General features: G+C 34.6%; 21 protein-coding genes and 1 long non-coding RNA gene across 33 annotated transcripts; 13 read left to right on the top strand and 9 right to left on the bottom strand.

Moving 5' to 3' along the window:
* Positions 1-1742: 1742 nt before the first annotated feature.
* LOC139091316 (glutamine--fructose-6-phosphate aminotransferase [isomerizing] 2-like) lies at positions 1743-21788 on the top strand. Of its 4 annotated transcripts, XM_070641347.1 has the most exons (10): positions 1743-1893; positions 3760-4193; positions 13007-13518; positions 14739-14880; positions 16495-16515; positions 17791-17808; positions 19502-19659; positions 19718-20557; positions 21189-21452; positions 21517-21787. In XM_070641347.1, exons 2-10 carry the CDS (start codon positions 4187-4189, stop codon positions 21625-21627), a joined length of 2073 nt encoding a protein of 690 aa, XP_070497448.1. In that variant the 5' UTR covers positions 1743-1893; positions 3760-4186; the 3' UTR covers positions 21628-21787. The 4 variants fall into 4 exon arrangements, with proteins under 4 accessions (XP_070497448.1, XP_070497463.1, XP_070497456.1 ...); XM_070641362.1 differs by lacking the exons at positions 16495-16515; positions 17791-17808 and adding an exon at positions 18825-18842 and having other exon boundaries at positions 21517-21788; XM_070641355.1 differs by lacking the exon at positions 16495-16515.
* A 1073-nt stretch (positions 21789-22861) lies between these two features.
* LOC139091454 (peptidyl-prolyl cis-trans isomerase-like 3) lies at positions 22862-23618 on the bottom strand. The gene is made up of 2 exons (XM_070641553.1): positions 23463-23618; positions 22862-23347 (listed from the first exon to the last, which is right to left on the bottom strand). Exons 1-2 carry the CDS (start codon positions 23463-23465, stop codon positions 22862-22864), a joined length of 489 nt encoding a protein of 162 aa, XP_070497654.1. The 5' UTR covers positions 23466-23618.
* A 259-nt stretch (positions 23619-23877) lies between these two features.
* On the top strand, positions 23878-25510 carry LOC139091439 (zinc finger protein 90-like). Its single transcript, XM_070641529.1, has 2 exons — positions 23878-24593; positions 24652-25510. Exons 1-2 carry the CDS (start codon positions 23951-23953, stop codon positions 24786-24788), a joined length of 780 nt encoding a protein of 259 aa, XP_070497630.1. The 5' UTR covers positions 23878-23950; the 3' UTR covers positions 24789-25510.
* A 452-nt stretch (positions 25511-25962) lies between these two features.
* Positions 25963-28435, top strand: LOC139089601 (zinc finger protein 23-like). The gene is made up of 2 exons (XM_070639184.1): positions 25963-26072; positions 26509-28435. The coding sequence occupies exon 2, from the start codon at positions 26573-26575 to the stop codon at positions 28433-28435; it is 1863 nt and encodes a 620-aa protein (XP_070495285.1). The 5' UTR covers positions 25963-26072; positions 26509-26572.
* A 1105-nt stretch (positions 28436-29540) lies between these two features.
* Positions 29541-36873, bottom strand: LOC139091309 (transient receptor potential cation channel protein painless-like). The gene is made up of 4 exons (XM_070641335.1): positions 36522-36873; positions 32236-32994; positions 30612-31764; positions 29541-30220 (listed from the first exon to the last, which is right to left on the bottom strand). Exons 1-4 carry the CDS (start codon positions 36774-36776, stop codon positions 29571-29573), a joined length of 2817 nt encoding a protein of 938 aa, XP_070497436.1. The 5' UTR covers positions 36777-36873; the 3' UTR covers positions 29541-29570.
* Positions 36874-37143: 270 nt separating this feature from the next.
* On the bottom strand, positions 37144-52418 carry LOC139091258 (uncharacterized). 3 transcript variants are annotated; one of them, XM_070641262.1, is made up of 10 exons: positions 51986-52418; positions 51500-51922; positions 41864-42023; positions 40687-41544; positions 40210-40626; positions 39410-39945; positions 38999-39257; positions 38892-38935; positions 38636-38699; positions 37144-38234 (listed from the first exon to the last, which is right to left on the bottom strand). In XM_070641262.1, the coding sequence occupies exons 1-10, from the start codon at positions 52196-52198 to the stop codon at positions 37777-37779; spliced, it is 3432 nt and encodes a 1143-aa protein (XP_070497363.1). In that variant the 5' UTR covers positions 52199-52418; the 3' UTR covers positions 37144-37776. The 3 variants fall into 3 exon arrangements, with proteins under 3 accessions (XP_070497363.1, XP_070497371.1, XP_070497356.1); XM_070641270.1 differs by lacking the exons at positions 51500-51922; positions 51986-52418 and adding exons at positions 42104-42526; positions 42590-42818; positions 43482-43628 and having other exon boundaries at positions 38892-39257; XM_070641255.1 differs by having other exon boundaries at positions 38892-39257.
* LOC139091388 (atlastin-1-like) lies at positions 43963-47415 on the top strand. The gene is made up of 5 exons (XM_070641455.1): positions 43963-44075; positions 44544-44772; positions 44848-45269; positions 45829-45988; positions 46045-47415. The coding sequence occupies exons 3-5, from the start codon at positions 45036-45038 to the stop codon at positions 47238-47240; spliced, it is 1590 nt and encodes a 529-aa protein (XP_070497556.1). The 5' UTR covers positions 43963-44075; positions 44544-44772; positions 44848-45035; the 3' UTR covers positions 47241-47415.
* On the bottom strand, positions 48420-48849 carry LOC139091458 (uncharacterized). The gene is made up of 3 exons (XR_011544513.1): positions 48713-48849; positions 48567-48633; positions 48420-48505 (listed from the first exon to the last, which is right to left on the bottom strand). It is a non-coding gene; the product is annotated as an uncharacterized lncRNA (long non-coding RNA).
* Positions 49113-51235, bottom strand: LOC139091584 (uncharacterized protein PF3D7_1120000-like). The gene is made up of 5 exons (XM_070641731.1): positions 51226-51235; positions 50331-51179; positions 49921-50259; positions 49423-49728; positions 49113-49345 (listed from the first exon to the last, which is right to left on the bottom strand). The coding sequence occupies exons 1-5, from the start codon at positions 51233-51235 to the stop codon at positions 49113-49115; spliced, it is 1737 nt and encodes a 578-aa protein (XP_070497832.1).
* Positions 52419-53220: 802 nt separating the features above from the next.
* Positions 53221-57321, top strand: LOC139091366 (atlastin-like). The gene is made up of 5 exons (XM_070641415.1): positions 53221-53273; positions 53903-54131; positions 54195-54617; positions 55325-55484; positions 55541-57321. The coding sequence occupies exons 2-5, from the start codon at positions 54015-54017 to the stop codon at positions 56734-56736; spliced, it is 1896 nt and encodes a 631-aa protein (XP_070497516.1). The 5' UTR covers positions 53221-53273; positions 53903-54014; the 3' UTR covers positions 56737-57321.
* A 36-nt stretch (positions 57322-57357) lies between these two features.
* Positions 57358-58986, top strand: LOC139091413 (atlastin-like). Its single transcript, XM_070641500.1, has 2 exons — positions 57358-57641; positions 58047-58986. Exons 1-2 carry the CDS (start codon positions 57596-57598, stop codon positions 58964-58966), a joined length of 966 nt encoding a protein of 321 aa, XP_070497601.1. The 5' UTR covers positions 57358-57595; the 3' UTR covers positions 58967-58986.
* Positions 58987-59263: 277 nt separating this feature from the next.
* Positions 59264-62699, top strand: LOC139091374 (atlastin-like). The gene is made up of 5 exons (XM_070641427.1): positions 59264-59356; positions 60092-60321; positions 60387-60809; positions 61015-61174; positions 61231-62699. The coding sequence occupies exons 2-5, from the start codon at positions 60109-60111 to the stop codon at positions 62289-62291; spliced, it is 1857 nt and encodes a 618-aa protein (XP_070497528.1). The 5' UTR covers positions 59264-59356; positions 60092-60108; the 3' UTR covers positions 62292-62699.
* Positions 62700-63540: 841 nt separating this feature from the next.
* LOC139089593 (putative leucine-rich repeat-containing protein DDB_G0290503) lies at positions 63541-66344 on the bottom strand. Its single transcript, XM_070639172.1, has 5 exons — positions 65723-66344; positions 64725-65671; positions 64217-64600; positions 64063-64129; positions 63541-63983 (listed from the first exon to the last, which is right to left on the bottom strand). Exons 1-5 carry the CDS (start codon positions 66342-66344, stop codon positions 63541-63543), a joined length of 2463 nt encoding a protein of 820 aa, XP_070495273.1.
* LOC139091400 (atlastin-like) lies at positions 66283-68466 on the bottom strand. 2 transcript variants are annotated; one of them, XM_070641487.1, is made up of 5 exons: positions 68422-68466; positions 67567-67796; positions 67079-67501; positions 66840-66999; positions 66283-66580 (listed from the first exon to the last, which is right to left on the bottom strand). In XM_070641487.1, exons 2-5 carry the CDS (start codon positions 67777-67779, stop codon positions 66399-66401), a joined length of 978 nt encoding a protein of 325 aa, XP_070497588.1. In that variant the 5' UTR covers positions 67780-67796; positions 68422-68466; the 3' UTR covers positions 66283-66398. The 2 variants fall into 2 exon arrangements, with proteins under 2 accessions (XP_070497588.1, XP_070497580.1); XM_070641479.1 differs by lacking the exon at positions 68422-68466 and having other exon boundaries at positions 67567-67951.
* A 637-nt stretch (positions 68467-69103) lies between these two features.
* On the top strand, positions 69104-74870 carry LOC139091291 (putative leucine-rich repeat-containing protein DDB_G0290503). 3 transcript variants are annotated; one of them, XM_070641304.1, is made up of 12 exons: positions 69104-69161; positions 69657-69886; positions 69952-70374; positions 70466-70625; positions 70698-71243; positions 71295-71601; positions 72714-72745; positions 72926-73461; positions 73525-73780; positions 73898-73941; positions 74048-74111; positions 74321-74870. In XM_070641304.1, exons 2-12 carry the CDS (start codon positions 69674-69676, stop codon positions 74776-74778), a joined length of 3039 nt encoding a protein of 1012 aa, XP_070497405.1. In that variant the 5' UTR covers positions 69104-69161; positions 69657-69673; the 3' UTR covers positions 74779-74870. The 3 variants fall into 3 exon arrangements, with proteins under 3 accessions (XP_070497405.1, XP_070497422.1, XP_070497414.1); XM_070641321.1 differs by having other exon boundaries at positions 74182-74427; XM_070641313.1 differs by lacking the exon at positions 69104-69161 and having other exon boundaries at positions 69812-69886; positions 70031-70374.
* A 589-nt stretch (positions 74871-75459) lies between these two features.
* Positions 75460-81261, top strand: LOC139091246 (uncharacterized). 2 transcript variants are annotated; one of them, XM_070641242.1, is made up of 10 exons: positions 75460-75543; positions 76179-76408; positions 76466-76888; positions 77212-77371; positions 77629-78498; positions 78785-79222; positions 79289-79851; positions 79914-80282; positions 80372-80438; positions 80505-81261. In XM_070641242.1, exons 2-10 carry the CDS (start codon positions 76196-76198, stop codon positions 80942-80944), a joined length of 3543 nt encoding a protein of 1180 aa, XP_070497343.1. In that variant the 5' UTR covers positions 75460-75543; positions 76179-76195; the 3' UTR covers positions 80945-81261. The 2 variants fall into 2 exon arrangements, with proteins under 2 accessions (XP_070497343.1, XP_070497334.1); XM_070641233.1 differs by having other exon boundaries at positions 78782-79222.
* A 293-nt stretch (positions 81262-81554) lies between these two features.
* Positions 81555-85078, bottom strand: LOC139091357 (atlastin-like). The gene is made up of 5 exons (XM_070641402.1): positions 84961-85078; positions 84236-84465; positions 83746-84168; positions 82932-83091; positions 81555-82874 (listed from the first exon to the last, which is right to left on the bottom strand). The coding sequence occupies exons 2-5, from the start codon at positions 84446-84448 to the stop codon at positions 81691-81693; spliced, it is 1980 nt and encodes a 659-aa protein (XP_070497503.1). The 5' UTR covers positions 84449-84465; positions 84961-85078; the 3' UTR covers positions 81555-81690.
* A 507-nt stretch (positions 85079-85585) lies between these two features.
* On the bottom strand, positions 85586-90276 carry LOC139091279 (atlastin-like). Of its 2 annotated transcripts, XM_070641282.1 has the most exons (10): positions 90168-90276; positions 89389-89618; positions 88907-89329; positions 88666-88825; positions 87820-88593; positions 87409-87768; positions 86831-87342; positions 86390-86770; positions 86260-86305; positions 85586-86170 (listed from the first exon to the last, which is right to left on the bottom strand). In XM_070641282.1, the coding sequence occupies exons 2-10, from the start codon at positions 89599-89601 to the stop codon at positions 85713-85715; spliced, it is 3327 nt and encodes a 1108-aa protein (XP_070497383.1). In that variant the 5' UTR covers positions 89602-89618; positions 90168-90276; the 3' UTR covers positions 85586-85712. The 2 variants fall into 2 exon arrangements, with proteins under 2 accessions (XP_070497383.1, XP_070497393.1); XM_070641292.1 differs by lacking the exons at positions 85586-86170; positions 86260-86305; positions 86390-86770 and having other exon boundaries at positions 86837-86983; positions 87049-87342.
* Positions 90277-91064: 788 nt separating this feature from the next.
* LOC139089585 (atlastin-1-like) lies at positions 91065-92374 on the top strand. The gene is made up of 4 exons (XM_070639160.1): positions 91065-91265; positions 91328-91711; positions 91807-91873; positions 91932-92374. Exons 1-4 carry the CDS (start codon positions 91065-91067, stop codon positions 92372-92374), a joined length of 1095 nt encoding a protein of 364 aa, XP_070495261.1.
* A 797-nt stretch (positions 92375-93171) lies between these two features.
* LOC139091342 (atlastin-like) lies at positions 93172-98961 on the top strand. 2 transcript variants are annotated; one of them, XM_070641390.1, is made up of 5 exons: positions 93172-93264; positions 93725-93954; positions 94016-94438; positions 97344-97503; positions 97561-98961. In XM_070641390.1, the coding sequence occupies exons 2-5, from the start codon at positions 93742-93744 to the stop codon at positions 98529-98531; spliced, it is 1767 nt and encodes a 588-aa protein (XP_070497491.1). In that variant the 5' UTR covers positions 93172-93264; positions 93725-93741; the 3' UTR covers positions 98532-98961. The 2 variants fall into 2 exon arrangements, with proteins under 2 accessions (XP_070497491.1, XP_070497483.1); XM_070641382.1 differs by lacking the exons at positions 97344-97503; positions 97561-98961 and adding exons at positions 95468-95627; positions 95686-96999.
* Positions 98962-112293: 13332 nt separating this feature from the next.
* LOC139091239 (uncharacterized) lies at positions 112294-116890 on the top strand. The gene is made up of 2 exons (XM_070641221.1): positions 112294-112481; positions 112541-116890. Exon 2 carries the CDS (start codon positions 112774-112776, stop codon positions 116803-116805), a length of 4032 nt encoding a protein of 1343 aa, XP_070497322.1. The 5' UTR covers positions 112294-112481; positions 112541-112773; the 3' UTR covers positions 116806-116890.
* A 32-nt stretch (positions 116891-116922) lies between these two features.
* LOC139089578 (PI-stichotoxin-Hcr2n-like) lies at positions 116923-117839 on the top strand. Its single transcript, XM_070639146.1, has 4 exons — positions 116923-117210; positions 117525-117563; positions 117632-117680; positions 117749-117839. Exons 1-4 carry the CDS (start codon positions 117069-117071, stop codon positions 117837-117839), a joined length of 321 nt encoding a protein of 106 aa, XP_070495247.1. The 5' UTR covers positions 116923-117068.
* Positions 117840-121200: the final 3361 nt, after the last annotated feature.

Below are 121200 nucleotides of genomic sequence, written 5' to 3'. Positions count from 1 at the left end.
TGGAAGAGCAACTACTGAAAGAGGAACTGCTGAGAGAGTGAACTGCTGAGAGAGGAGCTGAAAGAGAAGCTGAGAGAGGAACTGCTGAGAGAGGAACTGCTGAGAGAGGAACTGCTGAGAGAGGAACTACTGAGAGAGGAACTGCTGAGAGAGAAACTGGTGAGAGAGGAACTGCTGAAAGAGGAATTGCTGAGAGAGGAACTGCTGAGAGAGGAACTGCTGAGAGAGGAACTACTGAGAGAGGAACTACTAAGAGAGTAGCTGAGAGAGGATCGGACCTGAATCAATCCTTGGATCAAATTGTATGTAATTTTAGCTTCCTAGCTACCCACTTAATAAAGTCCATTTCATCACCCTCACATACCGCATTACCACTTCTTTAATACCGCATTATCATATTCAATATCATTTTATGACTTACTACTAACTCAAGTTTTGCTAACATTTGTTACTTATCAATAGGGGTTTTATAAGATAACAAACACTGTCAGACAAACTGATAATAAATACTAAGGTATACATGATATCTTGGTATCTATTCGATAAGTGAGGATCAAAAGCTATTTATAGACAGAGTTGCAGTAGATATGCAGGCGCAACATGAAGAACATCTTCTTCAGAGAGTTTGTCAGAAGCTGGATCTGTATATTGGAGACTCTTGCAAGTTTCTAATTCTCAGAACTTTTGCACCGTTGCTCAGTAACTCGAAGTAGTCCGATGTATTCCAAAGTTATCCGAACAATTTCCAATGACCTAAAAATCGACGATACAAAAGCAATTGATTGCATTTAAACTTTCACGGCGTGCAATATTGGATTCAATCAATTACTTTTTTTTGGCTAATCTTTAATTATGTGGATTATGACGATAACATGAAATGATATATGTTGCAGTAATTCTATTAACTTGTTGATTCAGTTTGTTGTTAATTAATTATGTCAAAATAGTGAGTTATTATGTCAGGTCAAGTAAAAACGTGTAGAAAGCATCAAAGAGCCTCAAACGTGCAATCAAAGTATCATATGGAACAACATTAGGCATTATTGCTTGTCGTTTAGGGTGACTATGAAGTGGTGAAATAGCATCAGTTAACTAAATGGAAGATTCTTGGCTATATGCAAGCTTTACGTCCTTAACAATCGGAAAAGGGTCTTTAAACACTTGAGAAGTCTTCAGGAGTCATTCACTTGTTATGTAACGCAAAAGACTGACTCTTTAGACCAATCTGCTCTTCTAAAAGCAGCGAGAAAACGGCAATGGTCATTCTTCTGAAATCAAAATGTAGCCTGAAATACACAAGTTGCTTCACATCGGAGTTGACAATCGGCTGTCTTCAGCGATTATTTGCTTTCTACGGTGACTGGTGGCCGTTGACTGCCGATATTAGAAGATATTAATACTTGATTGATACTAGTTTGACTTAACAGAGTTTGAAATTCCAGCTTTAATTATGGTTTATACCTGCAATCTTGCTGCAATCAGCACTTAATTCCACTTTCCCATCCAATCATACCCAAGCATGTTCAATCATCTCAAGCATGTTCCCAAATAGTTCAAAAAAATTATTCAAATTTTTCCCTCTTTTTCCTCTTCAACCGATTCAAATCCAATCAACGCCATCTACCAGACACTCCGCAAACTTCCTTTATCAGTTTTGCATACGTGTTAGAGCAAAAAAGTAACTTTTTCATTCTATCCAAAAAAAATGTAAACATTTGCATTCAATTCGGAAACTTTTTATTGTGTTTTGATGAAATTCAATTTAATTACGTGTCGCATCGCACCGCAATCGGTCGTAAATCGAAGATTAAAGCTGAATTTTTCAATTAAAATTGAAGTCATTGACGGAAAATTGTGAAAATTTGATGAAAATTCGTGAAAAATAGAAAAAAGGTGAAAAATTGTGAAAAAATTGAAATTTGTTGAATTTTTTGAGGATGATTGTGCTGATTGGAACTGGATGTTGATGGAAGTAAAGTTAGAATTGTCCAAATTAATCCATAAATCACGATTAAGCTCAAAATGTAAATAAAACGTGACTCATTTGGTCAATTTTTAAATTAATTTTTTACAGTTTTATTGAATGTCACTTAACAGTAATTTGAGCTGCAATTGCATATTTTATGAGATCATTAGCACATAATCGAAGTCAATGACAAGTGCTTAATAAATATTGAATAATTGATGATTAATCAACTTTTTGTTTTGATGATCGAAGGGAGAAATTGCCTTGAAATATGGTGAAATTGAGTTTGTATAGGAATGTAATAAGCATGTAATAAGAATCTTGTTGATAATGAGTATTTGGACTTTATATGAGATTAATTCATATTAATCCAATATGAACCGTATTTGATAGAGTTGACAGACTCCAGAGTGAACTTTATAGGATCTGGAATCCAAAAAAGTGCAATCCGGACACCAAATGAGACATTTTTGGATTTTTAGAGTCTCACTCCCCTAAAGTCGTACTAACTCTGTCATAATGTATTATATTACTCAATTGAATCAGACTACGGCTATTTGATTCTATATCAAGTAATAAACTTGGCATTTCTTGACAAATTCCTCAAATTTCAAGGTCATAACTTGACATAAGAATGACTAATCGTAGCCTGTTTCACTAGATTCAATACAGTGGTTGGCAGCCCTTTATTTTTCGCGCCACGTCTTCGTGTTCAGCCTCTATCAGAACTGCATACGACATAGAGTACATAGACTTTCAACATGTTGCTGCACACAGATTTACCAGTGATCTTTCTGTTCTATGAAAGTATGCGTCTTTGGATACGGAATAGTATAGCCATTAACATGCAATTGTATGATATATAATGCTTGATTATGCCATTATTGATAATTTTGCTTTATTCAGCTTAAAGCATGCTCAAGTCGACTTCGAACTCTGGAAAACCGTTAGCCAAGAGGAGACCGTGAAGAGAGGGAGGTGAAGGGGTTGTTGTGTTGAGATATATAATCACAACGAGATTTCGTTCCGGTACAATGAAAGGGTTCAAAAGTCGATTTGCCGCTTTATGTCATACGTGAATAGCCCTTAACAAGCTCATTACTTTCCAAGAATACAAAGATAACCGTGACAATAAATTATTTTATTGCCTTTTTTGTTGTCATAAATACGTGTACTTAAGCTTAATAAGGCACATGCTTCCTAAAGAAGGCAGGAGATTTGTTTACTTTAAACTAGGGATATACCGACGCCACGCCTGCCCAATGAGTAATATTTTGTTACAGTTAAAGCTATCAACGGAGTTGTTCGGACAACACTTTAAACTGTAAGTCTACTGAATGCAGATGTCTGGCGAGCCTTTACTCTGAATAGCTTAATATTCCCTACAATTCACTTGCTTTACTTCGCTGTTCGTCCAGATCAATTATGAAACATGAACTCCCTTAGACATCACCTAAATTTGACTATATTGCTTACTTCCGTCTCCCAATCGCCATATAACAAATGCCAGGCTATCTTTATCAATCCCCTAACAGGTAATGAGCATAATTTCATATTACACAAAGATCCTACGGTACCTAAAAGTGAACCGTCTCTTTGCCTGTTAAGACAGCTTCTCTCCATAAATTCCCAACAATTCACAATTTCCCTCTAAAACATCAACTAAACTACGCAATTCCAATTCAAACTAACTCAACACTAGACAACATTTCCAGTCCGATCAGTTCCTCTCAGCTGTTTTTCTCATTCCTCTCAAAAATCAACAAAAAATTCTCACACGATCAATCTTGCAGAAGTTCAAAACAAAAACAAAAGTTTCCCATAAAGCAGTTCCAAAAAAAGAGTAAAAAAAAGTTTCCAAGACAACATCCAGCAATCAACAGCCTATAAAACTAAAAGCATAACGTTCATCGAGCTCATTCGTTCATCAGTGATTGACGAATTAATTTCTGTGCTGCTTACTGCCTTGTTTTTTTGTGTGAGTTTTTGTTGTTGTGAAGTGAAAAAAAAAACGAAAGTTTTCAACTTTTTTTTTGTGAAATTTTTTGTTGCTGCATAAAAAAAAAAGACGTAAAAATTTTTTTTTTTTGGTAAATTTTCTCGAGAATCAGAAAAAGGAAAAATTGACAGAAAAAAAGAAGTTAAGCACAGATAAATAAATAAAAAAAAGTGAAAGAAAAATAAATTAAAGTAAATTTCAACTTTCTTAACGGAATCAACATGTGTGGTGAGTATTTTGCATTTTAAATGACAATTTTTTTTTTTGTGTGTGGAGAACTTTCGGGAAAGGCTTGGCTAGGCTAGGCTTGTGTAATGTGAATAGATAGACATGTTTTGTGAATAAATTAATGATAAATTAATTGGAATTAAATTAGGATTTATTTATGCAATTTAGTCAACAAGATTTTAATTTGACAAGTTGAATGTTGCCTGGTTCTATGGACGAATAGTGTTGCTAGGGGCTGTTCCTTATTAAATAGTGTAATATAATCAATTTTATAAGACACACCTAAAACTGTTAAAAAGTCGCAGATTACTTCCTTTTTCCTATAAACTGAACTAAGTAAGCGAACGGCTCCTTATGTGATTTGCATATTGTAAGCAGGAATCTGGCTGTGTCCAAGGTGTGCTGAACCACAATTCCTTTTTTTCGGGATCAAATTCATTAACTAGCTAGGGTTTTCCTAGTCATACCAACATCCTGTCCTTCCCAAATTTCTAGTAATGCCCCTGTTAGTAATGTTTCCGTTAGGAATCCAATAACCACCTATGTGGACAGTATTACTCAATTTTGTAGACTTGGTCACATAACAGACTTAACACAAGTCCAGAGGTGGTATGCAGATTGATTTGATTTTCAAATGCCAGCCGAATAATAGCTTCCACAGGTATCCCATTCGTGTGGATGTAAGGATATAAGGGTTTAAGGGATGCTGGGACTACTGGGTCTTGAAGGAATATATTTAAAGGCAAACTATACATTGGTATAATAAACATATTTTTCCGAATGTTTTCACTCTGGATATTTCAATATACTGCTAAATTATTCCTAAAGACATGATTCTAAGAAGATATTTAAAAAAATTCCCCATAATAAAATATACTTTTTAATTAATTTTTATCAATTACTTGCTAGCTCAACAAGCAATGAGTAATCCAATTTATGGTGTAATTTCTTTATGAAAAAGCCCGCAATTTTTTCTACTTTTTCAACTTGATACACTTATGTGCTTATCTCTCTAATTTGATAATGAAAAAAAATTGTGACTAGATAAAGCTCAAAGATCTTTTTAATAACAATTGAATGTGTGTCTTTTAAGTGACGCAATTTAGAGAGAAAGAGGGAGAATGTTGGGATGTTGTTACGTCTTGTTGCTGAAAGTTGCTACAGATGAGGAAGGAGAAGGTCAAATAGTTGATTTATCGCGTTACACAATATGTGAACAGCTGCTAATTAGATAAAACATTTTAAAATAAGAAGAAATTAAATTAAATATTTGCATTGTTGAAATCTAGACAAACTTTTAAAGGTTTTTGAACTTTATTGTCAAGAAAATTAGAATTCTTCCTTCATGTTTTGACTTAGTTGCCGGAAAGTGTACGACGTGATGTCTCAGGCTAGAGGTAATTTGAAATAATGTTGGATTCTCGGTCATTTCTATGTCGTGTGCTTTCTGGGATGAAGTTACAAAAAAATGTGATCCATTGCATTCATTAGATCGAATCTGAACCTGACTTAACTGTTGGCAATCACTTGTTAGATACAAGACTTCGACATAGAAAAGCACAAGTCAGTTTATCGATCAAAAATGTCATCTCAGGATGGTGTGACTCTGCCTTGATGTGGAATTTAAACTCAATACGTCTTCAAGCTAGAGTCAAACCAATCTGGTGCCTGATTTTGGATCGATTAATCTACTTGTGCTCTTTAGAGACATTAATTCATAATTTGTATGAAAAAGTCTACTCAAACTTCATTTTTTGATCAAATTTAGGTAAAGTTCATATCAAAAAACATAAGAAAAGTCTACAAGTCTACAAATTCTCAAGAAAACTTCAATTTTTACTCAATTTCCTTCAAAAATCATGAAAAAAGTCGTTATCAAAAATCTCGTCAGTCACCATAAACATACACAAAACTGTCTATTGCACTTCACAAAAAAATAAATCAAGAATTTTTTATTTTATTTTATTTACAAAAAGACGAAAAACAACAAAAAAAAATTTTAATCAAAAAAGTTGTTTGACGGAAATGTTTGCGAGCTATTACTTCCCGCTATCTACATTTATAAAATCTATTTAAAGCTCCCCGCAAGTTGGTTCCATTTATTAAGTCACGGCAAAAAAATATTGAATTTTATTCGGTTTGGAGCTTGAAATTCGCTGACTTTTTTTAATGGCACGTCCTTGAATTTTGGGCATTTCAAGTTTAAGTTCAAGTTTTTTTGATTTGGGGAATTAAGAAGTGGATTTTTAGGATTTTTTGCAGTTTTTAGCCGTTTATGATGTCAAGGTTAGAATGGCAATTAAATTTGGCGATTTTTTTTAAGTTGACGGCCATGAAGAAATTGTGCAAAAAAAAGGTTGAATTTGGGACAGTTGAAAGGTTGATTTGATGAAAAGGTTGAATATAATTTAAAAAAATTAAAAAAAATTCAAAAAAAATAAAAAAAAAATTAAAAAAAAATTAAAAAAAAATTTAAAAAAAAATAAAAAAAAATTAAAAAAAAATAAAAAAAAATTAAAAAAAAAAAAAAAAAAAAAAAAAAAATTTAAAAAAAAAAAAAAATATTAAAAAAATTTTAAAAAAATCGGTAAAAATTAAAAAAAATTGCATAACTTGAAAAAAAATCAAATTTTGAATTTTTGAATTTTTTTGAATTTTTTTTTGCAAATTTTTTAAAGATTTTTTGGGATTTTTGTCTAGAAAATCCAATAAAATTGAACATTTTTTCACAAAATAGAGAAGTTTGTTCCTCTTTACGCCTCAGCATGTCTTCAATTGAGTCTAATTCATAACTTCCTATCAATTTTCAATTAGAATTAAGCAAGAATTTAATCAAAAACTCAGAATATATTCGATAAAATTCTATAAATATCCTCAATTCCAAAGCTTCAAATCAACTCAAATTTTGTACAAAAAATTCAACCCAAATCAACTCAAATCATCTTCCAGCTAAGCATCAATACCCAAAACCATCCCAACCAATCTTCAAATGCGACAGATTCACATCATCTTATCTCAACTTTCACTTTTTTTTATGTATTATAAAATGTTAAATCACGATTATCAATTGAAACAAAATACAACACAGTAGAAACACAGTGGACACTAAATGATTAGACATGCCACATCATCAGTCTGAATAAGTTTTTATATATTTTTTTTAACATACAAAAGCGGAAAAAAAGAGAAAAAATGACGCGTGCGATTTTATGACGTGACTTATTTGTTTGAGTTAGACTTTTGTCGTTTGCCGTTACTTATCACGTGCAGTAGCTTTTTTAGGATTTAATGCGGGTATTTTGAGTTATTTTTGGAGGATTTTGCTGTATTTTTGCCGGGATGCTGCTGTATTTTTCCATATTGCTACTAATCCCAGACAAAGCCTCAAAATTTCCTGATATTTTCCAAAAGTGTCCCGTAATTTTGCGAAAATCATCTAGCCAACCGAAATTCAAATCCAATATCCATACAAGTCCCTGAATCTTGTCTTAACTTGTCTCAATTAAAAGGTGAATCACATCGGAATTTCTTTAATTCCGTCGTATTTGCTTAGATCATTCCCCTTTTTCTTTGAAATATTTCATTCAATATAATCTCAAAGTGTTTATTTAACTTTATTGGAATTTGAGATCTACGGAATTTGTGGAATTGGCTGTGTAAAATTGGAAAGAATTCCAAATAACTTCTAAAAAGTTTATTTAACGGATAAGAGAACTAAAGCTATAGAATTCGACTGTATTGTGTTGAAAATTGACAAAATAGTCAGTTTTATTTATGAATTTAGGATTCAGAATAGCACAAGTCGATTATTTGATTCAAGATACAGCAAGAACTACAAATTTCAGGTTATATCCAGAAAGTTTGCGTTTTTGTGGAACTGATCTTATCTAATGACTGATTATTTAGCATTTTTTGTTAAATTCACCAGTTTTTCAGGCTTCTTGCAGAGTTGGGAGGTCATGGATCTCAACTGATCTATACGACCGGCGAAGGAAATAACTAAATACGATTCTAGAGTCATGTCGGTCTGGCGCCAGATTTTGGATCGATTAACCGGTTTTGTGCTACTTTAGACTGTCTTAACCTTTATCCTAGCAGAAAACTTAAGGCAATCAAGCTTTCAGGATATTCAAGCATACTCTTTGCTTGTTATGGTTAAGACCAGAATTGGCAGGACTTTTGGAGCCCGGTCTTCGATGAATGCGCCTCTACATTGGAGTCCTGCCAATTCTGGTTAAGACCAACTTCGTTCAATTTCTATCAAGAATCACAAAACTCGATTTCCTTTAAGTTTGCATTCAAATTTCAAAATTCTTTCAATTTGCTGCAAAAAGCCAGTCCAATAAATAATCATAGCACTTAAGAAATCCATGTTAAGCAATCCAAAGTCAGCGTCTATTTTTAAAAATACAAAAATCAACTCCCATTTTCAACATTACATAAGTGTGTCAGTCAGAACAAGCCAGCGAGCCTGCAAGTAAGCCCGCCAGTCAGCTATAAACATGCACGTCTGAACTTGTTGCTTTTTCATCTATTTTTGTACGTAAAAATATAAAAATTAATCCAAAAAGTTCAATTCGGACGAAATGAAATGAAAAACTGCATAACTGACTTGAAAATATTTTCGTGAAGCAGCACAAGCGGTAAATTGACTTGATTACGACATCAAAAACCAGTTTTTGTTTACACTTTCTGTGTTGGCTTTCGATATGCTGGCTGGCTGGCTTAAGCTGTCTGTTTAGGGTCTTTTTTGTGGAATTATACATTCATCTTAATAAGCGAATTAATGGCGACAACTGTCTTACAGCATGAAGACTTTTTTTTGCGCTTAGAAACTCGTGTCATTTAAATTTGTGCCTTTTTGGCATTTTAAAGAGAAACTTTTTTTTTTTGGAGTTTTTTTGCATCTTTAAATACTTTTGTGGCTGTTGAGGGTTTATGGATTTTTGATTATTTAATGATTTTTGCAGTTGATGCCGGTTTGAGAGAAGCTTGATTACTTTTAGAGAATATTATGGAATTTAGAAGTTCTTGTTCTCTAGTGGATGCTTGCCTGGCTTCATCAGTGAGGCTATCTTAGGGTTTTCAATCCCGGAATCATAATGTCCTGAATTTCAAGATCCGGAATCAATATATGTCTTCTATCTAGGCTCTCTTGGACGTAGTCTTAATGCTTAATCGGGTGGAGAGGAAGGAGGCTATCAATAAGGTATAGCACCACCATTTTCAGGCTCTACCTAAGAGATATTATGAATACAATTTGCAATTTTACTGACTTGCTCAAATCTCTGACTATCTACATCATCTGTGTTCCATGACCTATCTCAGTTGGTGTCTTTAACTGGTTCAATTGCTGGTTAAATCTTTTCTAGAACTTGTGGCTTTATTGATGGCTGTTCATTGCCAAATGTTTTACTTCAAATTGAAATCAGTACGGTTAATTTATGTTCAACAGGATTCATAGTTCATACTTTATTTCATACAGCTTGTAAGTAAGCAAACTTTGTGTCACTCGGGATGATAAGAGCAATCAGAATTAGACTCCAACACTTGTGGAATCCAGTGAAGTCCGACTCCAGGAGTCTTACCAACTTTTGTGCAATGTAAATACCATTTTAATAGCTCAACATAAAATTCCTGACTTCAATTTTCAGAAAGTTCATTTCAAAGTTTAAAGACCTTGTGCCATGTTCCATTGCAAACTTGCTTACATTTCACAATTTATATTTATATTTACAAAATAACAAACGCACCTTAGACAAAGTATTGCGAAAGATTTATTACAATTTCTTAAATATCAAGCTTAGCTTGTCGCGAAATAATATCTAAAGCTTGAGCCATGTTTTGGGACGTTTGTAAATTAGGTGACGCTAAGAAAAGCAGTTTTAGGTCTCTTTTTATCCATTTTGGATTTAAATTATGGATTAAAATAATTAATTCGGTTCAAAATAGAAGAATTCCCGTCATGGCTAAGTGTTACGTAATTTCCGGATGGTCCCCATGCTTATAGTCAGTAAATTGAAATTTGCATAATAAATAGTCTAGATCCCGTTCAAGAAGTTGAAATACAGCCTCAAAATTCCTCGCATCGTTCCTAACATTCAACTTTTTATACTCAATTAGTCACTTAACCTCAAATTTTCTTCAAATTTATTCATAATTTCACCCAAAAAATCAAAAACTACAACTGAATTACAAAGTACGTTACTTAATCCTCCCCAAAAATTCAGCAATATTCAAATCAATTGCAAAAAATCTTTCAATAACAGCCCATTTTTTTACACAAAATTATTTCAAAACCCAAAAGCCATCGACAAAAAGCTTGAAAAGAAAAAGAAAAAGAAAAACTTTCGCTTTCATTTCAATGAAATGTTCATATTACATTATTATTATTATTGTGAGGCGAGCATAGACATAGCTGCAGAGGTGGGCAACCTGTGTGACGCGGTACATTAGCTTGAAATCTAGGCAATGCCATGAACCGTGCAGCATGTGCGGTTTTTGGTTGAGGCTAATTTTCATGTTGGACCCCGAAATATTAAAGGTTAAGCACCACTGGATTTATAATTTATATACATTTCGTGTAGGCAATAGAACAGTAAATAGGTGTTCAATAATAATAATCCGTAATATACATATGATTCAATAAGATGTGGCAACAAACTTGAACTCTGACGCAATTTTAGTCACAGAGAAAATAGAGATGTAATGGAATTGAAGCTGAATTGATGCAGATTTTAAAGGTTGATCTTGGTTAATGTTGAGATGAATTATGAGGTTATGTGACTAAAATTTAGAGGTTAAATGACTAAAAATAAATAAATTTTGAGGTTAGTTCCATAAAATTGAGCAAAATTTCGAGGTTAAGTCCATAAAATTGAGCAAAATTTTGAGGTTATGTAACTAAAATTGACCAAAATTTTGAGGTTAAGTCACTAAAATTCAGACAAATTTGAGGTTAAGTTACTAAAATTCACCAAATTTTGAGGTTAAGTAACTCAAATTCATCCACAATCTCAACCACAACACTTATCCCAAAATCCACAGTCTCAAAGACTCATTTGTGAAATTAATTTCGCCTCACAATTCCAATTTTGACGCAGTAAAAGGAGTTGACCTTCATCACCATTTAACTACCTTAAATCGATCGAATACAATACACAAAACATGTTCTGTTACTTGACTTATTTCCACTTTTAAATTTTACTTTTTTATTATTTAAAAAGTGCAAAGACAAATTCCTCGTGTGCAGCATGCATTGGAGGGAAAAGTGCAGTAAACTAGACTGAAACTTGAATTACGTAAATATCTGGATTTAAATTTCCGCATAGTTTTGTGCTGCTTTGAGGCTTAGATTGATAGAATTGAGATTTTGGATGAAAAATTGGTCAATTTTGAGGTTAAGTTTGATTTTTAGGTTATGTCATGCTTGAACAACCCTTCTGGAAGCCATCAACTGTCACTTCCAATCACTTCCACCTCCAAATATCAAAAATCAATCCACAACATCCAAAAAATCTCGTATTAGACATAAAACTAATTTATTCAATCAATTCGCAGTAATCTAGGATATTTTAGACATAAAATTAAGACTTAATTTGAATAAATAAGCACTAAACGTGATCTGACCATATCTATTAATAGAACTTGATTTGATTTTTCTAACGAATTTTTAAACAACATCTTTCCAATTCCTGTTTATCATGAACTTTGTTATTTTGCAGACAAAAATTGAGAACTTGATATTCAGATTTAAAATAGCTTTTTAGTGGGGAGATGTTCGTAAGTGATGTGTAGTGATAGGATAGATTGATGAGCTTACAGACTGATCGGATAGATTGGTCGGACAGTCTTATCGGACAGTCTGTTCTTATAGGTTGATCAGATAGACTTGTCTGACAAATTCATCGGACAGACTGATCGGACAAATTGATCGGACAAACTCATCGGACAAACTGATCGGACAAACTGATCGGACAGACTGATCGGACAGACTAACTGATCGGACAGACTGATCGGATAGGTTGATCGGACAGACTGATCGGACAGACTAACTGACGGACAAACTAATCGGACAAACTCATCGGACAAACTCATCGGACAAACTCATCGGACAAACTCATCGGACAAACTGATCGGGCAAACTGATCGGACAGACTGATCGGACAGACTGATCGGACAGACTGATCGGACAAATTGATCGGACAGACTGATCGGACAGACTGATCGGACAGACTGATCGGACAAATTGATCGGACAGACTGATCGGACAAACTGATCGGACAGACTGATCGGACAAGCTGATCGGATAGATAGATTGATCGGACAGACCGATCGGACAAATTGATCGGACAGACTGATCGGACAAATTGATCGGACAAACTGATCGGATAAGTTTATCGGACAGACTGATCGGACAAATTACGTGACGCACAGACTGATCGGATAGATTCATCGGACAGACTGATCGGACAAACTGTTTGGACTTGTCGGACAAACTGATGAGACAGATGGATGGACAGACTTGTCGGACAAATTGACAGCCATCAGTCTGATAGACAGACTGATCGGACAGATTGACCGGCAAACTGTCCGACAAACTGATCGGACAAGTGTGACACCCTTCATACCTAATCCAAAAATATCAAACATCACAAGTTCACGACTCCCAAGCTCATTGACATTTTCACAACTGAATTCTCATGAAAAAAAAATTCTTGATCATTATGCATAGTCAAGCTTAGTAACCTACATCGAGACTCAAAAACTTGATTTCTTCAAGACATTTGGATTTAATTCTTATTTTCTTTCAGGTATTTTTGCATACTTGAACTATTTGACACCAAAAACCCGTCGTGAGGTTCTCGAATATCTCGTAACTGGCTTAAAGCGTCTCGAATATCGCGGTTATGATTCGGCTGGTGTTGCTGTCGATAGCGATGATGGTAAAGGCATAACATTGGTCAAACAAACCGGCAAAGTTAAAATATTGGAAGATGCAATTAAAGAATTTATGACTGGACATGATATAGACACACCAATTAGTACACATTGCGGAATCTCACATACACGTTGGGCAACACATGGCGTACCAAGTGATCTCAATTCACATCCACAACGTAGTGACGAGGAGAATAGCTTTGTTGTTGTACATAATGGAATTATTACAAATTATAAGGATGTTAAAAAGTTTTTGGAAAAGAGAGGATATAGATTTGAGTCAGAAACTGATACGGAAATTATTGCTAAATTGGTACATCATTTGTACTTGCAGCATCCAAATTATTCATTCAGAGAATTGGTTGAACAAGTTATTCAACAAATGGTGAGTAGAATTGATATGATATGGTGATATATGGGTGGTGATTGATGTTGATTGGGATTAATGGATGGTAGATCAATTGTGGGTAACCTGGGTTGCATGACACATTACTGTGGCACAGTGATGAGACATACTGCTGTTCCACGACACTCTGTTGTGTTAAGACACACTACTGTGCCGTCAATGTTGCCTATCACTGTGGTAAATGATGATGATTTTATGAGATTGAACAGTAAATGTCAGAAATTTTTGGTCAAAATTGTGATTTCTTTTACTATTTTGTGTCTGACCTTGTTGATTCATTTAGAGGTGACAGAACTTTGAGAGTTTAGATTCCAAAAGTCCAAATGAGGGTCTCCACTGGAGTCCATACCACAAGAGTCTAGACAACTGCAGTTTAGACCACTGGAGTCCAGACAACTGGATTCTAGACTCCAATGGAGGAGCCTCTATCGAAATTCGATATAAAGAGAGTTGTGAGATGTTTTGGGTACGCCCCTGACTAGAACTAACATTAATACTCAGACTGTAGCATTATTTCTATTCGACTAAATTGTCTGGATGCTTAACATTGACTCATTGATACGACTTCAAGCTATACTGCTAGAATAAAACACGAATTTCCAAAAAAACGAATAGGGCCTAATGACAAATTGATTCTGCCTTGAAACGGAATTCGATGTGAATCCTATAACTCTGGAATGGTGTCGGATTCTGTTCTGACATTGACATGGTGACAGATTCGGGCTCAGAGTCATTGTCACATGCACAGAATCAGGATCATCATTAAAGAGTCAAAATCACCAGATTCAAACTGATTTCCGCAAAATGCCAGAGTGACTCAGTTCAGACTGTCCTGGTACCGGATTTTGGATTGATTAACCGACTTGTGCTACTCAATTTACTAATCTAAGAAGCCTATTGTGTATGAATGTCCGAGAATTGGGCTCCAGATCAGTGTGACTGTTTCGCCAGGTCAGATTTCGATGAGATCCGACTTCAGGCCCAAGTCAAGTTGCCGAGCGGCTAGATCCTCGACCAATTCTGTGCTATTTGCTTTCCTAGAGTCGACAATATCGATCAACTCTATTTAAATTTATCTAAATTAATTACATCCACTTATATCCCCACCAATCTCACATTAATTACATCAAAATCACCTTAATTAAAGCTCACAGCAACGACAGAATTAATTTTAATATACTTTATATCCATTTTTTCAGGAAGGTGCATTTGCTTTAGCCTTCAAATCAAAACACTTCCCTGGTGAATGCGTAGCAACACGACGTGGTTCACCGCTCCTTGTTGGAATTAAAACAAAGACACGTCTCGCAACAGATCATATTCCAATTTTATATGGCAAAGGTAAGGAATTGGCTCGGGGCAGTGACGCTGCTGACTTGAAAACTTATTTTTCCACCACTTGTTGAATGTTGCATGCTTTAATGTTGTTGTTGTTGTAACTGGAAAGACTTCCAAAAATTGAGTAATTTTTTTTGGATGTCTTTTCTCTGTTTACAACCTTTTTGAGTAGACTCGATCATGTTGCTGTGTATATGAATGTAGGAACTTTTGTGAACAACTGTTGCATGCTTTGTTATTGTTTTTTTTTTTCATTTTTCGAACTTCTTTACTTTACTTTTGTTGAATGTTAAATGTTTTTTTTTTTTTGTACTTTTTACTGATTTGAAGTCTGTTTTTTGGATATAATCATGTAGTGGATTGAGTCAATTGATGATATGAAAGAGTTTTGGTTAAGGAGTTTTGAATTGGGAATTTTAAATTTTAAAATGAAATTTAGTTCAATTTTTGAAATATTTAAATATAAAAATTGAGATTTTTTTGAATTTTTAAATTGAAAATCTGAAAATTTGATTTTTTTACATTTATTTCAAATTAAAATTGTTTAAACTTGTAACTTTTTTTAATTTTTGATTCAAAATTCATAAAAGTTGACAACTTTAAAGAAATTTAGAATTAAATTGACAATTTTTGAGACAATTTTTAGAAGTTTTCAAATTTTTTCAATCTGTACAATTTTCAAACTTTAAAACTTTTTAAATTTTCAATTTCAAATTTATTGAATTTTTAAATTCTTAAAATTTCCAAATTTTCATTCTTCAAATTCAGTTCTAAAAAATGAATTTTTTCAATTAAATTCTAAATTTTATATCTTAAAAACAGTAGTTTCTCAATTTTTTAAACTCGAATTATTAGAATTTGTCAATTTAAATTCTAAATTCTTATAATTTGACAATTTTAAAAATTTTTAAATTTAAATTCTTTGCAATTTTTAATTAAAATATTTTATAAGTTTTGAAAAATTTAACTTTTTTAAATTAAAAATCTGAAAATTCAAAATATGCAAGTTTTGCAATTTTTTGTTTTCTGCTAAAATTGCAAAAAAAAAATTCAATTTTAAAAAATTTAAAATTTGAAAAAAATTCAAAAATTTCAAAATTTTAAAAAAATTCCAAAAATTCAAAACTTCTTAAAAAGTAATACAATTGACATCTTTATCTTTAAATTTTGACAATTCTAACTCAATCCCTTCCTCACAATTCCTCTTCAAAATTTAATTCCTTTTTCTTATTCAACTATTTCTAATTTCAACTTCTATTCCTTAATTCTACAAACTTAAATTACTATAAAAACTTTCTATAAAAACCTTTAAATTACTAACAAATATTTTAATAAATTTTTACTCTTAATTTTGACTAGATTTTAGACTTATTTTTTATAATTTAATTTTTCTCTTTTGTATTTTCTTCTTTTTTTTTTGTTTCCTGTGTGATTTTATCTTAAATTTCTCATAAAAATTTAAAACTTATAAATCCTGTACAACCTTAATCAACACAAAAAAAAAATCCTTCAAAAAAATCCTATCTACAATTCCTGTGAATGTAAAAACTAATTTTACTTTAAAAATTAAATAAAAAACTCTGTAAAATGTGTGAAAATGTTCAAAAAATCTATCAGATGAGGATAACAAGGAAAAAGGTAGAGTTTAATTAATTTTTTTTTTACTATTTTTTCCTTTATTTTATTGACACTAAATTATGTTGTGGACCTTTTTTTGGATGTTACTCAAAATTTTACTATTTTTAAATTTCCAACGGTTTGGAACTGACAAAATATTCTTAAAATATCGATCAAATTCTTGACAAATGATCGAATATTTGTGTATAAAAATCTTTGTGTAAATTCATTTAAAAAATGGACTAAAAATTGGATTTGAAAACTAATCAGATTTTCTGTAAATTATTGTACAAAAGATCTTAGTTGCGGTTTGAGTGAAACACTTCACTTGGAATGGTAATCCTTTGATGTTCCTGTGTATCCTGATTTACAGAGCTAAAAATCGATTAGGTCTTGGTCACGGTATTCATTCTTCGGCCGTATTCTTCCGTTTTCGGGCATAATCGGTCATCTTCGGGAATTTTGGATCGTCTTCGGGTATCATCGGCCATCTTCGGGTATCTTAGATCATCTTCGGACATCTTCGAGCGTCTTTGGGTATCTTCGATCGTCTTCGACTGTCTTCGGGCATCTTCGAACGTCTTCGGGCATCTTAGATCGTCTTCGGGCACCTTTAATCGTGTTCGGGCATCTCAGATCGTCTTCGGGTTTCTTCGATCGTCTTCGGGCATCTTAGATCGTTTTTGGGTTTCTTTGATCGTCTTCGAGCATCTTTGATCGTCTTCGGGCATCTTAGATCTTCGAGCATCTTTGATCGTTTTCGGACATCTTTGATCGTCTTCGGGTTTCTTAGATCGTCTTCGGGTTTCTTTGGTCGTCTTCGGTCATCTTCGAGTATCTTCGGGATTTGATCTTCAAACGTCCTCGCGCAGTTCGGTCGAATTCGGTTGTCTTCGATCGTATTCGGTCGTCTTTGGTCGTCTTCGGTCATATTCGGGCATCATCGGTCATCTTCGGGTATTATCGGCCACCTTTGGGCATCTTTGATCATATTCGGGCATTTTCGGTAGACTTCGGGCATTTTTAGTCGTCTTCGGGCATCTTCGGTCTCCGACCTCTATGTCGCTCAGTACAATGCTCTGTTAAATCACATTACCAACAACCAAATCCAATACAATTCCCAATTCCCAAGCACAACTGACTGTCCAATCCTCCTATTTTCTATCCAAATTTTTATTTATTTTCTTCATTTGAATTTTTTTTATAATTTTTTTCATTAAAAATTAACAAATTTTAATTTTATTTTATCTAAAATTCCTCGTATTTTTTCATTTTTTGACTATGAAACTTAATTAGACTCCGCGACAGATCCAGGTAATTAGCAAATTTTTCATTTTATGTCTTAATTTCCTCTATCATTGACTAAAAAACTTATTAATTCTTAAAAAATAAAGAACAGCACAAGATAACTGCGACATAATGAAAATCCTTAACCTAAGGCTGGTTAATTGGTATTTTTTTGTTTGGGGTAATGGCACTGAAGCTTGAGCTTGAATTAAAAGGTTAATATATGAGGTGATTGACATTGATATATTTTGGATGAATAATGAGGTTTGTGGATTGATATTTAAGGTATTCTGTATGAAAAAAAAAAATATAAGCAAAACTATGAAGTAATCATATCCTTACAAAGAGTTAGGCACCAGAGTTGACAGGTTTCCAATATGTTGACGACTCCATTGGATTCTGGATTTTTGAATCCAATGTAGTTCGACTCTCGGAGCTCTGCCAGTTCAGGTTCAAACTCTATTGAAGATGTTCTTTTGGATTCTTTGGATCTAAACTGCCAGAGTCCTGCCAGACCTGTCAGCCGTTGACTAAGGATGCTTTATTCCCTGTAAACTGCACAATAGGAATGCAGCTTTCTACTTTAAAACAGTGATGGCAAGACTCTTGGAATCGGTCAAAAATGTACTGTAAATGGATTATTAAGTCCGATTCCAACGAGGTTCGACTCCTGTTGAGTGTGGACTGCACTTTTCTGATGTTCGACTCCATTGCAGTTGCATCGGACCTCATTGATGTCAGACTCCGCTGTAGCTGAAATACATTGACGTTTGACTCCAAAATAGAGTCCTCTAAACTCTGCTTTACAACAATTCTTTGTTAATTGTTCCTTAATTTGCTTTAAAACCTTAACTATAATCCCTTTTGTGATGGTGTGTGCTGTTGATTATTGATACAAAATTATGTGGTGGATTTTTTGAATGACTTTTAATGGTGAATGTTGATATATTTAATCAAAATTTGCATGGATTTGAACTTTTTTTTTATTTTAAACTTTTTATTTTATTATCGTTTGATTTTTTCTATTAAAAATTTGAATTTAGACCAACTATTTATTTTGGGTTAGTAGATTTACTATTTAAATTATGATTTTTTGTAGCTTTATATTCTAATTTCATCTATGGTGATGGAAAAAAATGTAAAAAATTGTAAAATATTGAAAAAAAAATGATGAGAAATGAGGAGGAACATTTGAGAACTTTTTGAAGGTTATCATTAATTAATCCGGTATTAAGCTGGTATGTGGTCAATATATAGTCGAATTAGACAAATTCTTGACACTAAGCAAGCATTACGATGCCCAAATGTCAAAATTTTAACTTTTTGCGTTCTTCTGAATAGCACAAATCAGATAATCGATCCAAAATCCAGTATCAGGCCAACATGAAGCTGACTTGGTGCCTGATATACACCAAATACGGGTTCCATTCATTTTAGCAAAATATCGCTGTATTAATCCTTAACTTTGACCAGATTTCGAAGTTCGCTTGAATTTTGTATGGAGTTGAGTTGACTAGAGTCGACTTGATTTGACTTCAAGCTCTAATTTAGACTCGTCAACCTGTTCTAACTGCAAAATCAATCAGCAATCCTTCAAAAAATTCTCAAATATCCTCCCATTTTCCATCATTTTCCACATCTTCAATTCCACAATTTTTTCTAAAATTTCTCTCATTTTCTCTTCTTCACATCAATTCCCTAACATCTACACAAAAAACAGAACATCGTCCACATGGTGCCGGTCGCGAGGTTCCAATGATTCCACGTACAGAAAGCACAAGCGAATTCCAACCATTAGAAGACAAAGAAGTTGAATATTTCTTTGCATCAGATGCATCAGCTGTCATTGAGCACACAAATCGTGTCATTTACTTGGAGGTGAGTAATATTAAGGTTCTGTGGACGGACTGAGTAGCTAATTGCTGGTTTTTTATAGGACGATGACGTCGCAGCTGTCAAAGACGGTGCATTGAGCATTCATCGCTTAAAAAAGTCACTTGACGATAAGCATGCACGTGAAATTATCACACTTAAGATGGAAATTCAAGAGATCATGAAAGGAAGCTACGAATACTTTATGCAAAAGGAGATCTTCGAGCAGCCCGAGTCAGTCATCAACACAATGAGAGGACGTGTTAATTTGGTCAATAATACAGTCACACTTGGTGGTATTAAGGAATATATTCCAGAAATTAAGCGCTGCCGTCGCTTAATGCTGATTGGATGTGGAACGTCATACCACAGTGCTGTAGCTACACGTCAACTCTTAGAGGAACTTACAGAACTTCCAGTTATGGTTGAACTTGCAAGTGACTTCCTCGATCGTAATACGCCAATTTTCCGTGATGACGTATGCTTCTTCATCTCACAATCAGGCGAGACTGCTGACACATTGATGGCCTTAAGGTACTGCAAGCAACGTGGTGCTCTTATTGTTGGTATTACAAATACAGTCGGTAGTTCAATTTGTCGTGAATCACATTGTGGTGTTCATATTAATGCTGGACCTGAGATTGGTGTTGCATCCACAAAAGCTTATACGTCACAGTTCATATCACTTGTTATGTTTGGGTTGGTGATGAGCGAGGATAGAATTTCATTGCAGACACGACGACAGGAGATACTTGAGGGCTTGAAGAATTTGGATTCACAGATTAAGGAGGTGTTGAAGCTTGACTTACAGGTTCTTGAGATTGCAAAGGATTTATTCCAACAAAAGAGTTTATTGATTATGGGACGTGGATATAATTTTGCTACGTGTATGGAGGGTGCATTGGTGAGTTGATAACCCTAATCTAGTCTCTAGCCTAGCATCTCTAGCCTAGCGTCTCTAGCCTAGCGTCTCGAGCCTAGCGTCTCTAGCCTAGTGTCTCTAGCCTAGCGTCTCTAGCCTAGCGTCTCTAGCCTAGCGTCTCTAGCCTAGCGTCTCTAGCCTAGCGTCTCTAGCCTAGCGTCTCTAGCCTAGCGTCTCTAGCCTAGCGTCTCTAGCCTAGCGTCTCTAGCCTAGCGTCTCTAGCCTAGCGTCTCTAGCCTAGCCTCTAGCCTAGCGTCTCTAGCCTAGCCTCTAGCCTAGCCTCTAGCCTAGCGTCTCTAGCCTAGCGTCTCTAGCCTAGCGTCTCTAGCCTAGCGTCTCTAGCCTAGCGTCTCTAGCCTAGCCTCTAGCCTAGCGTCTCTAGCCTAGCCTCTAGCCTAGCCTCTAGCCTAGCCTCTAGCCTAGCCTCTAGCCTAGCCTCTAGCCTAGCCTCTAGCCTAGCCTCTAGCCTAGCCTCTAGCCTAGCCTCTAGCCTAGCCTCTAGCCTAGCCTCTAGCCTAGCCTCTAGCCTAGCCTCTAGCCTAGCCTCTAGCCTAGCCTCTAGCCTTGCCTTTAGCCAAGACACTAATATCTCCATTTTCATCCCCAATTACAGAAAGTAAAGGAACTCACATACATGCACTGTGAAGGTATTATGGCCGGTGAATTGAAGCACGGTCCACTTGCCTTAGTCGACGACATGATGCCAATTGTTATGATTGTAATGCGTGACTGTGTCTATAATAAAACAATTAATGCCATACAACAAGTCAAGGCACGCGGCGGACAGCCAATTGTCATCTGTGAGGAAAATGATAAGGAAACGATGCAATTTGCACATAAAGTTTTGGAAGTTCCAAAGACTGTTGACTGCTTACAGGTAAGGGATAAAGTTGAAATTTTGGGTTTGTGTCTTGGATATTCATTGAAATCTTTTTTTTTAGGGTGTCTTGACTGTCATTCCAATGCAACTGTTGTCATATCACATTGCCGTATTACGTGGATGTAATGTTGATTGTCCAAGAAATCTCGCCAAGTCAGTAACTGTTGAGTAAGCTACACAAAAAAAGTATTTTGACGTTAAGATGCGTCACATGTATCCATTGTCATGTCAACTTATACAATATGTACTTTGTAATCATTAAAAAAAAGTTAATTAAATTTTTTTGATATTAAAATGAAAAAAAAAGAGGAAAAATTCCATAAAAAAATTCATTTTTTGGTGTTTATATTTTATTACCAAGAATTATCTTTATTGTCAAGCTTTTTGAGTTTTAAAATTTTTTTTTTTATATAAATAAATCAAAAGAAATTTTTTGTACTTATTTTATTATTTGATGAAAAAAAAACATAATTGGCTTTTAATTGGTTTTAAGGGAGGTTTACTGAGCTATTGTCTTTCAGGAAGGTTAATGTCTAGGGATTAGTGTCTTAGGTTATCCAACCTTGGTATATCTAGGCCAACCAGATTTCCCTAGTCATACCTAAGCCAGCAAAGACATACCAGTTCCTAGCGATACCTAGTTATACCTAGACATACCTAGACCTATGTGAAGGCATATCTAGGTCTACCTAGGCACACTATCTTATTTTTAGATACTCTGAAATACGTCTGAAATAGGATGGTTGATATTATAAGTTCAGGTAAGGTATCCCATCTACTCTATCCTAGCTGCCCGAGGGTATCATACACCACCCTTTTATAGCCTCATAAGTCTCCTAGAGTAGAGTAGATAGGCTGTTATACTATGTATGATAGTCCTGTCCAACTTTGTTATGGTAGAGTAGGGTAGCCCTGGTAGATTAGGTAATTGAATCCAGAGACCTAAAAGTGCTCTTCCAAACTCTACCCTACGGCACCTAGAATAACGTGTGTAGTTTTAGAAACCAGCTACTTAAGTGAATTTCACTGAATATTTTGAGAATAACAACCTAGGGAATCTGTATCTAGGGTAACTTGGAGAGCAGTTGAGAATTATTCCAGTGCTGTCTAAGCTGTGCGCAATAAAAATTCTATGGAAATGCACGTCATGTGCAGACCTTTAGAGTCATTAGATTAATGACTCTGATCGAATCGACTCCATACAAAATCCAAGTCAACTTCGAGCTTTGGTCGCAGCTTAACACCAAGTGGTGCCTAAACACAGCAGGGTTTAAGGAACACCTTGTTGAACTAGACGAATCCAAAATTTGACAATAAACAAAAAAATTCATCAATTCTTCTTATTTTAATCAAAAATATTTATTTAAAAATTCTTAAAAAAATTACACACATCAACCTTCCTTAATCTAAAGATTGGCTAAAGGATTCGCATGTATAGTCACATGATTAATTCTCTTTTCCACCAACGGTCGATATGTTTTTGGATTCACCGTAAGTTTCTCAAGCTCATCCAGCACATCAAATCCATCAATAACTTTAGCAAATAATGTATACTTCAAGTCCAGTGCTGGCTGCGATGAATAAGTAAAGAAAAACTGTGACTGATTACTATTCGGTCCACTATTTGCAAATGACACCATTCCACGCTCATTGTGCCTTAAATTGTCCTTAAATTCATCCTCAAACTTTTCACCCCAAATGGACTTTCCGCCTTTTCCGGTGTTTGTTGGATCTCCAGTTTGGACGATGAATCCTTTAATATTTCTGATAAATACACAGCCATTGTAGTAGTCGGATGCGCATAATGCGAGGAAATTTTCAGCTGCTTTTGGTGTGTCCTCGCAGAAAACTTCAAGTTTGATGTCACCAAGGTCTGTGTGGAGGGTTACGGACTGTAAAATAAGGGAAATGAGATGCATTGTTAGTGGATTATTGAGTAAGATTCAGGAATTAAAGAGATTAGGGAGTAATAGGCTCTATCAAGTCAGTATAAGTCATTTAACTCACCATTTTGTCTATTTCCTGAGATATTCCTTCAAATTCTAATATCCAATGCTGTCAGTACTGCTTCCAACAACCAAATGTTAGCTAATCTCTTCAAAATTCCAGTTTCTTTATTAAATTAGCTTCAAAAACTCTCAAAATTCCAAAACTTGATCTCAACGCCGCTAAACGTAAACAATAACATTGCAATCTATCGCATCCAGTACCTCTGTATACTCAGGAGTACCTGATAGCACCTAATTTGGCAAACTTAATTGACAATTGTCATTAAATACTCATTAATTCTATTAAATCCTCAATTCATCAGCATCAATCTCTCAAAATCATCAAGATTTAATTAAAATTAATTACAGTCAAATCCAAGGCGTAGGAAAAAGTCCCCCCAAGGGGTCCAAAAAGCCAGCACCACAATATTGTTTACCATAAAGACCATCCACAGTGAAAGTTAAAAATTATTTTTCAAATTTCCAATCCAAAATCAACATCCATAAATGGCAAAAGCATCACAATCATCAATACAAACATTTAGTCTTGATGATGTCGTGTACGAGGACGAAACGGAAGCAACGGAAGAGCAATATGAGTTAGTTGAAGCTGATGCTGATCCATTAGATGCAATTGAGTACGATGATGAGCCACAGAATATTAAAGTTGAACCTGATGTGGATTATGAGTATATGGAAGATCCACAAGATGACAATGACGATGAGAATGCCGAATATGTGATAACGGAAATAGACGATCCATCAGCATACGCAAATATTGTGGATCTCCAGCCAGAACATCCAGAACCATCAACATCAAAATATGTCTGTAATCAATGCGGGAAGTGCTTTCAATATCTTCGTAGCTATAATCAGCATCGGTTGACTCATGCCTTAAAAACAGACGTAACAACATGTGAAATATGTCATAAGGAACTTAAAAGGACAGCACTTGAATATCATATGAAGTATAGGCACATTGATGCTAGAAATTATCAATGTAAAGTATGCCTGAATCGATTCAAGTCACCGGGTGCATTAAGGCATCATATTGCGACATTTCATCCACGTGAAGGATATGATTGTGATGAATGTGAACGGGTGTTTAAGACGAGATTCTTTTTGAGTAAGCATAAGGAGGAGGTTCATGGTAAGTTTACTGACTTTAGTTCCTGTAACATGCTTTAATCCATTCCTCATCATTCTAGTCTACAAGCCAGTTGTCGTCGAGAATTTTGACTGTCAATATTGCAACAAAACATTCAAGAATCAAGGACAATTGACGCTACACATTGGAATTATGGGAAAGAAGCTTGGAAAATGTCGCGATACATTGAACTCGTAGGATTATTTAGATGGAGATTTTAAAGATATTATTTGATTTCTAGAGTCATAGATCCAGGGAAACATATGACGACGAAATTGCCAAAAAAATTAAGGAACAGGCTGACTTGACTCTGACAGAAAATTAGATTTCAATGGATCTGATCTGTAGCTAGAGACGAGTTAGTCTGTGGCTTGATTTCTGGCAATTTTCGACGTTGTATGACTTCCGAGTGTATGGCTTATGTTAAAAAGTGGACATCATGAGATGAGGGTTGGATGAATATTGGTATTAACATGTATTTGGTACTTGTGCTGAGCATCAGGGTTTAGGGATGTAGTCAATCCCTTGGAAATTGATTGCTTATGACCAAAACATTTAGAATGATTAATATGTTACGAACAAGCTTGACCAGAGGAAGTTTAGCTGACTTCAAGCTCTTACTTACTCATTTTGCTGGCCATACAGATTAATTGTGATCCATAGCCTGCCATAATTTGCATCTGAAGCTGGTAACCGCTTGCCAATTACTGGTGCCAAGTGCATTACTATCTCTATCGAATTTGAGTTCTAGGTTTGACTACATAAATATCCCCAACAGACAATGAGGATGATATGATCCTTGATTGTTTGAATTCTAGTGCCAAATGCATTTTAATACCGATAATTCATGTCCCAATCCATAAGTAAATGACTCTATACTTTATTTATAATTACTGAAATTTTTTTGATCATTATTGAACTTAATAAGGAATAAATAAATTAATTAGAATAATAAAGATAAACATGGCTTTGAATTTTAGTAAAGTAAAGTACTTACGAAGTAAGTAAAGTAAGTGAAATCATCAGACTGATATGTCTGTGATATCCTATTTCCATACAGAAGTAATCCAAATTGATCATCATGATTCTGACATCCTTAAATAAATCCTTAATATTTCAGTTTGAAGCGCTTTCAACATTCAAATTAATTTATTCTCAATCTCAACTTACCAAGGCGTATGAAATTTCCACAAACTGAGAATTGTTTATGTTATTGTTTAAATTTGTAAATATATCTCAAAAAAAAAGTTTTTAAAATTGAAAATTTAGAATTTCAAAACTTTTTGGAGTCATTTAAATTGAGATTTTAAAATAAAATTGCACAATCGATTTAAGACATCAAAAGAAATAACAAGATATATTGAATTAAGAAGGAAAACTCAGAAAATCAAGAAAAATCAACTACAAAATTAGATTTCGAACTATTTTGAGGACGTTTGTCTAGAGTTATTTAGTAATTCAGCTGTAATTGCAACTAAGAATGTAAGTAGACATAAATTTAATTCACAAAATTGGAGATTATAAGTCACCCAAATAACACAACAAGTTGGTTAATCGATTCCAAATTGAGAGCTAGGTTGACGTTAACTGACTTGATATCAGCATTAAATCGAATAAAGCACGAAATCAGGGTCTCACTAGTCGGATTTTGGATAGCTTAATTGATTATTGCTTTACGGGTAGTTAAGAAAAACGGGTCTTTGTGACTCCAGTTCCCGATTAGAACAGAGTCTAGGTCAAGTCAGAGTCATGTCGACGTGGGACTGGATTTTTGATCGAACAACCGATTTGTGGTCTTTGGGTCAATTTGAAATTCTTCAAATAAGTTCAAGAAACCTCTAAATTGATGAATGATTCGAGCTAAATCCTACAATTTATGATATTCCATCCACTAATCTCCATCATTTTTCTATTTCAGTTATTCGCTAAAACAAATTCATCACAAATTTTATGCAGCAAAGATAATATAAAAACATCGAAACATGGCATCGAACAATCCCATGAACTACTTCAACATCATTGACATCAAACAAGAAATGGAACCAATCCATGATCAGCCCGTCATTGTCCAAAATTTCTATGTTCCCGAATCTGTTGACCAAACCTTCAAATCAGAACCAGAAGAGCATTTTTGTATGGAAATTGAGGATCAAAAGGACACAAGCTTTGTAAATGCTGTAAAAATTGAGGAAGAAAGTCAAAATTTCTTAAAAATCGCATCAGTCACACAAGGATTTAATGCTGATCAGCTGGGGAGTAAGAAAGGAGCCAAAAGAGGAAGAAAGCCTAAGAATATTGAGAATTTAAAAGTGATGACTAAAATGAAGCCAGCAAAAAAGGTCCAAAAGTCAGTCAAAAATGCCGTTAAATTGGACAAAAATTTGAACAAAATTCAAAAAAGTAGGAAAATTGACATCAAAATTGAGGAACAAATTGACGATTTTAGGTTGAATTCTGATGATTTTGGGGAAATTGAGGACAATTTACTAGTTAAACCCACAAAAGGACCTAAAATTGGTCCTAAATCCATCAAAAAACCTACAAAATCAGCCTCAAATCCATCAATATCCAAGAAATCAGCCTCAAACCCATCAATATTCAAGAAAACATCAAAAAATCCCAAAATCTCTCAATTTTTCCATCCAAATGAGCAGCAAACCCTAAATTCCGACTCCTCAAAGATTCCAATCCAAAAATCCCAAACATCACCATCAAAAATTGCATCAAACAGCCTGAAAACCCCACAAAAAGCTACAAACAACCTTAAAAGCCCACAAAATCCCACCATCAAGTCAGAACCAACCCCACAAACCCTTCAAAGCTCCTTCATCCTCGACAGCAACAACACAAAGCAGCTCAAACTAAAAATCTCAAAAAATTCCACAAATATCCCCAAAAAACCAAAAAAACAGCCTCAAACAGCTCCACAAGTGCCTGACATCAAGCATGAATCCCTCCCAGCTGACTCCGACCACGAACTCATCAACTACGACCCAAAAATCACCAAAAAACGGAAGGAAATCCGCCTCGAATGTGACAATTGTGACAAAGTCTTCAAGTCCAAATATTCAATAATTTGGCATATGAAGGAACACATGCTGACGATGCCATTCAACTGTAAAATATGCGGTAAAGGATTTTCATATGAACGAAGCTTTAAGCAGCACGAATTGACACATGCTGCAAAGATCGACTGTGAAATTTGCGGTAAAAGTTTAAAGCCACATGCCATGTATTATCATATGAAGTACAGGCACACAAATGAGAAGACCCACCAATGTCCACAATGTCCAAAAGCATTCAAGACAAAGGATAACATAATAAGGCACATGATGAGGCACAATATGAAATTTCCATGTAACATTTGTGGACGTAAATTTGCTGAAAATTCAAGGCTGCAGATGCACCTGAACATGCACGAGAATCCTGATGACTTTTTGTGTACGATTTGTAACAAGTCATTTGAGCATATTGACAGGCACATGAAGAGACTTCATGCAAAGAAGCGTGAGAGGAACCTGAAATGTCAATATTGTGAGTACGCGTCGGACAGCAAGCAGACATTGAGGAGGCACGAGGAGATGCACGAAAAAAGGAATGAAATTTTACAGTCAAAGACAAGAAAAAGGAAGATTAAGCTTAAAATTATGGACATGAAGACATTTGAGTGTAAAGTATGTAATGTTGTGCTGCAGACCAAGTCAGGATATAAAAGTCATTTGAGGCATTATCATGATGGAAAGGAACCAGTCAGGAACAACGAAATTAAGGATGAAAGTTCAATGGAAAATGACAATTTTATAGAAATTAAGGTTGAAAAGGAGGAAGTCAGGGCGATACAGTGAGGATGTTAAGTTATTTATTGATTAATAAAATGTGAAATTTTAACGAATTTAAGGCACAGTTTTTTGGTGATTTTTAAGACAGTTTCAGCAGCATATGTAATTTCAGGAACCAGACATCATAGAGAGCTTGGATTTGAAGCATTAGCCCCGTACCATTGAGTTATTGGCTCATAAATTGATTCAGTGGCTGAAAACTACGATTAAATGCTATAATTTATGAATTTTTGCTAATTCACTTCCTTAACTGGCTGTATAGATCAACTGTGATTCATGGATCATGTCCTGCTTCCGATGGAAGACCTGCAGTTTAGTACATCAATGTCTTAAATGGTAGAGAATTGGTCTTACATGACCAAAGATCCTAGGACTGGTTTTTTGATATTCTCCTTTACCTACTCCTACTAATAGTACGTATTTGGTACATAATGTAGGGCCACCTACATGTAGGGCAACAATTTTTTGGAAGTGCCATGAACCTTAAGCAATTTTCGTCAGATCTTATGACGTACTTGTGTCCCTGGAATGTACAGAGCTATCGAGTAATTCAGATATCAATTGCAAATGCCATAGAAATACCTAAAAAGCCAGTCCCAGGGCAGCATGACTCTGTATCAGGCCAGACTCTATGATATCCAGCCTCAATCTAAAGTAAATTGGTATAATTGACTGTATTTCCAGACATTTATACGTCTTTTGTTTCCGGGTATGTAAAATGTTGTTCTAAAGGTACAATAGGTTATTGATTGATTGGTACAATAGGGTATTGCAATCAGGTCATGCTCCAGATCATGTTATGATCATATTTGCTGGATGTCTAAGAGAATGAAGTTCCTGGATTGGATATGTTAATAAAGACCCTAGAGTTTATCAATATCCCGAACTGGCAGAAGGATAGAGCTGTCATTTAGCATTCCCAACGCGCGGCAATGGGCCTTAGTGCATCCCAGACAAGGAAGTAAGTAAGTAAAGGATTTGATTCCATGGATTATTAATTGCATTGCCTCAAGCTGATAAGGTTGGGTTCTTCAAGCATGCTATGGACATATTTCCTCGATCTTTAAGAAAATTGTCTCTGGAATCAACAGACCAGACACAAAAAAAGCCATTTACATGCTTAATAATGCTTAAGATTTATTTATTCATTTAATTGTTTAGACAATATTTCATTAATCAACCTCAACTGGATTTCCATTTGAATTTTAATATTCTCAATGTCATCTCTCATCTTCCTGTCCTGTGCTGCCTTGTTCTTCCTTTCATCCCTTTCGGATATAATCATATTAATCTGCTTCATAATTTCCGGACTCATTGTTGAATATTTTTGTAATTTTGACAGTATATCCTCATTAAGGTGCAACTTACGGAATGACTTCTTGGTGATTTCATGAAACTCAACGCAGTCACTGCTTTCAAGGTCCCGACTAAGGTTCGGTCCCATTTTTGTCGATGGCTTAAATGTCAAAATTTCATTATTTTTACTTGCTCGAATGATAATTTTCCCATGCGGAATTGTCAGTGGAAATAGTGATATAAAGGAACGAAGTTTTGGTCCCAACCAGCTGTTCGTCGACTGCTCATTAAAGATGATTTTTTCATAACTTTCCAGCACCTCAATTCGCTGTATTAAGTCAATAAGTTCACCCTTCTTCCTGATTTCTGCTGTGTCACTTACAGCTAAGGCATTTAGGAGATTGAACAGCACAATTGTGACAAGGAAGACGAATAGGGTGAAGATTATGCAGTAGGCACTGGAATTAAGGTCGAGATCTGTTGCATCAAATTCACCTGGAAGTAAGGAAACAAATTGATGTGATTTAGAATTGAATGTACGTTGACTACACCCTAATCAGGCATTTTACAGAGGGTATAATGGTGGGGAGAGGGGTAGGATCCAAAAATTGGGAGAGGGTCGATTCCAAAGAGCGGTAAGGAGTTTGGTATGGGACCATAATGAAGCAATGAATTTAGGTTTAGTTGGAAGCCAAAGAAGGGATAAAGTGTTGGGTCTGGGTCCAAAAAGAGGACATGGGGTTTGGTTAGGGTTCAAAGAGGGGAGACAAGGGAACACAAGAGTCTGATTAAGGGCCAAAGAGGGTAGACAAGGGTCTGATTAGGGTCAATAGAGGGGACTCAAGGGTCTGATTAGGGTCCAAAGTGGGTTTGGTTTGGATCTTACCTGTCAACATCACAAACACCCTCACAATAGCTATTCCAGGATACCTAAAACTAGCAAAGTCACTTTGACCCTCTGGAATGTCCGGAACATCATTAACAATCCTCATGGTATCATTAGACTCATCCATATCCATTGTCGATGGCAATATCATCGAGTCATCATGTTCCTTATGACTCTCACCAAACAGCATAAAGAAGCACAATCCAAAGGACAGCAGTAAAATTGAGTATAATGTGATGGATTTAAGGAACGTGATTGAGACTCTTTTGAGCATGACCATGTGCGTTGAGACAGACAGCACGGGAAGAGTTCCAATAATTTGTAGGAACTCAAAGGCAGAGAACAGAATCAGCACAGCACGTAGAATCCTTTGATTTTGATGTGTGAACTGCTCACTAAACAGGAAGACAATCCATGCCAATATGATTAAGGCAATCTCGAACCAATTCATTGGACTTGTAAAGTAATGACGATAACTGAGGAAGCATTGAAGGAATTCACGTATCATGAGGATTATCAGTTGGACATAGGACAGGACTCTGAAGATGTTGAAGGTTGGATGTGCTGCTCGGTCCTCGTGTGGAACTGACTGACATAAGACTATGAAGCTTATGAATGTGGACATAAAAATTGAAAATAATATCAAGTTTGTGTAGAACAGGAAGCTCAACTTTGACCATTTAAGGAACAGGAAGGAAGACAGCACTGGATGTGTCACGAGACTCTTCAGTTCCTCATTTTCAGTGATTCTTTTAAGCGGTGAAATTTCCTTACAAAATCCATACTTGTCAGCACTGTCTTGAAATCGGTTCCGATTTGGTGTAATCAGGAAGTTGTAGTCAATGTGGATGTCATTAAGCTTCTTGTCACGAGTGGATATACATTCATCCAAAAAGGCCTCAAGTGTCGACTTTGAGATCTCATCGATTGGTGTCTTGCCGAAGATACTTTCCTCATTTATGAAGGCACCACGCTTGAGCAGGGCTATTGTTGCTGCATCATTACGGTATTTGACGGTGTAATGGAGTGGACTGCATCCTATGTCATCCTCGGCATTGACCTCGCATCTGTTGTCTTTTAGGATCATGTCGAAGCATTTTTGGAAGTTGATGTTGCGATTTTCTTTGAGTTTGTTGGCAAAGTTCTGGCAGACCTGGAAGGGAAGAAGATGCGAAAAATTAAAGATGCAAAAAAATTAAAGATGCAAAAAATTAAAAACGCAAAAAATTAAAGATGCAAAAAAAAAAGATGAAAAGAAATAAAAGATGCAAAGAAATTAAAGATGCAAAAAAAAAGATGAAAAGAAATAAAAGATGCAAAGAAATTAAAAACGCAAAAAATTAAAGATGCAAAGAAATAAAGATGCAATAGATATAAAAGATGCAGGGAAATAAAGATGCAAAAAATAAAGATGCAAAAAAATAATGCTGCAAATAAAGATGCAAAAAAATAAGGATGCAAATAAAGATGCAAAAAATTAAAGATGCAAAAAATAAAAGATGCAGAAAATTAAATATGGAAAAAATAAAAGATGCAAAAAATGAAAGATGCAAAAAAACGAAAAAAAAAAATTAAAGATGCAAAAAAGACGCAAAAAATAAAGATGCAAAAAAACAATCCTCACCTCATGCAACAGCGTAAACTTCTGATTCTCATTCCTGTACGAAAACTTCAACTCCGGCCTTTTAAGCAGCAGTTCCAATATCCTAAAATATCCACTACTGGCAGCAATAAATGCAGGCGGTTTTGAATACTTTGCGCATGTCGACATTGCATTAACATCAACTTTCTGTTCTAACAAGTACTCAACCGTATCTCTCATACCATTGGCCACAGCAACTTCCAATAGCCGCAGACAATATTGTGTAAATTTGTCGTTGCTTTCTTCCTTAAAAGCCTTGAAATAAATCTCAAAATCAAGCTCATTCCGATTGTCAATGTGCTCCATCATGAATTCAAAGGATATTGACTGTCGTGGCTTACGCGGAAGTTCAAAAGTTGGATTCTGACTTTCCATCATCTTCAGCATCTCATGGTGCCTGTACGTGTAGAAGTCAACATCATAATTATTAAGGATAAATTCGACTAAATTATCATCATCATTAATATCTGGCTGCTTCTTCAACAGCATGTAAAATGGCGTTTTTAGGGAATTATTCGGCATATTAAGGTTCGCGCCATGTTCCAAGAGGATCTTTATGCAGTCACAGGACTTTTTGTAATTTGAATTTGTCATCGAACTGATCAGCCAGTGAAGTGAGTTTTGTCCACTGTATTTGAGGTTCACTTTTGATGGATCGTAGTTCTTTAGGAATGTCCGCAAATTTCCAACGCATAATGACTTGATGACGAAATGGATTGGATATCTGTTGCTGGAACTTTTCTGAAATTAGAAAATGGGGAAATTTTGGGTTAGGTTTGGGTGACTTAAAGAGGATTGTGAATTATCTGAGTGTCTACATGTCCTCTATGTACTACATGACCTTGTGTTCGGATGCTTATATGTCCATTCATCAATATGTCTGTCTGTTTATTAGACCAAAAGCTACTTGGCGTAGAACAGTGATGAAAGAATGTCAGCTCAACGTGCGGGCAGAGAATTTGTACAAACTATGTGGCAGTGACTGTTATTCGGTAATTGGCAGATGGAAGTCAGCAATGGACTAAGCTTTAGGGGACGTCTTAGGAAGGTCATGGCAAAGTAAGTAAAGCAACAGAGTCAGATGAAAAGCCTTTTGTAATCTAAGCTCCACATAGGAACATGGTTGCAGAAAGCAAGTAAGTAAGTTAGTAATATCTGATCTAACAGACAAAGAGCATCCAAGTCACTAAGACGTCATTAGCAACAGACGTAAGAATCTTCTATCAACAACACGAAGACATACATTCTGCTGTTCCTCTCGATAATTCCAGTTTTAACATAAATCATTGATTCATTCTGGGGAAATTCCTAACACAAAAAGTCATTAACTTCTAAGCAAGAGGTGTGCAACCTTTTTCATATAACGGCACACTTCGTTGGTAAGTGTTGATCGAAAGCACACACGACATATAATTCATGGCATATCCAATCATTTTTAACTACGTACTAGAGTGCCGCGACAAGCAGGTTGCTCATAACTGATCAAAACAATGTAGATATTTCAAATATTAACAGTTATAAATAGAAACAGAAAGAATAAGAAGCGATTAACCTTGAAAGAACCGCAAGAGACAAAAACAGGTAAACACGTGGTAATGACGGAAGGTCATTAATGTTTATGTTGTGTATGAATTGACGATGCGTGCAGTGGGGGTCGTTCATTTATTACGTAACGCTCTTGATCGAGAAGTACGTAAATATGGTTGAATATGTCTCACACTTCATAATTGGAATAGTGAGAAAGGTTTTTGGCAACAGGTAAGGAATTTACGTCCAAAAATTCAAATTTCCACCATAACCTAACTTCCAAACTCTCCCTAAATCCCAAAGAATCCAAAAAAATATAATAATCATCAGCATCAATTACAATCAAAGTTTTTAAAACCTGTTTGGATACGAAAGTCATCTCGAAATGTCTTCAGAATAAAATATAATGAATAATCTTGACTGTAAGCAAGAAGATCAATAAGCAGCAAGAGAAAAGAAGACGAAGAAGTGGTAAAATGTGTGAATCTTATACTTTATATGATCCATTCCAAGAATTAATAAACAGTAAAAATAGACATATATGTAGACAGTTGATTATGAATGTATATAAGGCATTGAGGAAGTAATAGTCAATGGTTAATAAATGCTGTAAATTAAGCGATTATGGAATGTAATAATTATTGATAGTTATGTCTACTGATGCCTTTATTTGATTAGTGAATCCAAAGTTGTGTTCTGCGCCCAACAAAATGCTTAAACCCTCATCCACCCCTTACCTGCCCTTCCTACTCTCCTTGCCCTTCGTGTCTCCTTTCCTCAATTTTAATCAAATTGTCCAATTTGACTGTAAATGACCCACAAAATAGACACACACACATACATCCATTTTGCATGACAAAATTAAATATTCTATTGCAGTGTTGGTCAACCTATGTTCTGCGGCACACCTTATGCCAAGTGCATCCGCATGCCATGTGTATCCACATGCTATGCACAGTTTCTGTCAACGCTAACTACCAAAATGTGCCATGACATAACAATAGCTTCCCCATTACTGCCCCATTGTTTACCAAAATGATTGGCATAAACAACATCACAACAACTTCATATACATGTGGAGACAATTAGCACCATTAGTCATACATCAGAAGCAGAAAGAATGCAAATGGTAAGTTTCTTTGCTGACCAATATGTTATTCACATTCTTAATGATAGATTTACATTTGCTGAATCATTAGCTGTATATGGCGGGGATTCACATAAAATTGGAAGACATCACTATAAACATATGTAGGAAATCCCCGAAAATAACATTTTTTGGCATCATTTTTGATTCCACATTCACATTTTTTTATTGCTTGCAAAAATTAACTTTCTAAATGCCAATGTCCATACGTTAATGCATATTAGGGAATGTTCGGGAGTTGTGTAACGGTTGAAATTGTGGATTTACTCCTACTTCATTTTCTGATCACTATTGTGCACGGGTGGACAACCTTTTATATTTTGTGGCACTCATAGATGATAAACCTTGATCAAAACCGTACAATACGTACGGTTCATGGTATTTCTAAACATTTATGGACGTCATACTAGTGTGTAGTGTGCCGCGACACACAGGTTGACCCAGCACTGATCTCAATCCTATAGCAGACACACTCAGGTTGCTCACCAATGCCCCAAAAACACTTCTGAACTCTGTAGTATGTAACACAGTCCCTTCCCCTCCCCTATGCCTCCATTTCCCTCCTTATCCCCTCTCTTCCCCCCACTTCCCCCCAATTTCTCTTAATAACCCTCAAAAATTCAATAAATTCCATTAAAAATTGAACAAAAATTCTTCGCTTTGATCATTGAATTTAAATAAGTTATTATGCATTCTGGATATAAAACTTCTATTAATATCTTTTGTTTCTGCTACATTGTTGTTGGAACTAAAGCTGAATTCAGATTTTCACACGCATGTTTTTGTTCATTTTCTTATTTATTTTGGCGCTTGAAATACATCAAGTGAACTACTTATTTGTTTAGTCTAGAAGTGCTGAATGATTGTTTAAATACTTTTATGGATATTGTTGGTATTTTGGGACATAAATGGTGGGGAATAAGGAACATTTTGAGGTAGGTATGACACTGGGGTCTATAGAATCTGGGTTAAGTTAGGATTCTTGGGACCAAGGACAAGGTCGGTCTTCGTGATCAAGGCTTGTCTTTGTGTCTTCTTGTCTTCGGTTCTTCGTGTCTTCGTGTCTTCGTGTCTTCGTGTCTTCGTGTCTTCGTGTCTTCGTGTCTTCGTGCCTTCGTGTCTTCATGTCTTATTGTCTTATTGTCTTCGTGTCTTCGTGTCTTTGTGTCTTCGTGTCTTCGTGTCTTCGTGTCTAATTGTCTTCGTGTCTTATTGTCTTCGTGTCTTTTTGTCTTCGTATCTTCGTGTCTTCGTGACTTTGGTTTCTTCGGTCTTAGTCCCCAGTCTTAATCCTTAACCCTCAGTCCTCAATCCTCAATCTTAGTCCTCAGTCTACGCAATCTCTAACCCCATTTCATCAACAAATCACAAAGGTCAACAATCACACACCAAACAATCCACACTCATCATTGACATCATTCATCCATCAAATTTCTTTAAATATTTTACTTTCTCACTTCCATTATTTCAACAAACAGCCAGTTGCTATAATGTTTAGTTAACTGGTAAGTCAAGTCGTGTTATACACACTCATAAAAACCCCAAAAAATGTCCAAACAAAAGAAGAAGTCAAAAATTGTGTGACGTAAATTACCTTATAGAAATTAGCTCCATTATTGATGCACAACCTTATAAATTCCGACGAATCAGGTGTCTGTAGTACAGTTTGAAATACACTCAATCCAGTCGCAGCATCAATTAAATTTGGATCACATTTGAGGATCTCCAATGCGTACCGAAAGTCACTAAAATTCCTTTGACTTATGGCATCAAGTAGGGCTGCTGCCTGTGCTGGATCTTTTGAATAATTATCGGTAAAATTTTTTTGCATCCATGTCAACCGCGACATGACTTTAAGGCTTTAAATTCCAATATTTATTGGCACTGACACGCAACACAAAAATGCGCGGAACTGAACAAAAAAATCTTCGTCTTGACGGTAAGAAGTGAGCGGAGAGACTGAGACGATAGACACGGAAATGTGAGAGATTGTGGCTTTAGTATTGGTTATGCTTACCAAAAATATAGTTACAGCTGGTGACTGTTGATATTTTAAATGTATTTGATGACTGGAACCTGTTTGATTTGTGGATTTTTTTTGTTTACAATTTGAGTCAAAGAGAAGCAATAAATTTTATAGAGAATAATAGGCATAAATGCCGGCATAGAGCAACGATTGAAGTATGTAAACAAGAGAGTCATGAATTTGAGTTTTAGAGAGGCTTAATAGCTTTATTTTATTGGATTATGATAGATTTATTGATTATTAATAATATAAATAGGGGGCAGTTCATGTATTACGTAACGCTCTTAATGCTGCGTAATGTTACGTACCGCTGGGTATATTACGTACCGCTCGGTATGTTACGTACCGCTCGGTATGTTACGTACTGCTCGGTATGTTACGTACCGTTCGGTATATTACGTACCGCTCGGTATGTTACGTACCGCTCGGTATGTTACGTACCGCTCGGTATGTTACGTACCGCTCGGTATTTTACGTACCGCTCGGTATATTACGTACCGCTCGGTATGTTACGTACCACTCGGTATGTTACGTAACGCTCGGTATGTTACGTACCGCTCGGTATGTTACGTACCGCTCGGTATGTTACGTATCGCTCGGTATGTTACGTACCGCCCGGTATGTTACGTAACGCTCAAAACCTCGGTACGAGCATTACGTAATATTACGAGCGTTACGTAATATTATGAGCGTTACGTAATATTACTAGCGTTACGTAATGCTCGAACTTTTACGTAACGATCGAACGGCCCACCTAACCCCTCCCTTTACCCTTAACAGTGCTACGTAATACAGAACCACCCTATCTAAAATTCTAATTAATTCACTTATTCTTATTTTCCTGATTTTTGGCAAATTCATCGTCAAGTTTTGATTCCAATTTTGCTAAAATAACGTCCTTTTCACTTTTGAATTCCTTAGTATCTTTAATCCTATCTTCTAGCTTGCTCTTTGCATTCTGTACTGCAATTTCGTGCATCACTTTAGTATACTCTTTGCTTTTAATAGCATCTGAATTTTCGAGCATGTAGTCATTGTAACTTTTGATGACACTTTCAATAATAACATCAATTTGAGTTGACAATGTCATTTGAACTACATCTCGTGCATTTGGCATGAAAGATTGTTGAAACATTTCATGATAATTTACAATCACAGTTATAAATATGAATCCAGTTACTATTAATCCATTAATCTTTTTAATGATCAAGTTGTCAGGATGTAGAAATGGTAGAATCTTCTGTTCTGGTGACTTATTAAAGTATGCAAATACGGTTCCATCTAAAAAAGATTAAAAGACAATTATGTAGGTATAGTCTGAGTTTGCAGGACTTGTGGAGTTCAGTCTCCGGATTTTCAAAAAGATGAGCTTGTGGACTTTGAGTCCGGCCTTAAAAGAAGGCAATTAAACTTTATTATTGAGGTTAATCCGGACTTCAAGCATGATATTTCACTGATAAGGTACTGTACAGTGATATGACATGTTGGTACAGTGGTACATGCACCTGTATCTTACTACATCATACCATCCAGTACACTATTGGTGCACAACTGGGTTACAAGACAGATATACCATGTTATCATACTATGAGTACTTCTATACCGTCCCAGTGCTGTATCTATACTGAACCAAGTTGTTCCACCACCAGATAAATTGACAAAATATGGTGAAAATTACTTACTAATACGTGGAAGAAACCAAGCGTTCCAAATCTTTCGTAACAAATTTACGATACTCCAGCTATCCTGAATAGATAAATATAAAGCATATGTTAATCCATAGTTATGTACATCACAAGATCAAGTGGACAACCCCTGACAGGGGCGTAGCCAGAAAATTTTTGTAGGGGGACGAGCAACCAATTATCAAAGGAGGGGCTCTTGTCTTCAATGGCTACGTCCCTTACCCTTCTGGATATGCTCCTAATTTCAACTTACCCAACTGTTCCAAGCAAATCCTAATCTTTGACAGCACGTAAATCCTTTATTTTTAAAATCATTACAAAGTTTTAATCTGCTTACTACATTTCTGTATATTTCTATACCTTGTGTAAGTATATCCGGTACATTTATGACTTGAACCGATGACATTAAAGTTGATATTAAGTAAATTTTTAAACAATTATAAAAATGATTGCCAAACAATCCTTGAATGTTCATTAGAACTATAGCAATGTCACCATTGTCTTTGGATGTGTGCAGGAACACATCATTCCACATTTCCAGAGATGCTGACCCAGAAGTAAGTGTTGAAGATTGGACATATTTGCGTCTATTTTGATTTTTTTGGTACAATGATTGGTACTAAAATGATAGAAAATTTGAAAATTGACAGTTCCTGGATGTTTAGGGACCGTTCGCATATTACAGTCAGTAATAGGGGTGGCGGAATTCCGAGAATTCCATAGATCCGGAACGTAATTAGCGAACGGTACCTTAACAGTAGTTGTACTTACTTTTCCATACAAATAGTCCAAGCAGATGTTCAGTGTCTTAATTTTATCTTCACTATCATCTCCAGTAATCAGCACAGCAACAATTTTGCGATTTTTTACTGTCTCGTGACCAAATATCTTGGTAAGTTGTTCAGCATTAATCACAAAATCATTCTGTTCGGAATATGTGATGAGCTTGATGATTGGTGGCCCTTCTAGAACCAACTTCCATTCTTCTTCCATCCTTCGCTGGTCTTTGTTTGTTGCTGTTCCATCTAAATTGCGATCTTGTCGATTATTTCTCTTAGAATTTGAAGATGTATCAGGAAATTCCACTTTTTCCCATGACGAATCACTGTCATCCTTATGATCAGTGCTAGTTGATGCTCCAGGTTGGCAATAATCATGATCGAAATTGACTTCCTCATTCCTAATCTCCTTTGACATTTCATCGTTGACTTTATCAATCTTTTCTTGTAGTTTAACAATCTCAGATGTTATTTGTTCAATATCAATCACAGTTTGAGTAGGTTCTCTTGCTAAGAATTTGGACTCTTCTGTAAAAAATACAAAAATTTGTGATTTTTGCTTCTAAAAAGACATACTGAATAGTACAAATTGATTAATCGATCTAAAATCCAGCACAAGGCTGATGTGACTCTCGTATTTCGGCCTGTGGGTTGGAACCAGAGTTGGCAGGACTCCAATGTGGAATTTTAGAGTACTGACTCCCAAACTCCTGCCAACTCTAGTTGGATCTACAGCCGAATAACTGATTTGTGCTACTCTGGACAATAATATTTAAAAATAATGGCAATTACCTGATCTCGGATTGAATTGACTTTGTTTAAATTCTGATTGTTCGATGTCAATGGTTGACGATTCTTTACTGGAATCAAACGTATTTCTAGCTATATTGTAATATGGATCATATTCTTTAAGAACAAGGTTTGATATTTCAGGTGTAGTTTGACTCTCTTGTGTGGTTGACCCCTGTTCATTTTTAGCGATATCTAAATCTGCAATGTCATCAGATCTTGGTGTATCCGGTTTAGATTCCTCGATCTTAATGACATTGTCTTCGGCAACAATAGTTTGCATCTGTGAATTGATTTCCTTTTTGGTGTCGTTTTCTGATTCAAGCTTAATGTCATCGCTTTGTGATCTTGTTGGATTGCTGATAATATTAGACGCTGGTTCTTCATTTTCTTTCAATACATTGGATACATTATCTGCATCTATAGAAATTAGTGATTTAATTAGACATAAACATACAGTAACAGATAGAAATGACTTACTCGAATGCTGATCCTGAGTTGACTGTTCAGGACTCTTTTGTTCTCTTTGTCTTCGTTCAGCTTCAATCCTGGTTTCCTCTACTTTATCGTGTAGAGCCCTGATTTCATCGTCAGCTGTTTGCCTTGCAAGTTCTTTACGCTTTTCAATTTCTGCGCATTCCTCATTTAATTTTTGAGTTATTTCGTCTAGTTCTTGTTGCTTCTTTTGATTTTCCAGTTCCAATGCCTTCTTTGACTCTTGCTTGACCTTTTCCAGCTGTGCTTCTGCCGCTTCTTTCTCTTTTTGTATCCTTTCAAGCTCTTTTCTTTGCTTTTCTTCCATTTCCTTTTCAAGCTTTTCCTTTTCTTCCTTCAATCGACGCTTCTCCTTTTCATGTTGCTGAATTAAATCCTTGAAAATTTCCTCAATTTTCCTGTCAAGGACCTTCCTGTAATTCTCATGCTCACCAGCACTTCCCATTTTTTGAGCCTCGTTGTACATTTGCATTGCTGATTCTTTTGATTTTTCATGGATTAACGGAATCTCGCACTCATTTTGAATATTCTTACGATGCTCATTTCCAACCTGCTTATAATGCTCGATGCATGCACTTAACAGTATCTCCATTTCCTTCATTGTCATAGATTGTAGGACACTTTGTGACTGCAGCAGCTCGTCTTTCTCAAAAACACTTAATTGGCTATTTACATATTCATAGAATTCATCTCCATTTAGGCCACTTCCGTTAACCTTTTTAACGGCTAAATTCTCAGGTTTTAAGAGATGATCGACCAACTTGTCAAGTTCCTCTGTGAAATCTTCATCGATTTTTTTCCAACTTCCGTTATATCCTCTAGTTCCTGTTGCAACTACTTTTCCTAAAATATATAAAATATTTAGGTATTTAACCTATCCGGGATATCCTTCCTAACACTACACAGACTATATACAGATAGACATTGCTATTATAGTATACATCGTCTACCCTACTCTAGCTTCAGCCCAAGAGGGCCTAGGATAGGATAGAGTAACCTAGGATATTCCGTTGGATTATTCAGGGTTAAGACGAGTATCCATACGGAGGATTTGAATAATCTTGCGGAATATCCTAAGTTACTCTACCCAATCCTAATATAAACCGTTGGATAGGCTAAGAAACCGACAACAGACCAAGCGTGGAAGTTAACAAATACATACCTGGATGTGGAAGTAATGCACAACTAACATCATCATATGAATTAAGTATGGATTCACAAAGGTATGCCAATTCTACCTTCTGGTTGCCTGACTGGCCGATAAAATGATCCAAATATTTCCGGCCACCATCAATGCCATAATAAAATTCTTCTGTATTAGTCTAAAATACATCAATATAAATAGAATCAGATGTGTATTTAGGAGGGATGGATAGGCTGCATATTATCATGATATACTTACCCAATCTCTGATAAGGAATACCAAATTCTGGAAATATTTCGCATCCTTATTGATGTCCATTTTAGAAGCAAATTTGGCACATTCTATAGCAGATTGTAAGAATTGTAAATGATCATCCTGAATGACACCTGACAAATTAAAGACTTGAATTGATGATATTAAAATGTCAAGAGTAAAAATCCTTGAATTGTCCATAGAACTTGTTACATTATCAAAAAGACCATGTGTGTCTACTACAATAATAGCAATTTCATTTCCTGTAGCTTCATCTTCATGTAAGAAGACATCATTCCAGATGACAATACCAGTTGTATCACGATCAGTTCCAGAACGCCATGAGAATCCTGAAAGTGGTTCATTTTCATCACCAAGCCAATCAGTTGGATTTGATAGAGAATTTTTAGGATTGTTAATTGATGGATACTAAAAGAATTTGAATAAATTTGGAATCAGAGAGTGAGTGAGTGAGTGAGAGAGAGAACTCACATGAGCATATAAATAGCGCAGACAATAATCCAAGAAGAAACTTTTGCCTTTCCTATAAGCACCGATGATGGAAAATGCAACAATTTTGCGATTTTTTACATCAGCATGTAGGAACATTTTTTTAAAGGTTCATCGTTGATAAAAACTTTATTATCTTTAGTAAATCCGAGTACATTTTCAGAATTTCCATGTGCATGTTGATGACTTGCCATTTTTTCTTCTTATTATTCTAATAATACAAAAATAATTACTTAATTTAATGACATTTCACATAACTTTCAATACACGACCACATCCATCCATCCACATAACATTAATACAAATAACATTTCATTCAAGATAACAAATATATAAAAAAATAACCAAAAAACATTGTTATACACTTCATTATTCATCAATTTCATAACTATTACATAGGATATACTCATAAATGACACCAAATTATGAACAGAACAGCTAACTCATATCATATTTGAATATATTCAGACACTAAGCATCATGATCTATGTAGGAATATCTTGTTATACAAAGTAAGTTGAGGATTGTGTTAGGAATAACTTGTTATGTTAGCTTTTTAAGAACAAATGGGAGTCTGTGATTTATATGCAGTACAATGCTAATAATAGCTCAACATGTGTGGGTTCACCAGACCTCCTGCTCATACTCAGACCTTAAATTACTTTATATGACCTACAAAAAGAAGGATCTAAGCCGCGTTTATCGTGTATATGACTAAAAAAAGGGATAATTAAACAATTTTCTATGCCGTGCATCAAATTTTACTATTGCAGGAATTATATTGGAATTATTAGGGACCAAAAAATGAAATCCTTAAGCTAATAAGCCACTGTGACTCAATAAAATTTAATTATTCCCCAAAAAAATTACTCACATTTGTCAGCAATGTATTCACTGTGATCCTCACACTTTAGCACTTGTAGAACAACTGATTCAAAAATTAATCAGATACACTTGCTTTATATATTTCGTTATTTTAGTAGTCTTGCTTCACACATGTGAATTCATTGATAATGCGAAAAGAAGGATTATTGAAAATAATCAATTTTTAAGGGCAACCATCTGCTTTGTTATTGCCAAGACTTCATAAAAATTTTTAAATTTTTACATTCGTTTTTGACTCACTAAACACAAGACTGACCTCGAAGTAAATTTCAAAATTATTCATTCGAGTTGATTTCGAGCTCTGGAATCATTTTCAGTGGATTAGTCCTTTTAAAATACTTAAATTGTTCCTTTACCTTATCAAACTAAGCAGATGGTCATCCAAATATTCATCATTAATAGCTTTAGTACTCTGTGTATAACATTAAGTTATAAATTGTTATATTGTACTAAAGTACGTGAGTAGATAACTGTAAAACGAAAAGAAAAGTATATAAAACGAGCAAAACTGATTAAATTTGTCATAAGTTGTTCTACAAGTGCTAAAGTGTGAGGATCATAGTGAAAATATTGGTGAAAAAATGTGAGTAATTTTTTTCCTGGAATATATAAATTTTAATTGCGTCATAGTGACTTAATAGCTTAAGGATTTCAATTTTTGGAGCATACGTATTATAATATATCCGGCAACCATGGGTGCATTAAGTATACATAACAATTGAACGATCCCCAAGTTAATTCATAACTTAATTTGTATAACAAGATATTCCTACATAGATCGTGATGCTGAGTGCCTGAATATATTCAAATATGATATGACTTAGCTTTTCTGTTCATAATTTGGTGTCATTTATGAGTATATCCTATGTAATAGTTATGAAATTGATGAATAATGAAGTGTATAACAATGTTTTTTGGTTATTTTTTTATATATTTGTTATCTTGAATGAAATGTTATTTGTATTAATGTTATGTGGATGGATGGATGTGGTCGTGTATTGAAAGTTATGTGAAATGTCATTAAATTAAGTAATTATTTTTGTATTATTAGAATAATAAGAAGAAAAAATGGCAAGTCATCAACATGCACATGGAAATTCTGAAAATGTACTCGGATTTACTAAAGATAATAAAGTTTTTATCAACGATGAACCTTTAAAAAAATGTTCCTACATGCTGATGTAAAAAATCGCAAAATTGTTGCATTTTCCATCATCGGTGCTTATAGGAAAGGCAAAAGTTTCTTCTTGGATTATTGTCTGCGCTATTTATATGCTCATGTGAGTTCTCTCTCTCTCTCTCTCTCTCTCTCACTCACTCTCTCTCTGATTCCAAATTTATTCAAATTCTTTTAGTATCCATCAATTAACAATCCTAAAATTCTCTATCAAATCCAACTGATTGGCTTGGTGATGAAAATGAACCACTTTCAGGATTCTCATGGCGTTCTGGAACTGATCGTGATACAACTGGTATTGTCATCTGGAATGATGTCTTCCTACATACAATAGAAAGAACTGGTGAAAAAGTCGCCATCGTCGTCATGGACACCCAAGGACTCTTCGACAACCAAACGTCACCGATGGAGAATTCCAAGATTTTCGCACTTGGAACATTAATATCATCAATTCAAGTCTTGAACTTGTCTGGTTTGATTCAGGAAGATCAGCTACAATATCTACAATTTGCTACTGAGTTTGCCAAGTATGCTGCATCCAACAACCAAGGACTTGCTGGAAAATGCTTCCAGAATTTGATGTTCTTGATCAGAGATTGGGTAAGTCAGCCTTTATAGTTTATATTAGAGTTCAAAGTCGACTTGAATTTTGTATGATTTTTCATAATTCTCCATGGAAAAGTCGAATTGAGTCGACTCGACTCGATCCAAAATTCAAGTCGACTTCTAGGTCTGGTAAACACCTTGACTAGTTTATACTTTCACCATGAGAGCTTTCTTCGTGTCTTGATTTACTCAAAGTCCGATATTAGTTTTTTAACAGGTAAAGGTGCCGCTTTTAGGTACCTTAGTGGTCTTTCTATACCATAAAAGCATGCTCTGCGTATGTTAGGGTTTACCTTTTGCTAAATTGTGGATTAAGGGTTGGGATGTCATGCATATAAGAAAGGAGCGTATTCTGAGGGGTATTTAAGATCACTAGGACGGCCATCTGCTGTATTTTTGTGGGGACAGTCCTGTACTTTTCTCCATTACTGCTGAGCCCCGACAAAGCCTCAGAATGTCTCGATTTTTTTGCGAAAATCCTTAGGTCACCTTAAAGATCAAAAAACCCTAAAAAGCCAGTCCTAATTTTGACATTTTCTATTAAATGGTGTAGCAAAATCCTTACAACTATGCTTACGGAATTGACGGTGGACGAAAATATCTTATGAACTTTCTGGAAATCAGTAGAGATCAAACAGAGGAACTTAAGTCGGTCCGCGAATTCATTCATACCTCATTTGAGGAATTGAGTTGCTTTTTGCTGCCATTCCCAGGTAAGACTAGGTTTAATGACTGTCAAATTGGATAATGACAATAAATTATGTTCTAGGTACATTTGTGACAGGAGCTAAGAAACTAAATGGTGAGGTTTACGATGGAAGTCATAAAATAATGGACGAAGACTTTAAAATTCACATTCGTGCCTTAATTGAGCGTCTTTTGAGTCCAGATCGTCTTGTTCTTAAGAAATTCAACGGATGTAGCATAAAAGGTGCTGACTTTTGTGATGTTATTGTGCAATACTTCAAGCTGTTCCAGACAGAGAGACTTCCACAAGCTCAGACCATCTTCGATGCGACCGTTGAGAAGCAAATGTCATTGCTTCATGCTGAATGCATGGATTGCTACAAGGAAACAGTTTTTAAGAATCTTGACATCCTTGAAAGTGAAAAACAGATTAAAATGCTGCACGAATTGAGTCGCAATAAGGCACTGCTGATGTACAGCGAGTCAAAAAAGATGGGAAATGCCAGTCATTATGCCAAATTCAAGAAAATGCTGGAAACTGAAATTGACGAGTTGTATGCTGAATGGAGTAAGTATACAGAAGAAAGCATGAAGAAGGTCGCAGAGGAAGTCGAGAAGACACGATTGGCACTGGAAGAGAAGCAAAAGGCTGAACGTGAACTAATCGAAAGTGAGATAAAGGCATCACAACGTCTTATGGAAATGGAAAGGATGAAGGCAGGCATGGAACTTGAAAAGGCAAAATACACGAAGGAAATTGAAATAGCACAGATTAAATGGGAAGCAGAACAGAAGAAAATTGCAGCCGAAAAGGAATTTGAGATGGAAAAATTCAAATATGAGAAGCAAATTGAGCATGAACGTTACATGGCCGAGCAGGAAATGGCCAAACTCAAACTACAGAATGACAATACCAATTTAAATGCTGAAAAAGTACTCGAAATGGAAAGAATGACTGCAGAAAGGAATTTAGAACGTGAAAGATATGAACGACAAAGGGAAATTGATGCTGCAAATCAGGCACGTGAACGTGCAGCTATTGCTGCTGATAAGCTACGTGAGCTTGAGGTTTTAAAATTGACAAAAGAAATGGAATTCCATAAATTCCTGCAAGATAAGGAGAATGCTGAGGTCAGGCTTAAAGTTGAGAGGGAACGCATCAATGTCCTTAAATTGGAACAGCAACGTGATGCAGAAATACGAAGAAAAGTGGAGCTTGAGAAGGAAAATGATGCATTAAAGTTAAAGAAAAAAAGGGAACAGTGTCCTATTGCATGAATCCCTTGTCAGCATCCTTAATGATTAGTCTAGTTCAGTGTTCTTTAATTTTTGTGACGCGAGACAATTTGGGGATGCCATAAAGCGCGTAATCTTGATCACCAAGGTGTGACTCTTTGATTTTAAATGTAACAAAAATTATGCAAAATAAATAATGTGGAAAAATTTAAAACAATTCTTTGATTTCTCTGATTCATGGTCATTTGGTATTAGTAATTGGCAAGCGGAAGTCAGCGATAGGCTAAATAATACTCAACACTCGATGTTGCAATTTAGGCAACATCGTAAATGGCGTCAAAAAGCATAAAAACACTAAATACGACGGTAGACATGCTAGAATGGATGAAGACTTCAGAACGGAATTAATAGTGCTGAGTGTAGTCTTTTTGCACCATGAACACCAGTATTGATATCTTGCTTTTGACTTTGAAAAAGGCAAAATCTTGCAATGGCAATGCCTTTTTCAAATACAATCCATATCAATTCTGATGAAAAAGAACTCCTTGGCTGTAAGGATACGTAATAAGAAAACAATCTTATATTGAATTATAATTTAATACTTTATTCTAGGAATTAAAAAAAAATTTATGCGCATAATATGCACCTAAAAATAAATGCTTATAAGCGCTTATTTGTGCATAATTATGCACCTGGGATTGAAACAAAAAAAAAAAAAACATTTTAAAAGTTTTAAATTTAAATAATTTAAAAAAGATTACCGTTAAAATATTTTTTCATGAATACTTGAAAAAATGTGCGAATAATTTTTGTTCATAAGCGCTCATTATGCGACGATGAGCGCCTAACTTCTGAACCCTATTATTTTTGATTTGCTTCAAATATATTGTTAAGTAATGCTTCCAATTTCGGTAAAATGACATCTCTGTCACTTTTGAACTCGCCAAGCTTATTATTGAAATCATCAAGCATGTTCATTGCGTTCTGCATTGCAATTTTATGCAGTTCTTCAGTATACTCTTTGCTTTTAATAACAACTTGATTTTTGACCATAAAGTCATTGTAACAGTCGATGCATCTTTTGAGGTAAATTTCATTTTGGCATGACATTATAATTGAATGGATATCTTTTACTGATGGCATGGAAGATTTTTGAAACTTTTCATGATAAAATACAATCATCTGTTTAAATTCGGATCCTGTTAATTTTAGTCCATTGACTTCTTTCGTGATTAACTTGTCAGGATGCAGATATGGTAAAATCATCTGTTCTGATGTCTCATTAAACTCTACAAAAACTGTTTGATCTGAAATGGATAAAAATTATAAATTTTTTGATATTAAAAAATATAATTTTAAATTACTTACTAATATGTGGAAGAAGCATATTCTTCCATAACTTGTATATGTCTACTTTTACGCAAAATTTTTTATTCTGTAAAGATTAACGATTTAGTAAGTTTTTACTGTCTTAGACCGCAAATAATTTGCACAAAATTAACCAATAATCTTACCCAATATTTCATAATTATTATGGAATCTTTCAAATTTTCATTAATTCCTTTACTTTTGAACCCAAAACCTAGTTTTAATATACTTGCAACATTTAAGTATGTCCATCTATTTTCTGTGTTAAAATCATTTAAATTTATGAATTGCATCGATGATATTATTGATGCAAGTTGGAACAATTTCAAACAATAAATTGGATGAAATTTGTTAACGACTTTACCAAACAATCCAAGAATGTTCATTACAACTATAGCAATTTCATCATTGTCTTCGGATGTGTGAAGGAACACATCATTCCACATTTCCAGAGATGCTGTACCAGAAGTAGGAGTTGAAGACTGGACATATTTGTGTCTATTTACATTTTTCTGGTACAATGATGGATACTGAAATGATACAAATTTAGAAATTGACAGTTCCTGGATGTTTAATGGTATTTGTACTTACATTTCTATACAAGAAGTCCAAGCAGCTGTTCAGTGTTCTAATTTTATCTTCACCCTCATCTCCAGTAATCAGCACAGCCACAATTTTGCGATTTTTTACTGTCTCGTGACCAAATATATTGATAAGTTGTTCAGTATAAATCACAGATTCGTTCTGCTCGGAAAATGTGATAAGCTTGATTGGCGCATCTGTAGATGAATACAAAATGAATAAATTTCAAGACCCAACATCCACCCTCCCCCTTCGACAGATGTAAAATACTTACTCTGATTCATAATCATTGTTGTGTTATCCAAATGGTGATCTTGTTGATGTCTTCTATCAGAATTTAAAGATGTATCAGCTAATTCGGCCTCTTCTAATGATGATCCAGTGTAGAGCATATGATCAGTGCTAGTTGATGCTCCAGGTTGGCGATCAAAATAACAAAAACTGGCTTCGTTATTCAAATTGTGCTTTGAGATTTTATCGCTGACTTTATCAATCGTTTCATGTAGATTAACAAACTCAGATGTTGTTTGGTCAATATTAATGATAGTTTGAGGAGGTTCACTTGCTAAGAATTTAGAGCCTACTTTTAAAAATACAAAGATTTGTGATTATAGCTTCTGACATGACAGACCAAATAGTACAGATCGGTTAATTGACAATAAATCCAACTCACAGGCCGAGATACCCACAGACCGAGAATCACACCGGAGTTTAGATAGATTAACTGATTTGTACTATTTGGAACGATAGTTTTAAAAAAAATGGCAATTACCTGATCTCGGATTGGATTTACTTTGTTCTTTACTAGAATCAAAAGTATTTCTAATTTTATTCATAAATTGTTCAAATTCTTTTGCGATCGATTCTTGTCCTTTTTTAGAACAGTCTAAATCTGCAATATCATCAGATCTCGATGTATCCGATTTAGATTCCTCGATCATAATGACATTGTCTTCAGCAACGATGATCTGCATCTGTGAATCGTTTTCCTTTGAGCTTTCATTTTCTGATTTAAGCTTAATGTCTGCATTTTGTGGTATTGGAAGATTGTTGATGATATTAGTCGTCGGTTCTTCATTTTCTTTCAATACATCAGACATATTATCTGCATCTGTAAGAACTAAGTGATTTGGTTAGACATAAACAGACAGAAGCAGACAGAAACCGCCAAAAATGACTTACTTGAATGCTGATCCTTAGTTGACTGTTCCGAACTGTTTTGTTCTCTTTGTCTTTGTTCAACTAGCTTCCTGGTTTCTTCGATTTTATCGTGAAAAGCCTTGATTTGATCATCAGCTGCCTGCCTTGCAATCTCTTTAAGTTTTTCAATTTCTTCGCGTTCCTGCTTTGATTTTTCAACTAATTCGGCTAATTCCTGTTCCTTCTTTTGATTTTCCAGTTCCAGTGCTTTGGCTGATTCTTGCTTGACTTTTTCCAGCTGTTCTTCTGCTGCTTCTTTCTCTTTTTGTATCCTTTCAACCTCTTTTCTCTGCTTTTCTTCCATTTCCTTTTCAAGCTTTTCCTTTTCTTCTTTCAATCGTCGCTTCTCATTTTCAAGTTGCTGCATTAAATCCTTGAAAATTTCCTCAATTTTCCTGTCAAGGACCTTCCTGTAATTCTCATGCTCACCAGAACTTCCCATTTTTTGTGCCTCGTTGTACATTGTCATTGCTGCTTCTTTTGACTTTTCATGGATTAACGGAATCTCGCATTCATTTTGAATATTCTTACGATGTTCATTCCCAACCTGCTTATAATGCTCGATGCATGCACTCAACAGTATCTCCATTTCCTTCATTGTCATCGATTGCAGGACACTTTGTGACTGCAGGAGCTCGTCTTTCTCGAAAACTCTTAATTGTCCATTTACATATTCATAAAATTCACTTCCATTTAGAGCACTTCCGTTAACTTTTTTAACGGCTAAATTCTCAGGTTTTAAGAGATGGTCGACCAACTTGTCAAGTTCCTCTTTGAAATCTTCATCGATTTTTTTCCAACTTCCGTTGTATCCTTTAGTTCCTGTTGCAACTGATTTTCCTAAAAAATGATAAATATTTAGGGCTTTATGACTAACTTATGTCCATGTCAAGCTTGCATATATCTACAAACCTGGATGTGGAAGTAATGCGCAGCTAACATTATCATATGAATCAAGTATGGATTCACAAATGTATGCCAATTCAACCTTCTGGTTGCCTGACTGGCCGATAAAATGATTCAAATATTTTCGGCCACCATCAATGCCATAGTAAAATTCTTCTGTATTAGTCTAAAATGAATGGAATCAGATGTGTATTTAGGAAGGGTGGACGGGGTGGATAGACTGGATATTTCCATAATATACTTACCCAATCTCTGATAAGGAATACCAAATTCTGGAAGCATTTCGCATCCTTTTTGATGTCCATTTTGGAAGCAAATTTGGCACATTCTATAGCAGATTGTAAGAATTGTAAATGATCATCCTGAATGACACCTGACAAATTAAAGACTTGAATTGATGATATTAAAATGTCAAGAGTAAAAATCCTTGAATTGTCCATAGAACTTGTTACATTATCAAAAAGACCATGTGTGTCTACTACAATAATAGCAATTTCATTTCCTGTAGCTTCATCTTTATGTAAGAAGACATCATTCCAGATGACAATACCAGTTGTAACACGATCAGTTCCAGAACGCCATGAGAATCCTGAAAGTGGTTCATTTTCATCACCAAGCCAATCAGTTGGATTTGATAGAGAATTTTTAGGATTGTTAATTGATGGATACTAAAAGAATTTGAATAAATTTTAAATCAGAGAGTGAGTGAGTGAGAGAGAGAGAGAACTCACATGAGCATATAAATAGCGCAGACAATAATCCAAGAAGAAACTTTTGCCTTTCCTATAAGCACCGATGATGGAAAATGCAACAATTTTGCGATTTTTTACATCAGCATGTAGGAACATGTTTTTTAAAGGTTCATCGTTGATAAAAACTTTATTATCTTTAGTAAATCCGAGTACATTTTCAGAATTTCCATGTGCATGTTGATGACTTGCCATTTTTTCTTCTTATTATTCTAATAATACAAAAATAATTACTTAATTTAATGACATTTCACATAACTTTCAATACACGACCACATCCATCCATCCACATAACATTAATACAAATAACATTTCATTCAAGATAACAAATATATAAAAAAATAACCAAAAAACATTGTTATACACTTCATTATTCATCAATTTCATAACTATTACATAGGATATACTCATAAATGACACCAAATTATGAACAGAATAGCCAAGTCATATCATATTTGAATATATTCAGGCACTAGGCATATTGATCTATGCAGGAATATCTTGTTATACAAAATAATTTATGGATTAACTTGGGGATCGTTCAATTGTTATGTATACTTATTGCACCCATGATTGCTGGATATATTATAATAATTATGCAACAGAAAATGAAATCCTTAAGCTAATAAGTCACTGTGACTAGTTAAAATGTAATTATACCCAAAAAAAAAATTACTCACATTTTTTCAACAATGTATTCACTGTGATCCTCACACTTTAGCACTTGTAACACAACTGATTCGAAATTTAATCTGATACACTTGCTTTATATATTACGTTTTTTAGTTGTCTTGCCTCACACATGTGAATTCATTGATAATGCGAAAAGGAAGATTAATGAAAATAATCATCAATTTTTTGGGCAGCCATCTGCTTTATTTTTGCCAAGAAGTCGATAACTCAATAGAAATTTTACATTAATTTTTGACTGGCCTCGATGTAAACTTCAATTTTATATGAATTCAATTTGATTTCGAGCTCTGGAATCATTTTCAGTGGACTAATCCTTTCAGAACACTTAACTGCTTCAATATCTTTTTAGCTTATTTAGTTTAGGTAGATGGACATCCAAATAGTCATCATTAATAGCTTTAGTACTCTGTGTATAACATTAAGTTATAAATTGTTATATTGTACTAAAGTACGTGAGTAGATAACTGTAAAACGAAAAGAAGAGTATATAAAATGAGCAAAACTGATTAAATTTTTCATCAGTAAGTCTACAAGTGCTAAAGTGTGAGGATCACAGTGAATACATTGCTGAAAAAATGTGAGTAATTTTTTTTGGTTAATAATTTCATTTTTAATTAGTCACAGCGGCTTATTAGCTTAAGGATTTCATTTTCTGGTATCTGATAATTGAAATATTAATCCTGCAATAGTAAAATCTATACATGGCATGGACAATTGTTTAATTGTGCTTTTTCGAATCATATTTATGGGACATGCGGCTTAGATTCTTTCTTTTGTAGGCCATAGACAGTAATTTAAGGTCTGAGTTAACGCAGGAGGTCTGGTGAACCCTCACTTGTTAAAATACCATTAGCCTTGCTCTTTGCATAACAATTGAACTATCCCCAAGTTAATCCATAAATTATTTTGTATAACAAGATATTCCTACATAGATCCACACTCGGAGTGTCTAAATATATTCAAATATGATGTGACTTAGCTGTTCTGTTCATAATTTGGTGTCATTTATGAGTATATCCTATGTAATAGTTATGAAATTGATGAATAATGAAGTGTATAACAATGTTTTTTGGTTATTTTTTTATATATTTGTTATCTTGAATGAAATGTTATTTGTATTAATGTTATGTGGATGGATGGATGTGGTCGTGTATTGAAAGTTATGTGAAATGTCATTAAATTAAGTAATTATTTTTGTATTATTAGAATAATAAGAAGAAAAAATGGCAAGTCATCAACATGCACATGGAAATTCTGAAAATGTACTCGGATTTACTAAAGATAATAAAGTTTTTATCAACGATGAACCTTTAAAAAAATGTTCCTACATGCTGATGTAAAAAATCGCAAAATTGTTGCATTTTCCATCATCGGTGCTTATAGGAAAGGCAAAAGTTTCTTCTTGGATTATTGTCTGCGCTATTTATATGCTCATGTGAGTTCTCTCTCTCTCTCACTCACTCACTCTCTGATTTCAAATTTATTCAAATTCTTTTAGTATCCATCAATTAACAATCCTAAAAATTCTCTATCAAATCCAACTGATTGGCTTGGTGATGAAAATGAACCACTTTCAGGATTCTCATGGCGTTCTGGAACTGATCGTGATACAACTGGTATTGTCATGTGGAATGACGTCTTCCTACATACAATGGAACGAACTGGTGAAAAAGTCGCCATCGTCGTTATGGATACTCAAGGACTCTTCGACAATCAGACGTCGCCAATGGAGAATTCCAAGATTTTTGCACTCGGCACATTAATATCATCAATTCAAGTCCTTAACCTGTCAGGTTTGATTCAGGAAGATCAACTACAATATCTACAATTTGCTACTGAGTTTGCCAAGTATGCTGCATCCAACAACCAAGGACTTGCTGGAAAATGCTTCCAGAATTTGATGTTCTTGATCAGAGATTGGGTAAGTCAGTCTTTATAGTTAAGACTAGAGCTCGAAATCGACTTGAATTTTGTATGATTTTTCATAATTCTCCATGGAAAAGTCGACTTGAGTCTGCTTGGCTCGATACAAAATTCAAGTCAACTTCAAAATTTCATCTCAAATCCCTACTAGGCAATGATACCTTTTTTAGGGACCATAGTGCTATTTTTGTACCATTAAAGCATGATCTGCGTCTGTTAGGGTTTTCCTTTTGCTAAATTATGGATTTATGATTTGAAATGGGTTGGGACTTCCTTTCCTTAATGTATTGCAATGGCTCAGTAGATGGACAAAATCAATCGGTTGTGTAGATTTTGTGATAATCATCAAGTCCTAAATTAGCTCATCTAAAGACGCGTCTTAGCGCTAAATCAAATAGCTTCGATGACAGTATAGCTCATTATCTTAGTCCAATTTTCCCCTAGATCACTACTATTGTGTTGACTTTTATTTTCACTTTGTCATGGGCATAAGACAGGAGCGTATTCTGAGGGGTATTTGGGACCACAAGGACGGCCATCTGTTGTATTTTTGCGGGGACAGTCCTGTACTTTTCTCCCTTGCTGCTGTGTCTCGACAAAACCTCAAAATGTCCCGATTTTTTGCAAAAATCCTTTCATCACCTTGAGGATAAAAAACCCTAAAAAGCCGGTCCTAATTTTGATATTTTCTATTAAATGGTGTAGCAAAATCCTTACAACTATGCTTACGGAATTGACGGTGGACGAAAATATCTAATGAACTTTCTGGAAATCAGTAGAGATCAAACAGAAGAACTTAAGTCGGTCCGCGAATTCATTCATTCCTCATTTGAGGAATTGAGTTGCTTTTTGCTGCCATTCCCAGGTAAGACTAGGTTTAATGACTGTCAAATTGGATAATAACACTAAATTATGTTCTAGGTACATTTGTGACAGGAGCCAAGAAACTAAATGGTGAGGTATACGATGGAAGTCATAAAATAATGGACGAGGACTTTAAAATTCACATTCGTGCCTTGATTGAGCGTCTTTTGAGTCCAGATCGTCTGGTTCTTAAAAAATTTAATGGATGTAGCATCAAAGGTGCTGACTTTTGTGATGTTATTGTGCAATACTTTAAGCTGTTCCAGACAGAGAGACTTCCACAAGCTCAAACCATCTTCGACGCGACCGTTGAGAAGCAAATGTCATTGCTTTATGCTGAATGCATGGATTGTTATAAGGAAACAGTTTTTAAGAATCATGACATCCTTGAAAGTGAAAAACAGATTAAAGCCTTACACGAATTGAGTCGCAACAAGGCACTGTTGATGTACAGCGAGTCAAAAAAGATGGGAAATGCCAGTCACGATGCCAAGTTCAAGAAAATGCTGGAAACTGAAATTGACGAGTTGTATGCTGAATGGAGTAAGTATACAGAAGACAGCATGAAGAAGGTAGCCGAGGAACTTGAAAAGACACGATTGGCACTGGAAGAGAAGCAAAAGGCTGAACGTGAACTAATCGAAAGTGAGATAAAGGCATCACAACGTCTTATGGAAATGGAAAGAATGAAGGCAGGCATGGAACTGGAAAAGGCAAAATACACGAAGGAAATTGAAATAGCACAGATTAAATGGGAAGCAGAACAGAAGAAAATTGCAGCCGAAAAGGAATTTGAGATGGAAAAATTCAAATATGAGAAGCAAATTGAGCATGAACGTTACATGGCCGAGCAGGAAATGGCCAAACTCAAACTACAGAATGAAAATACCAATTTAAATGCTGAAAAAGCACTCGAAATGGAAAGAATGACTGCCGACAGGAATTTAGAACGTGAAAGATATGAACGACAAAGGGAAATTGATGCTGCAAATCAGGCACGTGAACGTGCAGCTATTGCTGCTGATAAGCTCCGTGAGCTTGAGGTTCTAAAATTGACAAAAGAAATGGAATTCCATAAATTCCTACAAGATAAGGAGAATGCTGAGGTCAGGCTTAAAGTTGAGAGGGAACGCATCAATGTCCTTAAATTGGAACAGCAACGTGATGCAGAAATACGCAGAAAAGTGGAGCTTGAGAAGGAAAATGATGCATTAAAGTTAAAGAAAAAAAGGGAACAGTGTCCAATTGCATGAATCCCTTGTCAGCATCCTTAATGATTAGTCTAGTTCAGTGTTGTTTAAATTTTGTGACGCGGGACACTTTGGGAATGTCATAAAGCGCATGACGTTGATCACCAAGGTGTGACGTGCCACAAAAAAAATTATGACAACAGTGGACTAGTTTAATGTCTAGCTAGATGAGTGATTAATGGCATTTTGGTGTCATTTGTCATATTTATAGCTAATACATCATTTTATTTGCCTTTTTTGGATATATTTTCTAATAATTTCAATTTTTAATTATGTCAACCGTCATTCTTATTCAAATAACATTTATATTTTATTAGTCATCCCTAACAGGCAACAATAATCCTTTCATGATACCAAAATGGAAGCAAAGAATATGCTTTCGTGAGCTAGTTTCCCTTAAATATACTAGATGAGCATGCTCGTGAGCATTTGCTCTCCTCTTGAGACCACAATATTTGTCTCCTAGGGTACGGTACATAAAAGCCGTCTTTTTGTCTGTTGGGTGATATTTTATTCAATTTTGTAATGTACTCTTTGATTTTAAATGTAACAAAAATTATGCAAAATAAATAATGTGGAAAAATTCAATTGTTTTTAATTTATGCTCATTTGGTATTGGAAATTGACAAGCGGAAGTCAGCAATAGACTAACTCAGCGCTTGAAATTGACTCTAATTTTGTATGAGAATGTCCCCAATTATATATAAGATTCCCAAGAAATACAACTGATTTTTCCATTAAATTTTAGGAAAATCCTGACAATTACTTTTATGGCAAGGATGGTGGACATGATTATTTACAAAATTACCTAAAAATTAATGAAAATCAAAAGGAAGCGCTTAAATCTGTTCGAAAATTCATTATGGAATCATTTGAGGATTTATCCTGTTTTTTGTTGCCACATCCAGGTAAGCAGCTACAATTAAGAGAATTTAAGTCAATTTTTCTGAAATATAGAGCTGTCCATAAAGGTTCTTCAAACGCGGCAATGGGCCCCTGTGCGCCCCAGTCAAAGAAGTAAGTAAGAAGTAAGGTCAATTTTCGACATTGCCGTTGTGCTTACCTAAGAATTGTAGACTTGCAGTTGCTGTATTTAAGAGGCGCAGGTCTGCTGTTATCGAAAAACACAACAGTATTAGAAGAGACAATAAGCTTCTTACTTCCTTATTTTGCTGGCCGTACAGATCAAGTGTGATCCAAGGCGTGCCTATGTTGGCGCCTGGAGCTGGTATTACCAGCTTCAGCTCTACCATAAGCTTTATCACTAGCTAGACAATAAGTTAATCAATCATATTCATTTTCTGTCAATTTAGGCAACATCGTAACTGGCGTCAAAAAGCATAAAAACACCAAATATGATGGCAGACATGCTGGAATGGATGAAGACTTCAGAACTGAATTAGCAGTGCTGATCGACAATTTATTAAATCCTAAAAATCTAGTCACAAAAAAAGTCAATCACCACACCATCAACAGTGCTGAATTTCATGATTATGTCCAAAATTTATTCACAATTTTCAAGTCTGATCAACTTCCAAAAGCACAAACAATTTATGACTCAACAGTTGATGGACATTTAACAAATTTAGTCAATTTATGCTTGAATGATTATAAAAATTTAGTAAATGATGATTTAGAGACAGTCACAGATGCAGCAACGATTGATATTCTTCATCAAAAATGTAAGGCACAAGTCATGCTGAACTTTAATGACACCAAAAAAATGGGAAATGCCAAAAGTCATTTAAAATTTAGAAATTTTCTTGATGATAAAATTGAGAAAAATTCAATTTTTTGGAAGAGCCAAAAAGAGGCTTTTTTAAAGGAAATGGAAGAATTCAGGCAATACCAAGAAGACCTGGAAGTTGAAAAATTGGCAACTTTAGAGTTCGAAAATCAGCTAGCACAAATGCGACTTGATGTCCATCGACTGCAACTAGATGAAAAATTAAAATTCGAGGAAATGTCAAAAGAACAAGAAATTGAAAAAATGAGAAAAATCGACAATTTAAGGCACAGGAAGCATGAAGAAGTCTTGACAACTGTAAGACAAAAGGCAAGACTGGAAATAGCTCAAATTAGACTCGATGCAGAAGCTGAAATGGCAAGATTAAATCAGAACCAAACTAATACTTATTATGTATGTAAAAAATGCGATAAAATCATTGACAGCTCTGAGCTTTACAAATATTTAACTGACAATCATGATTTTGAATTTGTGTATGTAGAATAAATAATGGGGAATAACCCTAGAAGTGCCATGATAAATAAAAATTAATTTAATTTAGTAAATTGATCTGTTTTACAACTTTATTGTCGCCCTACAAAACCTACCGTTGGAAAAACTGAATGCATGCGAGTTCCGGAATCATTTTCAGTGTACTAAACTTAAATTGCTTCAATTCCTTTACAATAACTAAGCATATGGGCATCCAAATAGTCATCATTAATAGTTTTAGTACTCTATGTATAACATTAAGTTATAAATTGTTATATGCAAGAGTTATTTTTGTGTTATTTGTGTTCTAAAGTCCGAGAGAAGATAAGTGAAAAAGCAATTGCTCATCATTTGTTCTACAAGTGCTAAAGTGTGAGGATCATAGTGAATATATTGTTGAAAAATGTGAGTAATTTTTTTGGTTAATAATAAAATTTCAATTAGTCACAGCGGTTTAATAGATTAAGCTTTAAAAGTTAATTCTGTTGCTTTTGTGATAGTTCCTATATTATTCTATATAATGGAACTTAAAATAATTACCAACTCGACAGGATGTGCGAGAAATGGCATTTTAAATTTAGTATCACAAGCACATTTTCAAGTTTCATTCGAATTGATATCACTGTATTGATGAATCATTTCGAAACTTTTTTTGTTCATTGGCTTAATATAGATTCTTATTTTTGAGATATAAAAAATTTTCCTAGGCATCGGAAAATTATGTGAAAAACTTGATTTTTCTTAAAAAACCACGTGGTCATAAAACTTCCGTTGGTCTAACTCATTCCTAGTGGAATTTTATATTCTAACTTGTTCTTTATATTAAAGATAATAAAAAAATCTACAACTTTTGTGAAAATATTGTATTCTTTTGTCCAAGTTCTGATAGTGAAAAATAGCCTTTTCCCAAAAAAAAAATAATTTTTTAACAAAAATCGCTATAGCGCTTCCGGTCTACAGATGATAGTGAATTTTATTTCAGATTTTGAAAGCTCTTTGTTACTTCTTTAAAACAAAGCAATAAAATAACGACAAAAGGCACTTTTTTGGCTTTGAAAGTCGCATGTCACGCCCAACTCATATAGAAAAATATTCATAAAAATTTTAGATTAAATTAAGTAATTATTTTTGTATTATTAGAATAATAAGAAGAAAAAATGGCAAGTCATCAACATGCACATGGAAATTCTGAAAATGTACTCGGATTTACTAAAGATAATAAAGTTTTTATCAACGATGAACCTTTAAAAAAGATGTTCCTTCATCCTGATGTAAAAAATCGCAAAATTGTTGCATTTTCCATCATCGGTGCTTATAGGAAAGGCAAAAGTTTCTTCTTGGATTATTGTCTGCGCTATTTATATGCTCATGTGAGTTCTCTCTCTCTCTCTCTCACTCACTCTCTCTGATTTCAAATTTATTCAAATTCTTTTAGTATCCATCAATTAACAATCCTAAAAATTCTCTATCAAATCCAACTGATTGGCTTGGTGATGAAAATGAACCACTTTCAGGATTCTCATGGCGTTCTGGAACTGATCGTGATACAACTGGTATTGTCATCTGGAATGACGTCTTCCTACATACAATAGAACGAACAGGTGAAAAAGTCGCCATCGTCGTCATGGATACCCAAGGACTCTTCGACAATCAGACGTCCCCTATGGAGAATTCCAAGATTTTTGCACTCGGCACATTAATATCATCGATTCAAGTCTTGAATCTGTCAGGTTTGATTCAGGAAGATCAACTACAATATTTACAATTTGCTACTGAGTTCGCTAAGTATGCTGCATCCAACAATCAAGGACTTGTTGGAAAATGCTTCCAGAATTTGATGTTCTTGATCAGAGATTGGGTAAGTCAGTTTTTATAGTTAACACTAGATTGGGACTTCCTTCCTACAATGTATCGCAATGGCTCGGTAGTTGACCAAATCCGTTCCAACAATGATTCCCTCTTGGCTACACCCCTAAATGTAGAAAGCCAAGACCGTATTCTGAGTGGGTTTGGGGATCAAAAAAGTCAGTCCTAATTTTAATATTTTCTATTAAATGGTGTAGCAAAATCCATTCAACTATGCTTACGGAATTAATGGTGGACTAGACTACCTAAGGTCTTTCTTGGAAATCCATAATCATCAAAAAGAGGCACTTAAGTCGGTACGCGAATTCATTCATACATCATTTGAGGAATTGAGTTGCTTTTTGCTGCCATTTCCAGGTAAGACTAAGTTTAATGACTGTCAAATTGGATAATGACATTAAATAATGTTCCAGGCACATATGTGACAGGAGCTACAAAACTAAATAACGAGACATACGATGGAAGTCATAGATTAATGAGCGATGACTTTAAAAGTCAATTGAGTGCCTTAATTGAACGTCTTTTGTGTCCAGATCGTCTTGTTCTTAAGAAATTTAATGGATGTACCATCAAAGGAACTGACTTTTGTGATGTTATTCAGCAATACTTCAAGCTGTTCCAATCAGACAAGCTCCCACAAGCTCAGACTATCTTTGATGCGACTGTTGAGAAGCAAATGTCATTGCTTGTTGCTGAATGCATGGATTATTACAAGGAAACAGTTAATAAGAATCGAGACATAATTAAAAGTGTAAATGAAATTGAAGTTGTGCATGATTTAAGCCGCAACAAAGCACTGCTGATGTACAGCGAATCAAGAAAGATGGGAAATGCCAGCCACGATGCCAAATTCAAGAAGTTGTTAGAAACTGAGATCGACAAGCTGTACGAAGAGTGGGGAAAGCAAACGGAAGAAAACATGAAGAAGATTGCAGAGGAAGTCGAAAAGACACGATTGGCAACAGAACGACTTGTGGAAGCAGAACGAATGAAGGCAGGCATGGAACTAGAAGTGGCACAAGTCATTAAGGAAATTGAAATAGCACAGATAAAATTGGAAGCAGAACAGAAAAAAATTGTTGCCGAAAAGGAACTTGAGATGGTAAGATGCTCAAATCAAAAGAAAATTGAGTATGAGCGTTACATGGCCGATCTGGAACTGGCTAAACTTAAATTACAGTTAGAAAATTCCAATTTAAATGCTGAACAAGAACGCGAAATGGAGAAATTGAAGGTCAAAATGGACATGGAACGTGAAAAATATCAATGTGAAATGAAAATGGAAGCAGATAAACAAGAACATGAACGTAGAGTTTTTTTAATTAAAATGCAAAATGAATTTGAGGCTTTCAAAATAGAAAAGCAAATGGAATTCGAAAAATACTTTAAAGCTAAAGAAAATGAGGAAGAAAAAAATAAATTTAGGTTTGGGTTTAACACAGGTTTTAGCTTTCCTTGGAAGCGCTTCTTTTAATCTGTTTTAAGACGAAAAATTAAATTTCTATTTAATTGTTGTCTAAATTGTGTGACGCGGTACTCTTTAGGATTGTCATAAAGCGCATGATGATGTGTGACGTTTCACAGAGAATTTATAATAACATTAGACTTGTTTAATAATTTCAATTTTTAATTATTTTAACCGTCATTTTTTATTCTAATAACATTTATACTATATTTCATAAGATCCCTAACAGGCTTGTTTACTTTAAATATACTAGATGAGCATGCTCGTGAGCATTTACTCTACTCTTGAGACCACAATATTTGTCTCTTAGGGTACGGTACCTAAAAGCGGTCTTTTTGCCTGTTGGGTGATATTTTATTCAAATTTGTAATGTACTCTTTGATTCTGAATATAATAAAACTTATGCAAAATAAATAATGTGGAAAAATTTAATTGTTTTTGATTTATGAGCCTAATTTGGTATTGGAAATTGACAAGCGGAAGTCAGGGTTAGACTAACTACTACTCAGCACTCGAAGTTGACTCTAATTTTGCATGAGAAAGTCGTCAAGATGAGTCATTTGCGGAATTATCCTGTTTTTTGTTGCCACATCCAGGTAAGCAGCTACAATTAAGTGAATTTTTTTTTTTGAAAAAATTAGAAAAATCGACAATTTAAGACACAGGAAGCATACGGAAGTCTTAACAACTGTAAGACAAAAGGCAAGACTGGAAATAGCACAAATTAGACTTGATGCAGAAGCTGAAATGGCAAGATTAAATCAGAACCAAACTAATACTTATTATGTATGTAAAAAATGCGATAAAATCATTGACAGCTCTGAGCTTTACAAATATTTAACTGACAATCATGATTTTGAATTTGTGTATGTAGAATAAATATTGAGGTTAACCCTAGAAGTGCAATAATAAATGAAAATTAATATTATTTAGGGAATTGTTGTTTCTGTAGTCGTTTAACCCAAAAAACAGGAATTTTTTGTCTGGTGGTTAGCAATCTGGCTATGCTACAGCAGCCACACAATCAGGGTAGAAATGGTAAGTTCTGTCATTTTGAATGAGAAGGATGATCTTTGATGAGAAGGAGATGGGGTTTCCACCCCCTTTGCCTTTTAGGTACCATAGTGGTCTTTCTGCATCATGAAAGCATGTATTAAGCAGTAAGTATATGTAATAATTAAACAATGTTATCTTGAATTCTGGGTATAGGATGATATTATTTTATTGTTAATATTTTTTTATATAATTTAATCTGGTTTTATTGATTTGTTTCAAATATATTGTTAAATATTGCTTTCAATTTCGGTAAAACGACATCTCTGTCACTTTTAAGCTCGCCAAGCTCATTATTGTAATCATCAAACATGTTAATTGCTTTCTGCATTGCAATTTTATGCAAATCTTCAGTACACTCTTTGCTTTTAAATGAACTCTGATGATCGATCATGAAGGCATTGTAACACTTAACGCATCTTTGAAGGTAAATATCAATTTGGTATGACATTATCATTGAATAGATATCTTTTATTAATGGCATGGAATATTTTTGAAACTCATCATGATATTTTACAATCATATTTTGGAATTCGGATCCTGTTAATTTTAGTCCATTGACTTCTTTCGTGATTAACTTGTCAGGATGCAGATATGGTAGAATCTGCTGTTCTGGTGCCTTATTAAAGTCTGCAAAAACTGTTTGATCTGAAATGGATAAAAATTATAAATTTTCTATGCTAATAATAGTTAGTGTCGGACTAGAATCAATTACTCAATTACTTACTAATATGTGGAAGGAGCATATTTCCCCACAGCTTTTTTATGTCTTCTTCTGAGCCATTTTTTGGTTTCTATAAAGATTTATAATTAAGAGAGTTTTTACTATCTTAGACCGCAACTGCTCCTATAAAAAGCACAAAATTTAACTACAAACTCACCCAAAATTTCAAACTTGCCCTAAAATCTTTCGAACTTCCCTTGATTCCTTTACTTATAGAATCAAAATATTCTTTTAATATACTTGCAACATTTAAGTATGTCCATCTCTTATCTTTCTTAAAATCCGGTATATTTATGACTTGAATCGATGATATTATTGATGCAAGTTGGAACATTTTCAAACAATATCTTGGATGTAAGTTGTTAATGACTATACCAAACAATCCACGAATGTTCATTAGAACAATGGCAATGTCACCATTGTCTTTGGATGTGTACAGGAACACATCATTCCACATTTCAAAAGATGCTGACCCAGAAGTAGGAGTTGAAGATTGGACATATTTGGGTCTATTTTGATTTTTCTTGTACAATGATTGATACTAAAATGATACAAATTTAAAAATTGACAGTTTGCTTATTACGTTCAAAGGTAATTTCCATATAAATAATGGAAAATTCCGACACTTTTATTTATTACGGTCCCTTAATAGTATTTGTACTTACATAACCGTACAAGAAGTCTAAGCAGTTGTTAAGAGTTCTAATTTTATCTTCACTATCATCTCCAGCAATCAGCACAGCAACAACTTTGCGATTTTTTACTGTCTCGTGGCCAAATATCTTGGTAAGTTCATAAGTATTAATCACATAATTAATCACAGAGTTGCTGAATTCGGAATATGTGATGAGATTGATAATTGATGGAACTTCTTGAAACAACTTCCATCCTCCGTCCACGTCAGATGTAAAATGCATACACTGGTCTTTGTTTATTGCTGTTTTATTCAAATTTCGATATTGTCGATGATTTATATTTGAATTCAAAATTGTAGCTAATTCGGCCTCTTCATATGATGATCCAGTGTCAAAATTATGATCGGTGCTGCCTGATTCTACTGGTATGTGATCAACATGAACAAGACTGACTTCCTTATTCAAATTGTCCTTTGACATTTCATGTCTGACTTTCGTATCATTTATCATTATTGGTGGTTCAATAGACTTAGATGTCGATGGTTCACCATGATAAGAATCTTTTGAAATCATACCTTGGTTACAACTAGCTTGCCCATAACTGTAATTAGTTTGAATTGCTTTTGATGTAGTTTGCTTTTTGTCAATTGTTGAAGATTCTTTACTGGAATCAAAAGTATTTCTCGTTTTATTCATAAATTGTTCAGGATTTGGACTTTCGAATGGAGTTTGACTGTCTTGTGTGATTGACCCCTGTTCATTTGTGGCGATATCTAATTCTGTATCCGATTTGGATTCCTTAATCTTAATGAAATTGTCTTCGGCATCGATGATCTGTATCTGTGAATCGTTTTCCTTTGAATTGTCGTTTTCTGATTCAAGCTTAATGTCTGCATTTTGTGGTATTGTTGGATTGCTGATAATATTAGACGCTGGTTCTTCATTTTCCTTCATTACATTATCTGCATCTGTAAGAACTAAGTGATTTGTTAGACAAAAACAGACAGAAACGGACAGAAATGATTTACCTGAATTCTGATCCTGATTTGACTGTTCTGAATTGTTTTGTTCTCTTAGTCTTTGCTCAACTTGCATCCTGGCTTCTTTTAATTTATCGTGTATAGCCCTGATTTCATCATCAACTGCTTGCCTTTCAATATTTTTACGTTTTTCAATTTCTGCGCATTCCTGCTTTGATTGTTCAATTAATTCAGCTAGTTCCTTTTCCTTCTTTTGATTTTCCAGTTCCAGTGCCTTCTTTGATTCTTGCTTGACTTTCTCCAGTTGCTTGTCTGCTGCTTCTTTCTCTTTTTGTATCCTTTCAAGCTCTTTTCTTTGCTTTTCTTCCATTTCCTTTTCAAGCTTTTCCTTTTCTTCTTTCAATCGACGCTTCTCTTTTTCGTGTTGCTGAATTAAATCCTTGTAAATTTCCTCAATTTTCCTGTCAAGGACCTTCCTGTAATTCTCATGCTCACCAGCACTTCCCATCTTTTGTGCCTCGTTGTACATTGTCATTGCTGCTTCTTTTGACTTTTCATGGATTAACGGAATCTCGCATTCATTTTGAATATTCTTACGATGCTCATTCCCGACCTGCTTATAATGCTCGATGCATGCACTTAACAGTATCTCCATTTCCTTCATTGTCATCGATTGTAGGACACTTTGTGACTGCAGGAGCTCGTCATTCTCAAAAACTCTTAATTAGCCATTTACATATTCATAGAATTCATCGCCATTTAGGGCATTTCCATTAACTTTTTTAACGACTAAATTATTTGGACTTAAAAGCTGATCGATTAACTTGCCAAGTTCCTCTGTGAAATCTTCATCAATTTTACTCCAACTTCCGTTGTATCCTTTTGATCCAGTTGCAACTGATTTTCCTGAAACATAAGAAAAATTGCTTTACGACTAAGTTATGTCCAGGGACCTTGCAGTACACAGATAGACATGACTTTTATAGTGTACTTTATCTACCCTATTCCTCCTTCAACCCAAGAATGCCTAGAAAAGGATTGGATAGAGTAACCTTAGACAGCTCGCAGGGTGGGGTAGGTTAGGATAGAATATCCCAGACAGGTTAATAAATCGGCTACGGTTCAAGCGTGGAAGTTAACAAATATTAAGAACAAGCTTACAAACCTGGGTGTGGAAGTAAAGCACAGCTAACATCATCATATGAATTAAGTATGGATTCACAAATGTATGCTAATTCCATTTTCTGCATGCCTGACTTTCCGATAAAATGATTCCAATATCTTCGGCCGTCATCAAGGCCATAGTAAAATTCTTCTGTATTGGTCTAAAATGAATGGAATCAGATGTGTATTTAGGAGGGGGATGAGGGATGGATAGGCTGCATATTATCATGACATACTTACCCAATCTCTGATAAGGAATACCAAATTCTGAAAATATTTCGCTTCCTTTTTGATGTCCATTTTAGAAGCAAATTTGGCACATTCTATAGCAGATTGTAAGAATTGTAAATGATCATCCTGAATGACACCTGACAAATTAAAGACTTGAATTGATGATATTAAAATGTCAAGAGTAAAAATCCTTGAATTGTCCATAGAACTTGTTACATTATCAAAAAGACCATGTGTGTCTACTACAATAATAGCAATTTCATTTCCTGTAGCTTCATCTTTATGTAAGAAGACATCATTCCACATGACAATACCAGTTGTATCACGATCAGTTCCAGAACGCCATGAGAATCCTGAAAGTGGTTCATTTTCATCACCAAGCCAATCAGTTGGATTTGATAGAGAATTTATAGGATTGTTAATTGATGGATACTAAAAGAATTTGAATAAATTTGAAATCAGAGAGTGAGTGAGTGAGAGAGAGAGAGAGAACTCACATGAGCATATAAATAGCGCAGACAATAATCCAAGAAGAAACTTTTGCCTTTCCTATAAGCACCGATGATGGAAAATGCAACAATTTTGCGATTTTTTACATCCGGATGTAGGAACATCTTTTTTAAAGGTTCATCGTTGATAAAAACTTTATTATCTTTAGTAAATCCGAGTACATTTTCAGAATTTCCATGTGCATGTTGATGACTTGCCATTTTTTCTTCTTATTATTCTAATAATACAAAAATAATTACTTAATTTAATGACATTTCACATAACTTTCAATACACGACCACATCCATCCATCCACATAACATTAATACAAATAACATTTCATTCAAGATAACAAATATATAAAAAAATAACCAAAAAACATTGTTATACACTTCATTATTCATCAATTTCATAACTATTACATAGGATATACTCATAAATGACACCAAATTATGAACAGATTAGCTAAGTCATATCATATTTGAATATATTCAGGCACTCAGCATCATGATCTATGTAGGAATATCTTGTTATACAAAATAAGTTAAGGATTGTGTTAGGAATAACTTGTTATTTTAGCTTTTTAAGAACAAATGGGAGTCTGTGAATGATATGCAGCATAATGCCAAAACAAATGAGGGTTCAACAGACCTCCCGCTCTAACTTAGACATTAAATGACTGTCTGTTTTACCGTGTATATGATTTAAATAAAGACAATTAAACAATTTTACTATTCCAAATATCGAATCCATAATTACAGGATTGATATTTCAATTATTATGCTTCAGAAAATAAAATCCTAAGGCTAATAAGTCAATGTGACGCAATAAAATTTAATTATTCCCCAAAAAAAATTACTCACATTTGTCAGAAACTTCACTGTGATGTTTATACTTTAGCACTTGTAGAACAACTGATTCGAAATTTAATCTGATATATTTGTTATATACTTTTCTTACTTTTTTCGTTTTTTAATAGTCTTGCCTCACACATGTAAATTTATTGGTAATGCGAAAAATAGGACTATTGAAAATAATCATCAATTTTTAAGGGCGGCTATCTGCTTTATTTTTGCCAAGACTACATAAAAATTTTGAAATTTTACATTAATTTTTGACTCACTAAACACAAGACTGACCTCGAAGTTATGGAGGATACAATTTTATATGAATCCGAGTTTATTTGGAGCTCTGAAATCATTTTCATAATAATAATAATAATAATAATAATATAATAATAATAATTTTATTACCGTTAAGGTATTTCTAATACATCATGTTATATAATAATTCGTTTCTGACTATTGGGAATTTGATGGGTGGAACGAGTTTTCAGTGGACTTTTGCGATCATAAAATTGCAAATCCTTTCAAAACTTACAATAACTAAGCATATGGGCATCCAAATAGTCATCATTAATAGCTTTAGTACTGTATGTATAACATTAAGTTATAAATTGTTATATTGTACTAAAGTACGTGAGTAGATAACTGTAAAACGAAAAGAAAAGTATATAAAACGAGCAAAACTGATTAAATTTTTCATCAGTAAGTCTACAAGTGCTAAAGTGTGAGGATAAAAGTGAAAATATTGCTGAAAAAATGTGAGTAATTTTTTTCCTGGAATATATAAATTTTAATTGCGTCATAGTGACTTATTAGCTTAAGGATTTCAATTTTTGGAGTTTAATCATTTTAATAACGATTCAATGATCATTAACTCGAAACTAGGCATGGAATATTGTTTAATGGTCCCTTTTTTAAGTCATATGTATGGTAAACGCGGCTTTTTTAGGCTACAGGCAGTAATTTAAGGTCTGAGTTAGAGCAGGAGGTCTTGCGAACCCACACATGTTGAGCTATTATTAGCATTGTACTGAATATAAATCACAGACTCCCATTTGTTCTTAAAAAGCTAAAATAACAAGTTATTCCTAAGAAAATTCTTAACTTACTTTGGATAACAAGATATTCCTACATAGATCAAGATGCTGAGTGTCTGAATATATTCTGATATCTGATATGACTTGGATATGTGGTCGTGTATTGAAAGTTATGTGAAATGTCATTAAATTAAGTAATTATTTTTGTATTATTAGAATAATAAGAAGAAAAAATGGCAAGTCATCAACATGCACATGGGAATTCTGAAAATGTACTCGGATTTACTAAAGATAATAAAGTTTTTATCAACGATGAACCTTTAAAAAAAATGTTCCTACATCCGGATGTAAAAAATCGCAAAATTGTTGCATTTTCCATCATCGGTGCTTATAGGAAAGGCAAAAGTTTCTTCTTGGATTATTGTCTGCGCTATTTATATGCTCATGTGAGTTCTCTCTCTCTCTCTCACTCACTCACTCTCTGATTTCAAATTTATTCAAATTCTTTTAGTATCCATCAATCAACAATCCTAAAAATTCTCTATCAAATCCAACTGATTGGCTTGGTGATGAAAATGAACCACTTTCAGGATTCTCATGGCGTTCTGGAACTGATCGTGATACAACTGGTATTGTCATGTGGAATGATGTCTTCTTACATAAAGATGAAGCTACAGGAAATGAAATTGCTATTATTGTAGTAGACACACATGGTCTTTTTGATAATGTAACAAGTTCTATGGACAATTCAAGGATTTTTACTCTTGACATTTTAATATCATCAATTCAAGTCTTTAATTTGTCAGGTGTCATTCAGGATGATCATTTACAATTCTTACAATCTGCTATAGAATGTGCCAAATTTGCTTCTAAAACGGACATCAAAAAGGAAGAAAAATACTTCCAGAATTTGGTATTCCTTATTAGGGATTGGGTAAGTATATTACAATCTGGAACTGATCCACCATATGTGTATATTGACTCAGAATCTTAATTTAAAACCTAATTCCATTCACATATTTTAGAATAGTTCAGAAGAATTTTGCTATGGCATTGACGGTGGCCGGAGCTATTGGAATAATTTTATCGAAAACTCAGGCAACCAGAAGGTGGAATTGGCATACATTTGTGAATCTATACTTGATTCATATGATGATGTTAGTTGTGCATTGCTTCCACATCCAGGTTAGTAGATATATGTACACTTTACATGGACATAAGTTAGTCATAAAGCCCTAAATATTTATCATTTTTTAGGAAAATCAGTTAAACCTGGATCAAGAGGATACAACGGAAGTTGGAAAAAATTCGATGAAGATTTCAAGGAAGAACTTGTCAAGGTAATCGACCATCTCTTAAAACCGGAGAATTTAGTCGTTAAAAAAGTTAATGGAAGTGCCGTAAATGGCGATGAATTCTATGAATATGTAAATGGACAATTGAAAGTTATCGAGAAAGACGAGGTCCTTGATAGGAAAATTGAGGAAATTTTTAAGGATTTAATTCAGCAACAAATACAAAAAGAGAAAGAAGCAGCAGAAGAACAGCTGGAAAAAATCAGGCAAGAGTCAAAACATGCACTGGAACTGGAAAATCAAAAGAAGGAAAAGGAACTAGCCGAATTAATTGAAAAATCAAAGCAGGAATGCGCAGAAATTGAAAAACGTAAAAATATTGAAAGGCAAGCAGTTGATGATGAAATCAGGGCTATACACGATAAATTAAAAGAAGCCAGGATGCAAGTTGAGCAAAGACTAAGAGAACAAAACAATTCAGAACAGTCAAATCAGGATCAGAATTCAGGTAAATCATTTCTGTCCGTTTCTGTCTGTTTTTGTCTAACAAATCACTTAGTTCTTACAGATGCAGATAATGTAATGAAGGAAAATGAAGAACCAGCGTCTAATATTATCAGCAATCCAACAATACCACAAAATGCAGACATTAAGCTTGAATCAGAAAACGACAATTCAAAGGAAATCGATTCACAGATGCAAACTATTGTTGCTGAAGACAATGTCATTAATATTGAGAAATCTAAATCGGATACACCGAGATCAGACAATATTCCAGATTTCGACTGTTCTGCAAGAGGACAAGAATCGATTGAACAAGACAATCAAACTTCATCCGAAAGTCCAAATCCTCCCGAGAAACACAAGTAAGCTAAAAGTCACACTTCAAGTAAAGTTTAAAAGTCAAGAAGTAAGGGATAACAGGCAGTCTGATGTACTGCCTCAAGACATACTTTGTCCGCGCGCAAGCTAAGCTTCAATACACTATCCTCTGGTACGTCATATGAATTACTTATGATGTAACCTTGAGGTAACTTAAAGGTAGCGCTAAGTCAACTTCGAGCTTAATTAAAGTGATCACTTCAACTTGACTTGTAAGTTAACTTGAAGCCAACTTAAAGTTTTACCTACAGACATGACCCATTGTATAATAAATGGATTCATCCATCTGAAAGAAAATGCTTTAATTAAAATACAATTTTTGATATTCTGGAAATACAATTCTTGATTTATTCAGAACTTTATTATTATTTTGATCTAAAACGAAAAAAATAACTAAGTTGTAACTAAGTAACAATTAAGTAATAATGATATAAGTTTTTTATCTGTAACACTGAATTAATTTTAAAAAAATATGATTAATCAGCTGAAAAAAAAGAAATTAGCAAAATTCTTATAGATCCTAATAATTCAAAAAGAAAAGATAAACAGATTAAAATCAAGATTTTGAGATGAATTATTATCATCTCAAAATTTCAGAAAATTTTAAAAGTCAAATTCACTATTAACTTACCTTAGGTTTCATTTTTTTACATTTTTAACTTATAATGTACTCCTTACATTATTTTTAATTACACTTAAACTCTTAATTCACTTAAAATAATTATTTTTTGACACTTCACAAAAAAATTTTCAGCACATTTTTTTTGTGCAAACTAACAACTAAAAAAACTAAATATTGCAAAAATGTCCATAATTGTCTTTTTGTCGAGATTCACTTGAAATGCTCAATGTTACTTCAACTTTACCCAAAAGTATCGTCAGAAGTCAATCCTGTAAGTATTTTTTGTGACGCATAAGAAGTAATCATAACGGTCATATTTTGTGTCACATATTGGTTGTTGTATTAAAGGGAACTTTTAAACGCAGTTACTTGAGACATTACTTAAAAATCGACTTTCCTCAACTGGTTTCTCGGGCCTGTTCCTAAATTATTTGATCCATATTACAATATAACAGGAAATACTTTTGATTCCAGTAAAGATCAAAGTAAATCGAATCCGAGATTAGGTAATTGCCTTTTTTTTGAATATTACCACCCCAAATAGTACAAGTCGGTTAATCTATCCAAATTCCGGTGTGATTCTGGTATCTCGGCCTGTGAGTTGGATTTATTGTCGATTAACCGATCCGTACTATTCAGTCTGCCATGTCAGAAGCTGTAATCACAAATATGTATGTATTTTACAGAAGAGTCCAAATTCTTAGCAAGTGAACCTACTCATACTATGATTGATATTGAACAAATAACATCTGAGTTTGTTAAACTACAAGAAAAGATTGATAAAGTCAACGATGAAATGTCAAGAGACAATTGGAATGTGGAAGTCAATTTTGATCATGATTATTGCCAACCTGGAGCATCAACTAGCACTGATCATAAAGATGACAGTGATTCATCATGGGAAACTGTGGAATTTCCTGATACATCTTTGAATTCTAATAGAAAACATCGACAAGATTACTATTTTGACGACTCTGCAATAAACAAAGACCAGCGAAGGATGGAAGAAGGATGGAAGTTGGCTCTAGAAGTTCCATCAATCATCAAGCTCATCACATATTCCGAACAGAACGAATCTGTGATTAATACTGATCAACTTACCAAGATATTTGGTAATGATACAGTAAAAAATCGCAAAATTGTTGCTGTGCTGATTACTGGAGACGATAGTGAAGATAAAATTAAGACACTGAACATCTGCTTGGACTACTTGTATGGAAAAGTAAGTACAAATACTACTAAACATCCAGAAAACTTACAATTTTCAAATTGTCTATCATTTTAGTATCCATCATTGTACCAAAAAAATCAAAATAGACGCAAATATGTCCAATCTTCAATTCCTACTTCTTCAGCATCTCTTGAAATGTGGAATGATGTGTTCCTGTACACTACGAAAGACAATGATGACATTGCTATAGTTCTAATGAACATTCAAGGATTGCTTGGAAATAATTTTTATAATTGTTTGAAAATCTACTTAATTTCAACATTAATATCATCAATTCAAGTCATAAATGTACCGGATATACTTACACGAGGTATAGAAATCCCTAACATACAAAGAGTATGCTTACAAAATTAAGTATGCTCTTTATATGTTAGAATATACATAAATGTATCATGTAGATTAAAACTTTTTAATTTTAAAAATAAAGGATTTACGTGCTGTCAAAGATTAGCACTTGCTTGGAACAGTTTGGTAAGTTGATATTAGGAGCATATCCAGGGGGTAAGGACGTAGCCATTGGGGACATGAAAATGTGCTTAACTATGGATTAATAAATGCTTTATATCTATATATATAGGAAAGCTGGAGTATCCTAAATTTGTTACGAAAGATTTGGAACGCTAGGTTTCTTCCACATATTAGTAAGTAATCGATATCTGTCTTGTAACCACTAAAGCACAATGTCGTATCACTATACATTACCCCTAACAGACAAATATCATGCTTGGAGTTATTCGCCTTCATTTAAGTCTGGATTCAATGTCCACAAACGCCTCTTTTTGGGAATTTAGGATTTCGGACTGCAAAAGCCCTGCCAACTCATTAATAATTGCCTTTTAATCCTTTTTAGATGGAACCGTTTATGCATACTTTAACAAAACACCAGAACAAAAGATTCTACCACATTTGCATTCTGAAAATTTGATCATTAAAACGATTAATGGATTAAAAGTAACAGGAACCATATTAATAAAAATGATTGTAAATTATCATGAAAAGTTTCAACAATCTTCAATGTCAAATGCACAAGATGTAGCTGGAATGATTTCTTCAATTCAAATTGATGTATTCATTGAAAGAAGCATCGGCTGTTATAATGAATACATGATCAAAAAACAGAATTTATTTACAACCAAAGAGTGTACTGAAGATTTGCATAAAATTGCAGTACAGAATGCAAAGATCATGCTAGAAGATTTGATTCGAGATGTTAAGGAGTTAAAAAGTGAAAAGTACGTTATTTTTGCAAAATTGGAATCAAAACTTGACCATGAGTTTAAAAAGCATCAGGAAAATACGAGTAAATAAATCAATAATTGAGATTTGATGTCCTAAATCTAACAGGAATTAATGTTTCATAATTATTAAGCCATTACGGCAGTACTACATCTCATTTGTTCGAATAATGCACAAACCATTGAATACCTCTAATAAAGTTATATTTACTAAATAAAATATAAATTCTTGACAAATCACTATTTCAGGTCATTTCAGGCAATCTCGAGATCTCAAGTATCCTTGAATGGAAACAAATACGTTAGAACTAGTCATCAACTTGCCATTAACTAGTCATAACATATTTAGTCCACTTGGGATCCTTCAAGTCATCCATCGATAGTTAAATCTTCATATTTTTGATTATAATTCCTAACAGGCAAAGAGTATGCTCTGAGAGAACTTGTTATACTCAAATGTATTAATTGAGCTTGCTCATAGCTTACTCTGCTCTTGGTATAAGCATACTCATTGCTTGCCAAGGAATCACACAATTTCGATGATCATTAATACCAAGTTGGCAAGATTCCGGCAATCAGACTCCAAAATGAAGTAATTTATATGATTATTTCTAAATAAACGATGCAGATGGGCATCCGAATAGACATCATTAATAGCTTTAGTACTGTGTGTATAACATTAAGTTATAAATTGTTATATTGTACTAAAGTACATGAGTAGATAACTGTAAAACGAAGAGAAAAGTATATAAAACGAGCAAAACTGATTAAATTTTTCATCAGTAAGTCTACAAGTGCTAAAGTGTGAGGATAAAAGTGAAAATATTGCTGAAAAAATGTGAGTAATTTTTTTTTTGGTTAATAATTCCATTTTTAATTAGTCACAGTGACTTATCAGCTTAGAGATTTCAATTTTTGGAGTTTAATCATTTTAATAACGACTCAATGATCATGTACTCGAAACTAGGCATGGACAATTGTATAATGGTCCCTTTTTTAAGTCATATGTATGGTAAATGCGGCTTTTGTAGGCTATAGATAGTAATTTAAGGTCTGAGTTAGAGCAGGAGGTCTAGTAAACCCACACATGTTGAGCTATTTTTAGCACTTTACTGCATATAAATCACAGACTCCCATTTGTTCTTAAAAAGCTAAAATAACAAGTTATTCCTAATACAATCCTCAACTTTATTTAGGCTTGTATGATGCCGAGTGTCTGAATATATTCAAATATGATATGACTTAGCAAATCTGTTCATAATTTGGTGTCATTTATGAGTATATCCTATGTAATAGTTATGAAATTGATGAATAATGAAGTGTATAACAATGTTTTTTGGTTATTTTTTTATATATTTGTTATCTTGAATGAAATGTTATTTGTATTAATGTTATGTGGATGGATGGATGTGGTCGTGTATTGAAAGTTATGTGAAATGTCATTAAATTAAGTAATTATTTTTGTATTATTAGAATAATAAGAAGAAAAAATGGCAAGTCATCAACATGCACATGGAAATTCTGAAAATGTACTCGGATTTACTAAAGATAATAAAGTTTTTATCAACGATGAACCTTTAAAAAAAATGTTCCTGCATCCTGATGTAAAAAATCGCAAAATTGTTGCATTTTCCATCATCGGTGCTTATAGGAAAGGCAAAAGTTTCTTCTTGGATTATTGTCTGCGCTATTTATATGCTCATGTGAGTTCTCTCTCTCTCTCACTCACTCTTATTTCAAATTTATTCAAATTCTTTTAGTATCCATCAATTAACAATCCTAAAAATTCTCTATCAAATCCAACTGATTGGCTTGGTGATGAAAATGAACCACTTTCAGGATTCTCATGGCGTTCTGGAACTGATCGTGATACAACTGGTATTGTCATGTGGAATGATGTCTTCTTACATAAAGATGAAGCTACAGGAAATGAAATTGCTATTATTGTAGTAGACACACATGGTCTTTTTGATAATGTAACAAGTTCTATGGACAATTCAAGGATTTTTACTCTTGACATTTTAATATCATCAATTCAAGTCTTTAATTTGTCAGGTGTCATTCAGGATGATCATTTACAATTCTTACAATCTGCTATAGAATGTGCCAAATTTGCTTCTAAAAAGGAAATCAAAAAGGATGCGAAATACTTCCAGAATTTGGTATTCCTTATCAGAGATTGGGTAAGTATGTTATAATCTGGAATTAACCCCAAACATACGTGTATTAATTAACAGTTCTAATGTCATAAGCATTATGGGAATCCTTGTCATATCGACAGCACTGTAATTGATGATTAAGTGACCGGTCTCTGAAATCGAACCTACGTATTTACAAAAGAGTCATACTCAAGTCATACTGATGATTTCAGATCTGTGCATTGGCAGATTCACTTATATATGACTCCCTAGATTCCCTAGATTCACTGGGGATCTCTAGATACTCCAGAATTCACTCTGGCTCAAACAATCTTAATTTAATACTTAATTCATTTCACATATTTTAGAACAATACAGAAGAATTTTACTATGGAATTGATGATGGCCAAAGATATTGGAATCATTTTATCGGAAAGTCAGGCAACCAGAAGGTAGAATTGGCATACATTTGTGAATCCATACTTAATTCATATGATAATGTTAGTTGCGCATTGTTTCCACACCCAGGTATGTAGACTTATGCTTAATATTTGTTAACTTCCACGCTTAAACCGTAGCCAATTTATTAACCTATCTGGGATGTTTTTAACTAACCTAACCTACCCTACGTGCTTCTTAGTCTTCTCAATCCAATCCTATTCTAGGCATTCTTGGGCTGAAAGAGGAGTAGGGTAGATAAAGTACCTTTTAATAGTCATGTCGATCTGTGAACTGAAAGGACATAAGTCATAAAGCAATAGTTCTAAATATTTATCATTTTTTAGGAAAATCAGTTGGAACTGGATCAAGAGGATACAACGGAAGTTGGAAAAAATTCGATGAAGATTTCACAGAGGAACTTGACAAGTTGGTCGATCATCTCTTAAAACCGGAAAATTTAGTTATTAAAAAAGTTAACGGAAGTGCCCTAAATGGCGATGAATTCTATGAATATCTAAATGGTCAATTAAAAGTTTTCGAGAAAGACGAGCTCCTGCAGTCACAAAGTCTCCTACAATCGATGACAATGAAGGAAATGGAGATACTGTTGAGTGCATGTATCGAGCATTACAAGCAGGTTGGGAATGAACATCGTCAGAATATTCAAAATGAGTGCGAGATTCCGTTAATCCATGAAAAGTCAAAAGAAGCAGCAATGACAATGTACAACGAGGCCCAAAAAATGGGAAGTGCTGGTGAGCATGAGAATTACAGGAAGGTCCTTGACAGGAAAATTGAGGAAATTTTCAAGGATTTAATGCAGCAACATGAAAAGGAGAAGCGCCGATTGAAGGAAGAAAAGGAAAAGCTTGAAAAGGAAATGGAAGAAAAGCAAAGAAAAGAGCTTGAAAGGATACAAAAAGAGAAAGAAGCAGCAGAAGCACAGCTGGAAAAGGTCAAGCAAGAATCAAAGAAGGCACTGGAACTGGAAAATCAAAAGAAGCAACAAGAACTAGACGAAATAACTCAAAAATTAAATGAGGAATGCGCAGAAATTGAAAAGCGTAAGGAGGTTGCAAGGCAGGCAGCTGATGATCAAATCAAGGCATTTCACGATAAAGTCGAAGAAACCAGGATTGAGGTTGAACGTAGTCGAAGAGAACAAAACAGTTCTGAAGAGTCAAATCAGAAAATGGACGTTGACATGTCTGAAGGTAAGTTTGAATATTGGAAATAAATTTTTTTTAGGTTTCTCGGAAATGAGACTTGGATCAATTCCCTGGTATTCTCAGGCTCGGTCTTAGTCTCCAAAATTCGTAAATGCCTAGGCCTTAAGCATGGATACCTTATGTCAGCTAGAATAACTAGTTAATCATTTCTTCATATCAGACCTGAAAATTGACTCAAATTTCATATTAATTTCATACAAAATACGAGACGAGACGACTTCAAGCTTATAAGTATCCGCGTGTCTAATTTATTTCTTTACTACTACAGCAGAAAATGTCAACGATTCACAGACAGGCAGTGAAACATCCGATGCAAGAACAAAAACTGATAATCACATTCTAGCATCACAGAACAATGACATGAAGCATGAATTAGGTAACGAAAGCTCAAAACAAAACAATTCACAGATGCAAACCATCGTTGCCGAAAAGAATGCCATTAAGATTGAGAAATCTAAATCGTATACAACGAGATCTAATGATACTCCAGAATCACACAGCACCATAAGAAAACAGAAGTCGATCATGCAAAATCCTCAAATTTCAAACGAAAATTGTGACAAAAAACCAAATGTTGATCCGCAAATGCAGTCAGGACCAGCTAATGTAAACAAGAGAAATTCTTGTAATTTAAGCAATCCTTCGTCAACCATCGACAATAAACAAACTGCATCAAAAGGAGTACAAAGTAATTACAATCATCGACTAGGTATAATTAGGAAGTCTATTTTGAATATTATTGTCTTACAAAATACCCAAAATTCCTAAATTTCAGTTAAGGTACCTTCTGGAGGTTCTTATCCAGGTGGACCATCAACATCTAAGTCTACTGAACAACAACAAAGAATGATGAATGATAAGGAGGTCAAGAAGAATAAAATGTCAAAGAACAGTTGGAAAAAGGAAGTCAATTGTGATCCTGTTGATCGCCAACCTGTAGCATCAACCAGCACACATTATAAGGTTGACACTGGATCATCATATGAAGTGGCCGAATATGCTACATCTTTGAGTTCAAATAGAAAACATCGACAAGATTACCATTTGGATAACACAACAATGAATATGATTCAGAGTTCTTTATCTGACGTGAAAGGAGGATCAAAGTTGGCTCAACCAGTTCCTAATTCATCTACTCATGAAATATGTAATTCACCAATAAAACTCATCACATATTCCGAAAAGAACGAATCTGTGATTAATACTGATGAACTTACCAAGATATTTGGTAATGATGCTGTAAAAAATCGCAAAATTGTTGCAGTGCTGATTACTGGAGATGAAGGATATTTTAAAACTTTAGCACTGAACAGCTGTTTGGATTTCTTATATAGAAAAGTAAGTACAAATACCATTAAACATCCAGGAAACTGCCAATTTTCAAATTTGTATCATTTTAGTATGAATCATTGTACAAGAAATATCAAAATAGATGGAATAATGCTTTAACACCTGATTCTAGGTCAGTTTCTCTAGAAATGTGGAATGATGTGTTCCTGCACAACAATGATGATATTGCTATAGTTCTAATGAACATTCATGGATTGTTTGGTCCAGTCGTTAGCAGCCTAAGTCCAAATTATTGTTTGAAAATGTTCCAACTTGCATCAATAATATCATCAATCCAAGTCATTAATAAAACTGATTTTAACACAGAAAATAGATGGGCATACTTAAATATGGCAAGTAAATTGAAACAATATTTAGATTCTAGAAGTAAAGGAATCAAGGAAAATTCGAAAGATTCCAAGACGAGTTTTAACTGTTGGGTAAGTTTGTAGCTTCATTTTGTGCTAGATATAGCATTAAAAGTTGCGGTCTTAGAAAGTAATACACACTAAATCATAAATCTTTACAGAAAACAAAATATGGCTCAAAAGAAGACATAAGCGATCCGAGGGACAATATGTTCCTTCCATATATTTGTAAGTAATTAAAATTATTTTTAATATTAGAAAATTTATAATTTTTATCCATTTCATATAAAACAGTTTATGCAGACTTTAATAAAACACCAGGATATGAAATTACAACATATCTGTATCCTAACAGCTTAATCACGAAAGAAGTCAATGGATTAAAATTAACAGGATCCGAATTTCAACAGATGATTGCATTTTATCATGATGAGTTTCAAAAATATTCCATGCCATCAATAATGGATATCTATTCAATAATAATGTCATACCAAATTGAAATTTACCTTCAAAAAGCCATCGACTGTTACAATGCCTACATGAACAAACATCAGAGTTTTTTTAACAGCAAAGTGTATACCGAAGAACTGCATAAAATTGCTGTACAGAATGCAAAGATCAAGCTAGAAGATTTGATTCGAAATGTTAAGGAGTTAGAGTGTGACAGAGACTTCATTTTAGCGCAATTGGAATCAAAACTTGAATATGTATTTAAAAACAAATCAGGAAAATAAGTGATTGAATTAGATTGAACCTATGCAGCCAATGAGCATGCTTTGATGGTGCACAAAGACCACTATGGTGCCTAAAAGCGGCCTCCTTGCCTGTTACAGGTTGTTGGACATTTTTACGGTATTAAAAATTTACATATTGTAACACATCAAATAATCCGTCATTGTTGAATTTAAATTGGGTAAATCGTGAAAAAATTCAAGGTTCAGACACTCCAAAAGAACTTTACTTACTGTCCCTTACAGTACTGTACCACTGAAGTATCTGACCCTTTAGAAAAATATAAAATTGATTCTGAATTATCAGAGAAATTAAGGAACATATTGCATTTTCATTTAGTTTGGTCATTACAGGCTCAGCAACAGTAAGTTTTTTATATATTATTTTTCAGCAGTGATATTTTTGAAGGAAATGTCACATAAAAAATGTCAGAATTTATTTTTATAAAATTTTAAATAAATCCAATCAGGGATAAGAGTCTTAGGTGATGGAAAAGAAGGTCACATTATGTAGGTCCAAGTAAAAAGGGGAATGGGAAAAGGGATGCAGTTGAAGGAAACGAAGAGGTTGGAGTGGGATATGGGCGCTGTGGGTGTTCAGACAAAAACTCAATTTACGGTTAAATTCATGATTATTTTGATTATTTTATTAAAAATTTCCATTAAAAAATTACAAAATATTGGATTAATTGCAATTTATATGAAATGACTGCAACTTTTCATGGCATCATGTCTTCTGACCTTCAAAATTAGGAAATACTACAACCTCCTGATTTATTTTTTTTATTTTCCTGCTCATGTTCAATCTTTTTACGAATTTCCTCATTTCGTTCATGTTCCAATCTAAGCACATTGATGCGTTCGCGCTCAATTTCAACCCTAGCTGTGGCAGTTTCCATAAACTTTAAGATTTTTGCGAATTCTATTTCTTTCGTCAATTTTAAAACCTCAAGCTCACGTTGCTTTTCGGCAGCCAAAGCTTCACGTTCACGTGCCTGATTTGCAGCATCAATTTCTTTTTGTCGTTCATATCTTTCACGTTCCATGTCCATTTTGGCCTTCAACTTCTCCATTTCGAGTGCTTTTTCAGCATTTACTCTGGAATTTTCATTCTGTAGTTTGAGTTTGGCAATTTCCTGCTCGGCCATGTAACGCTCATGCTCAATTTGCTTCTCATGTTTGAATTTTTCCATCTCAAGATTCTTTTCAGCTTCAATTCGCTTCTCTTCTGATTCTAACTTCCATTGAGCTATCTCAATTTCTTTCATTAATTTTGCATGCTCAAGTTCCATACTGGCTTTGACTTTTTCCAGTTCCAAAAGCTTTTCAGTAGCTTTTTTCTCACATTCGATTTGTTCACGTTCAGCTTTTTGCTTCTCTTCAAGTGCCAATCGTGTCTTTTCGACTTCCTCGGCGATCAACTTCATGCTTTCTTCTGTTTGCTTTCCCCATTCTTCGTACAGCTTGTCAACCTCAGTTTCAAGTATTTTCTTGTATTTTGCATCATGGCTGGCATTTCCCATTTTTCTTGACTCGTTATACATCAGCAGTGCTTTGTTGCGACTCATATCATGCAGAATTTCAATCTGTTTTTCACTTTTAATTATATCTCGATTCTTAACAACTGTTTCCTTATAGTTTTCAACACATTCAGCAACAAGCAGTGCCATTTGCTTCTCAACGGTCGCATCGAAGATGGTCTGAGCTTGTGGGAGTTTGTCTGACTGGAACAGCTTGAAGTATTGCTCAACGACATCACAAAAGTCAGTTCCTTTGATGGTACATCCATTAAATTTCTTAAGAACCAGACGATCAGGACACAAAAGATGTTCAATCAAGTCACTCAATTGACTTTTAAAGTCTTCGTCCATTCCTTTATGACTTCCATCGAATAGCATTCCATTAAGTCTTTTTACGCCTGTCACAATTTTGCCTAGAATATAATTTTTGTGTCATTATCCAATTTGACAGTCATTGAACTTGGTCTTACCTGGATGTGGCAGCAAAAAGCAACTCAATTCCTCAAATGAGGTATGAATAAACTCGCGGACCGACTTAAGAGCCTCTTTTTGATCATCATGTATTTCCAAGAAAAACCTTAGATAGTCTTGTCCACCATTAATCCCGCATTCGTAGTCGTCGGGATTTTCCTGCACCATTTCATAGAAAATATCAACATTAGAACTGCTGTTTAGATACTCGGTTAGAATCCGGGACTATGCCAGAATTAAGCTGATTAAATGGTTTAAAAATTATAAGTTTTTGAGGTCTGAGGATAGACCCGACAGAGATTTGACAAATATGGTCTGAATATTCAGCAAAATTTGACACAATTGAGTCTATCTTTAGTCATATTTTAATGAATTTTTTAGTCATATTCTATCATAGTTAGAGCTAGACTAACTTAGTTATGTATCGATTACATGAAATTATGAAAATTATGTTATGTGTGGGTAACATTAGTTGCAGGGGCGTAACCAGAGAATTTTATTGTTAGGGAAGTGGGGAGCCTGATTAGTGGGCAATTAAAAAATATACCGCGGTACACAGATTGCCTTCCAGCGAGGGAAGGGAATAAAGAAAATATATCTCTCAGTTTTTCTGAACATAACTTAGTTATCCTAAAAGCACATGGCGTAGAAATGGCTAAAAATACATCATCAGTTCGACTTTACCCTGACTTGAACCTGATTTTCATCAAATCTGACGTAGAGCCAGAAGCATGCATGCATGAGACTAGATTTTCAACCATTCCTACACTATGTGCCTTGGTACTATAAAAATAAAAGAATTTGCTGACTTACCCAATCTCTGATTAAGAACATCAAATTCTGGAAGCATTTTCCTGTAAGTCCTTCATTGTTGGATGCAGCATACTTGGCGAACTCAGTAGCAAATTGTAGATATTGAAGTTGATCTTCCTGAATTATTCCAGACAGATTCAAGACTTGAATTGAGGATATTAATGTGCCAAGTGCAAAAATCTTGGAATTGTCCATTGGCGACGTCTGGTTGTCGAATAGTCCTTGAGTGTCCATGACGACGATGGCGACCTTTTCACCAGTTCGTTCCATTGTATGTAAAAAGACGTCATTCCACATGACAACACCAGTTGTATCACGATCAGCTCCAGAACGCCATGAGAATCCTGAAAGTGGTTCATTTTCATCACCAAGCCAATCAGTTGGATTTGATAGAGAATTTTTAGGATTGTTAATTGATGGATACTAAAAGAATTTAAATAAATTTGGAATCAGAGAGAGTGAGTGAGAGAGAGAGAGAGAGAGAACTCACATGAGCATATAAATAGCGCAGACAATAATCCAAGAAGAAACTTTTGCCTTTCCTATAAGCACCGATGATGGAAAATGCAACAATTTTGCGATTTTTTACATCAGCATGCAGGAACATGTTTTTTAAAGGTTCATCGTTGATAAAAACTTTATTATCTTTAGTAAATCCGAGTACATTTTCAGAATTTCCATGTGCATGTTGATGACTTGCCATTTTTTCTTCTTATTATTCTAATAATACAAAAATAATTACTTAATTTAATGACATTTCACATAACTTTCAATACACGACCACATATCCAAGTCATATCAGATATCAGAATATATTCAGACACTCAGCATCTTGATCTATGTAGGAATATCTTGTTATCCAAAGTAAGTTAAGAATTTTCTTAGGAATAACTTGTTATTTTAGCTTTTTAAGAACAAATGGGAGTCTGTGATTTATATTCAGTACAATGCTAATAATAGCTCAACATGTGTGGGTTCGCAAGACCTCCTGCTCTAACTCAGACCTTAAATTACTGCCTGTAGCCCAAAAAAGCCGCGTTTACCATACATATGACTTAAAAAAGGGACCATTAAACAATATTCCATGCCTAGTTTCGAGTTAATGATCATTGAATCGTTATTAAAATGATTAAACTCCAAAAATTGAAATCCTTAAGCTAATAAGTCACTATGACGCAATTAAAATTTATATATTCCAGGAAAAAAATTACTCACATTTTTTCAGCAATATATTCACTGTGATCCTCACACTTTAGCACTTGTAGACTTACTGATGACAAATTTAATCAGTTTTGCTCATTTTATATACTTTTCTTTTCGTTTTACACTTATCTACTCACGTACTTTAGTACAATATAACAATTTATAACTTAATGTTATACACAGAGTACTAAAACTCATTAATGATGACTATTTGGATGCCCATCTGCATAGTTTATGTAGAAAAATCATATAAATTACTGCATTTTGGAGTCTGCCTGCTGGAATCTTGCCAACTTGGTATTAATTGCTCATGGAAATTGTGTGATTCACTAACAAGCAATGAGCATGCTTATACCAAGAGCAGAGTAAGCTATAAGCAAGCTCAATTAATACATTTGAGTATAACAAGTTCTCTCAGAGCATGCTCTTTGCCTGTTAGGAATTATAATCATAAAAATTAAAGATTTAACCTTCGATGGATGACTTGAAGGATCCCAAGTGGACAAAGTATGTTATAACTAGTTAATGCCCAGTTTATGACTAGTTCTAACGTATTTGTGTCCACTCGGGATCTCGAGATTGCCTGAAATGACCTGAAATAGTGATTTGCCAAGAATTTATATTTTAGTTAGTGAATATGACTTTATTGGAGGTATTCATACATTGGTTTGTGGATTATTCTAACATATATGATGCATTACTGCCGTAATTAATATTCTGACTACTTCCTGTTAGATTTAGGACATCAAATCTCAATTTTTAGTTCATTTACTCTTGTTTAACTTATTTGTTTTAAATTTATGGTCAAGTTTTGATTCCAATTGCGCTAAAATGACATCTCTTTCACTATCAAGCTCCTTAACATCTCGAATCAAATCTTCTAGCTTGATCTTTGCATTCTGTACAGCAATTTTATGCAGTTCTTCGGTATACACTTTGCTGTTAAAAAAACTCTGATGTTTGTTCATGTAGGCATTGTAACAGTCGATGGCTTTTTGAAGGTAAATTTCATTTTGGCATGACATTATCATTGAATGGATATCCATTATTGATGGCATGGAATATTTTTGAAACTCATCATGATAAAATGCAATCATCTGTTGAAATTCGGATCCTGATATTTTTATTCCATTGACTTCTTTCGTGATTAATTTGTCAGGACGCAGAAATGGTAGAATCTTCTGTTCTGGTGTTTTATTAAAGTCTACAAAAACTGTTCTATCTGAAACAAAGTTAGAAATTATAAATATTCTAATGCTAATAATGTTAAGTGTCGGACAAGAATATTAAATTAAAATTTCAATTACTTACTAATATGTGGAAGGAGCATATTATCCCATAAGTCAAATTTTAGTGGCTGTAAATATTTACGATTTAGTGAATTTTTACCTTTCTAAGACTGCAATTATTATATCTAGCACAAATTAAGCTACAAACTTACACAACAGTTAAAACTCGCCTTTTCTTCTTTCCTTCTTTCCTTGATTCCTTTACTTTTAGAACCAAAATATTGTTTTAATTTACTTGCAACATTTAAGTATGTCCATCTATTTTCTGTCTGAAAATCAGGTAAATTTATGACTTGCATCGATGATATTATTGATGCAAGATGGAACATTTTTAAGCAATAACTTGGATGTAAGTTTTTAACGACTGGACCAAACAATCCACGAATGTTCATTAGAACAATGGCAATGTCACCATTGTCTTTGGATGTGTGCAGGAACACATCATTCCACAATTCAAGAGATGCTGAAGAAGTAGGAATTGAAGATTGGACATATTTGCGTCTATTTTGATTTTTTTGGTACAATGATGGATACTGAAATAATACAAATTTAAAAATTAGCTTCCTGGATGTTTAAATAGTATTTGCACTTACATTTTCATACAACAAGTCCAAACAGCTGTTCAGTGTCTTAATTTTATCTTCACTATCATCTCCAGTAATCAGAACTGCAACAATTTTGCGGTTTTTTACTGTCTCGTGACCAAATATCTTGGTAAGTTGATCAGTATTAATCACAGAGTCGTTCTGTTCGGAAAATGTGATGAGCTTGATTGAAATTTCAAGACCCAACATCCACCTAAAATACCTACTCGGATTCATAATAATTGCTGTATTATCCAAATCTTGTCGATGTTTTCTATTTGAACTCAAAATTGTAGCTAATTCGGCCACTTCATATGATGATCCACTATCAACCTTATAATCAGTGCTGGCTGATTCTACTGGTATGCGATCAACAGAAGCAAGGTAGACTTCCTGATTCCTATTCTCCTTTGATATTTTATTCTTCTTGACCTCCTTATCATTTATCATTCTTTGTGGTTGATCAGTAGACTTAGATGTTGATGGTTCACCATGATAAGAACCTCCAGAAGGTACCTTAACTGAAATTTAGGAATTTTGGGTATTTTGTAAGACAATAATATTCAAAATAGACTTCCTAATTATACCTAGTCCATGATTGTAATTACTTTGTGGTGCTTTTGATGCAGTTTGCTTATTGTCAATTGTAGACGAAGTTTCGTTTAAACCAGAAGAATTTCCGTTGATTACATTAGCTGGTTTATATTCTGACTGCTCGTCCGAATCACATATGCCCATATAGAGGACAAACGACTTTTGTCTTTTATCGATCTTAATGACATTGTCTTCGGCAACGATGGTTTGCATCTGTGAATCGTATTCCTTTGACTTATTGATTTCTGATTCAAGCTGCATGTCTTCGCATTGTGATCTTGTTGGATTGTCTGCCAAGCTGCCAATATTATCGGTCGCAACTTCTTCATTTCCTTTCAATATATTATCTGCATCTGGAAGAACAAAGTGATTTAATTAGACATAAAAAGACATAAATGACTTACTCGAATGCTGATCCTGATTTGACTGTTCAGAACTGTTTTGTTCTCTTTGCCTACGTTCAACCTCAATCCTGGTTTTTTCTACTTTATCGCGTATAGCCCTGATCTCGTCATCAGCTGCCTGCCTTGCAACCTCCTTACGCTTTTCAATTTCTGCGCATTCCTTAATTGATTTTTCAATTAATTCGGCTAATTCCTGTTCCTTCTTTTGATTTTCCAGTTCCAGTGCATGTTTTGACGCTTGCCTGATTTTTTCCAGCTGTTCTTCTGCTGTTTCTTTCTCTTTTTGTATTTGTTGCTGAATTAAATTTTTGTAAATTTCCTCAATTTTCCTGTCAAGGACCTTCCTGTAATTCTCATGCTCACCAGCACTTCCCATTTTTTGGGCCTCGTTGTACATTGTCATTGCTGCTTCTTTTGACTTTTCATGGATTAACGGAATCTCGCACTCATTTTGAATATTCTTACGATGTTCCATCCCAACCTGCTTGTAATGCTCGATGCATGTACTCAACAGTATCTCCATTTCCTTTCTTGTCATCGATACACGGTCAATTTGCGACTGCAGGAGCTCGTCTTTCTCGAAAACTTTCAATTGTCCATTTAGATATTCATAGAATTCATCGCCATTTAGGGCACTTCCGTTAACTTTTTTAATAACTAAATTCTCAGGTTTTAAGAGATGGTCGACCAACTTGCCAAGTTCCTCTGTGAAATCTTCATCAATTTTACTCCAACTTCCATTGTATCCTCTTGTTCCAGTTGCTACTGATTTTCCTAAAACGTAAGAAATATTTAAGGATTTAAGACTAATTTATGTCCATGTCAAGTGTGCATATATCTACAAACCTGGATGAGGAAGTAATGTGCAGCTAACATCATCATATGAATCAAGTATGGATTCACAAATGTATGCCAATTCCACTTTCTGCTTGCCTGACTTTTCGCGAAAATGTTCCCAATAACTTTGGCCATCATCAATACCATAATAAAATTCTTCTGTATTGGTCTGGAATTAATTGATTAAAAATGGAATCAGATGTGTATTTAGGAGGGGTGGATAGGCTGCATATTATCATAACATACTTACCCAATCCCTAATAAGGAATACCAAATTCTGTAAGCATTTCGCATCCTTTTTGATGTCCATTTTAGAAGCAAATTTAGCACATTCTATAGCAGATTGTAAGAATTGTAAATGATCATCCTGAATGACACCTGACAAATTAAAGACTTGAATTGATGATATTAAAATGTCAAGAGTAAAAATCCTTGAATTGTCCATAGAACTTGTTACATTATCAAAAAGACCATGTGTGTCTACTACAATAATAGCAATTTCATTTCCTGTAGCTTCATCTTTATGTAAGAAGACATCATTCCAGATGACAATACCAGTTGTATCACGATCAGTTCCAGAACGCCATGAGAATCCTGAAAGTGGTTCATTTTCATCACCAAGCCAATCAGTTGGATTTGATAGAGAATTTTTAGGATTGTTAATTGATGGATACTAAAAGAATTTGAATAAATTTGGAATCAGAGTGAGTGAGAGAGAGAGAGAGAACTCACATGAGCATATAAATAGCGCAGACAATAATCCAAGAAGAAACTTTTGCCTTTCCTATAAGCACCGATGATGGAAAATGCAACAATTTTGCGATTTTTTACATCAGCATGTAGGAACATCTTTTTTAAAGGTTCATCGTTGATAAAAACTTTATTATCTTTAGTAAATCCGAGTACATTTTCAGAATTTCCATGTGCATGTTGATGACTTGCCATTTTTTCTTCTTATTATTCTAATAATACAAAAATAATTACTTAATTTAATGACATTTCACATAACTTTCAATACACGACCACATCCATCCATCCACATAACATTAATACAAATAACATTTCATTCAAGATAACAAATATATAAAAAAATAACCAAAAAACATTGTTATACACTTCATTATTCATCAATTTCATGACTTAATCTATTTAGTTATATCCTTCTGTATATTGTTTGTTAAGGATTATCGGATAGATTAGCTTATTAGGAGATATGGGAGGTCTGTGATTCACATGCCAATGATTGCTCTACAAATGAGGATTCACCAGACCTTCCGGTCTAACTTAAACCTTAAATTACTGTCTGTAGCCTACAAAAGGAAGGATCTGTGCCGCGTTTACTGTGTATATTATTTGAATTAGGACAATTAAACAATTTTCCATGCAATGTATAGATTCTAAGACTACAGGATTGATATTTCAATTATTAGATAGCAAAAAATGAAATCCTTAAGCTAATAAGCCGCTGTGACTAATTAAAAATGTAATTATTCCTCAAAAAAATTACTCACATTTTTTCAGCAATATTTTCACTATGATCCTCACACTTTAGCACTTGTAAAACAACTGATGACTACTTTGGTCACTTACACTTGCTTCACACATTTGTTTCGTTAATTTCACACTTATCTGCTCTCGTACTTTAGTACAATATAACACAAATATTACAAAAATAGCTTTTGCATATAACAATTTATAACTTAATGTTATACACAGAGTACTAAACTCATTAATGATGACTTTTTGGATGCCCATATGCTTAGTTATTGTAAGGGAAATGGAGCAGTTTAAGCTTTTTAAAAGGATTAGTCTACTGAAAATGATTTCAGAGCTCGAAATCGGCTTGAATTTTGTATGAAAAATCTGACATGACTTCATATAAAATTATAGCCGACTTCGAGGTCTGCATGGTGTTTAGTGAGTCAAAAATCAATGCAAAATTGGTCACTATTGTCAATAATCCTTATCCGAATTTTTGTTATCAATGAATTCACACATGTGTGAGACAAGACATCGGAAAAACTAAGAAAAGTATATAAAACAGATGTAAGTCACTAAATTTGTAATCAGTTGGTCTACAAGTGCTAAAGTGTGAGGATAACAGTGAATGTATTGCTGTCAAATGTGAGTCAAATTGTTTTTGGGGAATAATAATCCTAATAAGCTAATCTATCCGATAATCCTCAACTAAGATTATACAGAAGGATATAACAAAATAGATTAAGTCATAAAATGAAGTGTATAACAATGTTTTTTGGTTATTTTTTTATATATTTGTTATCTTGAATGAAATGTTATTTGTATTAATGTTATGTGGATGGATGGATGTGGTCGTGTATTGAAAGTTATGTGAAATATCATTAAATTAAGTAATTATTTTTGTATTATTAGAATAATAAGAAGAAAAAATGGCAAGTCATCAACAAACCATCAAACTCATCACATATTCCGAAAAGAACGACTCTGTGATTAATACTGATCAACTTACCAAGATATTTGGTCACGAGACAGTAAAAAATCGCAAAATTGTTGCTGTGCTGATTACTGGAGATGATAGTGAAGATAAAATTAAAACACTGAACAGCTGCTTGGACTTGTTGTATGGAATTGTAAGTGCAAATATTTTTAAACATCCAGGAACCTGTCAAAATCTAAATTTGTCTCATATTAGTATCCATCATTGTACCAGAAAAATCAATCTAGATGGAATGATGTTGCTTCAACTCCAACCTCTGGGACAGCATATCTTGAAATGTGGAATGATGTGTTCCTGCACACATCCGAAGTTAATGATGATGAAATTGCTATAGTTCTAATGAACATTCGTGGATTGTTTGGTCCAGTCGTTAACAACTTATATCCAAATTATTGTTTAAAAATGTTCCAACTTGCATCAATAATATCATCGATTCATGTCATAAATAAATCGGATTTTCAGGCAGAAAATAGATGGACATACTTAAATCTAACATGTAAATTAAAACAATGTTTTGAGAACAAAAATAAAGGAATTAATGAAAGTTCGAACGATTTCATGATGACTATGAATTATTTGGTAAGTTTGTAGCTTAATTTGTGCTGGATACAGTAAATAAGTTGTTGTCTTAGAAAGGTAAAATCACTCACTAAATTGAGTATACGTCTTTACAGATACTAAAATTAGGCTCAAAAGAGTTCACTAGCGATCAGTGGAGGAATATGCTTCTTCCACATATTAGTAAGTAATTGAAATTATTTTTTAATATTAGAAAATTTATAATTTAATCCTTTTTCAGATCAAACAGTTTTTGTAGACTTTAATAAGAAACCAGACCAGAAGATTCTACCATTTCTGCATCCTGACAGCTTAACCATCAAAGAAGTCAACGGACTAAAAATTACAGGATCTGAATTTCAACAGATGATTGCATTTTATCATGAGCAATTTCAACAATCTGTAGTCCCGGAAGTAAAAGATATCCAGTCAATAATAATTTCATCTGGAATTGAAATTTTTATTCCAAGATGCATCGACAGTTACAATGACTTTATGGTCAAAAATAAACTTGTTATTAAAAGCAAAGACAATACTAAAGTTCTTCACGAAATTGCAATGAAGAAAGCACTGAGCATGCTAGATGATTTCAATAATAAGCTTGGCAAGTTCAATAGTGACAGAGATGTCATTTTAGCGACATTGGAAGCAATGCTTAACAATATTTTTGAGGCAAATCAGTAAAACCGGAATAAATTAATCAAAAATTGAGATATGACGTCCTAAATCTAACGGGAAGTAGTCAGAATATTAATTACGGCAGTAATACATCATATATGTTAGAATAATCCACAAACCATTGTATGAATACCTCCAATAAAGTCATATTCACTAAATAAAATATAAAATCTTGGCAAATCACTATTTCAGGTCATTTCAGGCAATCTCGAGATCCCGAGTGGACACAAATACGTTAAAACTAGTCATCAACTTGCCATTAACTAGTTATAACATATTTTATCCATCTGAGATCCTTAAATTCATCCATCGAAGGTTAAATCTTTAATTTTTATGATTATAATCCCTAACAGGCAAAGAGCATGCTCTCGAGGGCTTGTTCTACTCAAATATATTAATTGAGCTTGCTCATAGCTTACTCTGCTCTTGGTATAAGCATGCTCATTGCTTGTTAATGAATCACACAATTTCCATGAGCATTAAAACCAAGAAGTTAACAGAAGTAGCCGCTATAGCCCGGAACAGAGACCTGTTCAATCGCTTTATTAACGCCCTACGATTCCCAGTAGATCAATAGGAACCAATCATCATCATCATCATTATTAATACCAAATTGGCAAGATTCCGGCAGTCGGACTCCAAAATAAAGTAGTTTATATGATTATTTCTAAATAAACGATGCAGATGGGCATCCGAATAGTCATCATTAATGGGTTTAGTACTGTATGTATAACATTAAGTTATAAATTGTTATATTGTACTAAAGTACGTGAGTAGATAACTGTAAAACGTAAAGAAAAGTATATAAAACGAGCAAAACTGATTAAATTTTTCATCAGTAAGTCTACAAGTGCTAAAGTGTGAGGATCATAGTGAATATATTGCTGAATAAAAATGTGAGTAATTTTTTTTTTGGGTTAATAATTCCATTTTTAATTAGTCACAGAGGCTTATTAGCTTAAGGGTTTCATTTTTTGGTGCATAATTATTATAATATATCCGGCAACCATGGGTGCAATAAGTATACATAACAGTTGAACGATCCCCAAGTTAATCCACAAATTATTTTGTATAACAAGATATTCCTACATAGATCAAGATGCCTAGTGTCAAATATGATATGACTTAGCTATTCTGTTCATAATTTGGTGTCATTTATGAGTATATCCTATGTAATAGTTATGAAATTGATGAATAATGAAGTGTATAACAATGTTTTTTGGTTATTTTTTTATATATTTGTTATCTTGAATGAAATGTTATTTGTATTAATGTTATGTGGATGGATGGATGTGGTCGTGTATTGAAAGTTATGTGAAATGTCATTAAATTAAGTAATTATTTTTGTATTATTAGAATAATAAGAAGAAAAAATGGCAAGTCATCAACATGCACATGGAAATTCTGAAAATGTACTCGGATTTACTAAAGATAATAAAGTTTTTATCAACGATGAACCTTTAAAAAAAATGTTCCTACATGCTGATGTAAAAAATCGCAAAATTGTTGCATTTTCCATCATCGGTGCTTATAGGAAAGGCAAAAGTTTCTTCTTGGATTATTGTCTGCGCTATTTATATGCTCATGTGAGTTCTCTCTCTCTCTCTCTCACTCTCTCTGATTCCAAATTTATTCAAATTCTTTTAGTATCCATCAATTAACAATCCTAAAAATTCTCTATCAAATCCAACTGATTGGCTTGGTGATGAAAATGAACCACTTTCAGGATTCTCATGGCGTTCTGGAACTGATCGTGATACAACTGGTATTGTCATGTGGAATGATGTCTTCCTGCATACAATTGAACGAACAGGTGAAAAAGTAGCAATAGTCGTTATGGATACCCAAGGACTATTCGACAATCAGACGTCCCCGATGGACAATTCGAAGATTTTTGCACTTGGCACATTAATATCCTCAATTCAAGTGTTGAACTTGTCAGGTTTGATTCAGGAAGATCAGCTACAATATCTACAATTTGCTACTGAATTCGCCAAGTATGCTGCATCCAACAACCAAGGACTTGGTGGAAAATGCTTCCAGAATTTGATGTTCTTGATCAGAGATTGGGTAAGTCAGCAAGTACTTTTATTATTATTATTTTTACTAAGGTACATGGTGTAAGAATGGCTAATAATTTAGCATTAGGCATCCATGGCTCAGGCTGTATGTTAGATTTGATGAAAATCAAGCTCAAATCTGGGTAAAGTCGAACTGAGAACGGAGTTTTAGCCAGTTCTACGGCATGTACTTTTTGGATAACTAAGTTATGTTCAGAAAAACTGAAAAATATCTTGTCTTTGTTACTCTAACTCATTGGTAGGGAATCTATGTACTGTGGTATATTTTTTAGGGCCCATTAGTCAGGGACGTAGCCATATGGGGCTATTGGGGGCACGCACCCCCTCCGAGAATTAGAAAATTATTTATTTTTTAACTTCTTCTTTTTATTTCTAAATTTTTATTAGTTTTTAGAAAAATAAATTCAAAAAATACAGGTCGGACCCTCGTCTAGTAAAATTTTATGGCTACGCCCCTTCCGCTACTGTTTTCCACTTTAACGTGAATTTCATAACTTCATGTAATTGATATATAACTACGAGAATGTTCGTAAATTTGATAGAACATGACTAAAAATTTATTAAAATATGTCTGAAAATGGACACAATTTTGTCAAATTTTGCTGAATTTTCAGTTAATATATGCCAAATTTTCTGTCGGGTCTATGAGCCTAAAACCTCCTCAAACCTGTATGAATACCGCGGCACTATCGCGAAGTTTCTCAGCTTGGCATTTATCCCTAATAGGTCAAGTCGATTAATCGATCTAAAATTCACCATTGAACTAGCTTGATTCTGACATGGTCCTGGATTCTAACCGAGTATCCAACACCAAGTTAGAGTCACTTAGGCCTGGTTCTGGATATTGGATCTATTAATCTATTTGTCCCACTCTAGCAAATCGCTTAACAGTAGGTGTTTGGCTCAAATTACAATTTTTTAATATTCTCGTGTCAATTTTAACAATTTTAATCATAAAGCCTACATAATGGCTTCAAAAAACAGTTCTAATGTTGATATTTTTCATTAAATGGTGCAGGAAAATCCCGACGAGTACGGATACGGGATTAATGGTGGACAAGACTATCTAAGGTCTTTCTTGGAAATTCACGAAGATCAAAAAGAGGCTCTTAAGTCGGTCCGCGAGTTTATTCATACCTCATTTGAGGAATTGAATTGCTTTTTGCTGCCACATCCAGGTAAGACCAAAGTTCAATGACTGTCAAATTGGATAATGACACAAAAATTATATTCTAGGTAAAATTGTGACAGGCACGAAAAGACTGAATGGAATGTTGTTCGATGGAAGTCATAAAGGAATGGATGATGACTTTAAAAGTCAATTGAGTGCCTTAATTGAGCATCTTTTAAATCCTGATCGTCTTGTTCTTAAGAAGTTCAACGGATGTGCCATCAAAGGAACTGACTTTTGTGATGTTGTTGAGCAATATTTCAAGCTGTTCCAGTCAGACAAACTTCCACAAGCACAGACCATCTTTGATGCGACCGTTGAGAAGCAAATGGCACTGCTTGTTGCTGAATGTGTTGAACACTATAAGGAATCAGTTGTTAAGAATCGAGATATAATTAAAAGTGAAAAACAGATTAAAATGCTGCATGATTTGAGCCGCAATAAGGCACTGCTGATGTACAACGACTCAAGAAAAATGGGAAATGCCAGCCATGATGCCAAATACAAGAAAATACTTGAAACTGAGGTCGACAAGCTGTACGAAGAATGGGGAAAGCAAACGGAAGAAAGCATGAAGTTGATCGCAGAGGAAGTCGAAAAGACACGATTGGCACTGGAAGAGAAGCAAAAGGCTGAACGTGAGCAGATCGAAAGTGAGAGAAAAGCTGCCGAAAGGTTGCTGGAACTGGAGAAAGTCAAAGCCAGCAAGGAACTTGAGCATGCAAAATTCATGAAAGAAATTGAAATGGCTCAATGGAAGTTTGAAGCAGAACAGAAGCGAGTTGAAGCTGAAAAGACTCTTGAGATGGAAAGATACAAACTGCAACAAGAAGTCGAACGTCAACGATACACAGCCGAGCAGGAACTGGCTAAACTCAAATTACAGAATGAAAATTCCAGAATAAATGCTGAAAAAGAACTCGAAATGGAGAAATTGAAGGCCAAAATGGACATGGAACGTGAAAAACATCAACGTAAAATGGACATTGATGCTGCAAATCAGGCACGTGAACGTGAAGCTTTGGCTGCTGAAAAACAACGTGAATTTGAGCTTTTAAAAATGGAAAAACAAATGGAATTCGAAAAATTCTTAAAAGAAAAGGAAAATGCCGAAGCTAGGCTTGAAATTGAGCGTGAACGCATCAAAGTGCTTAAATTGGAACATGAACGAAATGAGGAAATTCGTAAAAAGCTTGAACTTGAGAAGGAAAATAAAAAATTGAAAGCAGGTCCATGTAGTCCTTCTTAATTTTGAAGGTCACAAGACATGAAGTCATGAGAAGTTGTGGTCAGATTCATATACATTGCAACTAATCCAATATTTTGTAACATTTTAATGGACATTTTTAATAAAATAATCAAATTAATCATGAAATAAATCGTAAATTGAGTTTTTGTTTGAACATCCACAGCGCCCATATCCCACTCCAACCTCTTCGTTTTCCTCTACTGCATCCCTTTTCCCATTCCCTTTTCCCATTCCCTTTTCCCATTCCCTTTTCCCATTCCCTTTTCCCATTCCCTTTTCCCATTCCCTTTTCCCATTCCCTTTTCCCATTCCCTTTTCCCATTCCCTTTTCCCATTCCCTTTTCCCATTCCCTTTTCCCATTCCCTTTTCCCATTCCCTTTTCCCATTCCCTTTTCCCATTCCCTTTTCCCATTCCCACTTCCTTTTATACAGTAACAAATTAAGTCCAACATCAATTTTTGATAAAATTTCAGGAAAATCCAGACAATTACTATTATGGCAAGGACGGTGGACATGATTACTTACAAAATTACCTAAAAATTAATGAAAATCAAAAGGAAGCACTTAAATCTGTCCGAAAATATATTAAGGAGTCATTTGATGATTTATCCTGTTTTTTGTTGCCACATCCAGGTAAGCAGCTACAATTAAGTGAATTTTGGGCCAAAAATTATCAATTTTCCTATTCAGGCACCATCGTAACTGGCGTCAAAAAGCACAAAAACCTCAAATATGACGGCAGACATGCTGGAATGGATGAAGACTTCAAAACAGAATTAGCAGTGCTGATCGACAATTTATTAAATCCTAAAAATCTAGTCACTAAAAAAGTCAATCACCACACCATCAGCAGTGCTGAATTTCATGATTATGTCCAAAATTTATTCACAATTTTCAAGTCTGATCAACTTCCAAAAGCACAAACAATTTATGACTCAACAGTTGATGGACATTTAACAAATTTAGTCAATTTATGCTTAAATGATTATAAAAATTTAGTAAATGATGATTTAGAGACAGTCACAGATGCAGCTACGATTAATATTCTTCATCAAAAATGTAAGACACAAGTCATGCTGAACTTTATTGACACCAAAAAAATGGGAAATGCCAAAAATCATTTAAAATTTAAAAAAATTCTTGATGATAAAATTGAGAAAAATTCAATTTTTTGGAAGTGCCAAAAAGAGGCTTTTTTGAAGGGTATAGAAGAATTCAGGCAGCATCAAATGGACCTGGAAGTTGAAAAATTGGCAGCACTAGCCGATGAAGTGCAGCTCATAAAAATGCAAACAGAAGTCAACCGACAGCAGCTGAAAACTGATTTAAAATTAATCAAAAAATCAAAAGCACAAGAAATTAAAAAAATCAAAAAAATGACCAAATCAAGGCAAAGGAACCACGAAAAATTCTTAAAATCTGAAAAACTAAAAGCCAAACTGGAAATAGTACAAATTAGTCTTAAAAAGGACCAAGAAATGAGAAGACTTAATGGCAAGGACACTTCATTGAGGCTACAATTTTACTATTATTTAGTGACTTTTGCACTTTATTTGGTTTCTTTTTACTCATTCATGCTGTCTTTGGACCTTTTCGGAAGTTGGTGGAAAATATTTGCTATTTTTTATATTATTTTAGTGCTTATTGCTGTATTTTATTGATTTTTGTTATTTTTTACTGAATTTTATTATTTATTACTGATTTTTGCTATGTCTAAGTGATATGTGCAGAGTTGGGAGGACTCTGGGAGTCAGATTCCGTTGGATTGTAAGGCACACGACGTATAAATTGCTGAAAATCCAGCCTTAGGCCAGCATGACTTAGTTCATGGGATTGCTGTGTGAACAACGATGCAAAAGTGCTGGAAATTAGAAACTGGCAGAAGTTATCTTAAGACAGATCCAGTTTCTGACGAATTATAAGTGTAGCAATGGGCCCCTGTGCGCCATCGCCAAGGAAGTAAGTAAGAAAGACTCAGAAACCTGGCCAGATTCGATGAAATTCAACCTCTGGTCAAATTCAAGTCAATCTACAGATTTTCAGCAATTTGTATGTCTTGTGATTTTTGGGAAGAATCAAAATTCCAAGTCTAGACCTTAAAATGACGTCCTTCCAACTCTGGATTTAATTTATAATTTATTTACCAAAAAGCAATAATAAAAGTTAGGTTTTGGGCATTCAGGTTAAATGAAAAAATTTATAATTAAATTCTGTTAAATTCCTGGACAGCACAGTTTGATGGCTTACTTGCTTTCTTACTTTGCTGGTCGTGTAGATCAATTGTGATTAATGGCCTGCCTCAAAAAACGCCTAAAGCTGACTGTATCGCTGACTTTCGTCTGCCAATTGCAATACTGTCTCTATCAACAGCTTCATTCCAGAAAATCTTTGGTAGGGCGGTTATCTGCTGTTATTTTTGCCGGGGCTTTGCTGTACTTTTCTACCTTGCTGCTGTGTCCCAACAAAGCCTCATAATATCCAACAAATATTGGAATTTTTGACAAATTTTGATCATTTTGACACAAGTGTCCCGATATTTTCCGAAAACTTCCTACTTATAGGATTTAAACTACCGAAAATCTTGCGAAACGACTCTCTAAACTTAAACGAAGCCCTAAACCTGATAAAGAATATTAATCCTTATCTTATCGCTTTTAATAGCTTCAGATATGCCCCAAAAAAAATAGTGAATTCGCTTCTATTTGTTTATTCTTCTGTGCTTTATTAGTTCATTTAAACTTACAACAGTGCTAATTGTTCCTAAACATCTAAAATCAGCCTTAACATTTGCAGTCATACCTTAAGCTTCACAATTCCAATATGAAATCCAAAAAAATGAAATTCTTCGTAATTTTTTCAATATTTTTCACCTTATCGTCGGCAATCACAATTGACTGCAACTTCCGGACAATCTTCCTGACCATGAACAGTGGTTATGGATGCGACGGATCAGCCACAACTGACGGATCCTCACAAATTTCATCAATCAACGGAAATCATCAAATTGGACGTGCCAACAACGACACAGAAGTGTTTCGTGTCTGGAATGCCTGCACATTGGAACTAATTCCTCAAAAAATTGCCGACTTTTTTCCTAATTTAGTTGCTGTTTGGTTTAATGACTGTAAAATTAAGGAAATTGAGGCTGATGACTTTGTGGACTTAACAAATTTAGTGGAACTGGACTTGGCTTACAATCAGATGGAATTTGTGCATGAAAAGGCTTTTGGGATGTTGAAAAATTTACAGTTCCTGTACCTTAATAACAATAGAATCATTTACGTTGGACCGAATGTCCTGCAGCCGCTGTCAAGCCTGCTTTTTGTGACATTTGAGGACAATTCCTGCATATCATCAAATTCATTCAATTTTGAGGATTCAGACATAAGAAGTCTCATCATTGATGTTGCCATACAATGTCCATTGACTATGACAATTGCAGCAGCTTTACTGGACAGCAAGACTGTTGAGGAATCGAGGATGTACATGACTGATTTAAGGGAAATTATCGACAATGCAATGATTATTGATGATGATGATGAGGATGAGGAAGTGAGGTTTGATGATTTTCGAAGTTCAGAGCCTAATGATGAGGATGATGAGGTCAAAGTGAGCGTTCATGATGACAAGATGCTTGAAGTTGTCCCAAAATTGCTTTCTGAAGCTAACAAACTTCATGAAAGTAGGAAGGCAGCGGTTGAGGACATGGTGATGGCAAAAGGACATGCTTAAATGACGACTAATGGATATGCTTGGCTGTTCATTCATTTTTTGTAATTTTTGTTGGATATTTCCTAATAAACATGATGAATGAATATTAGAAATTGAGTACAGATTGTTATTTGTGGATGCTGGGTTCGGAGACAAATTATGCCTATCCTGATATCAAGAATTGACATGACTCAATATGGAATATAGAGTCCTGTCAACACTGACTGATTGTACGGCTGACACCTTTTAGACAGCGATACTTCAATAGGGATGTCCAGTAATATCACCGACGCCGAATACTGCCGATTAAAATATTCCATGTCAATGCTATTACTGCGTATCTCGATCGGTCACTTAATCTATCCTTCCAATAGCATATCCATGCCACAGAATTTGTTAGGCAACTGTGCATTTAGTAGTAACAGAGGATAGCCTAAGCAGGTGTCCATTTGACATTTGATCAGCATCAGACGCAGACTTCATCTTGGACGAAGTCTACGGACTTAAGCTATTCGAGTACAGAAACTAGAAAGAAAGGAATATGTACTGGTTGTGCCTGGCTGTTCATCTTCATAAACCAATAAGCCAGTAAGAATTTAACAACAAATTTAAACTTTTTAAACATTTTTTATTAATTTTTATTCACATTTTTTCCCTCAATTTTATAATTGCTTCCTTCAGTTCCTTCTGTACTCTATTAAGATCAGTTTTATATTGAGGTTCACGTGTTCTCTGGAATTTCCTACGTAAGGTTCTCTTAATCTTGATCATTTCCTTTATTTCTGGAGTAAGCTTAATTTTGGAGTCCTTATAACTCACAGCATTGTCATGTTCAGCCTCATTATCATCACTGTCCGACTCCGAGTCATCATCATTGTCTGCTGTACCAGTTCCAGCCATTTGATCTTGTTTAAACTTGTCAATCATTAATTTACGGATTTGACATTCAACTGACACTGCTGTATGACTTCCTTGACAGAAGTAGCATCTGAGCTTGTCTTTAGGAATCATTTTGGAATTGGATATGAAGTACAGGCATTCTCTTGAGTCATGCTGTTCAGAGCATCTAAAGCAAATTGGCTCGTTGGTACATCCTTGATGTCCATGACCAAATTGAAGGCAGTTTATACATTGAGGTGTTCTGGCTTCATATTTAGACCAGCTGACAACCATGCTGTATACAGACTTGACTTTTTTAAGGACTTTAAGGTAGTCGTCTTGATCCTGCTCGATATTGTCACAGTCGAAGTAAAGGAGGTAGTTTTGGAGTTCTGAATCATTGGCTCTGTTCATCCTCATTTTGGCAATTCTTGTTGGATATATGTTTTCATAATTAAATGCTGTCTTTAGTGTGTCTGGGTCAATGTCGATGAGTCCGTACACGACGAATTTCATTTGTGGCTTTTGTGGAACTTGTCTGGCAGTCATACTGGATATTTGATAAGGATTTTCACTTTTGCGCCAAATTTTTTTGTAAATAAATTCAATTTCAACTTCAAACTTCTCAATTACACTAAAATAATAATTTTCTCATTAATTGTTCTGGTCGTTATGAATTCCTGGTTATATACTATACATTTAAGCTAGTTGTCACTAAATAAATAGGCTTAAATTCACTAATTAAATAAATAAACAATTTTTTCAACTTTTTCACACACACAAAAACAAGAAACTAAGTTCAAAGATAATTTAAATTATAGAAAACCGTTAAAATTTGAATCTCAAAAATACGTTAAACTGCAATCTCAATTATTCATGATGTATTGATATCTGTCGATGACAATTCCCAAAAATACTTTAAATATAAGACCAAAAAGCCGGCTGTTATTGTTTTGGTGAATGGAATTCAATCAAGTGGCATGAGCGACTCGAATGTGACTTGTTTTTGTTCGGAATTGAATATTTCCCGCGTAATTTTGAAAATATTTTTGTTAATCTCAAAGTGATTCTTATTCAATATGGTCGTTTGAAGGAAATTCAGCACAGTGATTTGAGGCCTTTTTCAAAATTGGTTAACCTTGACTTGGGACTTAATGAAATTGAATTTTTTTGAGGATAGAATTTTTGCTTATAATTCGTGGTTGAAATTTATTCATTTTTCGGATAATTTAAAACACATTGGCACTGACGTTTTTGAGAGTTTGAGTAAATTGACTTCGTTTGGGTTTTCGAGTCTTCAACCTTCGGGTCTTCGGTCTTTGATCTTCGGTGGTATTCGGTTGTCTTCGGTCTTCGGATTTCGATCTCTTCGGTTTTCGTTTCTTCGATGGTCTTCGGTTCTTTAGTTCTCCGGCCTTCGGTCGTCTTCGGTTTTTAGTTCTTCGGATTTTGGGTCTTGGATAGTCTTCGGTTCTTCGATCTTCGGAAGTCTTCGGTTCTTCGACTATTCGATCTTCGGTATTCGGTTCTTTGGTTCTTTGGTTCTTCGGTCATCTTCGGTTCTTCGATGCTTCAATCTTCGGTCTTCGGCTTCCCTTTGGTCATCGGCCTTGTAGCACCTCTAATTTTATTTGTTTGATTTTCATTGCACCATGAAGGTTTTTTAATAAATTTTACAGTCACGACTTTTCAATAAATAATTTTTTCAAAACTTAATTAAATTTCATTTAATAGCTCAAATGTTAGTGTCATTAATTTTTCAGTATAATATGGACATGTTAATGGTTAATTTAATAATTTTATTCCATTTAATTTGTGGAACTTTCTCAGAAAATGTTGTGAAAAATTATTGTGATGTTAATTTGTGTGGAAATTTGAGGAATACAGCATTCAACAATACAGGAGTAAATAATATTAAGTTTACAGACCTAAAAAATAGAATCAAAATAAAAAAAATTAATTTTTTTAGCAATTTGTGTCATCATGTCCACCCGGAAGGAAGTTCTTCCGATTTACTTCCGCTCAACGAGACCTTATGCTAGAAACATTGAATTGGTGTCGATCTAATTTAGCTCTTGGAGCAGCAAGCAATGTAAGTTGCATATTTTATGGCTAATTAGCCATTGGGTCCTGGAATTGACTGTCCTGGCTAGTGGACCTTAACCTAGAAATCAAATTTCTACCCAAAAAGGCCCTCAATCCCTCAAAACTTGACTCTTATAATAATTGTAATATTCACAGGCATCTGAAAACTTCCCAATGGCAAGTCACATGTACAAACTACAATGGGACGTCGAATTAGAGTTCATGTCATCATTGCATGTTAAAACGTGTGCTACACATGATCCATGCAAAAATACATGTAAGTATAATGACCTCAATTAGAGTTGGCAGGGCTTCAATGTTGAAGAGCGTCCACTGGAGTCTAGTCTCAAGTGGAGGAGCTTCTTTGGGCTTTTGGAATCCGAAGATCCAAAGTAGAGCTTGAAGTCGAGTCAATTTGAATCAAGTATGTAGTCAAGTCGACTTGAGGACAATATGGAGTCGATTTGACTTGAATAAAGCAGGGAATCAAGTCAAATTGAATCAAGTGTACAGTCAAGTCAACTCCAATCAAGAATAGAGTCAAGTTGACTTGAAATAAGTAAGGAGTTAAGTAGACTTGAGTCAAGTATGGAGTCGAGTCGACTTAAGTCAAGTATTTAGTCAAGTAGACTTGAATCAAGTGTGGAGTAAAGTCGACTTATAGTCAAGTATGGAGTCAAGTCGACCTGAATTAAATAGTGAGTCAAGTCGACTTGTATCAATTATGAAGTCAAGCAGACTTGAATCAAGTACATAATCAAGTAAACTTGAGTCAAGTATACAGTCAAGTCGACTTCGAGCTCTAATCTAAAATCCTGCTAATTCCTAACCTCAATAAGTCATTGACAATGACTCCATAATGTCCAAAATCATACATTTCCAGGGTACAATTCATCAAACTACAACATGGCAGTTATTGCTGGTCAAAATATATACTACGAAAATTCATATTCACCGATCCGTCCACCGCTAGAAACAACAATCACGAATTCAGTCTTTGCATGGTTTAGTGAAATTATTGTTGCTCCAGTCACTGTCGTTGACTTTGTTCAAAACGTTCAAGGTTATGTAATTGGTCACTTTCTGGCAATGTCTTATGATCAAACACAACGTGTTGGATGTAGTGGAAGTCAATATGAGAATGCAACTGATTTATATGGAGTTAATAAATTTACACAAATTACATGTAATTTTGATAAAATTCCGTATTTGACATTGTCGCTGTATGAGAAAGGTGAACCATGTGCTGCATGTCCTGATACGTGTGACTGGGAGAGCGACACACCTGGATTATGTGTCGTTGATCCGGATACCCGAGTGTACAAAGAGCACGCTAAGAGCATGCTCAAATTTTCGCTGAGCACGCTAGTGTGAGCATGCTCTTTCATACAAAACCTGATGTCACTACTTTACGCTTCTGAGCACGCTCAGAGAGCATGCTCTTTTAACGTGCTCAGAGCACATCGTGAGCATGCTCTAGAATGTGGTGTGACATAACACATTTTTTGAAAAGTGTCATGTGACATAAAGTTGAGCATGCTCAGAGCATACTTAGGAGCATACTCAAGAGTATGCTCACTGAGTATGCTCTAGAGCGTGCTCACTAAGCATGCATAAATATGCAAAATTTAAAAAAAATTAATTAATTTCACTTAGGGGAGAGAGAGAGAGAGAGAGAGAATGCACTTTTTTAATCCTATAATATTAGTACTATTAGAAAATGTTATTGTAATAAATCCTGTTTAATTAATAATTTGAAAAAACCAAAGTTAGAAAATTTCGCTTTTACCTGGATTCGAACCTGAGACCGCTTCGTTGCTATATGAGACCATCGCCTTAACCATTACGCCACCGCTGTATTTTACCTAATAATTTGTATATGGCAAAAACCATATATAAATGTTATGTTTTTTACTGATTAATTTTAAGAGTTTTTTGGTTATTTTTTTCAGTGTTTCACTGTATTTTCAGGTGAATAATTTTCATAAAATTTTCCAAAATTTTCCAAGTTTTCTTGTTGTGCTCAGAGTGTGCTCAGGTGAGCACGCTGAAATTTCATAAATCACATTTCCTCGTTGTGCTCAGAGTGTGCTTTTGAGCATGCTCAACGATGTGCTCAGGTGAGCACGCTGAAATTTCATAAATCACATTTCCTGGTTGTGCTCAGAGTGTGCTCTTGAGCATGCTCAACGATGTGCTCAGGTGAGCACGCTGAAATTTCATAAATCACATTTCTTCGTTGTGCTCAGAGTGTGCTCTTGAGCATGCTCAACGATGTGCTCAGGTGAGCACGCTGAAATTTCATAAATCACATTTCCTCGTTGTGCTCAGAGTGTGCTCTTGAGCATGCTCAACGATGTGCTCAGGTGAGCACGCTGAAATTTCATAAACCACATTTTCTCGTTGTGCTCAGAGTGTGCTCTTGAGCATGCTCAACGATGTGCTCAGGTGAGCACGCTGAAATTTCATAAATCACATTTCCTCGTTGTGCTCAGAGTGTGCTCTTGAGCATGCTCAACGATGTGCTCAAGTGAGCACGCTGAAATTTCATAAACCACATTTTTGCTTTGTGCTCAGAGTGTGCTCTTGAGCATGCTCAACGATGTGCTCAGGTGAGCATGTTAAAATAAAATGTGGCATAATACACGAGCATGCTCAAGATATGCTCAGGAGTATGCTCAAGAGTATGCTCAGATGAGCATGCTAATATTTAAAATGCCATTTTGCATGAGCATGCTTAAGATGTGCTCAAGAGCATGCTCAGCAGTGTGCTCAGGTGAGCACATCAAAATTTTGAGTTTGAGTATGCTCATGAGCATGCTCAGTTGAACGTGCTCACCTGAGCACGCTCAAAAATATTTTATATTTTTCGAGAGCACATTCAGAGTGTGCTCATGAGCGTGCTCAGTTGAGCATGCTATGGTGAGCACGTAAAACGATGAATTTGAGCATGCTCAGAAGCGTGCTCACAAAACTGAGCACGCTCTTTGTATACTCGGGATAGCTTTAAGAATACTTATTATTTTAATTGAATAAAATTTTGTTTGAGATTTTTGGATTTTTAGGTGTATTTTATGGATTTTTATGCTGTACATTGATCAGCACCTTCCTTACCATCATCTAAAGCGTCTGAACATTCTCTTATTCTGTGCTGGGTGACCTGTGTACCGCGACACACTAGAATGGCGTCCATAAATGCTTGGAAATGCTATAAATCGTGTACCGTGTCTAGATATTGTCGAGGCTTACCAACAAGGTGTGCCATGGACAATAAAAGGTTGTCCATCACTGCTTTAGCCAGTCTGGATGTGCCTTGACTTCATATTGATCAGATTTGACCCCATAAAGTTACAAAGAATGTCTACTAACTCCACAAACCAACCCTAACAGCCATAGACCCCGCTTTTAGGTACCGTAGCAGCATTTCTGTACCCTGCATGCTCTTTCCCTGTTATTGCATCCCCAACTTAACTCCACACAATCCAATACAAATCACTCTGCAATATTTAAATCAAAATTAAGTAGACCACTGCTCCACATTTAATACTCAGTCTGCAAACAACTTTCATGTTCTATCGAACCAAAAAGATACTCTAATTTGATGCACAAATATACTTTTTCTGTCAATATGTATCATAAATGGTTCTCTTCTTATGGGTCAGTAACTCTAAAAATAAATATGAAAATAAATGAGAAAAAATGTTGATCGAGAAAGAGAACATGGAGACCCGGGTAGTATATGGTGATGTGGGGTGGTCGGCATATCGTGCCATGCCATACTGTGCCATGCCATATCGTGCCAAGCCATGCTATACCATGCCATGCTATACCAAGTCATACCGTGCCATGCCATACTCTGCCATGTCATATTGTGCCATGCAATACCATACCATGTCATGCCATGTCATGTCATGTCGTACCCTACCATGCCATACCGTACTATGCCATGCCAGCTTCTCATAGACATCCCCATCACAAATGCCACCATTACTCGGGTTTAATCTTAATAATCTGGTAGGGAATACTTAACTGTTGAATGCGTAAGTGAGAAATATTCTTGTACTCACATTAATATTTTAGTGCTGTCAAGTACAAATCACAAGACATGCGGACGAAAGTAAAATTTATTATATTTGTAATTTTAATCAATAATTTTGTTAGTGCCAAAAGTTTAAATGATAAAGTCACATCCATAATTGAATCAAATGCTAAAAATGTCAGTGATACATCAATTGAACCAAGGAAGTCAGAAGCACGTGATACAAGATGGAGTTATTACTATATGGGTAGATGGACATGGCATCTTCCATTGTGGTTTATGATATATTTTGTGTGGTATATTGTGTTCTGTACAGTTCGGTCGATTTATAATCATACAGTGAGTAGATTTGAGTTTGTAGCTAAAAGAGGCCGGGACTAAGGCCTAAGGACTGAGACTGAGACTAAAACTTCCAGATAATCTTATCGGGTCATCTTTGTCTCGGTTCCGGTCTCAATTCCGGTCTCGGTTCTGATTTCGGTTCCGATCTATGTTTCTATTTCCAATTTTCAGTTCCCATTCACGGTTTTGATCTCGGTTCCGGTCTCGGTTCTTTTCTCGGTTCCGATTTCGGTTCCGGTCTTGGTTCCGATCTCGGTTCCGACCTCGGTTCCGATCTCGGTTCCAGTTTCGATTCCGATTTCCATTCCAATCTCGGTTCCGATCTCGGTTCCAGTCCCGGTTCCGATCTCAGCATCAGGAACCCGCTTATGTGTAGCTTGCTTGCTTAATTCTACAATTCTAAAATAATTTCAGATAAACCCAGACGACTATCTACGGAAGCGAAGAAGTGTCGATGATTGGGATATTAATCAACTAAGTCAATATGTACATGAACAAATAGAAAGTTTTCCAAATAAAATATCAAGAAGTTATTGAAATAAAAATGTTGTGGAATTTTGATTGAATGGATTAGAATAATGTAATGTTTGAAGGGATTCAGGTGGAGTTTTTGGGTATGGTATGGTATAGGTCTCCTAAAGGTGGTAAGAGCTATGGCTGTTGTCCCCATCCAAAACACGTGTTTTTTTCGACCTCATTAAAAAAGCCTTCTAGCGCCTCACACAAGCACTTTCTTACTTTGATGTCTATAGATGAAATGTGGCCCTAACCTTAACCAATCTATCGCTATATCAACCATCTCCTAACTCTTCTACACTTAAGAGCTATGGCTGTTCTAGATACAAAAGTGACCACAACTTGTCTAAAAGCGGTCTCTTTGGCTGTTAGGGATGTCAGTTAATTGATTCAAAATCCGACATTAGGTTGGGTTTGAACCGGATCAGACACCATGCATGGGTACCGTCAGTTATTAAGTCTGACGCTGTCCTGGTGTCAGATTTTCGATTTAACAACCTAGCCAAATATGAACCGAATCCGGCAACAAATCAGAGTCAGGTTGACCATCAAGTCCGAGTCATGCTGTCCTAGTGCCGGATTTTGGATCAATCATCCGACTTGCTTCTGTAAAAATCAAATTCAAATCACAGTCAATCCTTCCAACTTTGTCAATTTTCAACAACATTTCCAATTTATTTCATCCACATTCCTTTACTATTTACAAGAATCTTCACAACAATCCCAAAACTTTTATGTCTCACTAAAATCCTCCTTTGGCATCTGATGATGTTTCAAATGTGAATTCGATACATCCGTAAGTTCCTTATCATAATCAGCAACAATATTCAAAATACTCTCAACATTCGTCGCAATACACGAGAATGGATATCGTGTTGCATCCGTAGATCCTGTTAAATAGTCACCAACTGTATCTCCATTATAGATATTATCAGGATCAATCAATGTATGCAGCTTGTCATAAATGTCCACAAATAAATCACTCTCAGTTTTAGCACATTGACTATAAATTTCATAAAGTGCATTAGCAAAGGCTGTATATGGTTGGGTTGAATGTGTGACTGCATATGAGCTTAATGCGCCAATACAATCATTTTGCATTGTATCAATGGATGTCGTGAATGTGTCTATAATGTCAATTGCTTTTGTAACGAATGTACTGCATGTTCCGTCACCGCCGGCAAATGAAACTAAAATAAAAGTAACAAAAATTAAAAAAGTAAATTGAAGCTTTTGATGTGAAAATGACCTTAAATGTTTATGAGTTCAAGACAAGTTCAAGTCTGACAGGTTGGAAATGGAAGTGACTTTTTTGGACAGAATGTTGAATCATAGGACTGTCTAGGTCTGTAAGTGTACATCTATCTAGAGCATGACAGTCACAAAATATTGAATTTATATTCCGGAGAGACACATTGCTGGTTCCGATCTCGGTTCCGATCTCAGTTCCGATCTCGGTTCCGGTCTCAGTTCCGATCTCGATCTCGGTCGCAGCATCATGAATCCTTATGTTGCTTGCTTAATTTAATCTGTATAATCTGAGCATAACACCTGCCTAGTGACTCTATTTCTTGCTTATTCTACGCTTTATTTCTTTTTGGACAACTTTTTGATTTACCCAATGAACCAGAGAGGAAATAACCAAGAATTTTATCAATTCCAGCAATTAAGCTATGATAGCTAACCTATGACCTATCTTTAGATGTTCCCTACGCTCGGCAAGGAGTTCTTGTGCGGCCAGCAAAGGAAGTAAGAAACTAAGCCATAATATATTGTTTAGTCGGTACAAGTTCATTAATTATGACTTGTTGACTTGTTTTCCGTAATTTAATTTTATTGCAAAATTAATTTCACTTTCAATCATCAGGAATAAGTGACTAATTAGACTGTTAATTGAAGTAAACAATTTAACGATGTGTTTTGCTACTGGTAAGGTAAGGATTATTGGGACTAAGACTTAGACTGAGACTTAGACTGAGACTGAGACTAAGACATAGACAGAAGCTGAGACAGAAACCGAGGCTATGTCTGGGACCAATACCAAGATTAAAATCGAGACCGAGATAATTGAGATTAAGATTGAGGCTGAGACCGATGTCAAGACTACAGGTGAAATCGAGACTAAGTAGTATTTATGAAAAATTTCCAGTATTTTAGGTCTCAGTCTCCCAAAAGTTACAATAATCCCAAAAATTATAGTGACTTTTTGACTTCATTGTGCATCAAATTGACTTATTTCGCATTTCTAGCGTAGATTTGTGATTTATAAATTCTAATCTAATTCAAACCGACTTGGTTATGGTTTGATGTCAGATTCAGTAAATGTTGACCAAAATAGGTGTATTTTGGTCAAATCCAATAAAATCCGTTCTTAATCTACCTTTGAAATTTCCACTTACGCTGAAATTTCATCAAAATAACCACAAATGCACACCAAATAATCTTCATTTTTAACTTCTCATGAATTTCTCCTTCCTGTTCAACTCAAACTCACTCTACAGACTAAAGTAAAACTTTAAGCAGCCTTTGTTAGAACTTTTTTGACTGAAGCTATCGTGTAAGGAAGAGTCGTGAGTAAGTTGTTAAAAAACTATTTTTGTTTCTTCATAAATGCTAGTGAAAAATGATTGAAATGTGATTTTTTTGTCTTTTTTAAGGATTTCTCGGAATTCACATGAATTGACTCTGGACTTGACTTGACAAAAGTCAAGATTACGCTGCTCTGATGATGGATTTTCGGTCATAGTAAGGTAAGTAGACAGAAATATACACAGATGACTATACACGAGGTCAACATTCGTCAAAATTCATGACAAATTCTGCTTTGGATCAACTTGATCTGTTGAAATATTGAAGAGTTTCATAGAATCCAAATGATTTTTAGTCAAATATTTGTCAATTTTCTAGTAACAAAAAACCTGAAAACGTGTGTTAACAATGAAAATAATGACAATTTTGAACATAACATGTAGTTTAAACAAAAAAATAGTTTAAATTTACATACAAAACAAGAATCAATAAGCGAATTGTCAGTTTGAATAATTCACTCTTAAAAGTTGTTTGTTGAATATTGTTTTAATGTAAAAAGATTACAAAGTAAAATAATTTTATTGCAAATATTTGTTGAATTAAAGTAAGTCAATGATAATGAAATCAAATATTTGTAATTAAAATGTCGTGAATTATTGTCAGTGACTGAGTCAATAAAAATTAGAGTTTTACAAAGTCTCGAGACCAAGACCAAGACCGAAACCGACACCATAAAGGAATTTTTCCTAGTCTGGAAAGTGTTGGTCTCAGTCTTGACAATTATTAACTAAAATGACTGAAAATCGATAAATTCGAGAAATCTAGGAATGGATGTCAGACTGACCTAACTATGACTTGATGTCAGATTCGGTTTGAGTCCGACAATGTGGAAGACTCTAGGCTGGTCTGGTACCAGATATAAAATCGATTAACCGACTTGTCCTATTCTGGGATCAAGAACTATGATATTCCCCAAAAAATAGTGAAAAAATTATAAAATTTCATGGATAACGTGAATGTAAAGGAATTAACATCGAAAATTTTGTTACATCACATTAAAAATGTATCCAAACTCACCTTTACATAAACCCTAATTTTGAATCATACAAACAATAACTAAATTTGACCATTAAACCATGAAATTGCGTACCCAAAACTTTACGTGATATGAATCACGCATTTTATTCCAAAAAAAATTTTTTTCATCCAAAACCCCAAAACCCAACTAAAATTAACGGCTCCTTCAAATTCAAATCAATCAGCTGTTTACCATTGACTTCAAAGCATGACCAAAACTTTTTTATCATCTCCGTCCTGACTCATCGTGTGTTGTGTTTTCGCGGACTTTTGTTATCATTAAAAACAAAGTTTTTTAAGGAATAAAATTGAAAATATTGCAATTAAAAAGTTGAAATTGGAAGTAAGAGTTGAATTTTAAGATTAAGGAATTAAGTTTAAGGCTTAAAAGTTGAGATTTTTATACTAAATTGAACTTTAGTTCCTAAAAAAGGTAAACAAAAAAAGATATTTTAATTTGTCAATTTTAATGATTAATTTTTGATATTTTAGATTGGAATTTGGTGAATTTTGGTGCAGTTTTGAGACTTTTTGTGGCTGTAGAAGTGAAAATCTAGCAAATTTTGGAATTTAGGCTGAAATTTCACATCAAACAAGTCAAAAATGACAAAAAATCCATAAAAATTCACAAAAAAATCAACAAATTTACAAGATCAGCTCCTGCATACCCAAATAATCACCAGCATACCCTAAAACCAGCATAAGCATCACATCCACCTCCAAATATGATCGACGTCGACACAATAATTCAAAATATCGAGTCTAAAATTCAATACCTTGAAAAACTCAAATTCGAGGATGATCCAAAGAGCTTCCTATACACTCCCATCAAGGCCATCACCATAACCAGCACAACAGACTTCAAACAGCTTGAATGTCAAAAATTCATTCGATGTACACAAAGCAATAAGTTAGTTCCATTAGAAAAGTTTAGTGACTCAATACAGGCATTAAAGGATGAAGTTCCAGTTGATCAAGTGTCAATGCAGCATAAGAGGAACTACAGGAGGAACTCAATAGCTAATTTCGAACAGAAGCAGGTTGGCAGTCAAGTCGGCAGCCTAGCTGGAAAGAAGAGACGAAATTCCACTAAATTTGACTCACAGAATCAACAAGAACTGAGGAACCAGCAAGAAAATGGACATAAAAAGTCAAAAATTAATCCTGACAGGTTCACGACCCAAACTAGTTCCCCAATAGTCAATCCAAGACCACAATCAACCAAGCCTGACCAACAACAAATCCTAAAACGATCAGCAACAGCAACAGGATCGCCAAAGTTCAGTCGAAGTTATACTGAATTTTTGAACAATTTAAACAAGGACATGCAGAAGTTTAAGGAACAACAGATGAGGAACGAGCCTTGTGACAATTTTTTGGGTAAAGATGCAAAAATATTTGTTGAAAATCCAATTTTGAAGCATCTTGGTGGCGATAAGGATGATAAAGTTAAGTCTAGTTGTAGCTTAGATGATGCTAAGACTAATGGCAGCAATGAAGGAACTGTTAAGCCATCAGATCAGGTCCCAGACCCCAAATCTGACTCAGCCATCCAAAAAATATCACCATCGCTTCTAAAAACCCCAATTTATGGCACCAAGTATCTGGTTAAGCCAGCAAATCCACATCCTGAGCCGAACAAACCAATTTTTGACAAAATAATCAAATATTCACAAGAAAATTTTCCTCAAACTGAGAATAAAACCTTAAATAAGATTGTTATGAGGAGGATGACTATTGACAGTGCTTGGGACCACAGGAGCTTGTTGAGGAAGCCATCAGATGTGTCTGAAGATGCAGGAGGTCCAACAAACCAGAACAATCATCTTCAAAAGGCTTCATGGACCAGTCCAGTCAAGGTTGATCTATCAAATCCTGAAAAATCACTAGACAAACTACAAAAAATAGATTTGAAGCCTTCAACAGGCAATAAAGAGCAAATCCAGCAGAAGACCATCAAGCTTAGTCCTCAAAATTCAATAAAAACTGACAAAATCATCAAATTACCGCAAAATATGCTCAAAAATTTGACATATTTGAAGCAAAAAGTACCAAGACGCAACAGTATTGGATATGGAGTGAGAATTGAGACTGCAAATGACATAAAAAGATTGAAGCTTAGTCAGGATTTGAGGAAAAATGCGGCTGTTATGGAGTCATTGAAGAGAGTTGGTGAATTAGTCAATAAGCCGCAAAAACCTGAGAATAAGGAACAGAATGTCAGCAAGAACGTCAAATTAGACGAGAAGTTGACCCAATCTACAGCAATTTCTAATGTAATTCCTTCCAAAATGAAGAAAATTCCATCAAATTCAGCTCAAATTCTCAATAATTCTACAACAAACTCAATTGACTATGAGGACGAACTTGAAAGCATCTCAGCATGCCACATCGACAAGCTAGCACCTGAAAACAGATCTAGCAATGACAAGTCCAAGAAATCAATAATTGATGATGATTTTATAGCTGGTGATGATCAAATCATCAAGAATGTTAGAAAAAATGTGACATTAAAGACAATAAGGAGGAAAAGAGGCAGTTATAAGATCAAATCTAAGGATAGTGCTGCTGTAGATGATGACAAGTTATCGATGGTTAATATCGTAGCTGATAATTCTACTGAAATTAAGGAAAAAAATCAAAAAGTTAAGAAAATCTCCAATGGCAATCAAAAGTCAATTAAAAGGAAGCAATTGACAGGAATTGACCAGAAAAACAACAATTTAGAGGAAGTTACAGCATCAAATCCACAAGATAAGACTAAATCAAAGGATAAATCAATGGATATCCAAAAAGACAATCCAGATGAAGGCAATAGCGATAAACTTGTAATCAAGACCTTGGATATATTTAGAGATATTGAGAATTATAAGAATCTGATTAGACAGCAATCGTCAGACTCTCAAAGCAGCAATAAAACTGATAAGATTCAAGTGAAAATTGAGAAAAATTCGATGAATTTTCAAGAAATTGACAATATTTCAGAAAATTCTGAAAAAATTGAGGAAAAGAAGATGGAACTTGATGGGAATCATCAAACTTTGGTAAAAATTGTCAAGATTCCTCAAAAAACTGACAAAATCTCACAAAAAACTGACGAAATTACAACAAATTCTCAAAAATCTATCAATAAAAAGCAAATGATTAACTCAGAATCACAAAAATTGCTTAAAATCAGCAAAGTATCACAGAAAATATCACAAAAGATCAACAAAACTCCAACAAATCCTCAAGAGGATGACAAAGAAGAGCAAAAGCTTGATCCTAAACTCAAGAATCTAATAAGAATCAATAAAATATCACAAAAAATTGACAAAAATAAAACAGATTTTCATGGAAAAATTGCAAAATCCACAACAAATCATCAAGAAGATAGCAAAAGGAATCAAGGATTGAGTTCTAATCTACAAAAATTGATCAAAATCAGCTGTAAGAATGATCAGAATACACAAAAACTTCAAAAAAGTCTTCAAAATGCAACAAAACATCGAAAGCTTGCTTCAGCTCAACAAGACATCAACTCCCAACCCAAAACGACCAAGTCATCCTCAAATCATCCTTCAGAAAGCTCACAACACTTAAGGAAATCAACTCAACCTTCACAAAGCTCAACCAAGTCCACCCCAAGCTCTCAGCCATTAGCTCAATCATCTCATAGCTCACAGCCATCAACCCAATCAACTCAAAGCTTACAGTCATCAAGCCAGCCCACTCAAAGCTCCAAGCCATCGGATCAATCAGCCCAAAGCTCCCAGAACTCCACCCAGTCCATAAAATTGTCTCAGCACTTAACTCAGCCAATCAAATCCTCCCAGCCATCAACCCAACCCTCACAAAGCTCCCAACACTCAACTAAGTCCACACAAAGCTCTCAACTTTCAACCCAATCCACAGTATCCTCCCAATCATCAATCCCATCAACCTCCCAATCCCCACACCCCTCAGACTCCCAAAACACCCCAAATTCCGATCAAATAACTGGCAAACGACGACGACAAATCAATCCAAAATACAGCGAATCTGAATATATGCTCAAAAATACATCACGTGAATTCACAAATGCAATCCGCAGTAAAATGATGATTAAGAAGTCACAGAAGAACTTAACAAAGAAGCCTGATGATCAAATTCCTAAAAAATCAGACATTATTGATGACAATTGTGAGTCCAAAAAGGTTGAGGATGTGGCATCCACCTCAATACCATCACAAGAGCCTGCAACTCCAGACATAAAATGTGAAATTTGCGGTAAAGTCTTCCTTAAGCCAAAAGGCCTTGCCCGTCACATGCCACTTCATTCCAGTGATCGTCGACATGCATGCACAAAATGTAAATACAGATTTAAGCAAGGAAGTGACTTGATGCGGCACATGCTGCTCCATGAGGAATCGCCAATCATTCCATGTCCAAAATGTGATAAAAAGTTTCGAACAATGAAGAATTTGCAGGCACACATGGGAACACATGAAGCTATGCTGCCTTATAAATGTAATCAATGTGAGGTTAGGTTTAGGTCAACAAAGAATTTGCGGTATCATCTAATGTCTCATCATAGTGGAGCTAAGTTCCAATGCGGAAATTGTGGACAGAAATTTTCGGACGAAAAAAGTTTGAGGATTCATGTGATGCAGCATGAGAATGAGGATGGTGACTTGGATGATGAGGAATTGGAGGATTATTTGGACTTTATGGATGAGGAGGATGAGGAACTGTCAGATAGTGGTGATGAACCGATGGTGATTGATGTGACTGTATAACAGTTAGGAGTTATTAATGTTTAATTTTCGGATTACTTTGAAATTTTTGAATAAAATTAATTAATTTTAAAAATTCTAATAATAGCTTTTTTACTTTGCTGGCTGTATAGATCAACAGTGGTCCATGACCCCATTCAGATGACACTTAAAGCTGCCTTTATCGTTGGCTTCATTCTACCAATCGCCAATACCTAAATATACAATAAAATCGACATAAATTTAAGATTTTATCATGCATATATTGAATTTACAGGTTAATAAACATGCTAAATAAGGCAGCACTGCTGATTTTGTTGATAATCACATACAAGTGTCAGCAAGCTCCAAATCCGAGTGCAGTTATGAGTGGAACTGATAGCAGTGTGAATATTAATCCATCGAATGCTAATTTAGCTAATAATTATTGTAAGTAAAATTGGAAAATTGATTAAGTTGAAGATGAATTTTAGAAAATAGAGCAGTGTTGTCCAAAATTAGTTCCAAGATTTCATGTAACCAAAATTTTCCATATGTATTGCATTGATATTCCTTAAGGAATATCCACATAACACAAATAGAACATTTTGGTTACATTGGATTCGTGTGCCGTAGAGCAAGCTCAAATGTGCCGCAAAAATGTTCTTAAATTCCCAAAAAAGACTGATTTTATAGAAAATTGGACAGCACACAGCAAGGTTTCTTAATTTTTGACAGAATTATTAATTAACAATCATTTTCAGCTGTGTGTACCCAACCTAAATATCAAGGACCATGTCGAAGTATGTTAAAAAAAATAGATTGAAATCTCAAATTGTTAATAAAATTAATTTTGTTGCATTATTCTCAGGTAGTATGCCGCGGTATTACTATGACACAGATCAGAAGAAGTGTTTAAGGTAAAAAATTCAATTTATTTCCTCTTTCGATAAAGTTTGATTCAATGCTGTAATTAAAATTATCATAGCTTTACCTACGGTGGATGCAATCCAAATGGAAATAATTTTGAGACGATAACAAAATGTAATGAAACATGTAATGTGCTTGCAAGATCTTAATAAAATGTTAAATTTGTTTAAATTGTCAATTGATATATTTTACTCTTAATCAATGATCAATGGAATGCTGCTAACCGAAGAAGCTCTCTAATAACACATCATCAGAGCAACGAAATGTCTTGCCGTCAATGCCACGCTCCTGGCAACTCCTAAAGCTACTTTGTTCTTTTTTTCGTAGAACATTGATGTATATATATAATGACTGAAGGGCCCAGCCTTATGAGCTAGAGGCACTGCGATTTTAAATCTGTTGTACCATACCCTTTAGACCTACAGTTTATAGTGGGATCCGAACCACTTGCAAGCTCTGCACATTGCAAAGACACGAGTACGTCATAAGACCTGATGTACCCTGCAATGTACCTAGTTACAATTCGTGTGCGCAAGATTTCGTAATGAAAGTCATCCAAATACTAGTATATCCTTGTATACCTAGCAGTGGAGACACATTGTGTGCCAAAGACCTCAAAACTCCACCCAACACACGAACCGAGCTTCATAACTAGAACGGTGAAATGGATGTAACTTGCTGACAAATAACCAAATGAATAAGTCAGCTATTTGTTGTAACCTAAACTCTACATGGCTACAGAAACTCAGTAAATAAGTGGAAGCAATTTCTATCGACAAAAGTAACTTCAGGTACAGTCTAAGATCAAGATTGATCTGTAACACCAGCGCATTAAGTAAATTGAAACTCAATCAGAGTGAAATAGGTTGGGATTACTAACTTTCTTACTTTGATCTGCTCGGAAAACCAATTGTGATCCATGACATCACATAGACGTCACCTGAAGCTACTCATATCGCTGGCTATAGCTTGTTAATCTCCCAATTCCCAGTAAAATTCTATCTCAATCGACATATTCTTTCCATGGTGCCATCCCAGTGAATTAACAACCTTTAAAGTGAATCACGGCACACAGTCTGCTCACAATGCACATACCTAATGTCAATCTACATCCTCATTTGTGCATTCCTTATAAAAGTCAACGAAAAACAATAACATTAAAGTTGTTAATTCTCTTAAATTTAAAATTCTCTCTCTCAATTTTTCATCAAACTCTCTCGTGAGCAGCACAAAACTTAGTTAATGTTTATTTCGAATTTCATCATCGTTATCAATTTAGTCAAAACACAACACAAAGTGAGGCACAATTAGGCATTAAAAATTTATATTAATTTTTTGTGTAAATTCAGCATAAAAAGTAGCTTGATGAGTCATCGAATAACATCGCTCAATTCACTGCCCGAAGAGCTACTCGAAGAGATATTTGAGTATTTACCGACCTGGAGTCTCCTGCAACTAACAAAATGCTCAAAATTCCTCAACAATCTCATCGGTTCCAACAACTTTATGCTTAAAAAACTTAAAGTTTTGCTTACGGAAAATAAGTGCAAAAATTTATGGATTGGAAGTCGAAAATACTCAAATGTTCAGCTATCCCGGTGCGATTTAAAGCAATTTTACTTCATATTTATCGACATTGGTGTGTCCATAAAGGAACTGACCATCCAAGACTGTCAATTTAATGCAAATTATTTTAAAAAAATTCTCATAAAATGTGAAAATTTAAAAATTTTAAATTTAGTCAGTCAGGATGAGCAGATTGACTTTAAACTTGTTGACTTGCTGGATCCGCTGCCTAAGTTAAAGCTTAGGAAGTTGTCGCTGACTGCTGTCAATGGAATCTTTAATTTACTCGTAAAATGTCAAATTCTGGACCTGGAAATACATCTGAGAAGTAAGGAACAACTTTTTGGATATAAAGAATTTATTGAGCAGCAAAAAAGGCTTAAAAGGCTCACAATTATCAATTATACAGATGATATACAATTTTTTGAGACTGACTACCTAAGTGCCGTTAACTTTCGACTTGACAAGTTGGTGCTGAAAAATGTCAAAAATTTTGATGTGCTGCATTTTGAGGAGTTCCTGCTGAATCACCGGAAAAGTCTGAAAAATTTGACAATTGATCATTGTAATGCGACAATTCTGACACTTTTTAGGGACTTTAAGGACATAACGTCACTTAATATTTCATATATGTGGATAGACTCTGTTAATTTGAGGTTCAGCTTCCTGCAGTCAATCGAAAATTTGACAATAAATAACGTCAGTGGAAATTGGTCCGCAAAATTCACAAATCTACAAAACCTTTACATTGAAAATTGTGTCGTGTACCAAAATCACATCGATCATTTTGAGAAGCTTAAACATTTGACCATCAAGTGCTGTGCCATGCCTGAAATTATTTTACCATTAAATGTTGACACTTTAGTACTCAATTTTGTTGACTTTTTTGATCCAAAGCCATTTACGTATGAATTAAGTAACATTAAGTACCTGAAGATTGACAATTGTGAGGATGTTGAGTGGCTGTGTGACTACTTGAGACATGGACATGTCAAATTGGAGCATTTAAGGATTAAACATTCAAAAGTTAGCAGTGATTTTATGAAGAAAATTGAGAAAAATTTACATAAAATTAGAATGTTTGATAGAATTAATCATATGATGATTCGGGTTTGTAGTTATTAGGGATGGTGTGACCACTCTTGCCGTTCCTATTCCCCTCCTTCTTCTTCATGCATTCGCCTCACATTCTGCTTCAACTTCTCTTGCCACTCGCCTTGCCAAACTCCGTCCAATTCCTCTTCCAACTTCTCATCCACTTCTACTTCTACTCCCCACTCCCCAGTCCCACTCCCCAGCACCATTGTAAAAAAAAAACATCAAAAAATCAAAAAAAATAAACAAAAAATATTAATACCTAAAAATGTATTACAATTTAGTTCTGTATATAGAGTCAAGCAAATTCTTAATCTAATCAAGTTGTGTGACGCCGTGACGTCTCATTTTTTTCTCTGTAATCTTTATCTTCATGCTGCGTTCTCATCACGTACACACTTTTTATTTTTTAGAGTAAATGAGAGCGTTGCTAGGCAACATTTAGTGCTTTATTCTCTCCAGGAGAAGTTTCTCTCAGTTTAGTGAGAAACTTGTGGGAGAAAAAAGTTAAATTTTCATTCAGGTGCTGTTATTCACGTGAGAATCTAAACATATGGATGTAAAATGTTTGATCTTTCAGGTCATAATTATTAAAAGGTCAACAATCTTAATTAATTAAAGATGAATCACTTTGGGGGCTGTAAATGAACGTTTAGACATAATGGGTAGACAATGAGGCATGAGTGGCAATAAGGCAGGCAAATGAAACTTAATTGGAGTCCAGCTGAATTCAAAGCAATTGCCTGGCTTCAAAATGGTTGTACATTATGTAGAAATGGGTGAAAATCCGAGCTTTAGACATATCTGAGTCTGCTCTTGGACCAGAGCTGTCATAGCTCCGGGAGCTGG

This window comes from Chironomus tepperi, unplaced genomic scaffold (assembly GCF_022539635.2).
Source record: "Chironomus tepperi strain 1889 unplaced genomic scaffold, CSIRO-AGI_Ctep_v1 contig_13, whole genome shotgun sequence".
Lineage (NCBI taxonomy): Eukaryota > Metazoa > Arthropoda > Insecta > Diptera > Chironomidae > Chironomus > Chironomus tepperi.
Note: the sequence above shows the minus strand (reverse complement) of the source record. Positions and strands in the feature narration are given on the sequence as shown.

Excerpts from the sequence above, each read along its gene's own strand:
- LOC139091439 (XM_070641529.1), top strand. The coding sequence starts at position 23,951 with ATGGCAAAAGCATCACAATCATCAATACAAACATTTAGTCTTGATGAT. Across the intron at positions 24,594-24,651 it reads GCATAAGGAGGAGGTTCATG|TCTACAAGCCAGTTGTCGTC; the intron begins GTAAGTTTACTG and ends TCATCATTCTAG.
- LOC139091316 (XM_070641347.1), top strand. Across the intron at positions 19,660-19,717 it reads ATCGTGTCATTTACTTGGAG|GACGATGACGTCGCAGCTGT; the intron begins GTGAGTAATATT and ends GGTTTTTTATAG. Across the intron at positions 21,453-21,516 it reads AGACTGTTGACTGCTTACAG|GGTGTCTTGACTGTCATTCC; the intron begins GTAAGGGATAAA and ends CTTTTTTTTTAG.
- LOC139091291 (XM_070641304.1), top strand. The coding sequence starts at position 69,674 with ATGGCAAGTCATCAACATGCACATGGGAATTCTGAAAATGTACTCGGA. Across the intron at positions 72,746-72,925 it reads TAAATCGAATCCGAGATTAG|AAGAGTCCAAATTCTTAGCA; the intron begins GTAATTGCCTTT and ends TGTATTTTACAG. Across the intron at positions 73,781-73,897 it reads ACCGGATATACTTACACGAG|GATTTACGTGCTGTCAAAGA; the intron begins GTATAGAAATCC and ends TTAAAAATAAAG.
- LOC139089578 (XM_070639146.1), top strand. The coding sequence starts at position 117,069 with ATGCTAAATAAGGCAGCACTGCTGATTTTGTTGATAATCACATACAAG. Across the intron at positions 117,211-117,524 it reads TAATTTAGCTAATAATTATT|CTGTGTGTACCCAACCTAAA; the intron begins GTAAGTAAAATT and ends AATCATTTTCAG. Across the intron at positions 117,564-117,631 it reads ATATCAAGGACCATGTCGAA|GTAGTATGCCGCGGTATTAC; the intron begins GTATGTTAAAAA and ends CATTATTCTCAG.
- LOC139089585 (XM_070639160.1), top strand. The coding sequence starts at position 91,065 with ATGGCAAGTCATCAACAAACCATCAAACTCATCACATATTCCGAAAAG. Across the intron at positions 91,266-91,327 it reads TGGACTTGTTGTATGGAATT|TATCCATCATTGTACCAGAA; the intron begins GTAAGTGCAAAT and ends GTCTCATATTAG. Across the intron at positions 91,712-91,806 it reads TGATGACTATGAATTATTTG|ATACTAAAATTAGGCTCAAA; the intron begins GTAAGTTTGTAG and ends ACGTCTTTACAG.
- LOC139091400 (XM_070641487.1), bottom strand. The coding sequence starts at position 67,779 with ATGGCAAGTCATCAACATGCACATGGAAATTCTGAAAATGTACTCGGA. Across the intron at positions 67,502-67,566 it reads TGCGCTATTTATATGCTCAT|TATCCATCAATTAACAATCC; the intron begins GTGAGTTCTCTC and ends AAATTCTTTTAG. Across the intron at positions 67,000-67,078 it reads TATTCCTTATCAGAGATTGG|ACCAATACAGAAGAATTTTA; the intron begins GTAAGTATGTCA and ends CATTCATTTTAG.
- LOC139091246 (XM_070641233.1), top strand. The coding sequence starts at position 76,196 with ATGGCAAGTCATCAACATGCACATGGAAATTCTGAAAATGTACTCGGA. Across the intron at positions 80,283-80,371 it reads AGACGAGTTTTAACTGTTGG|AAAACAAAATATGGCTCAAA; the intron begins GTAAGTTTGTAG and ends AAATCTTTACAG. Across the intron at positions 80,439-80,504 it reads TATGTTCCTTCCATATATTT|TTTATGCAGACTTTAATAAA; the intron begins GTAAGTAATTAA and ends CATATAAAACAG.
- LOC139089601 (XM_070639184.1), top strand. The coding sequence starts at position 26,573 with ATGGCATCGAACAATCCCATGAACTACTTCAACATCATTGACATCAAA.
- LOC139089593 (XM_070639172.1), bottom strand. The coding sequence starts at position 66,344 with ATGACAATGAAGGAAATGGAGATACTGTTAAGTGCATGCATCGAGCAT. Across the intron at positions 65,672-65,722 it reads AAATCAGGATCAGAATTCAG|TTCTTACAGATGCAGATAAT; the intron begins GTAAATCATTTC and ends CAAATCACTTAG. Across the intron at positions 63,984-64,062 it reads TATGCTCCTTCCACATATTA|ATCAAACAGTTTTTGCAGAC; the intron begins GTAAGTAATTGA and ends TATCCATTTCAG.
- LOC139091258 (XM_070641255.1), bottom strand. The coding sequence starts at position 52,198 with ATGGCAAGTCATCAACATGCACATGGAAATTCTGAAAATGTACTCGGA. Across the intron at positions 51,923-51,985 it reads TGCGCTATTTATATGCTCAT|TATCCATCAATTAACAATCC; the intron begins GTGAGTTCTCTC and ends AAATTCTTTTAG. Across the intron at positions 38,700-38,891 it reads GATTTGCTTGGAACAGTTGG|GATAGCTGGAGTATCGTAAA; the intron begins GTAAGTTGAAAT and ends TTATCTATTCAG.
- LOC139091239 (XM_070641221.1), top strand. The coding sequence starts at position 112,774 with ATGATCGACGTCGACACAATAATTCAAAATATCGAGTCTAAAATTCAA.
- LOC139091413 (XM_070641500.1), top strand. The coding sequence starts at position 57,596 with ATGGAATCATTTGAGGATTTATCCTGTTTTTTGTTGCCACATCCAG. Across the intron at positions 57,642-58,046 it reads TTTTTTGTTGCCACATCCAG|GCAACATCGTAACTGGCGTC; the intron begins GTAAGCAGCTAC and ends CTGTCAATTTAG.
- LOC139091366 (XM_070641415.1), top strand. The coding sequence starts at position 54,015 with ATGTTCCTACATGCTGATGTAAAAAATCGCAAAATTGTTGCATTTTCC. Across the intron at positions 54,618-55,324 it reads TGTTCTTGATCAGAGATTGG|CAAAATCCTTACAACTATGC; the intron begins GTAAGTCAGTCT and ends TAAATGGTGTAG. Across the intron at positions 55,485-55,540 it reads CTTTTTGCTGCCATTCCCAG|GTACATTTGTGACAGGAGCC; the intron begins GTAAGACTAGGT and ends ATTATGTTCTAG.
- LOC139091584 (XM_070641731.1), bottom strand. Across the intron at positions 50,260-50,330 it reads AACTAAGGATCAGCATTCAA|ATGCAGATAATATGTCTGAT; the intron begins GTAAGTCATTTT and ends TAGTTCTTACAG. Across the intron at positions 49,346-49,422 it reads AACAATGATTATGAATCAGA|ATGCGCCAATCAAGCTTATC; the intron begins GTAAGTATTTTA and ends ATTCATCTACAG.
- LOC139091388 (XM_070641455.1), top strand. The coding sequence starts at position 45,036 with ATGGACACCCAAGGACTCTTCGACAACCAAACGTCACCGATGGAGAAT. Across the intron at positions 45,270-45,828 it reads TGTTCTTGATCAGAGATTGG|CAAAATCCTTACAACTATGC; the intron begins GTAAGTCAGCCT and ends TAAATGGTGTAG. Across the intron at positions 45,989-46,044 it reads CTTTTTGCTGCCATTCCCAG|GTACATTTGTGACAGGAGCT; the intron begins GTAAGACTAGGT and ends ATTATGTTCTAG.
- LOC139091357 (XM_070641402.1), bottom strand. The coding sequence starts at position 84,448 with ATGGCAAGTCATCAACATGCACATGGAAATTCTGAAAATGTACTCGGA. Across the intron at positions 83,092-83,745 it reads TGTTCTTAATCAGAGATTGG|GAAAATCCCGACGACTACGA; the intron begins GTAAGTCAGCAA and ends GAAATGGTGCAG. Across the intron at positions 82,875-82,931 it reads CTTTTTGCTGCCACATCCAG|GCAAAATTGTGACAGGCGTA; the intron begins GTAAGACCAAGT and ends ATTATATTCTAG.
- LOC139091279 (XM_070641282.1), bottom strand. The coding sequence starts at position 89,601 with ATGGCAAGTCATCAACATGCACATGGAAATTCTGAAAATGTACTCGGA. Across the intron at positions 87,343-87,408 it reads TAATTACAATCATGGACTAG|TTAAGGTACCTTCTGGAGGT; the intron begins GTATAATTAGGA and ends CCTAAATTTCAG. Across the intron at positions 86,771-86,830 it reads TGGACTTGTTGTATGAAAAT|TATCCATCATTGTACCAAAA; the intron begins GTAAGTGCAAAT and ends GTATTATTTCAG.
- LOC139091309 (XM_070641335.1), bottom strand. The coding sequence starts at position 36,776 with ATGTCGCGGTTGACATGGATGCAAAAAAATTTTACCGATAATTATTCA. Across the intron at positions 32,995-36,521 it reads ATGGAGCTAATTTCTATAAG|AAAAGTTCCAGCAACAGATA; the intron begins GTAATTTACGTC and ends TTCTAATTTCAG. Across the intron at positions 30,221-30,611 it reads GGTGTTTGTGATGTTGACAG|GTGAATTTGATGCAACAGAT; the intron begins GTAAGATCCAAA and ends CCTTACTTCCAG.
- LOC139091342 (XM_070641382.1), top strand. The coding sequence starts at position 93,742 with ATGGCAAGTCATCAACATGCACATGGAAATTCTGAAAATGTACTCGGA. Across the intron at positions 93,955-94,015 it reads TGCGCTATTTATATGCTCAT|TATCCATCAATTAACAATCC; the intron begins GTGAGTTCTCTC and ends AAATTCTTTTAG. Across the intron at positions 94,439-95,467 it reads TGTTCTTGATCAGAGATTGG|GAAAATCCCGACGAGTACGG; the intron begins GTAAGTCAGCAA and ends TAAATGGTGCAG.
- LOC139091374 (XM_070641427.1), top strand. The coding sequence starts at position 60,109 with ATGGCAAGTCATCAACATGCACATGGAAATTCTGAAAATGTACTCGGA. Across the intron at positions 60,322-60,386 it reads TGCGCTATTTATATGCTCAT|TATCCATCAATTAACAATCC; the intron begins GTGAGTTCTCTC and ends AAATTCTTTTAG. Across the intron at positions 61,175-61,230 it reads CTTTTTGCTGCCATTTCCAG|GCACATATGTGACAGGAGCT; the intron begins GTAAGACTAAGT and ends ATAATGTTCCAG.